The sequence below is a fragment of the Salvelinus fontinalis genome, chromosome 24 (assembly GCF_029448725.1).
Source record: "Salvelinus fontinalis isolate EN_2023a chromosome 24, ASM2944872v1, whole genome shotgun sequence".
NCBI lineage: Eukaryota > Metazoa > Chordata > Actinopteri > Salmoniformes > Salmonidae > Salvelinus > Salvelinus fontinalis.
This window is the reverse complement of record NC_074688.1, coordinates 10,161,531-10,305,709: the sequence shown is the minus strand read 5'-3', so window position 1 is coordinate 10,305,709 and position 144,179 is coordinate 10,161,531. Positions and strand designations below refer to the sequence as shown.

The 144,179-nt window shown below is 43.4% G+C and overlaps 4 protein-coding genes and 2 long non-coding RNA genes across 8 annotated transcripts in view; 3 read left to right on the top strand and 3 right to left on the bottom strand.

Annotated features, from left to right (window-relative positions):
• The window catches only part of LOC129821902 (uncharacterized), a 6,495-nt gene extending 4,421 nt beyond the window's left edge, over nt 1-2,074 (bottom strand). Inside the window, exons 1-2 of the long non-coding RNA XR_008754425.1 lie at nt 1,670-2,074; nt 1-1,494 (exon numbers count right to left, since the gene is read on the bottom strand). The exon at nt 1-1,494 is cut by the window's left edge and continues 3,325 nt beyond it. This is a non-coding gene — a long non-coding RNA (uncharacterized LOC129821902). The remainder of the gene's footprint in view (nt 1,495-1,669) is intronic.
• Nucleotides 2,075-28,741: 26,667 nt separating this feature from the next.
• On the top strand, nt 28,742-54,050 carry LOC129821901 (sodium channel subunit beta-2-like). 2 transcript variants are annotated; one of them, XR_008754424.1, is made up of 6 exons: nt 28,742-28,996; nt 44,195-44,361; nt 46,381-46,591; nt 47,807-48,002; nt 48,922-48,992; nt 50,528-54,050. XR_008754424.1 is itself a non-coding variant. In XM_055879633.1 (5 exons), exons 1-5 carry the CDS (start codon nt 28,912-28,914, stop codon nt 50,553-50,555), a joined length of 687 nt encoding a protein of 228 aa, XP_055735608.1. In that variant the 5' UTR covers nt 28,742-28,911; the 3' UTR covers nt 50,556-54,050. The 2 variants fall into 2 exon arrangements, 1 of the variants encoding a protein (XP_055735608.1); XM_055879633.1 differs by lacking the exon at nt 48,922-48,992.
• A 6,489-nt stretch (nt 54,051-60,539) lies between these two features.
• LOC129821900 (sodium channel subunit beta-4-like) lies at nt 60,540-85,122 on the top strand. The gene is made up of 5 exons (XM_055879632.1): nt 60,540-61,329; nt 76,391-76,554; nt 76,755-76,974; nt 77,630-77,759; nt 79,669-85,122. Exons 1-5 carry the CDS (start codon nt 61,236-61,238, stop codon nt 79,757-79,759), a joined length of 699 nt encoding a protein of 232 aa, XP_055735607.1. The 5' UTR covers nt 60,540-61,235; the 3' UTR covers nt 79,760-85,122.
• A 165-nt stretch (nt 85,123-85,287) lies between these two features.
• On the bottom strand, nt 85,288-103,538 carry tmprss4a (transmembrane serine protease 4a). 2 transcript variants are annotated; one of them, XM_055879630.1, is made up of 13 exons: nt 103,180-103,538; nt 94,564-94,618; nt 94,264-94,407; nt 93,718-93,870; nt 92,975-93,101; nt 92,735-92,854; nt 91,759-91,802; nt 91,207-91,369; nt 90,821-90,987; nt 90,334-90,429; nt 90,048-90,190; nt 86,625-86,774; nt 85,288-86,451 (listed from the first exon to the last, which is right to left on the bottom strand). In XM_055879630.1, the coding sequence occupies exons 3-13, from the start codon at nt 94,373-94,375 to the stop codon at nt 86,440-86,442; spliced, it is 1,287 nt and encodes a 428-aa protein (XP_055735605.1). In that variant the 5' UTR covers nt 94,376-94,407; nt 94,564-94,618; nt 103,180-103,538; the 3' UTR covers nt 85,288-86,439. The 2 variants fall into 2 exon arrangements, with proteins under 2 accessions (XP_055735605.1, XP_055735606.1); XM_055879631.1 differs by lacking the exon at nt 103,180-103,538 and adding an exon at nt 96,127-96,585.
• Nucleotides 103,539-107,741: 4,203 nt separating this feature from the next.
• LOC129821898 (uncharacterized) lies at nt 107,742-114,351 on the top strand. The gene is made up of 4 exons (XR_008754423.1): nt 107,742-108,226; nt 109,505-109,639; nt 110,108-110,135; nt 110,275-114,351. It is a non-coding gene; the product is annotated as an uncharacterized LOC129821898 (long non-coding RNA).
• Nucleotides 114,352-119,562: 5,211 nt separating this feature from the next.
• LOC129821897 (uncharacterized) lies at nt 119,563-123,690 on the bottom strand. Its single transcript, XM_055879629.1, has 7 exons — nt 123,438-123,690; nt 122,433-122,553; nt 122,045-122,217; nt 121,769-121,914; nt 121,481-121,649; nt 121,248-121,360; nt 119,563-120,740 (listed from the first exon to the last, which is right to left on the bottom strand). The coding sequence occupies exons 1-7, from the start codon at nt 123,496-123,498 to the stop codon at nt 119,781-119,783; spliced, it is 1,743 nt and encodes a 580-aa protein (XP_055735604.1). The 5' UTR covers nt 123,499-123,690; the 3' UTR covers nt 119,563-119,780.
• Nucleotides 123,691-144,179: the final 20,489 nt, after the last annotated feature.

Here is a 144,179-nt window from a genome sequence, read left to right as displayed (position 1 = left end):
CAGTAATGGATACCAAAAATCTTTGGTTATATCACATTATCTGGTGTACAATCTGTAGCTACTTTATGAACAGTCTCCTGGATGGGGAGAATTCAGTTGCCTCCTGGCCTCCTAGTCCGGCTGGATGCTGGCGTGAGCCATCTTTCCCTCGTTTCTGTGGAGGATCACTGACATCAAGGCCAGGTCCTCCTGGACCTGCAGAAGAGGGAAGTCTGGGAATGACATCAGAGTGTTCGTGTCACAGCCACCCTTCCTACAAACATAACAGATTGATATATTATACAAGACAAAAGGGAATGTGCCAGACACATCCTCTAACCCTCTCAAAGGATATCAGGGTTGAGAAATGGAGGCTGGCTTATCGATTGTGTTTCAGAGTCTGGCTCATAACAACGTTTCAAGTCCTAGCATCTGAAGTCGTTTTTGTGAGCAGGGAAAGGGATCGTTGTTGTTGTTGGAGTCATCTTGCTCTTTGACATCAACTCTTGCGTCATCACCATTTCCTCTTTCTCGTCATCATCACCACCATCTCCTCTTTTTCATCGTGGTAATTGTGTCATCATTTTCATACCTATCTTCATCATCATCAGCGTTGCGCCGGCAACATCCATCAACATCCATCAACATCCATCAACATCATAACAATTATATGAAAGACACTGCTCATTCGCTGGATAATTGATTTCAAAGAATCTTCCACTCTCAGAGAACCACATTCCCAACCGTTCAACATGTGAAATGCCTAAGACTTAGCACTGAAGCAGAGCTTTAAACAAACTCTTTACTGATTGTTTGTTTTTCATTCGTTTTATTATAGCCTTTCATTACCTTTGTCCTATTTTCTGTGCCTCTGAAATAGGCATATCTTGTGTGTGTTTCCTGACTATACTCTCTCCCTGTCTTCTTCTTTCTCTCATGCTGGTCTCTCTCTGCATCGTCTCACCGCTGTGACCTCCTACGACACGCCCACATTCCCGGTGTGACTCAGTCCACCAGGCACAGCAAAACCAGCACACGCCAGAGGCAACAGCCAATCAGGATGGGTAACATCAGGTTTATGGAAATCTCCTGGGGAACTCCTGTGGCGCCCTGGGAAATTAAGATGTAAAGACAAAAGATAATCTGTCATTTCGTTTTAAATAGCCTGACTCCTTTTTGGCAGATACGCATTGATTTTTATACATTTTATATCATATATTTCCCTTCTATTTAATTACGGTGAGTACAGTAAATATTTTATCTTTTGAAAATAAAGAATGCATCTGATCTCTCCACCACTCTGAGCTGTGTGTGACTCTCATGGATGTCTGGATTGCTGGGTGGAGGACACAGGCGATACATGTAAGTGCCACTGTCTTGGACTGTCACTGACAGCAGCAGGACGGAGAAGTCACATTCAGAGATGTCCCTGACCAGAATCACTCTGGCTTCAACAGGCACAGTCCGGTCTTGGTAATGGTAGATGAGAGGGTGCAGCTCTTTATCCAGCCAGCCCTGTTATTGCATACAGATGAACACATTTCTAGTACAAATACACAGATTACTCCAGGTACATGATATATATCTATAAGTCAATTTTTGGCAATACACATTTTTTATTGCAAAATAGTAATGTAGAAAATCCTGCATGTGAAATGTGCTGTGACATAATATTGTTTGAGGGGTTTACCTTGTTAGTGATCTCCGACTCCACATGGAGATGGTGATGTCCCAGACTTCTCAGACACTGAGTGAGGAGGCAGGACAGATGGACGTTAGAGCCTGCTTCAACTGTCTGGTTTGGGCTGGTACCCACACAACCTGGAGTGCTACACACTGTGAATACTACTACTAATACTACACACACACACATAACTAAACATGCATAGCAGAAACGACATTCAATAATATTCCTTATGTACATTATAACATGAACATGATTCTACCTGTATATTAATGTTAATGTCTCTATTTTGAATCAAGGCAGTCCACTCTGATCCGTCTCTATTGTCAATGTGCCTCGTCACATTGAACACTTGGTGGTTCACCTTTACAAAACAGTGTGTGAGTGTGTCTGTAGGTGCGTTGGGGGGGGGGGGGGCAGTTGTGCATGTCAATTTGTGGTCAACAGAGCTCTATAGTTAAAACTGAGATATACACTGAGTATACAAAACATTAAGAACGTCTGCTCTTTCCATGACACAGTTGAAACCTATGATCTCTTATTGATGTCACTTGATAAATCCAATAAAATAAAATAAAATGCTATTGGTCACATGCACATATTTAGCAGGTGTTATTGTGGGTGTAGTGAAATGCTTGTGTTCCTAGCTCCAACAGTGCAGTAGTAGCTAACATTTCACAACAATACACACAAATCTCAAATAAAATAATGTAATTGTGAAACATATAAATATTAGGACGAGCAATGTCGGACTGGCATTGACTAAAATACAGTACATACATATGAAATGAGTAAAACAGAATGTAAAAATGATTAAAGTGACTAGTGTTCCATTATTAATGTGACCAGCGAGTCCATGTCTGTGTACATAGGGCAGCAGCCTCTAAGGTGCAGGGTTGAGTAACCGGGTGGTAGCCGGCTAGTAATGGCTATTTAAACTCTACGGGATCGGTGGGACTGTGTTTGTTTTTTTTTTTTGTTTGTTTTTTTTTGGGGGGGGTTGGATCAGCTTAATATTGCGGAAAGAATGTTGCTTCCAATGTAATTGTCTGCATCATTTCCCATCCCCCATATTTTTGGGGGTAAATATATATATCCATTCACGTATGCATACATATACACATATATACATACACATACCTACATAGACATACATACTTTTTTTAAAGAGTATACCTTTATTATTATTCCCTGCAAACCCTACCACCGATCCCCCAATTGGACTAAACTGATAAACATTTCTTTTTTTACCTTCAATTTATACATCTTATACACATTTTACAGACACAGTCTACTTTATAATAGTTCTCTCTTGTTTGTTCTTAGTCCTTCTTCTATTTCTGTTGTCCATCCAGTTTGATTTCCACTTGTAACTGTGCTATTTCACAATAGCTCCGCACCTATACACATTTCACAGATCCCGTATGCCCTACATTGTTTATCTTGTTATTAGTCCCACCCTTCAGCTCCACTCAACCTTTCCCATCTATCTTCCAACATCATCCATTTCGGATTTTTATTTGCCATATATATTTTTCAACTGTGCTGTGATGCTTCACAAAAGATTTGAATCTTCCTATTCTCATAGCTTCCACGGATTGTAAATTAAAAATAAACATTTTTGCTAAAATAATTATTATATTATTGATTGATTGACTATGGCTTTTCAAATCCCCCAGTATTGCTATCTGTAGCGTTAGTTCTACGCAAATGTTGCAATTCTTCAACCATTCCTGGACCTGTGACCAAAAACGAGCAACATGCGGACAATACCAAAATAAATGGTCTAATGACTCTGCCTCCTCACAGCAGAATCTACAGAGCTGAGAAGATTGTATCCCCCATATATATTACATTCTATTAGTTGCAAGAATTTTGTACAATAATTGAAATTGAAAAATTTGAAGTTTTGAATCCGGCGTTGTTTTGCGTATCAATTCATAAACCATGTGCCATGGAATGGGTACATCGAAAATCTCTTCCCAACTATTTTGCAATTTATATGGCACAGCTGTAAGTTTTTTGGTCCTTAAATGAAATTGGTATATGTTTTTATTTATCACACTTTTCTTTAACCATTTATGTTCTTTAATATAAGGCCGACATACAAGTTCCTTACTTTTATCCCCTTCCACCTGCCTCTTCCATTTTTGTGGTAATGCTGCAATTAATTGGTTGTAATTTTGGGTAGAGCAGACATTTCCATATGTCTGTGTTAGCTGCATGTGTGACATTACTCCACCAGTCCTATTTATGATATCATTCACAAAAATTATACCTTTTTTAAACATTTCTTCGACATTTCTTCGATAAATACAGTTTTTACTATACTATAGTTTTACAGTTTTACAGTACTATATTTGAATTTAACCACAAGATTTGTTGTACTATTTGTTCCGTCCTTTCAGGTGAATTAAACTTAAATTGCAACCAACTTTCTAAGGCTTGTTTAAAAAATAAAGATATTTTGGAAATTATTTCCTTTTCAGGCAACCGAAAGTGAGCAGGTGTAATCTGAATAAAGGGAAAAAGGCCCTTCTTGAACATAGGATGAGACATTCGTACCAATCTACTAGAGAACCAGTTTGGATTTAAGTATAACTTTTGTATGACTGATGCCTTTAGTGAGAGGTCTAATGCTTTAATATTTAATAATTTCTGCCCTCCGAATTCATATTCGTTATATAAATAGGCCCTTTTAATTTTATCTGGCTTGCCGTTCCAAATAAAATTGAATATTTTTTGTTCATATAATTTAAAAAGCAGGTCACTAGGTGTAGGCAAAACCATAAGCTAATAGGTAAACTGTGATATGATTAAAGAGTTAATCAGGGTGATTTTCCCACAAATAGACAGGTATTTTCCTTTCCATGGTAGCAAGATCTTATCTATTTTTGCTAACTTTCTATAAAAATTTATTGGAGTGAGATCATTTCTTTCTTTTGGGATTTGTATACCGAGTATGCCCACATCACCGTCAGACCATTTAATTGGTCAACTACATAGCAATGTAAAATGTGTATTTTTTAGTGATCCAATACGTAATATGGTACATTTATCATAATTTGATTTTAATCCAGAGAGGATAGGAAATGTATCTAAATCCTCTAAGAGGCCGTGGAGAGATTCTAGTTGTGGTTTTAAAAGAAAACATGAATCATCAGCGTACAATGACACCTTAGTTTTTAGGCCCTGGATTTCTAATCCCTTAATATTAATGTTTGATCTAATTTTAACAGCTAACATTTCGATGGCAATAATAAATAGATATGCCGATAGTGGACAACCTTGTTTTACTCCTCTAGATAGTTTAAAACTTTCTGAGATGTAGCCATTATTTACTATTTTACACCTAGGGTTACTATACATAATTTTTACCCATTTTATAAGAGATTCCCCAAAATTGAAATATTCTAGGCATTTATATATAAACTCCAGTCGTACTTTATCAAAAGCCTTTTCAAAATCAGCTATGAAAACCAGGCCTGGTGTCCCCGATATTTCATAGTGTTCTATTGTTTCCAGTACTTGCCTTATATTATCTCCAATGTATCGTCCATGTAAAAAACCTGTCTGATTAGGATGAATAATATCTGACAAAACTTTTTTTATTCTATGCGCCAAGCATTTTGCTAGGATTTTTGCATCACAACACTGAAGTGTAAGAGGTCTCCAATTTTTTAAATGGACTGGATCTTTATATATACCACTTGGGTCCTGTTTCAGTAATAATGATATCACACCTTCTTGTTGCGTGTCTGATAATCTCTCATTTATATAGGAGTGATTAAAACAAGCTAATAATGGTCCTTTGAGTATATCAAAAAAATGTTGTATACTTCCACTGGTATGCCATCCAGTCCTGGAGTTTTCCCATCCTTAAAGGCCCCAATTGCATCAAGTAGTTCCTCCTCTGTAATTAGGCCTTCACATGAGTCTTTCTGTACAGATGTTAATTTTACATTATTATTAGGGAAAAAATCCATACAATTAGTTTCAGTTAGTGGAGATGGAGGAGCCTGAAACGAAAATATATTCTTAAAGTACTTTACTTCCTCTTTCAAAATATCATTTGGTGAATCATGCGTGACTCCATCATTTGTAACAAGTTTTAATACGTTTTTTTTTGGTAGCATTTCTATATTGAAGATTGAAAAAGAATTTGGTGCATTTTTCCCCATATTCCATCCAGTTCGCTTTATTTTTGTAATATATTACACTGGATCTTTCTTGAATAAGTTCCTCCATTTCTTTTTGTTTTTCCTCTAACTTATTCTGTGCCTCTATGGTACCGTTTTTATTGTTATCTAACTGTACTGTTAGTCCTTCAATTTCCTTTGTTAATATGGACTCTTTTGATCTAAATTGCTTTTGTTTTATAGATGAGTACTGAATTGCATGGCCTCTAAAGGCACACTTAAAAGTGTCCCATACAATATGGGGATCTGCTGTACCTATGTTATGTCTAAAAAAGTCAGTTATAAATTCTTCTGTCCTAGTTCTAAACAATTTATCATCTAGTAGGCTTTGATTAAATTTCCAATATCCTCGCCCACGTGGAAATTCTGTAAGAGTAATATATATGCCAATTATGTGATGGTCCGACCGCATTCTGTCCCCTATCAAACACTTTTTAACTTTTGGTGGCAGAGAGAATGATATAAGAAAGTAGTCAAGGCGACTAGCTTGATTAAGCCTCCGCCATGTATATCTCACTAGGTCAGGGTATTTAAGTCTCCATATATCCACTAATTCCAATATATCCATGACATTCCTGATTTCCTTAAGTGCCTGAGGGTGATAGTTTGTAGTGTGATTTCCTTTCCGGTCCATAGAGGTATTTAAGACCGTATTAAAATCTCCCACTATAATAATAGAGTCTAGTGTTGCTTGAAGAGTTGATACATTCTTATATATATTGTCAAAGAAGCTTGGATCATCATTATTCGGACCGTATAGGTTAATAAGCCATATATGTTTATTGTCCAATAACATATTTAAAATAATCCATCTACCTTGAGGATCTGTTTGGACAAGTTGGACATTTGGATCAAAGTTATTATTAATTAAAACCATCACCCCTTTTGAATTTCTTTGCCCATGGGAGAAATATATTTCGCCCCCCCAGTTCTTTTTCCACAAAACTTCATCTAAAACTGTTGAATGGGTTTCCTGTAAGCAGTAGATATTATAATCCTTCTCTTTTAGCCAGGTAAATACTGATCGTCTTTTCTTATTATCTGCTAAGCCATTACAATTGTAACTGGCTATACTTATTTCACCACTTACCATAATGAGACACACCTTTCAATTATTTTTATCAAAATATATGTTTGTAAACGTCCTATTAAAAAGTAACATAATGATTGAGTGTCTATATAGTTGTACCATGACATTTGCATCTCCACTAAGCAAACCTCCAATTGGTCCCCACTATTCCACCCGCCAAAAGCCCCCATCTCGAGTTGGGTTGTTATCCCAATGCCCGGCAGACCACCCCCGACCCCCGCATCGCACAGCCCCGGACCGACTGGGATCCATCCTTCGAAAAGTGCACACAGCACCATCCACCGAACCGAAGCAGATCCATTGCCAAATGCATTTCCATTGCCCTCACCTCGATTTTTCTTACATATTGCTGTGAATCATCCTCTATATTCCTTAACATCTTTTACTTCTTCCTTCGCAACAGTTGTGGGATACACACATACACCCACACACATTCAGCCCTTACCCCCACACAACCATAAGCCCACCCTCTCAACAATTGCACCATCCCAGAGCCCAACTCAAGATGGGTCATGATTTACAAATGTACTTGCAGTTGCAGCTGCATGAGAAGGCCTGCAAGACCGCGCAAAAAATGAGCATAAATGTAGAGATTTATTTACCATTGTCACATCCTAGATGTGGGACGGTTTAGGTGGGACGGTTTAGCTAACATAGGCTAATGTGATTAGCATGAGGTTGTAAGTAACAAAAAAAAAATCCCAGGACATAGACATATCTGATATGGGCAGAAAGCTTAAAATCGTGTTAATCAATCTGCACTGTCCAATTTACAGTAGCTATTAAAGTGAAATAATACCATGCTATTGTTTGAGGAGAGTGCACTTTTTATGATCTTCAACACGTATCAATAAACCAATTAGGCACATTTGGGCAGTATTGATACAACATTTTGAACAGAAATGCAATGGTTCATTGGATCAGTCTAAAACTTTGCACATACACTGCTGCCATCTAGTGGCCAAAATCTAAATTGGGCTGAAATAATACATTATGGCATTTCTCTTGCAATTCAAAGATGAACAACTATGCATGTTTTTTCTTTGTATTATCTTTTACCAGATCTAATGTGTTATATTCTCCTATATGCATTTCACAGTTCTACAAACTTCAAAGTGTTTCCTTTCAAATGGTTTCAAGAATATGCATATCCTTGCTTCAGGTCCTGAGCTACAGGCAGTTAGATTTGGGTATGTCATTTTAGGCAACAAAAAAAAGGGTTGGATCCTTAATTAAGAAGCAGTCTTATGCCCTTGAGATAGAAGCTGTTTTTCAGTCTCTCGGTCCCAGCTTTGATGCACCTGTACTGACCTCGCCTTCTGGATGGGGTGATTTTGCCGTGGCTCGGGTGATGGATGTCCTTGATGATCTTTTTGGCCTTCCTGTGACATTGGGTACAGTAGGTGTCCTGGAGGGCAAGCAGTGTGCTCCCGTTGATGCGTTTGGCAGACTGCACCACCCTCTGGCAGTTCAGTTGCCGTACCAGGTGGTGATCCAGCCTGACAGGATGCTCTCAATTGTGCATCTGTAAAGGTTTGTGAGGGTCTTAGGGAACAATCCGCATTTCTTCAACCTCCTGAGGTTGAGGAGGCGCTGAAGGGCCTATATCACCCCTACCTTGCCACAACACAACTGATTAGCTGAAACACAGAACCAACAACTCCAGTACCGAAAGTAAGTGTGGGGGATGTTGTTGCATGTGTGTGTGTCTGATTCTACTACCTTGGCCTGCTGTAACTATATACAGTATGTGAGTGAGATGTTAGTAAATTTCTTGAACTAAGTGTTTTCTTCATTCTAGATTGTAGCCAGTAGCAACAAGAAGAAGCGCTGCAATGTGTGTGAACGCAAGAAGGACAGGAAGACACAGTACACATGCATCAAGTGCAAGAAATACATCTGCAGCAGACACACAGTAAAACTCTGTCCCTTATGTGATACACTTAGAAAGTATGAAAAAAAACAGTGACAATAATAAGAATAGTTGATATAATACTAATGAAAAAAATAGAAATATAACAAATGAAACAAATAGAAATGTAATAATAGTCAATGTTCGGATTAATTCAACAAACAAAGATGACTGGTCCACTTATACAGTCTATTAATTATAATACACGGAGAGAATAGTGCATTTTATTTTTATTAGGTTGTGGCAATCTGTGACATACTATGCTGCCAACTCTAACCTCAGACCTTTGCCCCAAAAATATACAAAGTTAATCTTTGTTTGATTGTTCTGTGAATGGAAAAAAATACATTTTGAATTTGGGGAAGGAGTCTCTAAATAATACACACAGCACAATCGGGAAGTATTCAGACCCCTTAACTTTTTCCACATTCTGTTAGATTAGAGCCTTATTCTAAAATGGATTAAATTAATTATACACACACAATACCGCATAATGACGAAGTGAAAACAGTTTTTTGGAAATCTTAGCAAATTTATTTTAAAAACTATAACAGAAATACCATATTTACATAAGTATTCTGACCCTTTTCTATGAGACTCAAAATTGACCTCAGGTGCATCCTGTTTCCATCGATCATCCTTGAGATGTTTCTACAACATGATTGCAGTCCACCTGTGGTCAATTCAATTGATTAGACATGATTTGGAAAGGCACACCTGTATATATAAGGTTCCACAGTTGACAGTGCATGTCAGGGCAAAAACCAAGCCATGAGCTCGAAGGAATTGACTGTGGAGCTCCGAGACAGGATAGTGTAGAGCCACAGATCTGGGGAAGGGTACCAGAAAATGTCTGCAGCATTGAATGTCCCCAAGAACACAGTGGCCTCCATCATTCTTAAATGGAAGAAGATTGGAACCACCAAGACTCTTCCTAGAGCTGTCCGCCTGGCCAAAATGAGCAATCGGGTGAGAAGGTCCTTGGTCAGGGAGGTGACCAAGAACCCAATGGTCACTCTGCCAGAGCTCCAGAGTTCCTCTGTGGAGATGGGGGAACCTTCCAGAAGGACAACCATCTCTGCAGTACTCCATCAATCAGGTCTTTATGGTAGAGTGGCCAGACGAAAGCCACTGCTCAGAAAAAGGCACATGACAGCACATTTGCCAAGAGGCACCTAAAGACTCTCAGACCATGAGAAACAAGATTCTCTGGTCTGATGAAACCAAGATTGAACTTTTTACCTGAATACCAAGCGTCACGCCTGGAGGAAACCTGGAACCATCCCTAAGGTGAAGCATGGTGGTGGCAGCATCATGTTGTGGGGATGTTTTTCAGCGGCAGGGACTGAGAGACTAGTCAGGATAGAGGGAAAGATGAATGGAGCAAAGTACAGAGAGATCCTTGATGAAAACCTGCTCCAGAGCACTCAGGACCTCAGACTGGAGTGAAGGTTCACCTTCCAACAGGACAACTACCCTAAGCACACAGCCAAGACAACGCAAGAGTGGCTTCGGGACAAGTCTCTGAATGTCCTTGAGAGGCCCAGCCAGAGCCCAGACTTGAACCTGATCGAACATCATCCAACCTGACAGAGCTTGAGATGATCTGCTCAGAAGAATGGGAGAAACTCCCCAAATACAGGTGTGCCAAGCTTGTAGCGTCATACCCAAGAAGACTCGGGGCTGTAATCTCCACCAAAGGTGCTTCAACAAAGTACTGAGTAAAGGGTCTGAATACTTATGTAAAAAAAATAATTGTATATATTTTTGAATTTTTTGCAAACAATTCAAAAAAACTGTTTTTGTTTTGTCATTATGGGGTATTGTGTGTAGATTCCTGAGGGGGGGGGGGGGACGATTTCATCCATTTTAGAATAAGGCTGTTACGTAACAAAATGTGAAAAAAAACTTTCTGAAGACACTGCACAAGTACATTAATGTCATTATTTGGCAGCAGTTACACAACACACCTATCTTATCCAATTCAAATGAGTTTATCATTGAAATATGAGAATCGGTAGAATTCTAGATAGCTGAGCATCTATCTATCGTCTTTTTGAAATCCACAGCACGTATACCATGCAGAACAAACGCAGAATGTCTCCAATAAGGAGTCCCATCAGCTCTCGTCACTACATTTCTATCTGGAACAGCGCTCATTTGTTGTCGAAAACATGGCCCAGGTGGTAGCTTCTGATAGAAACATGGCCCAGGTGGTAGCTTCTGATAGAAACATGGCCCAGGTGGTAGCTTCTGATAGAAACATGGCCCAGGTGGTAGCTTCTGATAGAAACATGGCCCAGGTGGTAGCTTCTGATAGAAACATGGCCCAGGTGGTAGCTTCTGATAGAAACATGGCCCAGGTGGTAGCTTCTGATAGAAACATGGCCCAGGTGGTAGCTTCTGATAGAAACATGGCCCACGTGGTAGCTTCTGATAGAAACATGGCCCACGTGGTAGCTTCTGATAGAAACATGGCCCAGGTGGTAGCTTCTGATAGAAACATGGCCCAGGTGGTAGCTTCTGATAGAAACATGGCCCAGGTGGTAGCTTCTGATAGAAACATGGCCCAGGTGGTAGCTTCTGATAGAAACATGGCCCAGGTGGTAGCTTCTGATAGAAACATGGCCCAGGTGGTAGCTTCTGATAGAAACATGGCCCAGGTGGTAGCTTCTGATAGAAACATGGCCCAGGTGGTAGCTTCTGATAGAAACATGGCCCAGGTGGTAGCTTCTGATAGAAACATGGCCCAGGTGGTAGCTTCTGATAGAAACATGGCCCAGGTGGTAGCTTCTGATAGAAAAGTACCCAGAACATGGTTGCCATATTCTCAGAATCCCAGAAATGTGTATATTTATGTATATTCATGTCTGTACTTTCTCACATTTGCCATTTAAGCATTGATGATGCCAGCTATACCAAAACAGTTATAATGTGGGAAAAAATAGACAAATTGCAACAGAATCACTTGGGACCAGTGTCGTGGGTAATATATTACTGACAGAGATATTGAGAGCTTCTGTCTGCATTTGTCAAAATTATGTTGATAAGATAGCCATGTTCTTTCAATGTCCTGTACCTACATAGTACTCTAAATACCCAAATTCATGTTGATAAGTTCACTTACAGTGGTTAGTGCATATATCTTGATACTTTTTGTACTATATACACACATCACTGGAGGCTGGTAGGAGGAGCTATAGGAGGACGGGCTCATTGTAATGGCAGGAATGGAATAAAAGGAATTGAGTCAAACGTGGTTTGTTTGATATCGTTCCATTTATTCCATTTCAGCCATTGCAATGAGCCCGTCCTCCTATAGCTTCTCCCACCAGCCTCCACTGACACACATCCTTCCCTGATCAGGTAAGGCCAAAGTGCTATGGGGTGAACAGCTTCTCCACACTTTTTTTGTAGGCTGCTTTAGATGTTCCTCCGTTTTTGCCTGAGCTGGACCCCACAGACTGTCACCTGGGTCTGGGGTCTTTGGGTGAACTCCAGGTAAAAGACCTCCAGGAATAGTGCCACCTGAAGCCCTTACTTCCCTCACTGATGGCCAGCTTCAGCATCTTGTGCAGCTCCTCATAGGAGTCAGAGGTGGGAAGGCACAGCTGGTTAAAACAGGTGTGCAGTGGGCAGGGTGCTGTGTGTAGGAGCAGCGATGACCTGGAATGAGGGGCAGAGCGTGGGTGTCAAACCCCCGGTGGGCAGCTGGGAGGAGCCGGGGGTGAACTGCAGCAGGCGGGCAAACTCCTCCCGGGTGAAGCTGGACACATCACCTTCTTTCTGAAGTGCCACGACCCTCCAACGATCACAGCAGGGTTCTTGAAGTCCTACACGTTGATGTGCCCCTACACATCAACAGCTCATTCTCACAAGTTCATTCAAACCTTTGAAAAAGTGCTCCACCTTGCCTCATAATTTGAGCTCCTCCAGATATCAGCTCCACCACTTTTCCCAGCTGTCCTAGAGAAGATATGGGATGTATTCACAACAGTAGGAATGAATCGGAAGCAAATAGAAGCAAACAGAATGAAACGGGAGTGACTGAATTTGTAGAATAGAAACTCTTGTTTTTATTGCAAAACATTTTCCGCGGCAAAACGTTTTGCTACGGTGTGCAGTAATGGAATACATCCCTGGTGGTGTCCACTATCTGCCTCAGGTGAGAGGAAGACTGTCCCTTTCTCTGACTATGATGGATGGGGCTCATGATGCATACCTCACAGCAATAAATCAAAGCTCTCTCCTTCACAAACTCTCTCCGAATGATCTATACGGAATAAAAATATTAAGACAACATGTAAAGGGTTGGTCCCATGTTTCATGAGCTAGAATAAAAGATCCCAGAATGTTCCATATGCACAAAAAGCTTATTTATTTCTCTCAAAGGTTTTGCACAAATTTGTTGACAGCCCTGTTAGTGAACATTTCTCCTTTGCCAATATAATCCATCCACCTGTCTGGTGTGGCATATCAAGAAGCAGTGGTCTAAAGTACTTAAGTAAAAATACTTGAAAGTACTATCTAAGTAGTTTTGGGGGGTATCTGTACTTTCCTTTACTATTTATATTATTCCCAACTTTTACTTTTACTTCACTACGTTCCTAAATAAAAGTATGTACTTTTTACTCCATACATTTTCCCTGACACCCAGAAGTACTTGTTACATTTTGACAGGAAAATGGTCCAATTCACACGCTTATCAAGAGAACATCCCTGGTTATTCCCACTGCCTTTGATCTGGCGGACTCACTAAACACATGCTTTGTTTGTAAATGATGTCTGAGTGTCGGAATGTGCCCAAGGCTATCTGGAAATGGTGCCATCTGTTTTGCTTAATATAATGATTTATACTTTTGATACTTAATTCTATTTTAGCAATTACATTTACTTTTGATGCTTAAATATATTTAAAACCAAATACCTTTAGACTTTTACTCAAGTAGTATTTTACTGGGTGACTTTCACTTTTACTTGAGTCATTTTCTATTAAGGTATCTTTACTTTTACTCAAGTATGACAATTGTTACTTTTTCCACCACTGTCAAGAAGCTGATTAAACAGCATGATCATTACACAGGTGTACCTTGAGTAGGGTACAATAAAAGGCTACTCTAAAATGAGCAGTTTTGTCACACAACAGATGTCTCACGTTTTGAGGGAGCATGCAATTGGCATGCTGACTGCAGGAATGTCCACCAGAGCTGTTGCCAAAGAATTGTATGTTCATTTCTCTGCCATAAGCCACCTCCAACGTTGTTTTAGAGAATGTGGCAGTACGTCCAACCAGCCTCACAACCGCACACCTTGTGTAACCACGCCAGCCCAGGACCTCAACATCCGGCATCTTCGTCTGGGACCAGCCACCCGGACAGCTGATAAAACGGGGGAGTATTTCTGCCTGTAATAAAGTCCTTTTGTAGGGAAAAACAGATTCGGATTGGCATAGATTATGGCCTAATGAATTTATTTAAATTGACAGATTTCCTTATAACTCAGTCAAATCGTTGAAATTGTTACATGTTCTTTTATATATATATATTTTTCTAGGGCAACAGTATCTAAATATAATTTGTATTTGTTGTCCTGGCTACAGGACCTTTTTTGGAACACCATTATCGTTGTCTTACTGAGATTCACTGTCAGGGCCCAAGTCTGACAGAATCTGTGCAGAAGATCTAGGTGCTGCTGTAGGCCCTCTTTGGTTGGGAACAGAAGCACCATATCATCTGCAAACAGTAGACATCTGATTTCTGAGTCTAGTAGGGTGAGGCCGGGTGCTGCAGATTGTTCTAGTGCCCTTGCCAAATCATTGATGTTGAGGAGGGTGGAGCTCAAGCAGCATTCCTTTCTCACCCCATGGCCCCGAAGAAAGAAATATGTGATTATTTTAACTGCACACTTGTTTCTTTTGTATATAGATTTTATAACGTCGCAAGCTTCCCCCACAACATCGCTTTTCATCGATTTGTATAGCAGACCCTCACGCCAAATTGAGTCAATAGCTTTTTTGAAAATCAACAAAGCATAAGACTTTGCTTTTATTTTGTTTTGTTTGTTTGTTTGTCAATAAGTGTCATGGTCTGTCGTATAGTATTTCGGTAGAAAGCCAATTTGACATTTGCTCAGGACATTGTTTTCACTGGGGAAATGTTGGAGTCTGCTGTTGTGCAGGGGAATTTTCCAAGACTGCTGTTAACGCAGATTCAGTAATTATTGGGGTCAAATTTGTCTCCACTTTTGTGGATTGGTGTGATCAGACCTTGGTTCTAAATATTGGGGAAGATATTAGAGCTGAGGATAGTGTTGAAGATTGTGAGAACAGCCCATTTTAATTTGTGCTCTGTATATTTTACAATTTTGTTTAGTATACCATCAACACCACAGGCCTTTTTGGGTTGGAGGGTTTGTATTTGGTCCTGTATTCATCCAATGTAATTGGATAATCCAGTGGGTTCTGGTAGTCTTTAATAGCTGGTAGTCTTTAATAGCTGAAAGTCTTTAATAGCTGGTAAATGATAATCTAAAAATTGTTGTTCTTGGTTCTTTGTTATGTGGCCAAAAAGATTGGATAAGTGGTTTATCCATACGTCTCCATTTTGGATAGATAGCTCTTTGTGTTGTTCTTTGTTTAGTGTGTTCCAAAACCCCCAAAAGCTGATAAGTGTGACCTGTATCCTTGATGCCATCCCAGTGCCCATTACAAGCCAGGATCCAACCTTACCCTGAGGCCATACTTAGGAGACATTAGACACATGATGAAGTGGGATGGGCCCGATGTGCGGCTCCTCTCTCCTATCTCCGGACTGTGGCGTATCTCAGATTTTATGAGTGTGTGTGGTCTCAATGAATATTCATGAGCTGATTAGAGGAAAGCACATGAATTCTTGATACGACACATTGTGGTCGGCTCGTCTGTTTTTGACCTCCCAGAGGAGTGTGATATGACGCCATTCTGATATCTAGCGGAATGAAATCAGCACCACGCTGCCAGTGTGGGGAGGAATTTACTGTGATCGACAAATACAGTCCCTCTGAAGACCATATCAGTTCACCTCCTGAGTATGCTTTTATTGGGGGCTCATGATTCAGCTGTACCTTTTTTCATGGTTGTTTGATCCTGTTGTTTTTCTGTGTCTGCTAGGTAATGAATTGACCCGTTAGTGTGTTTGGTGTGCGATTTACAGATTCCTTCTCTATTTGATTAAAATGCTACAACGTAACCAGCATAGGCCTACTCTGAGGGCCATGGGTTTTGCAGCTGCTTTATCCCATATCTATCTGCTCGGAGAATCTTTAATTAGATCATTCAGAGAGTCTGTGAAGGAGAGAGCTTTGATTTACTCCTGTGAGGTGTGCATCATGAGCCTCATTCATCATAGTCAGAGAAGAGGACAGACCTCCTCTCACCTGAGGCAGATTGTAATCATTAGTGAACACCATAGCAAAATGTACCGCAACAAGGGTTTCTATTGGACAAATTCAAGTAGGTCACTCCCCATTTCATTACGTTTGACTCTATTTGCTTCCGTTTGGATCCTAGTGAATACACCCCAGATCTGTGGAACAGAAAGTCAAAGGGGATGCTTCATCTCCATGGAAACAGCAGCTCTACTTCACCTCCTCAAAGACAGAGGGCGCTAAAGGCTACTCTACAGTCTGCAGGAGCCCCACTGAAGGAAGAGTTTGAATGATTTGAAAGTATTATCAAAGGAACTACATATGGTGAGAAGATATTACTACTTTTTATCCTTCTAACTGGAACAAAAAAGGATGTGTTTAAAACAGCCTTTAAAATGCCCATGAATTGAATCAGAAGACTGAGAACACACATTGTGGTTTAGTCAGTGGGTCTTCTGGGGAAGGGGAAACTGTGAGGGACAGAGGGACAGAGGGACAGAGGGAAAGAGAGAGTGTGAGAGAGAGAGAGAGAGAGAGAGTAAGAGAGTAAGAGAGTGAGAGAGTGAGAGAGAGAGAGTGAGTGAGTGAGTGAGTGAGTGAGTGAGTGAGTGAGTGAGTGAGTGAGTGAGTGAGTGAGTGAGTGAGTGAGTGAGTGAGTGAGTGAGTGAGAGAGAGGAGAGAGAGAGAGAGAGAGAGAGAGAGAGAGAGAGAGAGAGAGAGAGAGAGAGAGAGAGAGAGAGAGAGAGAGAGAGAGAGAGAGAGAGAGAGAGAGAGAGAGAGAGAGAGAGAGAGAGAGAGAGAGAGAGAGAGAGAGAGAGAGAGAGAGAGAGAGAGAGAGAGTGTAATGGGACATTTACATTTTATGAGTCCACATAACTGAGTGTGACTAACCTTGTGAAACTGTCCTGTTATAATCTTCACTTCTTGGGAGTATCATCCTGTGTTGCAAACCATCTTGGACCTGCGTCATTGTATATGTGTATTTGTATTTATTATGGATCCCCTACTCTTTCTGGGTTCCAGCAAAATTAAGGCAGTTATACAATTTTAAAAACATTACATTACATAATTCACAACACACTATGTGTGTCCCCTCAGGACCATACTCCACTACCACATATCTACAACACAAAATCCATGTGTACGTGTGTGTATAGTACGTATGTTATCATGTGTGTGTATGCATGTCTGTGCCTATATTTGTGTTACTTCACAGTCCCCGCTTTCCAATAAAGTGTATTTTTACCTTCTTTTTAAATCCGATTCTATTGCTTGCGTCAGTTACTTAATGTGGAATAGAGTTCCATGTAGTCATGGCTCTATGTAGTACTGTGTGTCTCCCATAGTCTGTTCTGGACTTGGGGACTGTTGAAGAGGCCTCTGGTGGCAAGTCTTGTGGGGTATGCATGGGTGTCTGAGCTGTGTGCTAGTATTTTAAACAGACAGCTCAATACCGGCAACACCTCTTACAAAAACAAGTCATTAGGAAGTCAATCTATCTTCCACTTTGGGCCATGAGAGATTGACATGCATGTCATTAATGTCAGCTCTCTGTGTACATTTAAGGGCCAGCCGTTATGCCTTGTTCTGAGCCAACTGCAATTTCCCCAAGTCCCTCTTTGTGGCACCTGACCACACAACTGAACAGTAGTCTAGGTGCGACAAAACCGGGGCCTGTAGGACCTGCCTTGTTGATAGTGTTGTTAAGAAGGCAGAGCAACACTTTATTATGGACAGACTTCTCCCCATCTTAGCTACTGCTGTATCAATATGTTTTGACCATGATAGTTTACAATCCAGGGTTACTCCAAGCAGTTTAGTCACCTCAACTTGCTCAATTTCCACATTATTCATTACGAGACGTAGTTGAGGTGTAGGTTTTAGTGAATGATTTGTCCGAAATACAATGCTTTTAGTTTTGGAAATATTTAGGACTAACTTATTCCTTGCTACCCGTTCCGCTCTTTGTTAAGTGTTGCAGTCATTTCAGTCGCTGTAGTAGCTGACGTGTACAGTGTTGAGTCATCCACAGACATAGACACACTGACCTTACTCAAAGCCAGTGGTATGTTGTTAGTAAAGATTGAAAAAAGCAAGGGGCCTTAACAGCTGCCCTGGGGAATTCCTGATTCTACCTGGATTATGTTGGAGAGGCTTCCATTAAAGAACACCCTCTGTGTTCTGTTAGACAAGTAAGTCTTCATCCACATTATAGCAGGGGGTGTAAAGCCGTATTGTCACGCCCTGACCTTAGAGATCCTTTTTATGTCTCTATTTTTGGTTTGGTCAGGGCGTGAGTTGGGGTGGGTATTCTATGTTCTATGTTCTATGTTGTGTATTTCTTTGTGTTTGCCGGGTGTGGTTCTCAATCAGAGGCAGCTGTCTATCGTTGTCTCTGATTGGGAACCATACTTAGGTAGCCTTTTTTCCCACCTGTCTTTGTGAGAAGTTGACTTTGTTCAGGGCACATAGCTTTTGAGCTTCACGGTTTGTTTTTGTAGTGTTTATTGTTTTGTTCGGCGTCATTTTGATTAAATAAAATAAAATGTACGCTCACCACGCTGCACCTTGGTCCTCTCCTTTCAACAGCCGTGACACATAACACATACGTTTTTCCAGCAGCAGACTATGATCGATAATGTCAAAGCTGCACTGAAGTCTAACAAGTCATCCCCTACAATCATTTTATCATACATTTCTCTCAGCAAATCAGCAGTCATTTGTGTAAGTGCTGTGCTTGTTATTTAAGTGTCCTTCCCTATAAGCATGCTGAAAGTCTGTCAATTTGTTTACTGTGAAATAACATTGTATCTGGTCAAAAACATTTTTTCCCAGACGTTTACTAAGGGTTGGTAACACGCTAATTGTTTGTGCTATTTGAGCCAGTGAAGGGGGCTTTACTATTCTTGGGTAACGGAATGACTTTAGCTTCCCTCCAGGCCTGAGGGCACACACTTTGTAGTATAGATAAAGTCCCGCCAAAGAACAGGAAGCTACAAAGATATGTGCTTATCACCCAATGCTTCAGAATTCAGACTGTCTACCCTGCGCTGTGTATGTTGGTTTGACTTGGATACCAGCAGATCCTCATTTTATATATCCACCACAATAGAGAAAATTCTGACAAGTATCATGTTTGCTCTTTGAGTTTCCTATACATTACACATGTGATTTAATATATATGCAGTACGAGTCAAACGTTTTGGACACACCTACTCATTCAAGGGTTTTTCTTTATTTTTTACTATTTTCTACATTGTAGAATAATAGTGAAGACATCAAAACTATGAAATAGCACATATGGAATCATGTATTTACCCAAAAAGTGTTCATCAAATCAAAATATATTTTAGATTTGGAGATTCCCTTTGCCTTGATGACAGCGCCTTTCGTAACAGCATGCGTGTGGGCGTACCGGAGGAATGACAATGTCACATGTCAGACACTTTGAGGGGTGTTTTTCTTCTTCTTTCCTCCAAAATGAAAGAGCTCTGTTGACCACGGACAGACGTGCAAAACTGCCCCCCCCCCACCCCCCCACCCCCTTCCAATCCACACACACACACACACACACACACACACACACACACACACACACACACACACACACACACACACACACACGCGCACGCGCTGTTTAGTGACGGTGAACCACCAGCATGTTGCTGTAACTTTTTGCAGCTTGTAGCTGTAAGCAGCTCCACAGTGTTCAAAGTGAAGAGGCACATTGACCATAGAGACCAGGGTGGACTGCCTTTCATCGTCGTGAGCCCAACCAGATAAATCAATATGTAATCCATCGCAGAGTCAAGAATAGGTAAGAGAATGGTCATGTTAAAATGTAAGTAAGGAACATTTTTTAAACTTCTTGGTCACCCAAGAACATGGAAATGTAGCGGTTGGCACATTGGCAACATGGCAGTTCTATCTGGGAAGGAGACACACTTATATTAAATGACTGGCAGACTGGTGCAATTTACATGTTGAATCAGTGTGTACAGTGCCTTTGGAAAAGTACTCAGACCACTTGACTTTTTCCACATTTTGTTACGTTACAGCCTTATTCTAAAATTGATTAAATCGTTTTTTCCACCTCGTGAATCTACACACAATACCCCATAATATCAAAGACAACACAGGTTTGTAGATATTTTCGCTCATTTATAAAACATACAAACATGGAAATATCACATTTACATAAGTATTTAGACCCTTTACACAGTACTTTGTTGAAGCACCTTTGGCAGCGATTACAGCCTCGAGTCCTCTTGGGTATGATGCTCAAGCTTGGCGCACCTGTATTCTTCTCTGCAGATCCTCTCAAAATCTGTCAGGTTGGATGGGGAGCGTTGCTGCACAGCTGTTTTCTGGTCTCTCCAGAGATGTTCGATCGGGTCCAAGTCCGGGCTCTGGCTGGGTCACTCAAGGACATACAGAGACTTGTCCCGAGCCACTCCTGCCTTGTCTTGACTGTGTGCTTTGGGTCGATGTCCTGCTGGAAGGTAAACCTTCACCCCAGTCTGAGGTCCTGAGCACAGATTTTCATCAAGGATCTCTGTACTTTACTCTGTTCATCTTTGCCTCGATCCTGACTAGTCTCCCAGTCCGTGGCGCTGAAAAATATCCCCACAGCATGATGGTTCCACCACCATTCTTCACCGTAGGGATGGTGCCAGGTTTCCTCCATAAGTGACGATTGGCATTCAGGCCAAAGAGTTCAATCTTGGTTTCATCAGACCAGAGAATGTTCTGAGAGTCTTTAGGTGCCTTTTGTTAAACTCCAAGCGCAATGTCATGTGCCTTTTACTGAAGAGTGGCTTCCGTCTGGCCACTCTACCATAAAGGCTTGATTGGTGCTGCAGAAATGGTTTGGTTTTTGCTCTGACATGCACTGTCAACTGTGGGACCTTGTATAGACCAGTATGTGCCTTTTAAAATCATGTCCAATCAATTGAATTTACCACAGGTGTACTCCAATCAAGTTGTAGAAACATCTCAAGGATAATCAATGGAAACAAGATGCACCTGAGCTCAATTTCGAGTCAAGTAGCAAAGGGGCTAAATACTGTACTTATGTAAATAAGGTATTTGTATATATATATATTTTTTTATAAATTTGCAAACATTTCTAAAAATCTATTTCAGCTGTGTCATTATGGGGTATTGTTTGAAGATTGCGGTGGATCTTTCATTTATTTAATACATTTGTATGCTAGTTGCATTCTACTGCGGTACAAGTCTAAATGAAGAGTGTATTTTCAAAACGCTATGTCCACAACTTTTTCACATTTGTGTTTTTTCATCAGAAATGATTGCCTATGTTTAGTTAATAGATTTTAGATGTGCAAGAAAATGTTTGTGTGTGTGTGTGTGTGTGTGTGTGTGTGTGTGTGTGTGTGTGTGCGTGCGTGCGTGCGTGCGTGCGTGCGTGCGTGCGTGCGTGCGTGCGTGCGTGCGTGCGTGCGTTCGTGCGTGCGTGTGTGTGTAAAATGGCATATATCCATTGTTTACCTGGAATGAAATGTCCGTGTCCTGTATATTTCACTGTGATATGTGGTTGTCTCACCTTGCTATCTTAAGATGAAGACACTAACTGTAAGCTGCTCTGAATAAGATCATCTGCTAAATTACTAAAATGTCAAATGTAAATGTTTTACATACAGATCTCCTCTGCATTGATGCACTTTTTAAATATTGATGTCACAAATGTATCATTTGAACTGTTCTTTATTAAAAATGTAGGGGAGGAGGATATATAGCATTTTGCTAATAAAACCATGATTATCTGTCTCTCTGAAATGAAAAACAACCACATGCCATGATTAGACAATGACAAAATGCACAATAAAATGGCTTAATGGATAAAACCGTCACCATATCATATACCACTACCGAGACCGAATTGTCACCGTTGAACCAAGAGTGTTTCCGGTTCGGAAACATCTCTGAAGGTGACTTCTGGCTCCTGCTGCTGTCAGTGACAGTCCAACGTAAGGGCACCTACCTGTGTCTCCTGTGTCCTCCACCTGGCAATCCAGACATCCATTAGAGTCACACACAGCTCAGAGTGGTGGAGAGATCAGGTATACCCTTTCTTTTATAAAGATAACAGTTTGACTAAGCATTAAATACAATTATGTAAAAACGAATAATAATAAGCAACGTGTATACGCAGATAAAGGAGTTGTGCTATTCAAATCAGATTGACAGATTATCTTTCGCCTTTGCACCTTGATTTCCCAGGACGGCACAGGAGTTTCCCAGGAGATTCCAATTAACCTGATGTAACCCATCCTGAGACAGACTGTACCTGCCCACTCTAACACAACACAGGACACAAGCTGCTATGTCACACTCCAGAGGCTCAGGGCCCCGCCCCCTCCCACACTATCTAGAGGAGAGGGCATCCACGTTACCATGGTGAGCACACTGTGTACAGAGCAGAGAATTTAATTCATCTATTTTGAGATGATCATACAGCCCTTTCTTACACTCAATACAGTCCTTGATAATACACAGTTTTTTTGTTTGACCACTTGACCGAATGAATGTGTGCGCGTGGGCCTGTGTGTGCGTGAGCTCATGTGCATGTATGCGTGTTTGTGATGTATCAGAGTAATCTCCTACGTCTCCTCCCTGCATCTAGCACGGCACTCCCGCTGGGCCTCCAGGTGTCCATTCCCAGCCCAAGACTCACCCCAGCAGAAAGACTCCCCCAGAGCAGTGGCTGCAGTGGGAAATATCCACAAAGCCCCAGCACTTCCGTGGAACACCTCCAAATAAGAGTGGTGTTTTTTGTCCTTTAAACAATTCAAGTATTTCCACTGGGATAGAGTCAAGAACCAACCCAACCCTCCCTAAAGACTCAGACACAGGGAACTGCTGTGTTGAGGCTCATTTTTTTAAATTTTTTTTATTTTATTTCACCTTTATTTAACCAGGTAGGCAAGTTGAGAACAAGTTCTCATTTACAACTGTGACCTGGCCAAGATAAAGCAAAGCAGTTCGACACATATAACAACACAGAGTTACACATGGAGTAAAACAAACATACAGTCAATAATACAGTAGAAAAATAAGTGTATATACAATGTGAGCAAATGAGGGAGATAAAGGCAATAAATAGGCCATGGTGGCAAAGTAAATACAATATAGCAAGTAAAACACTGGAATGGTAGATTTGACGGTAGATGAGTGTGCAAAGTAGAAATACTGGTGTGCAAAGGAGAAAAATAAATAAATAAATACCGTAGGGGAAGGTGTAGTTGTTTGGGCTATTTATAGATGGGCTATGTGCAGGTGCTGTCATGTTTTGTCTTTGATCATCATGTCTTGTCCCTGTGCTTCCCTCTGCTGGTCTTATTAGGTTCTTTCCCTCTTTCTATCCCTCTCTCTTCCCCTCCCTCTCTCCCTCTCCCGCTCTCTCTCTCTATCGTTCCGTTCCTGCTCCCAGCTGTTTCTCATTCTCCTAACGACCTCATTTACTCTTTCACACCTGTCCCCTATTTTGCCCTCTGATTAGAGTTCCTATTTCTCCCTCTGTTTTCCGCTTCTGTCCTTGTCGGATTCTTGTTTGAGGTTTGCTGTTCTGTGTCCTTGTTCCGCCCTGTCGTGTTTTTGCCTTTGTCAGATGCTGCGTGTGAGCAGGTGTCTATGTCAGCTACGGTCTGTGCCTTCCTGAAGCAACCTGCAGTCTGTGGTCGCGTCTCCAGTCGTTCCTCTCTACTGACGAGAGGTTTTCAGTTTCCTGTTTTGGATTTACCGTTGATAATATCCAGGAGAATCATTGTTTGTTTAAGACTGGAATAAAGACTCTGTTTCTATTACGTCGCTTTTGGGTCCTCCTTCATCAGCATAACAGGTGCAGTGATCTGTGAGCTGCTCTGACAGCTGGTGCTTAAAGCTAGTGAGGGAGATAAGTGTTTCCAGTTTCAGAGATTCTTGTAGTTCGTTCCAGTCAAGGGCAGCAGAGAACTGGAAGGAGAGGCGGCCAAAGGAGGAATTGGCTTTGGAAATTCTCAATTATAGTGGATTTATCAGTGATCGGCTAGTAGCTTGGCTATTTCAAATGGAGAGAATGACCAAATCTCCCGTTGTTCCTTTGTGAGATTGCCGAAGAACCACTGTGTATGAGTCATTTCAGAAGGGGTGAAAGTCTGTTATTTTGGAAGAGAATCCAGAACCCCTTATATCCACATTCATCTCAGACACTATAATCAGAGTGGTTATTGATTAAGATTCCTATAATTTAGCTATATAAATATAATGTATTACTATTACTTAGAAGATCTATTCTTCTTGCTAATGGTCCCCTGGGTGCAGAGGAGTCCTCTCAGCTCTTAATTGTAACCCAAACAGAGATGGACAGTTATTATGTTTGACAGGTAGGGGTTTTAAAAAACAGGAAGTGGGTAGAGGGATTATCTTGCACATGGTTTCATCCACCAGCTGGCTCTCTCTGTCGCAATTATCCCGGGGACATTCCACAGGATATGTACAGAACATTCACAGACCGTGCACAGGACAATCCATTACATGTGGCCTTTAGGTACTTTGGCAAGGATGTGATTCGTTTTTTTCTTTGGTCTCGGTGTGAAGTATTTTAGTTGAAAATAAATAAACAACTATTTTGATAAAACTGGCTAAAACTGTTCTTCAAAACGGTCTTGCCTGTCTTGCACATGACCGTTAGAGAAATAGGTAGATACTTTCACATCCACTTCTGTTGAGATGCTAGAGTGTTTCTGTTTGATTATTCAGCACGCATACTAGCTCTGTTATTGGTAAGCTGATTTGCTATGTATCCGATTGGGGAGCAACATTTGATGTAGCCTTTAGAAATAGGTCATGTCCCATCTGGAATGACTTGACCATTACACAATGTGTCCTTATCCCTTAATCCCAGAGTGCTCCTCTCTCAGAGGTGTGGCTGAACGCTTGTTGCTCAACATTATTGGGCAGCTCAGTTTCAACACAGATCAATGTCATCGATGACCATCGACAGCAGACTTTAAAAAGACAACTTTGGAATGCATATCATTACACCACTCACGGAGCATAATAACGTATACAAAAAAAATTATTATATTGCTTCATCTTCCTGTCAATCTCCTCCACTGTTTATCTAATGCTTACCATTCCCTCTCTTGTTTTGTCTCTCTATCTCTCTGCCCTTTTCCAGTGCGATGTGTAAACATCCTTGTCTATTTATTTGTTTCTGCTCTAAAGCCTCTCGACTCATCCCCTGAATCCCCAGAATGATTGCGTTCTCATCTATGTGAAGGTTTATGCCAAATGGCACTGCCTGCTGTCAAATGATGCTTTCTCCCAAGGGGCACACACACACACACACACACGCACACACACACACACACACACACACACACACACACACACACACACACACACACACACACACACACACACACACACAAACACACATACACACACACACACACACACACACACACACACACTGCAATCTGTTGGAATGGCCAAACTAGAGCCGTGGAGTCCTTTACACTCATGATCACCACTGGAGTAGCATACCTGAGTACCCTGTGGGTTATGCTGCTGTTCTACAAAGAATAATATGGTTGTACTTAACAAGATTATATCCAGTCTCACAATATTTCCATGAGGAATTGCTCATCCCTTTTTACATTTGTCACACTTTATTTATTTCATCCTCTATCTTTAGCATTTCCCTCTATGTTCCTCGGCAGTAGCTATTTGTGGGTAGTTCCTTTGTGCTTGACTGATCAGTGAGGGCTTTAATACCGAAATCTCTCTTTTGTCAGTATTGATCTTTTCATCCTCATCCGTTCATCTGGAGCTCACAGTACATTCCACTCTTTCTCTGTTATCTATCTCTCCCCCCCCATCCCCCCATCACCCCATCCCTTAACATCCATATTGGAGCTCCCTTCCTCCCTTGTTTTCTTCCTAGGTACCTCTTTATTCCTGCACTTGCTATTGATGAACAGAAAGGGAGGGGTGGGGTCTCGCTGCGAGCAGGTTGAATATTTTGTTTGTTTGGCTACCACGACTGCTTCGTTCTTCACATGATCTTTTCACAGACTTCCCAAACTCCTCCTCCCAGGAAACTGAGAGACAGTGCTCATTAAACGTCTTCATCCTTTGCCTTTTGGATTTCTCTATGACCCTTCGTAGAGATATCACTTTTAAAATGGTAAGAATTACATTACCTTCAAGATCATCTATGATTTTCTTGGAAGCTTTTCTGATACCTTTTCTAATCCCGCTGAGTTCAGTCTAAAAAGCCAGGAGGTCTGTTGTCCACAGGCTATGTAGGAAGATGGCCAATATCCATTCAACTCGTGTTCTACCACTGCGAAAGTGCATTCTACCGCTGGACACTGAACTACCAACGATGCCTTTTAAAGGGAATTTCCCCAACGTTCGTGGAGATGGTAAACGCTGGGAATGTCAGCTCAAGTGTCAATTACCACCCGTGCGTCAATCTAACTAAAACAAAAATAAACATCCATAAAACGTGTCTGTTCAAGCTAGACGTAGCAGTTTTATGCATGGGCTGCGTCTCAATCCACCACATCCACCTACTTTGGCAGCATCTGCGGTGGAAAGTGTCAGAGCTACAGTGCTGTTTGTCAGACCAGGAGACATCGCCAAAAATCGGTCTTCTCATGAAGATGTCTGTGGAGTCCGAATGGTTTGGCCTACTAACTAATACCACTCTACGGAAAGATGAGACGATCATGAACATGATGGTGTTCTCTATTTTGCTCCATGACCCCCACAAGTGTCACGGGACTTGTCTGAAGGTGTCCCATACAAATGAATGGAAGTATGGAGGAAGTTCTGTGCCAACAAAAAAGTGTTAAATATGTGTCCAAAAATATTTCCTGAGTTTATATCTCCTAGATATAGGACAAAGACCTCAAAACATTATACCTTATGATACAAATGTTTACTGTTTTTGTATAAATGTGTTATTCAATGCGTTTCTATGGGCTATAGTAGTAAACGCCAAAGGCTTTGACTTTCAGAGATGAAAAGCCACCTCTGAACAAGAGCAATGCATTTGTCGGTCAACACGCTACAGATTCAATCCCAGACAGTTTCTGTCAGTGTTATAGGTTATTGTTTGTGTGTATAGCAGTCCGACTGCTCAGTCATTAATCAGGACATCAATTATTGACAACTAAGATCCTATACTCATGAAAATGCCCAGGGTATTTCGTTAAGTGGAAACTCTATAAACAAATACACACACAGACACAAAGCAGGGACGTAACTTTGATGTAAAATAATGGGGGACAACATTCGACTTGCCATTCAAAGCTCAATTTGTGTCCGACTGTCCAGCACCCTCATTTTAGACACACTTGTCAAAAACAGTGCAAATATACAATTCAAAATTCTATTTCCATGACCGCAATCAAACAATGTTTTTTTATTCATTCGTCTCAGGATGATGTTATGAAAATATTCCTGTCCTTTATTCAATGGTCAGGCTATCTCTGTGTGTTCAAGACAAGATGGATACATGACCTGCTCTACTGACACGGCCTCTCTCTCCAGCTAGACCACAGCACTGTCTTTGACGGGATTAGCTCAGCACTTGCACACACAGATGTCCCACACGACACACCCCACAGAGACAGAGGGGAGAGGGAGAGAGGGATGCAGGAGTGAAAAGAAAAAGGGACAACACACAAAGACTAAAACACAGTCCAATGCAAAGACTCTCACTCACAGACAGACAGCCAGACAGCCAGACAGACAGACAGACAGACAGACAGCCAGACAGACAGACAGACAGACAGACAGACAGACAGACAGACAAAAACACACACACACACACACACACACAGACAAACAGCGGTTTTCAAACCTCTCTGGGCCCCCAGACATTTCACAATTATGCTGACCTGATTGACCTATTTAAGTGCTTGATGATTAGTTGACAAGTTGAATCAGGTGTGTTAATAACTGTGGAATAGGTCAAGTACATGGAACAGTTTTACGTCCCCCAAGGAAAGGTTGGAAAATCCCTGGTCTAGGACACACAGAGATAATTAGAGATCAATATAATTGATTCCGTTAGCTAGCCTATAGCCTATTTATATTCCATATTTATATTTATCACCTATACTGACAGCACGATACACGCACATAGTCTGCTGCATGGGGAAATGATAGTCACCACATGTGATGTGATTCTATTTTGAGCCTGATCAAACAAACAACAAAAGACGGTATTATATGATTACATCTCATTAGTTATTCTAAGGGCATCCGTGAATTACGAAATTCAAGTGCTTTTCCATGATTGTTAAGTTGAAACTGTAGATCGTTGCGAGTAAATGTAAATTGAATAATTGTACATTGAAATATGAGATATGAAAAGGGTAAATGGAGGGATAGAGAGGGAGGGAGCTGAGTGGAGGATTTTATTCCATTTCCAACCTCCCCGCCTTCTTTTGAGAGACACCCACAACCATATAATCAACCATTTCTACAGCTACAGTCACTGCCAGCCATATCATAGCACTGAAAAAATAACACATATTTTAAGCTTTTTTTAAAGTAAAACAGAAGATTTGACGATATTTGTATTTTAATCATATAGCGTGACGTTTTACTACAAGGAGATACAATGCATTTTACATTACAAAAGCGAAATAAGACGTGGATGCCAGCTATCAACTTGAGCATCGTGGGATTGGTGGTTTATATTATGGGTAAGTAGGCTATAACGGAAACGTCTCATCTAACAGCGGATCGTAATTTTGAAAGATGAGTGACAGAGACGCAATTTTACTAGCTTGGATCAAATGTGCACCGTTTCCTCGCGCGTTGTGTAAGTGTGTATGTGTGTGTGTGTGTTTGTAAATGAGCAAAATTAAGATATTCCTGAAATGCTGTATGATTATAGTAGGCTACCTAGTTAATAGACTGGTGGCCCACGAAAATCGCCGCTTGCCATCACTGTAAATTGCCAACTTCATCATCTCTAAGCCTAACACTTTAGGCTATGTCAACAGACTCAGTCAAGGAACCAAAACAGTTGGCTAAACGATGTGCGGTTGTTTTTTATCCATAGATAAAGCCCAGTGAATCACAAAAAGCATCAATCCAGCGTCCCAATGCCTGATCTAAACCGAAAAAACGTGGGGATTTATTATTGGCCCGCTCTCTACCTATAGCTTATTCAGAATGTGGAACAGTCGTTTAAGTATCTGGGCTCAGGCAGGTCCAGTGATGCTTTCTCTACTGATGCAGGTGTGGAGTGGAGTGGATGGACGCTGACGCACGGACACCGCGTATCTCCATCATCTCTGCACTAGAGACGCATCGCTAGCAACATCGCCTTGCGTTCAGGCTATTTGTAAACAGGCCTTGAATCTGAAATAAATGGTCGTTTCTCCTCAATTACAAATAAAGAAATTGTCATAGTGTTTGCTTTCTCATAATAGCGGGTCGAAGCGTGACTGGCAGCTTGCTTTGCCGCGGTTTGGCTGGCTATGACGAAGCCAAACTATACTGAGTTTAGCGCATCTGGGTGGATACACTTATCTATTCACATTGCCTCACTAGTGTAGGTTATATTTCCCGTTTATTCACATAGCTTACAGTTTATTATTCGTATCCCAAAAAACACTGAGATAAAGATGGATAGTGAGAGCGCTGTTTTGTGCTCAGCAAAGGCCTGCTTGGCAACAGGCTACTGGTGCGTAATGACAGCTCATGAGATGAATTTCTCGATCTGGGATTTTGATGCCACGACACCGTTAAGCCTATACAGTAGCTTAAACCTGTATTTTCCACTTATGTCTGTTCATGTCTGTCTTATCGTAATGTTGTAGGATAATACAAATACAAGGTAGGTTAAAAATGTCGAAAATATATATTGGAAAAAAATATCATTGCCATGCAGTGGCTGAAGTCTATCACTTTCAAACTGTTGTGATGACGCCTGGTTCACACTGTCTGGTCACCGTGCAGTATGCAGCAGAAGAGATGACTAATACCACACAATCCTCTGAAACCTTCACCATTTTAGAACAATCATGTATTGTCACGATGCTGCGCCGCCTAGACGTTTACACTAGGGGGAGACAGTGCCACGCAGACGGTCTACCTTTTAGACCAGCAGCGATGATGTCTAATATGCAATGTTGGCAAGCTCACATACATCCTCTCATACTATTTCAAGGAGCAGTTGGTAATAGTAGACTTTTAGGAGCTCACAAATGCTATTTAACATCAGTATGGATGATATAGACGACTAGTATTGATATAGAGGACTAGTCTACACTCGATGACCACCGGGTGCTGACTAACAACCAACAGTAATTGTGATGTCCATTTGGTATCGGGATCTTTGAGTATACTTTTATATTTCATCCACAAGGGGGCAGGCTAATCCACATCCACTGCCACTGTATAGCCCGCACTGCAGTCTGTAGACTACTGTGGCTATGCAGCAGTTCATCTCAGAGCTGGCAACATTGATTTCATGGGCTAGATCATCAATTCTCATTCTCCGGATGGTGTAATCAGGCTGCTCCTTTTGAATGTGACGAAGTAGAGAGGAGGAGTAGCTGCTTCCTCCTGGAAGGGATACTGTAGGGCACATGTTTAGATTGAGCTGTAAGGTAAAGGCTACTGTGTGTAGTCTGTAGTCCCATAGCCTGCATAATGACCTTGCCTGTCAGCAGGTTCACCTAATAACGTGCCCTGTGTCATATCAAAGACACATACCTCGGGCATCAGACAGAGATCCAGTATATTTGACCAGTCTTGAACACGGTTCCCTCCATATAGCCAAACGTAATATCATTATGACCGCCATATTAAGGTCCCTCAGTAAGGTATTATACTATATTATTCTTCCCCTATTGAACCCACTAGTCATTGAGTATGCTGAGCCACTGCCCACAGCAAAACAAACAAACAGACACACACACATACACACACTCACACTCACACTGAACACACACAGGACCATGGACATTGGCAATCATCTTTATTCAAGGCTATGGATCACTGGGCATCTAATGGGCTCAGAGTTTACAGGCGGTCAAGGCCTATGAGAAGACCTGCCCATCAACCACCTGGGTCGGCCTATCCATCAGCCAGTCAACACCTGCCCTGTCAGCAGGCAACCCGGGTATGAACCGTCCTGGGCTGCAATCACCCACCTACAGGGTGAGAAATGGAATCGACATGGGGGTGAGATGACATCTTAGCCACTGGTAGAGAAGGAGACAACAGCTTTTCTGCATTATGATTCATTTATATGACACTTAAAAATTATACGTCAGCCATGTTAGACCTAACGCCCCGTTACCTTACATGGTCAAATATTTAAATAAGGCTACAGTTGAAGTCAGAAGTTTACAAACACCTTAGCCAAATACATTTAAATAAACTCAGTTTTTCACAATTCCTGACATTTAATCCTAGTAAAAATTCCCTGCCTTAGGTTAGGTAGGATCACCACTTTATTTTAAGAATGTGAAATGTCAGAATAATAGTTGAGAGAATTATTTATTTCATCACATTCCCAGTGGGTCAGAAGTTGACATACACTCAATTAGTATTTGGTAGCATTGCAGTTAAATTGTTTAACTTGGGTCAAACGTTTCGTGTAGCCTTCCACAAGCTTCCCACAATAAGTTGGGTGAATTTTGGCCCCTTCCTCCTGACAGAGCTGGTGTAACTGAGTCAGGTTTGTAGGCCTCCTTGCTCGCACACGCTTTTTCAGTTTTGCCCACAAATGTTCTATAGCATTGAGGTCAGGGCTTTGTGATGGACACTCCAATACCTTGACTTTCTTGTCCTTAAACCATTTTGCCACAACTTTGGAAGTATGTTTGGGGTTGTTGTCCATTTGAAGACCCATTTGAGACCAAGATTTAACTTCCTGACTGTTGTCTTGAGATGTTGCTTCAATACATCCACATCATTTTCCTCCTCATGATGACATCTATTTTGTGAAGTGCACAAGACCCTCCTGCAGAAAAGCACCCTCACAACATGATGCTGCCACCGCCGTGCTTCACGGTTGGGATGGTGTTCTTCGCCTTGCAAGCCTCACCCTTTTTCCTCCAAACATAACGATGGTCATTATGGCCAAACAGTTCTATTTTTGTTTCATCAGACCAGAGGACATTTCTCCAAAAAGTATGATATTTGGCCCCATGTGCAGTTGCATACCGTAGTCTTGCTTTCTTATGGCAGTTTTGGAGCAGTGGCTTCTTCCTTGCTGAGCTGCTGGTGATATAGGACTCGTTTTACTGTGGATATCGATACTTTTGTACCTGTTTCCTCCAGCATCTTCACATGGTCCTTTGCTGTTCTGGGATTGATTTAACCTTTTCGCATCAAAGTACGTTCATCTCTAGGAGGCGGTATAACGGCTGCATGGTCCCATGGTGTTTATACTTGCGTACTTATGTTTGTACAGATGAACGTGGTACCTTCAGGCGTTTGGACATTGCTCCCAATGATGAACCAGACTTGTGGAGGTCTTGGCTGATTTCTTTTGATTTTCCCATAATGTCAAGCAGAGGCACTGAGTTTGAAGGTAGGCCTTGAAATACCTCCACAGGTACACCTCCTATTGACTCAAATAATGTCAATTAGCCTATCAGAAGCTTCTAAAGCCATGAGATAATTTTCTGGAATTTTCCAAGTTGTTTAAAGGCACAGTCAACTTAGTGTATGTAAACTTCTGACCCACTGGAATTGTGATACAGTGAATTTGAAGTGAAATAATCTGTCTGTAAACAAATGTTGGAAAAATGACTTGTGTCACACACATAGTAGATGTCATAACCGACTTGCCAAAAATACAGTTTTTTAATAAGAAGTGGTTGAAAAATGAGTTTTAATGACTCCAACCTAAGTGTATGTAAACTTCCAACTGTATGTAACTGAATGTCTAGAATTAGAACAATATTCCAAATTCTAAAAGTTGACCCAACTCTCAAAATACATGTCTCTGTTCCAAACTAGTCTTGAACCAGGTGAAAGAGTACCAAGCCACAACCACAGTCTCAGTGGATTGCTGTTGTTTGTTAGTTAGTGAGCTTTGCCAATACTGATCTACCACCTTAAAAAGTCCTTTGCACACAAGTATGCTCGTGCAAGCACACACATGCACGCACAAACGCACACACGCTTATTGAAGCATTAAGTCTGGTCTTTGTATATACACTGCACAAACATTCTGCTGACAATGTCCTGTTGGCTAAGAAAACACAGGAAACTACAACCCCACCCTCCCCACAAAACACTCAGAGATTAGTAAAGGAGGTATGGTAGAAACTCAATAAAAGCTTGCAGTCTCTTCCATGCTATTAGTGTTTTGGCTAGTTTCACAGCTGAGTCTGAAATGAAAGGTGTAGTACTGTAGTACAGTATTGTATCTACACTCTTCGGGGAAAAAATGTGCTATCTAGAACCTAAAAGAGTTATTCGGCTGTCCCCATAGGAGAACCCTTTTAACAACCCTTTTTGAGAACCCTTGTGGTTTCAGGTAGAATCCTTTTTTGGTTCTATGTATCCCCTAACAACGGGACATTCTACTCCATACCAACTGGACATTAAGAACTGTAATATCTCATGTGTCACCGAGTCGTGGCTGAACGACGACACAGATAATATAAAGCTGGCGGGATTTTCCATGCACCGGCAGAACAGAGAAGCTACGTCTGGTAAGATGAGGGGTGGGGGTGTGTGTGTCTTTTTGTCAAAAACAGCTGGTTCGCGATGTCTAATATTAAAGAAGTCTCGAGGTATTGCTCACCTTAGGTAGAGTACCTTATGATAAGCTGTAGACCACACTATCTACAAAGAGAGATCTCATCTATATTATTCGTAGCCGTCTATTTACCACCACAGACCAATGCTGGCACTAAGACCGCACTCAACCAACTCTATAGGGCCATAAGCAAACAACCAAATGCTCATCCAGAATCGGTGCTCCTAGTGGCCGGGGACTTTAATGCTGGTAAACTTAAATCAGTTTTACCAAATTTTTACCAGTATGTCACATGTGCAACCAGAGGCAAAAAACTCTACACCACCTTTACTCCACATACAGAGATGGATACAAATCTCTCTTGTCCTCCATTTGGCAAACCTGACCATAATTCTATTCTCCTGATTCCTGCTTGCAAGCAAAAACTAAAGCAGGAAGAACCAGTGACTCGCTCAATACGGAAGTGGTCAGACGACGCGGATGCTGCGCTACAGGACTATTTTGCTAGCACAGACTGGAATATGTTCCGGGATGAATAAAAATGTCATTGAGGAGTATACTACCTCAGTCATCGGCTTCATCAATAAGTGCATTGACGACGTCGGCCCCACAGTGACCGTACGTACATATCCCAACCAGAAACCATAGATTACAGGCAACATCCTCATTGAGCTAAAGGCTAGAGCTGCTGCTTTCAAGGAGCGGGACACTAATCTGGACGCTTATAAGAAATCCCGCTATGCGCTCAGATGAACCATCAAACAAGCAAAGCGTCAATACAGGATTAAGATTGAATCCTACTACACCAGCTCTGACGCTCGTCGGACGTGGAGGGCTTGAAAATTATTACGTACTACAAAGGGAGACCCAGACGCGAGCTGCCCAGTGACGCGAGCCTACCAGATCAGCTAAAGGCCTTTTATGCTCGCTTCGAGGCAAGCAACACTGAAGCATGCACGAGAGCATCAGCTGTTCTGGATGACAGTGTGACAACGTTCTCGGTAGCCGATGTGAGCAAGACCTTTAAACAGGTCAACATTCACAAAGCCGCGGGGCCAGATGGATTACCGGGACATGTACTCAAAGCATGCGCAGACCAACTGGCAAGTGTCTTCACTGACATTTTCAACTTCTCCCTGACTGAGTCTGTAATACCTACATGTTTCAAGCAGACCACCATAGTCCCTGTGCCCAAGGAAGCAAAGGTAACCTGCATAAATGATTACCGCCCCGTGGCCCTCACGTCGGTAGCCATGAAGTGCTTTGAAAGGCTGGTCATGGGTCACATCAACAGCATCCTCCCGGATACCCTAGACCCACTCCAATTCGCATACCGCCCCAAAAGATCCACAGATGACACAATCTCAATCGCACTCCACAACCCCCTTTTCCACCTGGACAAAAGGAACGCCTATGTGAGAATGCTGTTCATTGACTACAGCTTAGCGTTCAACACCATAGTGCCCACAAAGCTTATCACTAAGCTAAGGACCCTGGGACTAGACACCTCCCTCTACAACTGGATCCCGGACTTCCTGACGGCCTCCCCCAGGTGGTAAGGGTAGGCAACAACACGTGTTTGCTGATGACACAACAGTGGTAGGATCACCGACAACGATGAAAGAGCCTATAGGGAGGAGGTCAGAGAACTGGCAGTGTGGTGCCAGGACAACAACCTCTCCCTCAATGTGAGCAAGACAAAGGAGCTGATCGTGGTCTACAGGAAAAGGATGGCCGAACAGGCTCCTATTAACATCAACGGGGCTGTTGTGGAGCGGGTCGAGAGTTTCAAGTTCCTTGGTGTCCACATCACCAATGAACTATCATGGTCCAAACACACCAAGACAGTTGTGAAGAGAGCACGACAAAACCTTTTCCTCCTCAGGAGATTGAAAAGATTGGGCTTTGGTCTCCAGATCCTCAAACAGTTCTACAGCTGCACCATTGAGAGCATCCTGACTGGTTGCATCACCGCCTGGTATGGCAACTGCTCGGCATCTGACTGTAAAGCGCTACAGAGGGTAGTGCGAACAGCCCAGTACATCACTGGCGCCAAGCTTCCTGATATCCAGGACCAATATAATAGGCGGTGTCAGAGGAAAACCCCAAAAATTGCCAGAGACTCCAGTCACCCAAGTCATAAACTGTTTTCTCTGCTACCGCACGGCAAGCGGTACACTGCTGCTACTCGCTGTTTATTATCTATGCATAGTCACTTTACCCCTACCTACAAATTACCTCAACTAACCTGTATCCCCGCACGCTGACTCGGTACCGGCACCCCCTGTAGCCTCATTATTGTTATGTTATTGTTTTACTTTTTTTATTATTGAATTTAAAAATGTACTTTCGTTTATTTGGTAAATATTCTCTTAACTCTTCTTGAACTGCACTGTTGGTTAGGGGCCTGTAAGTAAGAATTTCACGTTAAGGTTGCTGTATTCCGCGCATATGACAAATAAAGTTTGATTAGATTTTTTGTTTTGATATGTACAACCTTTTGCAATGAGGGTGTTTACAACTAACCCAAAAGGGTTCTACCTGGATACAAAAAGGGTTCTACCTGGAACCAAAAAAGGTTCACCTATGGGGACAGCCGAAGAACCCTTGTGGAACCCTTTTTTCTAAGAGTGTGGACTTAGTATTGGCAATATGAGATGTTAACTGTAGAGAACAAATCCTGGTGCAGTGTGTGTGTTTATTCGTGCATAATGGGGTTATACTTTGCGTATGAGATGAGAGAGTGCATTATTTGGAGAATGGCATCGGATGGAGAATGCAATTTTGTGCATTAATAGCCAACCAAACTTGCTAACTGCCTGGTACTCAGCACTCTACTGTCCCTCTAATGATTCTGACATCAATGCAAATGTATTTGAAAATCGAAACAAACACTTCATGAGAGACCATGAACTCATGTTGTGCAACATTTCTATAGGCTATGCAATTGCGCGAGAAAACAGAGTGATGACCTCTATTAAAAAGAGGAGGATCCCATCAGTTTTCTATAGGCTAGGGCTACTATATTTATTTCTCAACTTTCCTAGTATTAAGCACATTGCTTATCTTTGCAACAGGAGTATAGCCTACCTGCCATGAAAATGAACCACGGAAAAAAGTGTCCTCTATTCGTTATTTAAGTGCATAGATGACATGTATTTTTTCCCCTGGCCCTGTTTCGAGACAGGTGCATGATAATGGTCCATTCTAAACCAAAGCAAAGTTCACATATACATTATGTAGTATATGTAAAGACAAGATTAATAAATCAAGAATAGTCTGATTGGTGGCAATATTAGCCTATCACTTGTGAATGATGCCCAGAGTATCGCAAGAAACAAAGCCTTTTTTGTGTGACTTTTTCTAATCATAGTCGCACAACTCATCTAGCCTAGCCCATAGGCCTGTATGCTTTGATAAGGTTTGTGTCACAAGTAAAGTGGCCAAATAACTTTTTTAAATTAAGCACATTTATCCACTTTACAAGGGGTGTAGAGCCTAACTGGCATACATAAACAGGGCGTGAGTTTGGGGAAGATCAGTTTCACCATAAAAATGCACCTTTATAATAAAAGCATTAAATGCCTAATCACATTTGCAGTCACTTTTGATAATGGTGTTTTCCCGTTAATGGAACTTTTGCACTTATAGTCTACTGTCGTGTGCGCATTGTGAGCTTATAATGTGAAAAAAATAGCCTTATAGTTAATCAACATTTTAAGCTAAACGTTCTGATCTGTTGCCTCAGCCACATTGCCTAAAAAAGTTTTTTGATGCTACTGGTTGTATTCATTTGGGATCTATCGCAATCCACAACTGTCCCAGATTATTTTTATTTATTTCTCGCACAGAATAGCATAGGTCAACTTTTGTACTATAGGGGATAATAGATTGACATAGGTAGTGCTTTTGCTGTTCGTTAGGCCTACTCATCTTGTTGGCTGACGAAAAGTAAATGTGGACAGTGCTTCCAATATCTTCAATATGCACCTCGGATTTGGATAATGACGCACGCAGTTGCGTCCCTGATGTGTCGAGAACCAATCACGTGATGGAGAGCCATGTGAGTGAGAGGTGCTACGAACCATACAACACAACGCAGCACTCTGGGCCAAGGGCCCCACGGCCACTGGCCGCAAAAAGGAATGGATTTTTTAGAGTGCATTACAGACACACAAAGAGGATGCCACCATGAAATTCAAGGCATTATCAAGTGCTCGTCAAAAATTGTGAATGAGAGACTGATGAAGTGTGTACAGCCTGTTTTTCTGAAATAGACTACATTTTCTTCATATCATGCTTATTTCGACCTGTCTAAAATAAATAATGGATTTATTGTGAAGGTGTAAGCTATTTTACATGGATTCTTTAGAATTTTTCAAATGTAGGTGTGATTGACTTGCAGGCTATGTGTGGAAGCCAGGAGATCCAGGCTGTGTTACATCGGGCCGTGATTGGGAGTCCCATAGGGCGGCGCACAATTGGCCCAGCGTTGTCCAGGTTTGGCCGGGGTAGGCCGTCATTGTAAATAAGAATTTCTTCTTACGTAACTGACTTGCCTAGTTAAATAAAGGTTAAATAAAATGTAAAAGATGCTCGAATGTGTTTATGTTAATTGACAAAAAATGACATTGAGACTGACAGTTGTTTACTTGACAATCACCAGCTGACAGAATGTTGTGACCGCCACAACCCTAGTCTTTCCCTTCTCTTTTACAATGACCTTGAGCCTCAGAAGGAAAAAAGCTGAAAGACATAGAGAGGAGGGAGATATGGGGTGTGCTGAGGGAGGGAGGGAGAGGAGAGTACGGGAGAGTGAAGAAGGACGGGGGGAGGGAGAGGGCGGTACACTGCAGTATTTCCTGCCTTGTAATAGCGGCTCAAGTGGTGCAGCAAAAGCATTGGCTCATATGGGTGTTTAAAACCATGTACATACTTGCCTTATAGGATGAGAGGTAATCTCTCAGAAAGCTACATATATTTTACTAGTATAGTTCAGTACATGTGTTTATAGGCCTATAGTTCGAGACAATGACGTTAGCATCAGACATATTCTTAACTCCCAGTAACATGTACAGATAGCATACATGTACAATTGTTCAAGATAGAGTTTGACTCTTTTTCGCATATTACCAGAGATTACAGTACCTTCAGCAGTGTGGAAGTGGGTAAAAAGTAGCTCAAGGCAATGGTCATGTATGATAAACGACGACTCATCATACATGTGGTCGCTACTGACGTGATGTAACGTTCCCAACCAAAGCCTATTGCACAAAAGATAGAGGGGACTTTCATTGGACTCCCCTTGCAGAACCAGATGCTACTCAGGTTAGGTTAGTTAGTCTCTTAGTATTGGCAGTGAGCCACAGTAGCTTCCAATTGCTTCCCATTACATTGGAGATGTAGACTTTGATTGTCATTAAGACATTTCAGCTGATTAAGTGTGAATGGGATTAGCTGATTGTGTATGTTTATTAAAGGATGTGATGGACATACTGTAAAGTAACTCCCTCCTCAGTGTGGTAATGTACTCACCCTACAGATGCACTAGATACAGTACAGATGTAGGATCTTAATTTGATCGCTCTTTTGTTGCTGAGAATTTCCTGCACGTCAGGAAATACAAACTTGTAATGTATTCAAGGTTTAAAAAGGCTTCTAAAGTTTGTAATTTCCCCTTTATAATGTTGGTCTTGATTTTTCTGTTGCTGCAGGATAACTTTTTTGCTGTAGCAAACTAGCTCAAATTAAGATCCTACATCTGTATATAGATAAATGGGAATAGGCATAGGCTGTGAAGACATTGACAAAGCATCTGTAAAGAATAGTGCGCATTGCTGAGTGCTGATTGCATGTACACGTGTTGTGTGTGTGTGTGAGTGTGAGTGTGAGTGTGAGTGTGAGTGTGAGTGTGTGTGTGTGTGTGAGTGTGAGTGTGAGTGTGTGTGTGTGTGTGTGTGTGTGTGTGTGTGTGTGTGTGTGTGTGTGTGTGTGTGTGTGTGTGTGTGTGTGTGTGTGTGTGACGTACAGGGTGTGCATATGTTTGCCAATGTGTAGCTATAGGTCTATATGTGAGCACATATGTGTGTGGGGGTGGGGGGATGCGTCATGCTTGTATGTATATTGTGGGATGTCAGCCTATTTGTCAGCGTTCCTCCCTCCCTCCTCTCTAAGCAGGTGCTGTACTGCGGTACTTCCAGATGACACCTGATTCAGAGAGAGGAAGGGAAGGGAAGGGAGGGAGGGAGGGAGGGAGGGAGGGAGAGAGGATGTGAGTGATCCGAAGGACTCTAACTGCACCACTACAGCACACAAACAGAGAGAGAGAGAGAAAGAGAGGGAGAGAGAGAAACAGAGAGAGAGAGATAGGAGGGTATGATTAGAGGGTCTAGCTGCTGCAGAGACCCGGTACGATGAAGAGTGATTGCAGCAGCAGGGGGGACTTGTCCAGTAAGACATAACTCGGCAGACTGGTGCAGAGCCGAGCAAACACACCCGTCCCACCCCGGCCATCAAGCACGTGCTTGTACTCACTAACAGCCACACTCAGACCAATACACACACACATCCCACTGAGGCACTCGCAGAACACACACACAGGTCCGTCGTTATGGGCGGGTCTTAGGTGGCGTGACCCATCCTCCTTGCCCGCCCAAATAAAGCATTGAAATATCGATCATTTATTTGACCGAGACGTGCGCTGACAGAAAAATACATCAATTTCAGATAAAGCATCCGAGCGAACAAAACACTGCCACTCTGTCTCAGTATGTGTAGACCATGTATCTGATGCTGTCTGGAAATAAATAGTATGACATGCCATACTCTTTTGGTCCAGACAGCATCAGATACATGGGCTACATATAGTGAGACAGAGGGGCGCTGTTTCGCTCATTCGGATGCTTTATCCGGTGGAGTTTCTGCAGAGAGGAAGAGGTGAAGCGAGAGAGGTCACTCTCGCCAAAATCTGTCCAGAGTAAGCCCAATGCGTTTCTATGCGCATAATATGCAGACCTAAGCTTGTCGCCTGCCTTCCCGCCTTTGGGACAACGACTCCCATGATGAGGGCGGAGACATGAGCATCTTGTCATTATATACTAATCTCTGGTTTCAGCCTCTTGAGAATTGGAAAGGAATGTTTGGCGGGTGCACAGTGCTCTGTTAGGATAATGGCTTCCCTTAAAATAAAATGTATGTTTTGCAAAATTGCATTTTTACTCCTGTCTAAATAAAAGCATTCAAAGTACTTCACCAGAGAGCATGACTTAGCCACAGAGGATCATTAGCCTCTTTAATAAAAAACAACTGTGGATTGTTTTAAATGACAAGTGTGTAGGCCTATGACTATTTGGGAAGCCCGCAATTTGGGTAGTGGGCGTGTCAATAGGTCTAGCTGATTGAGTTGCGGCTGTCAGTGAAAAGCATCTGAAATATGTGTGAAGATAATGTGTCTTGAGTATAATTTAAAATGTTGCAACAAGAAGAAGGGGAAGAACAATATATCGATATGTTGGATCCATAGTCAGGACACTCTCCAGACCACAATCCCATTGAGAACTTGTGGTCAATCCTCAAGAGGCGAGTGGACAAACAAAAACCCACAAATTCTGACAAACTCCAAGCATTGATTACGCAAGAATGGGCTGCCATCAGTCAGGATGTGTCCCAGAAGTTATTTGACAGCATGCCAGGGCGGATTGCAGAGGTCTAGAAAAAGAAGGGTCAACACTGCAAATATTGACTCTTTGCATCAACTTCATGTAATTGTCAATAAAAGCCTTTGACGCTTATGAAATGCTTGTAATTATACTTCAGTATTCCATAGTAACATCTGACAAAAATATCTGAAGACACTGAAGCAGTAAACTTTGTGAAAATTTATATTTGTGTCATTCTCAAAACTTTTGGCCACGACTGTATGTCACCAGTAGGCCAACAAATGTAATGTTAATCCCCCGTCATTTGATTACAATCATTTCTATTAATGCATGTATTCGTTACAGTAATTTACCTGCTGCATTCTGATTGTCTTAACTCATCATTTCCACCACTAATAAGCTGACCTTCTCAGTAATTCTTTCTTCACCTCACACGTTGTAAACTAAGTCAGTTTAAAAAAAAAAATGTTTTACATCCATTGCGAATGATACTTCCTCAGTATTTGAAACATCTTTCCAACACTTCATAAAACTTCATAAAAACTGCTGTCTGTCCCAAGCTTACTGGCGCGGGAAATAGGCTACGACCTGAAATAGGCTTGTTGATACAATGTTACAAGTTCGTAGCCGAACCCAGTTGATGATTTGATACAAAGTTACACATCACTAGCAATAACTCAAGTCAAAGGAAGGCGTAGTAGCGAGATGAATGTGATTGAAGGAACCGGCCTTTTCAGCCTGGACATTTTCTATACATTTTATTTGTCGGCTATCCTATGTATTTTATTTTAGTCGACGATGGCAGTTATAGGCCTACTGCTGAATTGGCCTATAGGATATCTCTGAGTTCTATGCCCTCGTTTCTTTAGCCGCCAATGGACCACAGTGTATCAATGTGTCCATAAGGCCGAGACTGGTGCTCTCGCCTTGTATTTGTATTTATTATGGATCCCCATTATCTGCTGCCAATACTTCTCACAAATACAAGTAGTGATGAAAACTATCTCTCCTCCACTTTGAGCCAGGAGAGATTGACCTGCATATTATTGATGTTAGCTCTCTGTGTATTTCTAAGGGCCCGCCGTGCTGCCCGGTTCTGAGCCAATTGCAATTTTCCTAAGTCCTTTTTTGTGGCACCTGACCACACGACTGAACAGTAGTCCAGGTGTGACAAAACTAGGGCCTGTAGGACCTGCCTTGTTGATAATGCTGTTATGAAGGTAGAGTAGTGCTTTATTATGGACAGACTTCTCCCCATCTTAGCTACTGTTGTATCAACATGTTTTGACCATGACAGTTTACAATCCGTGGTTACTCTAAGTAGTTTAGTCACCTCAACTTGCTCAATTTCCACATTATTCATTACAAGATTTAGTTGAGGTTTAGGGTTTAGTGAATTATTTGTCCAAAATACAATGCTTTTAGTTTTGGAAACATTTAGGACTAACTTATTCCTTGTCTGAAACTAACTGCAGCTCTTTGTTAAGTGTTGCAGTCATTTCAGTCGCTGTAGTAGCTGACGTGTACAGTGTTGAGTCAGTAGTGTTCCTCAGTATTTGAAAAATCTTTCCAACACAAAGCGTGTGCACAAATAGGAGGTCCAGGGAAAAAACATGCCCGCCTATGGATATCAAAGGCCCTTCCAACTGATTTGTTCTGGTGCCAGCCCTGCACACACACAACACACACAAACGCACACGCATACACGCATACACACACAAACAGATGACACTGTGCAATGTCATCATACGCAGTTCACAAACACAACACTATAGGCACGCACAGGTACACAGCACAGTTCTGCCTCAATGCCTCAATGAGTTACACATTCAGGAGATTCAGTCAGACTCCTTTTTCTGACGCTTTAGCCAGTACTCATGGACAAGCCATCGCCGCAGTAAACACCAATCTGCAAACAACGATTACCATTACAAATATGAGTGGGAATGATTACGGGGCAGAATTACCGGGCTGAATTTCCTCTGTGCCTACAGCTCAACCACCGCTTCAACCGCTCTGGCTGTTCAAAGTGCTGCCTAAGCATCCGTTCGCATGCAGCTCCTTCAGTATGGTTCAGGGCACTGCAGAGGGAGTGCTGTGTAGGGCGTGTCTAGAGCTGCGTTAAGAGTAACCGGTGCAGGAGTGAGTCACTCCGAGATGTTACCACAGTGCGGTACTGTGCTGCGCAATGCCTCCCAGGTTGTGCGGATCGTTAGCGTCCATAGCACTACTGCTAAAGCAATATCCAATAGTACGGTCACCTTCTGCTGATGGTGGTTGCTTTACAGAGGATTTCCCTGACCCAGAAACAAATTACCGTTGAAATAGATAGCAGTTTGTTTAAGTGATGATCTCCGTACATAAGTGTGTACCGGTAATCAGAAAGATCTTTCTTGTGAATGAACTCACTACTTCCTGTCGAAACAGTATGCAACAATACCCATACTTCCCATGTGTAGCACATCTATGTTTCTTGACCAATCCCCTCCATCCATCCCTCCGTCTCCTAGCCTGCCCTGTGTCCAGTATGGATGTGCTGGTCCATAACCAGATCAACGTCCTGAACGGCACCATGGTGAGGATCCAGTGCATCTTCACCTCCTGCTACAAGATGGACGTCAATAAGTTTGCCATGAACTGGACCTACCAGGAGAACACCAACGAGACTGAGGAGATGGTGAGGGACCAGACCGTGTGTCTGCCCTTGTCTTGTGTCAATGTCAGGCCGATGCACAGTGTCCATTTTAGGACACCCTCAGCCTCAGATTGACTCAAGTAGGGTGAGGACTGACTCAAGGAGGGGTAAGGTGTAAGGCTAAAATGGACACCATACTCCTGACTCTGCCATGATATACAGTAAGATTCATCTTGTTTTTTCTTTTGCATACTCAATCCTCCTTACCTTTCCTGTCAACACTCTCTCCTCTCTCATTCTGCTTTTTTAATGCCATGCTTTCTCCATCTATTTCAATGTGTTTCATTTCACTTTATTTATTTAGCCAGGAAAGTCTACAGATGTAGGATCTTAATTTGACCAGTATTGTCGAAGCAAAATAATCCTGCCGCAACAGGATTTGAACGTTTTGTCCATAATGTTGCTTGATCAGTGGTTAAACTATGAGCTGGACAAAAATATTTTACATTAAAAATTTCGGTGACAGTACCAGTCAAAAGTTTGAACATACCTACTCATTCAAGGGTTTTTCTTTATTTTTACTATTTTCTACATTGTAGAATAGTGAATACATCAAAACTATGAAATAACACATCATGTAGTAACCAAAAAAGTGTTAAACAAATTAAAATATATTATATATATATAAAAATATAACATATGTTGAGCACTTGCTAGCTGCTTTTCCTTCATTCTCTGGTCCAACTCATCCCAAACCATCTCAATTGGGGTCAGGTCGGGTGATTGTGGAGGCCAGGTCATCTGAGGCAGCACTCCATCACTCTCCTTCATAGTCATATAGCCCTTACACAGCCTGGATGTATGTTGGGTAATTGTCCTGTTGAAAAACAAAGGATAGTCCCACTAAGCGCAAACCAGATGGGATGGCGTATCGCTGCAGAATGCTGTGGTAACCATGCTGGTTAAGTGTGCCTTGAATTCTTAATAAATCACAGACAGCGTCACCATTAAAGCACCCCCACACCATCACATCTCCTCCTCCATGCTTCACAGTGGGAATCACACATGCGGAGGTCATCTGTTCACCTACTCTGCGTCTCACAAAGACACAGAGTCTTTGTGTCTCACAAAGACACAAAGACAAATCTAAAATTTGGACTCATCAGACCAAAGGACAGATTTCCACCGGTCTAATGTTCATTGCTCATGTTTCTTGGCCCAAGCAAGTCTCTACCTCTCATTTGTGTCCTTTAGTAGTGGTTTCGTTGCAGCAATTCGACCATGAAGGCCTGATTCACACAGTCTCCTCTGAACAGTTGATGTTGAGATGTGTCTGTTACTCTGTGAAGCATTTATTTGGGCTGCAATCTGAGGTGCAGTTAACTCTAATGTACGTATCCTCTGGAGCAGAGGTCTTCCTTTCCTGTGGCAGTCCATATGAGAGCCAGTTTCATCACAGCGCTTGATGGTTTTTGTGACTGCACTTGAAGAAACTTTCAAAGTTTCTGGATTGACTCACCTTCATCTCTTAAAGTTGATTGGCTCATATGCATTAAGAAGGAAAGAAATTTAAAAAATTGACTTTTAACAAGGCACACCTGTTAATTGAAATGCATTCCTGGTGACTACCTCATAAAGCTGGTTGAGAGAATGCCAAGCATGTGCAACGCTGTCATCAAGGAAAAAGGTGGCTACTTCGAAGAATCTCAAATGTAATATATAGTTTGATTTCTTGAACACTTTTTTTGCTTCCAACATGATTCCACATGTGTTATTTCATAGTTTTGATGTCTTCACTATTATTCTACAATGTAGAAAATAGTCACAATAAAGCAAAACCCTGGATTGAATAGGTGTGTCCAAGCTTTTGACACAAAGCTCATCTGCATTTCCTGTAGTGCAGGAAAATTCTCAGCAACAAAAGAGTAATCAAATTAAGGTCCTACATCTGTACTCAGTAACAATTGCCACTGTTTTCCAGAGAGTCCTGGGTTTAATAACAAACGACATGTTTCCTGTCTATCTTTCTACTAATCCCCCTCTTCCTCCTCTCTCTTCCAGTTCATGACCTATAAGAAGGGGATGATGCCCCTGCGGACAGACCAGTTCAGTGACCGGGTGCAGTTTGTGGGTAACCTGGAAAAGAACGACTTGTCCATCACCCTCTCTGATGTCCAGCTGTCGGACGAGGGCGTCTATAACTGCTACGTCCGTAACCCCCCCGACCGCATCCAGGGCCACGGAATCATCAACATGTTTGTCGTCACAGAATGTAAGGGCAGGGGGAAAGTTACTTAGCGGTCGCTTCGCTAGCCCGAAAATAGTTGTTCTCAGTGATTTAATAGTTGGTATTCAGCAGTCATAAAAGTATGCCTTATGTACTTTGAAGATCTACGAACATCGTGATTGCGTCAGACCGCATGGGCAGCGGCTCTATAGAGATGAGGTGGTAACCTGGAATATAATAATAAAGTCACCAAATCAAACAAATATTTTATTAAAGTAAAGTGATGTGAATAAATGATGGTTAATAAGTGAAAAGCAGTAATGGACCGTCACTACCATCATAGGACTTTTATTAACCGTTTTATTCTGTGTTGTTACAGCATTCAACCCACATAAAGCATTGTGTAGTTAATGTTTTAAAAAAAAGTTGAAACCGAAAACCGTGATCATTTTTTTATAATAAAACCTAAACCGAACCGACCTCAAAAAGCACTAATCGCTCAGCACTAATCTGTGGTCAATTGGTCCATCCATCCACCCTTTCCAGCCCATCCCTGGCCTTGTGTGCTAGCATGTCATTAATAAATGTACCCTGGCCTTGTGTGCTAGCATGTCATTAATAAATGTACCCTGGCCTTGCCATTCATCCACACATCGATCCATTCACTCACCAATCCATCCCTCCATCCTTCAGTTCCTCATCTGGTTGTGTTTCTGTTCTCCCTTGGTCTCAACCTTCCTTCAGCCCAGGACGTGATGACTCAACACTATACAGCTTTTTACTTATTTACTTCCCGAGTGGCGCAGTGGTCTAAGGCACTGCATTGCAGTGCTAGAGGCGTCACTGCAGAACCTGGTTCATTCCCAGGCTGTATCACAACCGGCTGTGATCTGGAGTCCCATAGGGTGGCGCACAGTTGGCCCAGCGTCGTCGGGGTTAGGGGAGGGTTTGGCCGGGGGGGGGGGGGGTAGGCCATCGTTGTAAATAAGAATTTGTTCTTAACTGACTTGCCTAGTTAAATAAAAAAATGTAATACAAATATTGATGGGCGTGCCAACCCAGCTCACCTCAGAATCATTGCCTCTCACAAATGCTGGTCTCACACACACATGACATGACACACACATAAAAGGCCATTTCTGCATTGCTGTCCTTTTTTTTGTTTCCTCACACTGTGGTTTAATCAGCCCTTTGCCAACTATACACTCTATCTACAGAACTATCTCACCTCCTCTTCCCTCCTCCTCTCCCCCTCCACAGTGCCTCCCCCGCGGGACTCGACCATAGCGGTGGCGATCGGGGCGTCAGTCGGCGGTGCGCTGGCTCTGCTCATCCTGTCCATGGTGGTGGTGAAGTGTATACGGCGTCACAAGAAACAAGAGCTCATCTCTGACGAGCAGAAGATGGAGGAAGAGGGCAAGCTGGATGCAGAGGGGTGCCCCGAGGAGGGAACCAAGTGAGATCCCCTCTTTGTTTTAACTTACCCATCCCCCTCTAAACGTCTATCTCTTCCTCGATACCTCTACAGATGTCTGATCTTAATTTGAGCCAGTTTGCTACAGCTGGAAAGTAATCCTGCAGCAACAGGAAATGTGAATTATTATGTGTGTTATAATTAATGGACATTTTTCTGAGATTTTACACATTTGTAAGGAAAAATCTATTCTGAAATTTCTAAGTAGAAATTGCAAACTTCAGAAACATTTTTAAACCTCAAATAAGTGTAACATGTCCTGGGTGATCATGTTAAGATCCTACATCTGTATATTGTTTTACTCTATAACTTTTTCTCAAGGTTGGGAAATTATAATAATGTGTCCCCTGATTTAGGCTATTCTCCGTCTCTTTGTTTTCTCTTTGCTGCTTGTCCTTTTCTCTCTCTCTCTCTCTCTCTCTCTCTCTCTCTCTCTCTCTCTCTCTCTCTCTCTCTCTCTCTCTCTCTCTCCCTCTCTCATTTTCTGTCATCTACTTGAGGCAATGCTCTTGAGGCAAAACCAGAGAGTCTCAAAATCCACTCCAATTATCTTTCTCTTTCAGCTGTACATAGTATGTGCACTGACAGGGTGGTCCATACTTTATACCTAACAAGCCACAACATTCTGGAAATAACCCCAGAAACGTCACAAAATATAGATGTTATGGAAAACACATTCCAGAAATATGTCCGGTGTAATGTATAAGTGGATTCGTACATTTCTTTTAAAACCACCCTGGCAATGGTTGAACAAAGCTGACAAATATCCCCTCTTCCCCTTCTTTTATTCTTCTTTGTTTTATTTGTGTGTATGTTGAATGTGTGTTCCTGCGGGTGTGTGTGTGTGCATGTGCGTGTGTGTGTATGTGTGTGTTTGTGTGTGTATATTGCCATGAGCCAGGCAGCTATAACCGGCCTGCATGGTCCTGGAGGCCCAAGGTTCGCTGGAGCCCAACCTCCTCCCTCACCCCGGTAACAATCTGTGATTGGTGTTTTGTGCTGGTCATGTGACCCCAGTTAGCCAAGAAGAAGTGGTCATATAAGGCCTTCTTCCTTTTTCCTTTTCCCCAAACCTTGCTGTTCATCCCTCTCTCTCATTACCATGGTGATGGGAACTTCAAATTCTGTTTTGATATTTAAAAATGAGGCTCTGTCCTGACAATCTCAAAATAATAGTCTATCCTTTCCTGCATGACCACAGATGTGAAAGGACGATAGATTAAATCAACGCGATCTCATGTGTCAGTGGTCATGAAGGACAGGAGACATGGAAAGGACTGTTGAGAATCATTCTCACTCTCAACCTCAGTCCTGATCTCATCTAATACAACGGTCAATCATATCCTGCCTTTCCCCCTCTGGTCTGCTCCCCCTTCTACAGTACCTTCAACCTCTTTTCTACCTGATTATCTCTCTTCCAGGCCTTAGATCTGATCAGTTCTGATTCTGAATACCTGTAGCGCTCAAGCCTAACTTCAGATACAAACACAGAACTGGTCTGCACAAATTTGTTGTCTAACACGATTCATCGGAGAAGGAAAAGTTACGTGTGCTCACTGCATCTCAAGTTAGAGTTCGTCCGTTACTTTGCACTCGTGTTTGTTTGACCTGACACATGGCTAGGTTCCAAGATGAATTTGGGTCCCGCTTTATTTGGATAGTCCCGATTTTCATGGTCATACTATCAACAAACTGTCTGTTGATAAGAAACCTCTTGCTAAGGTCACGGTTAGGCTGAGGTTTAGGTTTAGAACACGGGTCAAGGGTTAAGGTTAGATCTACGATTGGGGTAGGCAGTTAAGTTTAGGGTTACGATAAGAGCTAAGGTTAGGGTTAGAGATAGGGATAGCGTTAGTAGATAGTTAGTTGAAATGTCTGTCGATAGTATGTAGAGCATCTACAAAGGGACTATCCAAATGTGTGTGTCATAGCTTCTTTTCTTTCTTTTTTTAAGCTATAGCAATCTACAGCCATGTCTCAGGTCAATGTGTTTGTGCGTTTTCACTCGTTTTTTTTACTAGTAGCTAACACATTTTCCACACTAACTCTATGAGATATTAACCCCCTCCTGTTTCTGCACAGTAGCTATTGATGTGTTTGCATTGTGGTCCTAGCCAATGTGATGGGTGTGTGTGTTGCAGTCTGTGTTTGATGTATGGCATTGTACAAGTTAGTATATGTCCCAACATGTCCCACTGGTCCGACAGTGGGATGTAAATACTGTACAACAACAATAGCATGGAAATCAGCTTAGAAACAAGTCAGGTTGGCAAGACAACCAGTGCCTGCTTCAGGAAGCACTGACCCAGATGTTTCAACTATCTTGTCTTCTACTCTTATGTGACGTCCATTCTGTGAGACATCTCTTTAGTGTGTTGGAATTAGGGGTGTTGTTTCCTTGTTAGGTGGATTTAATGTACTGTATGTACTGTATCGCTGAGCTCATATATATATATCTGCTGTCTTCTTTCCCTGCCTCTCTGTTTCCGATGAACCATAACCTTCAGGAAAGCATTCCTGCCTGAAGATGTATAGTGACCCTTGCTTGAATCCTCGTCCAGCATCTGCCTCACCCCACGCCGCCTCCCTCCCTCCTCTTGTGCATCCAAACAAGATTGCAGTTATGGGAAGCCCCAGCCACCAGCCACGCCACCCACGCCACCCCTGCCTCTATCTGCAGTCAGTCGTATCTCCTCTCTTCTTTGACGGGGAGCCACAAAAGGTGTAGGAGACTAGTAGACGGCAGTCTCCAAAATACATTTCTCTTTTTTAAGACCTTAATTTGATCACCCTGTAGCAGCATGACTTTCCTACAATGCAGGACATTTCAAATGTGTACTGTATTTGAGGTTTAAAAAGGCTTCCGAAGTTTTCCCTCATGAAAAATGCATCAACTCTTAAAAAAATAGCAATTCATTCTAATCCACATAATCATTCACATTTCCTGTTGCTGCAGGACTATTTTCATTCTGTAGAAAACTGGCTCAAATTAAGATCCTACATCTGTAGAGTAAATTGATGGTTTGACATCCGTGATTACTGGGAAAGATCATGCTCTCTCTCTCTCTCTCTCTCTCTCTCTCTCTCTCGCTCTCTCTGTATCGCTCTCTTAAAATGTTGTCTTCTAACTTGCCACTCCATTGGATAACAAATTATTTACTTCCAAATCATATAATTCTCTCTCGCTCTCTCTCGCTCTAATTTTCTTGCTCTATCACATTACTTAGCGATGCATAATGGTTGGGGCAAAAAAGTTCCCTTTTTTTCTGACAGCTAGTGTGTGTGTGTCCAAATTATACCTTTCTGTGTGAGAATGGTGTGGGTGGATTTTTGGCTGTGTGTGTTAGTTTTTATGTACAGTGTATAAGCTTGTGAATGACCTTCAGATGTAACTACGAGCAGTGTGGGTGTATATATATATGTTTGTGTGTGTGTGTGTGTGTGTGTGTGTGTGTGTGTGTGTGTGTGTGTGTGTGTGTGTGTGTGTGTGTGTGTGTGTGTGTGTGTGTGTGTGTGTGTGTGTGTGTGTGTGTGTGTGTGTGTGTGTGTGTGTGTGTGTGTGTGTGTCTGTGTGTGTGTGTGTGCGCGTGCGCGCGCGCGCGTGCGTGCGTGCGTGCGTGCGTGCGTGCGTGCGTGCGTGCGTGCGTGCGTGCGTGCGTGCGTGCGTGTGTGTGTGTGTGTGTGTGTGTGTGTGTGTGTGTGTGTGTGTGTGTGTCTGTGTGTGTGTGTGTGCGCGTGCGCGCGTGCGTGTGTGTATTTGAGAATGTGCTTGAGTGTCCTTAGAGTGTCCGAGTGTCTTTCCTTCAAACTCAGAGTCTCCCTCAATGGAGAAGCCAGGCATGATTTTATCAGTAGTCAACTCTTCTGAACCCTTGCTTCACCTCCAATATGAGATGTTAGCCTGTGTTGCTTGCTCATACATCAAAACAACACACATTTGTATTGCTATGAATGAAGCTAGTACAATATCATACTTAAGCATGACTTTTTTTGCATACATTAAGACAGGCACAATTCTGTCTACAATGGATGGATCATTAATGGTCTGACATTACATACTAACTGACATTGTACAAAAAACCCAATCCCCAAATGATGTCCCCCTTTTGTCCACGTGCAGTAACCCTTACACAACACCTGAATGTCCGGCCCTAGTTGGTCGTCGACACTCAAATGAGCACACAGACACATTGACTATACGTCATCCAACACATAAGCTTCAAACACCACATACAGCCGTGTAGCTGTTTTGCACATCAGGAGTCCACACGCTGAGGCCTACACATACGTAAAAGCTGAGCACTTTCAGGGAAAACCGAAAAAAAGTTCAATAGAGAACAATTTATATCAGATACATATATTTATACGTTTTGACCAAATACCAAGCTGTGCTCTAGAGGTGTGCTTTGCTTGCTGTCGCTATTTACGTGTGGTCCTCACCGTCTTAAACTATCAATGTTTGAATGTATGAGGCCTCTCTCCTCTGAGGTAATTGATCTTGGGTGTTCTTTGGATGTTACTTGTTTAGCTATATTAGTGTTGCACTGGTTGTGAATGTATTTGGGAGACAACGTGAGATGTCCAAGTTGACGCAGCAACTACTTTTGAAATGAATATACAATCAATCATTCCCCTTTCCACCCATTGAATTTCAAACTACCTTCACCGATGTAGGGCTTACGTTACATTATCATACAAGTATTATAATGTATGTACGTCTGTGAAGGATCACACAAAGTAGCCAAAAGCACAGATAAACTGTGGATTTGCTAAACAATATCACAACCGTAAAATAGTAACATTTATTTATTTTAGTCAAAATTTGTAAAATGTTATCTTCATTTGCTCCTTGTGTTTAAACGTCTTAGCTTTGTATTTTCCAACAGACAGTTTTGGGGGAGCAGATAGCCTATGGGAGTGTGACTGTAGGTTGGCAGAATATGACTGGGTGCCTCTGGTGTTGTCTGATGTGGTTTTAAGGCCTAAAGCCTGGGGCCACGCTGATTCTGTGCCCAGGAGTGCCCTACCTCATCTGGAGACAGTCTCTCCCTGTCTCTGCAATGGGCACTGCATGCATAGGCTGCCTTTACGTTATTCACTGCCAAAGCTTGTTTCTTTTATACTTTGTTTCTTATTATTTGTCTCCTCAGATCCTATCCATCCTAGTTTAGATTTCATTTGATTGAGTATTGTACTTTGACATTGTTGAATTTTGTACCACGTAGTTATGTAATTTGTACTTTGTGATGTGACTTTGTGGTTGTCCTAGCTGTTGACATTGTGGTAGCCATCATTACTTGGTCTTTGGTAAGTTGGCTTGAGTTTGGGGAGCTCACTACTGAAAGATCATGAAGTAAACAGTGGAAGGTCAATGCTGATTTCCACTTGTAGGGTGTACACACTCCCTTTCTTGAATGACTTAATTACTAATTACTATATGAATTCATTAAACTCCTGTGCAATTGTGACTGTGGTGTTAATCAGTTTGTATGGAGTCTGAGACATCAGCTAGAAGCATGGTTAGAAGTCTGTGAAGCTTGTGGTCAAAACCAGAGAATATATCTCGAGGTCACAATCAGACTTAATTTTCAAAGTAATGACGGTACCTCAAGAATTAACCAAAAAAAAAACATATAATTTAGATTGTACTGTATTTTATACACGAACACACACACAGACACACAGTGCTACCGATAGGTAGGGGACAGAGCACCTGTTCCGGGGAAAAAAATAAAATGTGTAGCCTAGTGAAATCAACATGACCTCCATTTCTCCTGTCACTCACTCTGACGTCTCCGCTGGAGTCCTGAATGCTGGGTAGCTAGCTGGGATAGCGGAGGTCCCGGAGTTTTCCCTGTCTGTCTCTGTGTGATCATGCATGTTGTTACTGCAGTGTTCCTCTGTGACGCATGGCTCTATCCAGGCCCTCTCGTACCGAACACCAGAAATGCTTGCACTGTGCACTGTGTCTCTAAAAATGAGCTGTAATCAATATTGTATTTTGAAATAAAAATGAGTACATAAATATTACAGTGTGCATTTTATTGTCAGCAAATTCACTTTTTTTTTTTTTTTTTACTAAGCCCTGGCAAATTAGCTCTAAAACTGCGCCGTGAAACTACTACTGGTGAGAAGGGGTGATTAATGATAGCAGGTGAAGTGTGGAGGCTGTAAGGCTGGGTTATGGCCAATGCACCAGCGTGCTGCGTGTAGCTACTACCATCGGGCAGCACTGTAAAAACATCCAAAGACTTAATCTTGCTGGGCAGAGGGGGGGGGGACTGCGACTCAAGCTGCAGACAGATTTTCTCTCTCGCTCTACACTTCCATTCTTCTCTCCCTCTGGCTCTCTTAAAGTGAGACAAATAGAGGGAGGAAGGTCGGCTTTCCCGCTGGAGCCTGGAGAAGAAGGGAGGGGGGGGGAGGCGGAGGGAAAAGGAGGAGAGGGACAGAGGATGAATGTGTAATACACGTAGTGCAGGTATCTGGGTCTCAGTGGGCGGGTTCTTAATAAATAGGCGCGGGTTTAGATCACAGCCAGGTCAAAAGGTCACTGCAGAGTGTGGCGTGATAAGCCAACTGAGGGGTCTCCGGCACAGACAGGACTGAAGGGGACAAATGAATGCTCAACAAACTCAGTTATAGACACACACACGTACTCCGTTGCACAGGTCAAATCCTACTCAGACATTCAGACATACTAGGTCAAAAATGCCGCAGCTGCTGTCCAGTGCCAGCAATTATATCACCTCAGCCGTTTGCCCTAGAGTCAGTTAGGTATAGGGGTGTGTGTGTGTGTGTGTGTGTGTGTGTGTGTGTGTGTGTGCGTGCGTGCGTGCGTGCGTGTGCATGCGTGTGTGTTGGAGCTGTGTATTTGTGGAAGGAGAGGGAGCTGCCAACACTAAAAGCTGGAGTATTTTGCCAGGAGTGTACTACTTGAAACAGTCAAAACACCTAAATAGCCGTCAGTAAATCTGGTCTCAGAATATAGAACTCGGAAGACCATAGCCAAGCTATTTATTCGTTTCTCTATTGGGATCTTAACTGCGTTACATAACACACAATAGTTCTAATTCCTCCAGCTCTCCAGTTCCTCAGCTCTTAAGTCATCATCCCATTGGAGTTATTCGCTCTTTCTCTTTCCTCCGCTCCCTTTCAAATACCTCCTCTCAATTCCGTGAAATCCTGATCAAGAGAAATAGAGCTTATCTGAAAATCGGACTCCCTCTCTGAAGCCTATATTTAGTTCCTGTTAGTCATGCTGATTATAAAAGACATACCTCAACAGAACTGGGTCTGATGAGAGTCACATACTGAATAATAAGCCCAATGATGAATTTAAGTTATTATTTTCACAAACTGAAAAAATATACTTTTCGGTCTCAGAGGAAAGTACTATTTCCTTGAAAGTTAGATGGAATAGTTTCAAACCGCTCTTGAGAAATATTAACAATGAGCGTCAAAACATTTAATAGTTACAAACTTACCCAGACACGCAGCGCCAGATACATGACTGTTGTTTCTCGGTGCTAGACAAGATGAGTCTTACCCATGTCGTGGCCTATTGATAGGTTCAGCTCCGTTGTGGATTACTCTGGCTGGTTCGTGAAGAAATGGCCCAGTCGCAATTGATCGTGAAAATAGTCAACCCCACATGAGTCCTCGACTCCTCTTCCCCAGAGTACCAAGGCCCTGGGCAGGTCTGAGGAAGCCTCCCTAGAGAACATGGTGGTGGATGCTAGAACTGTCGAGGACACATCCCACCTGGACCCCAGCCATTTAACACAGTCATCTGACTGCAGCGTTGAAGCAAAACCAGCAACCTGGACTTCCGAACACCTCAGAATAATACTGTTTACTGCTTTAAAACAAACACATCAGTGTATCTTTACTTGTCTATCTTGATGATTATGGTGTTATCAAATGGTTAGTGGGTTAGCCCTCAATGCACATAACAACTTACCCATCACAAACGTAAAAGCTCAAATCCACCACGATGACATGACAAGACATCTAGCGGTACATCCTGTCTTGCAAAAAGATTATGTCTACAGAGGACTCCCCAAAAATGCATTGTGCCCATGCGAAGATTGCGGCCAATTGTAACGGATCGTGTCCATCAGAAAAACAAGCTGCGACTCTTACAGCCCAGATGTTTTAATTCAGTGCTGTACCAAGATAGATCAAACATGTTGATCCTGCCATCAATCAGGCACCAGTCAGATTTCTACGTCAGTCAAATCATCAGATGTTTGGGTGAATGGTTGCCCTCCCCAAAGAAATCATCGGAAACCATTTTTTCACGGTGATGTCTTACAGTAGCCCATCAAAATCACGCAATTATTGAATCTCTGACCTACTGTGCTCCATTTGCTCCACAACAGTCAAACTGACTCCAACTTCTCAATACACCAACGTGAACACTGCAGTCCATCTCACTGAACAGTACGTTTCTCGAGCTCTTAGTAGCCCTACTTGTCAATCTCACTTGAGACAGGTCTTTTTCAATGACGGATGCCACAAACAGAGGTTATCGGCTGAATGCAGTTGACATACATTACACTATGGTAATAACCTTCCATGGAAACTCTTACTATCCCACATGAAAGCACACCACACGGTGCTGACAATTAACAAGCTGAAGTTATCATGAGGGGTCACCTGAGAAGATTCAGTTTACAATTGCTTACCGTACAAATACAAAGTTTATGTTTCTTGGGGCCTAATTCGCGACATGTGCAGTACTGCCCGTTCAACAGCTAACTGCAATCAAGCAAGTAATACCTCTATCAGAACGTACAGGTACGCACAGTATTGCTCCTTACACAACGGTGTCACTGCCAGCCGTTACACAAGAACGTATCATTTGGATGAACGGCCTTCAGAAGCGCTCATCATTTTATTTCACTCCACACGTATAGCAATCACCCATAGAAACGCACACACATTTGATAACCACCACGCGACGCAAAACACTGAACGTGCAGCAGTAGAGCTATAATCAGGAACGTGTGGCTACAACAGTTCACCTTTGCCACAACACCGTGGTTCCAAACTTCAGACAAGACGGTCACTCACCTTGTCAAGGTCCCCGTGGCAGAAAACAAAGGAATAAAACAATCTCACTGACACCACACGTGCAAAACCACAGAGTTAACCAAGGAGCAAAAATGAGAACTGCGGCCCAACCCATCTTCATCCGTGTCCTCGCACACAGGCCTTACTCTGAGCTCTGTACATGCGCGGGCTGCTACGAGGAAGAGAGAACGTGAGTGTGTGTGAAAGAGAGCGGGAGGGGGAGAAGCAGAGGGTGGACGGGAGGAAGGTAGGGAGAGGCGGATGGTGAGGGAGGGGGGCGGAGAAGAGCAGCTCTGTCCTCCTTTCCTTTCTATGCCTCGCTGAGTTCTTACTGGGATGGCTAAGGTCACAGTTTTAAATCTCAGGTAGGCGAGGCTCGATGCACCATTTTACCTTTTCAAAGGGAGGGGACATAGTGAAGGCAGAGACCGAGAGGGAAGGAATGATCGAGAGAGACTAGGGAGAGTGAATGCTAGGTCAGTGCTGAGCATTCTATATGCGTAAATGTCTCTGAAGACTTTCCCTCCTCTGTCTCCCCTCCAGCTGTCCTCCAATCGTGTCCTCCCTCGCTTCCCCTCCCCTCCCCTCTGCATCCCTCTGCTGCCCAACCCTCCCCTCCTCTCTCACTCTGCCAAAGAGTGTTGCTTCATCATGCTCCCCTCAGTTTCAGTAGTACAGGGAAGCAATCCCTTTCTTGTCCGTCCCACCGCCATGTTGTTCCATCCATAGAATTACAGACAGTAATTTCCTAGGATCACTATGGTTCCCTCTCCTCAGCACCCAGTGCTTTACTCTTGGCTCAGTCTCCAGGTGAGGGGCATCTCTATGCGTTTCTTTCTCATACTCCATAGGGCTCATTTGTGTGCTTCAGAAATCCAAATGTTACGTTTGTCCCGTTTAAGTCCAGCGACAGCGCACAATGACAGAGTTCAGAATCCCGGGTACTCTGTGTTGTTTTCCTTGCTCCAAGTCATGAGCGCTATAGATACTAGGGCACGTATCATCCACTATAGCCACTCTCTTCACTGTCCGTTCCCCCAAATATACTCCCTAAACTCTTTTCATTTATACCCTATCGCCCTTCCAACCTTCCCGCCATGGTCTCACCTATCCCGTCTCGACCGTCCGACTCCCCTCCCTCCGTCCCTTCCTCTCTCCCCTATTTCATATCTCTCTCAGTTGGTAGCAGTCACACCTCCCCTCCGTCCTCCGTCCTCTGCCCAGCGCTATACTGCAGACTACATCATGGGAATTGCTTCCCCTCTTCCTTAACACACATGATGCTGCAATATGTAGCCCAAGGTCACATCGTCCTGAATTCAGAAGGACTGCGTGTGTGTGTGTGAGTGTATACACACGTGTACGTGCACATGTGTTTTATGTGTGTGTGTGGTGGGAAGGTGCAGAATCATAAATCCGTCAATCCCGCCAGGAACATGTCACTTCTACAGCCCTGTAACTGCCTCAGTGAAGATGCACGTATCAAACCACTCATGAAGCTCCCTACGCCCGTCATCAGTGAAAACAATTTCATTGTGGTGAAGAAGGTGGTTTAATTTATATGGAACAATTAATAATTCAAGAAGATGATCCACTGCTGATGTGCTAATGTAATGTGTTATATGAGGAATGTACTAGTGTTTTCAAAATAATCAATTAAATTAACACACACACACAGTTATATTAATTATTGCTGTGAATTCTGCTCTGGCAAAGTTTTCTCTATATATTAATCATCGAAAGATTAATTTACAAACTAATGACGGAGTCACCTTCCCCGGGAGACCCCTGCATTGCGTGCCACACACGTGCAAGCACGGAAGCATGCACACATGTGCACTGACAAACTCACACACACACACTTCCCATGCCAGGGTGACAGCTGTTCTCAGATCAAGGTTTACATCATGTTGAATGACAAGCATCAATCACCTCATATAGAGCAGCTCTCACACACACACACAGACACACACGCACACACACACACCCCCCTTTACACACTCAAGACTAGTAGTTGGAAGGACTGGTGGAGTGTATGGGAGTGCCTTTATCAAAGTGGGGATGTTCGGCTACAATATTACTCAATATTTTGCGTTTTTGTTGGCATCATCATTTACATAACCATTGACCCTTGCCCCTCTGGATTCTGTCATGTGAACCCTCATAGGTCAATTACAGTGACTTTTTTTAAGGGGTCTCTGTACCTCTCACCTTGCAGCACCCCTCATCTCCACACCCCTCTCACACACCCACACCCCTTATCTCACACACCCTCCTCAGGCATCAAGCACCCACTGCCGTGGGAATGGGTCACCCGACACCTACTCCCACTCAACCGGTGACAGGTGGTGGAGGTCACGCATTCAGGCCCCTCAATCATATGGGTGACAGGGTTAGGGTGGGGGAGAGGCAGAGGCAGAGAGCGAGGCATGGGCAGTCAAGTTCAAAGCAACATGTACAGGACATTCTGTGCGTGCACACGGAAATCTGTCAACGTGATTGCGATTACGCTAGCCTTTCTTAAAACTTTGGTTATTTTAGTGGTATTTTCTGATGTCATCATTATTTGGAGAGTTTGTTGATAGAGTGAAACACGTTTGTGATAAAGTATCGTCAATGCTGCGGCAGAAACAACAGATGCGACAGAGATGTTTTAGCAGGACTATGAAGACCCATACAATCTGAGCATGTATCAATGACGGCATGTTACTGTGCATGCATGCACATCAATTATCTGGCGTGGCATCTGATCTGGTAGTTGACCTCAGTGACTTCCCTGGTTACAGCCTGCATTACAGGAACCCCTCGGATTTAAAACCGACAGAGAGAAAAAAATGAACTATCTTCGTTTGAAATCCAACTGGATTGAACATGAACTGATGGAATGGTACATGTAGGGGGAATTAGATGAGTCATGGAATGGTACATGCAGGGTGAATTAGATGAGTCGTGGAATGGTACATGTAGGGGGAATTAGATGAGTCATGGAATGGTACATGTAGGGGGAATTAGATGAGTCATGGAATGGTACATGCAGGGTGAATTAGATGAGTCGTGGAATGGTACATGTAGGGGGAATTAGATGAGTCATGGAGACAAAACACAAGTGTGTGTGGCTGAGTGAAATAATAACAGCTTTCAAGGAAAAAGTCATTATTCTAAAATATATGGAAAGTTGATGGAGAGTGGTGGGAGGTGATCCAGGATGGAGGGGGGTATAGATGGCAGTGTACCCAGAGAAACCCTCCTAAACCCAGCCGCGGGCGCAGTGGTAGACAGGGTGGGTTGCAGGACCCTCTAGTGTGAGATAGCCCCCAGATGCAATCAGGCTGAAGGCCCCCATTCAACTCCTCTCCTCTCCCATCCCTCCCCCTCCCCTCTTTCCCTCCCGCTAGCTCACTCTGTCCTCCATGCCTCTGCTGCAGTGGCTCTCCCTCCCCGCTCATTCCTCCCTGTACCGGCTAGGGAGACACATACCGCCTGCTGCCTGCTGCCTGTCTGCCTGAGCTCCAGGCTCTGCTGTCCTCTCCGCTCCCTCCCCCCACATGCAGCTCTCCGTAAGGGGCAACGCTGACATCCCCCGACTGCCTACACAGCTCCATTGCTCTGCGGTGCAGATGCTCGCTCTCTCTGAGTGAGTTTTTTTCCTCTCCTCTGCTTGCTCTAGCTCTCAGGCTGAGGGATTCAGCAGATAATCAGTGTGTCGGCGAGTGAGAGAGAGCGACTGAAGCAAAGAGAGAGAGAGAAAGCCTGGATCAGGTGCAGGAGCCTTCCCTTCGTCTGTCTCTTTCTGTTACTCTCCCTTTCAGTCTGTCTTCAGCCTGGCACATACCGAAGCGTAGACAGGACTCATAATCCAGGAATAAGCCATCAATTCACTCTCCTTCTCTGGGACTCACCGCAAAGGAGGGAGAAGAGGAGGGAGACACTCACAGCAGGACTTTGCAGACTGACAAGTCTTGCTTTTTATTTCTTTGCTCGCTCTGCGTCCCACCTCACCCTGCCCCTCCCCTCTATCCCACCCGCACCCCTGCTTGCTCCAACACACACCCACCCAGAGTGTGTATCCAGGGGAGGACAGACAGACATACAGATAAACAGACGGACGGACAGATTGCCAGAAGGACGCAGTAGGATATGGAGTCCAAAGGAAGCGGCAGGTTCACTATGTCCAGGTTTTTGCGCTCAGGAGACACCGTCCATGCCAGTGTTGTCGTCACACTTCTGCTCGGTGAGTCCAAAAACTGACTTTATACTGGCCTTTTTCGTCTCCTCTCTCTCTCTCTCTAACTCTCTCTTGCTCTATCTCTTTGTCTCTCTCTCTCTCTCTGCACCCGTCTCCCTCCATCCTACCCCTGGGGTGCCAGCCAAATCACTGCAGGTTCTGCCGAGCTTGCAGAAATGTGTCCGATGCCGGAGGACAGGGTTGCACGCTCATTTACTTGTTGCTTGTAAGGAGGGGGTTTATTTGCTTACACGGCTCATGCTTTTCTATATCGGGAGACTCAGAGTCATGTGTTTTAGCCAGGTCAGGGCAGCAAGTGCTGCATCTTGCTATTTCACTAAGAGAGTGAGTGGAGGGGATGAATTTGATATAGCAAGGTGTAGATCCAGAGTCAATAAGAGGATGCCGGTAACAATGGATTCTGTTTAGCGCAAGTAGAATTATGGGCACTGCCAATGGACCCTGCCAAGTCAATGAGTGTGATAATGTCCAATGTTTACATCTTTAGGGGGGAATGGGGAGAATGATCTGTGGGACAAGACAATATTCATCTAGATGAGGCAGTGGCGATGGAAGTTGTCATGTGAGGAACACAGTGTAGTTGTCAAAAGACCGCCCTTTACACTGTCTCATCAGAGAAACCAGCGATGCAGATTCAACTACGCACTTCATTCTGTCACGGTACATTTACACATATCACTTCATCAGGGAGATATTTTACTTATACAGCTGACGGGATGAAGTGTAAGGTCTTAATACAGTGAGGGAAGTGTATAGGAATATATGGAGGAATATCTAATTTTGGGGGAAATATATTTGGGGGAAAATATATTTTTTGGGGAAAATATATTTTTTGGGGGAAAGTATATTTTTTGGGGGAAAATATATTTAATCCATCTTTTTTTAAAGTCAGATAATGAGCAGGCTGGATCAATAACTACCTAAATCATAGGATATCCATCCATTCTCATTCTCCTCAGTTTTCTTCCTGCAATTTGTTTATTATCCTTTTAACATGTTTTGTTTAGCTATGTACAGACTAGTGTGACCACTAACAATGATCCAACAATCACATGGTACCCTACATTTGTATGTCTGGGTGATATGATATATCATGATACACATTGCTCTATAGGTTTGCTTTGTAGTAGAGTACCTGACTGTTTTCAACACATAGTGCTGTATAATGTACAGTAATACAATATAGTTACTCAAGCTTTAGACCAACTAAACCCTACGTATTTAAGAATCCACACATGGTCATATCCGTTTGTTATCGCTAATTGTTAGCACCTACTGTAATATGGACACAATCCTTAGTGGGGGTAACCTAAGACTCCTCAGCATCTGGCACAGAACATCTTAAAGCAAGTTTTTGAATCTACATTAGCATAGAATTCTAAGGAGGCTAACACAGCAGAGAGCTACCGATAATAAATGGGCATTTGCATATTTCTTTGAGATGGAATGTGACATGATATTAGATGAGATTATAAGACGTCCCTGATAAGTAGCCTCTCCTGTCTGTGTGTATCCATGGCCAGTGTTCTCTGGATTCTCTGCCTGGCGGCTCTCCTTGGCTCTGTGTCAAGGTGAAATACAGGCTATAATACCAGGACAGGTCATTTTTTTACAGCTGGGGGGGGGGCGAAGGGTTAATGTTCATGTTCGTATATAAACCCCTAGCGTATAGTGGAGGGTTTAACCTCCAACTAAAAAGATTGGGTTCACATGTCGACCAGCCAGGCCTACAGTAGGGCAAGCCAACACCCCCTCGAGCCATCCATCAGAGACCAGGGAAGGATTTATAATGTTTTTGGCATGTTTATGTGCCTATATGTCCCATATAATATCCTTAGATCCTATGGTCATTCTACGTTGGCAGAGTGGAGAGAGAGACTACTAGACTACAGTATGCGAGATGTTAGCTGGTAGACTTGGTCTTTACATCAGGTGATGGATCGAAGGTCAGGGAATTAGGACATCTTAGTTCCACATCAGAATGTAGCCAAACAAACACAACAATATGAGGCTTAACACTTTTTTGGTTACACCGTGATTCCATATGTGTTATTTCATAGCTGTGATGTCTTCACTGTTATTCTACACTGTAGAACCTTTGACTGGTACTGTATGTATATGATGGTGTGTATAGACAGTATGGAGAGTATAGGAATAGAAAAGGTGTGAATAGCAGTCGTTCTGTAGGATGAGCCTTGACCAGAATACAGTATATACATCTGAAGTGGGTAAAACAGTATATAAACATTATTAAAGTGACCAGTGTTCAATAACTATATGTCATTTATATATGGCAGCAGTCTCTAAGTAACAGTGACTAAAGTTCAGGGCAGGGTACAGGGCAGGATGCCAAGGGGCAAGTTGAGCCAATGGCTACCATACCACATACAAATGATGATTATATTTGTTCAGTTTTATGCATAATATGCATAGGATTTTTGCAATATAGCATGCATATGAACTCAAGATAGTGCATTCTGTATTGGTACAGAACAGACATGCCCTGTGTATGCATATGTAAAACAGGCAGCGGTTTAACCCCCCTTGAGGTTCATGAGAGTGCAGCAAAGGAAAGGAGAGAAGGGAAAAAGGCCATTCGAGCAGCAGCAAATGATGAAAAAATAGACTGAATGACACTGAAGGGGTACATTGACAAAAAATAAAACAAACATACCTGGACGAAAGAGAGGCTATGATAGAGTAGCGGAGGCACATAAGGTCTTATCTGATGACATGGAGTCTGAGCTTGCTAAACATATCAAGAATTTCTCAGACCAGTTTCATCCCACTGGGCACAGATGTCAATTAAACGTCTATTATACATTGGTTCAGCGTAATTTCATTGAAATGACATGGAAACAACATTGATGGCGCTGACTAAGATTTCGCCGAAGAGGATGGCTGACGTTTTACATGCTCCTGACCAATTGTGCTATTTTGTTCGTTTTTTTGCAGTTGTTTGTAACTTAATTTTTTACTTATTTTGTACATAGTGTTGCTGCTAACGTCTCTTATGAACGAAAATAACTTCTGGACATCAGAACAGCAATTATTCACAACGAACTGGAAGAAGGTTTTTCCTTTAACGGGTCCGACGAGAAGGATATATACTGCTCTCCCGGGAACAGGCCCAAATCCCTGTCATTTGCGTGAAGAAAAGATGGAGGATTAGAGGATGCAGATCGGGCTGCCTTCTGAGAATCCGTAGGCGAGTGAGGTAACTCCCTCTGCCTTTGTTCTACTTGCTAGCATTCAATCATTGGAAAATAAAAATTGATGACCAACGATTACAATTATCCTACCAGCGGGACATTAAGAACTGCTAATATCTTATGTTTCACCGAGTCGTGGCTGAATGACAACATGGAAAATATAAAGCTGGCGGGATTTTCCATGCACCGGCAGAACAGAGATGCTACGTCTGGTAAGATGAGGGGTCTGTGTGTCTTTTTGTCAATAACAGCTGGTGCGCAATGTCTAATATTAAATAGGTCTCAAGGTATTGCTCGCCTGAGGTAGAGTACCTAATGATAAGCTGTAGACCACACTGTCTACCAAGAGAGTTCTCATCTATATTATTAGTAGCCATCTATTTACCACCACAGACCGATACTGGCACTAAGGCCGCACTCAACCAACTCTATAGGGCCATAAGCAAACAACAAAATGCTCATCCAGAAGCGGCGCTCCTAGTGACCAGGAACTTTAAAGCAAACAAACTTAAATCAGTTTCATCAAATTTTTACCACCATGTCACGTGCAACCAGAGGAAAAAAACTCTACACCACCTTTACTCCACACACAGAGATGGATACAAAGCTCTCCCCGAACCTCCATTTGTAAAATCTGACCATAATTCTATTCTCCTGGTTCCTGCTTACAAGCAAAAACTAAAGCAGGAAGAACCAGTGACTCGCTCAATACGGAAGTGGTCAGACGACGCGGATGCTGCGCTACAGGACTGTTTTGCTAGCACAGACTGGAATATGTTCCGGGATGAATAAAAATGGCATTGAGGAGGACACCACCTCAGTCATCGGCTTCATCAATAAGTGCATCGACGACGTCAACCCCACACGTCGACCCCAGACCCCGACCCCAATTAGGATTCCTTCTTAATGAGTTTGAGCGAATCAGTTGTGTTGTGACAAGGTAGGGGTGGTATACAGAAGATAGCCCTATTTGGTAAAATACCAAGTCCATATTATGGCAAGAACACCTCAAATAAGCAAAGAGAAATGACAGTCCACCATGACTTTAAGACATGAAGGTGAGTCAATATGGGAAAATGCAAGAACTTTTCATGTTTCTTCAAGTGTAGTCACAAAAGCCATCAAGCACTATGATGAAACTGACAGCCACAAGGACCGCCACAGCAGAGGAAGACCAAGAGTTACCTCTGCTGCAGAGGATACTTTCATTAGAGTTACCAGCCCAAATAAATGCTTCAGAGATTTCCAGTAACAGACACATCTCAACATCAACTGTTCAGAGGACACTGCGTGAATCAGGCCTTTATGGTCAAATTGCTGCAAAAGGACACCAATAAGAAGAAGAGACTTGCTTGGGCCAAGAAACATGAGCAATGGACATTAGACCGGTGGAACTCTGTCCTTTGGTCTGAAAAATCAAAATTTGAGATGTTTGGTTCCAACCACCGTGTCTTTGTGAGATGCAGAATAGGTGAATGTATTATCTCAGCATGTGTGGTTCTCACCTTGAAGCATGGAGGAGGTGTGATGGTGTGGGGGGTGCTTTGCTGGTGACACTGTCAGTGATTTATTTAGAATTCAAGCCACACTTAACCAGCATGGCTACCACAGCATTCTGCAGCTATACGCCCTCCCATCTGTTTTGCACTTAGTAGGACTTTCATTTATTTTTCAACAAGACAATGACCCAAAACACACCTCCAGGTTGAGTAAGGGCTATTTAACCAAGATGGAGAGTGATGGAGTGCTGCATCAGATGACCTGGCCTCCACAATCACCCAACCTCAACCCAATTGAGATGGTTTGGGATGAAATGGACTGCAGAGTGAAGGAAAAGCAGCCAACAAGTGCTCAGTATGTGTGGGAATTTCGTCACAACTGTTCCTCATGAAGCTGGTTGAGAGAATGCCAAGAGTGTGCAAAAATGTCATCAAGGCAAAGGATGGCTACTTTGAAGAATCTAAAATACTGTATATAATATATTTGAATTTGTTCAACACTTTGTTGGTTACTACATGATTCCATGTGTGTTATTTCATAGTTTTGATGTCTTCACTATTATTCTACAATGAAGAAAATAAAGAAAGAAATAAAGAAAATAAAGAAAAACTAATAAAGAAAAACCCTTGAATGAGTATCTCCAAACTTTTGACTGGTACTGTATGTATTTATATTCTGACATTGGTCGTATTGATATTTATTAATTCATTAATTTCAATGTTTGGTTTTGTACTGTTTGTACTGTTTTGTTCTGTGCATCACAAGCTATTCGCTGCACCTGCGATAGCATCTGCAAAATATCTGCACGTGACCAAGAACATTGGATTTGATTCGATTTTTTTTATTTTATTCTAAGCGTGTAACTTGAAGCTGCATTCAGCTCCCTATATGAAAGCCAAGTTTGCAGGATCAGACTGGGTGGATATGTGGTTGGGTCTGCTATCAGATAACGTTGACCATCAACAAGGCATTGAATTCCTGGAGGGGTAGTGATGCTTTATCTCTGAAATAGCCATGTAAACTACCCCGGTGGATATCTGTTGGATGTCTGTCGCGAAGCTAAAAATACAGTTGATTTTAAGCCGTTCAAATCATGTACACACACAGGACGTACTCGTCTTAAGCTACCCTTGCCAATACCTACATTCACACCCCGGTCTGATGTCATGACCTCTTCAGACACACGCCACTCTTACAGGCCCAATAGTTACTACAGCCCTGCCAAAACTGTAAGAATCCCCCCCCCCCCCCCCCCACACACACACACACACACACACACACAGGCAGACAAGCACAGGTAGAGTGAGAGCGAGTGACACACAGTTTTGAATGTCATCAACCCTCACCCACATACAGATATGTGCTCCCCAGACCACACACGGACACTCAGCACTCCTCCCCTGTGTAGTGTTACTGCACCGTGCTGACGGCCCGTGCATAGCAATGTGTTGTAATACTAACACCACGCGCGGGCATGGTTAGCGACATTGAAGTGCATGGATTAGCGTGTAACAATAGACTCCTTGCTGTGTTATAATGTTCGACTGAAACACTACAGTGGCACTTGTTTTTGTATTGCACGCCTGCCGAGGTGATGGGTTGAATTGCTGTACTAAAAGCACAGGTGGTTGGGCCATTTAGATTTACTGGAGGATTATGTATGTCAAGGTTATGAGGTGCATGTTTGATGACTTCAGGAATTAAGGTACCTTGGGAGAAGAAGGTCGATTATAGTTTATTTTAACTAGGACTGCATCAATGTTTTTCTTGGATATTTCCTAAAAAACCAGTCCAAATGAACCAGAAAGACATTTATAGCAGTTCAATTTTCCTTTTGTATGAAGGGTACGTTCTAGTAATCGTCAAGAGATTTCCCATGTAGGTTACAAGGGAAATGAGTTATGCCTGTAAATTGAGAGCCTGAATGCAGCACATAGAAGGTATACACCGAAGGGTCACGGCTGAGGAGTTGATTGAAGGCAGATGTTTGAATGAATTTCTATCCCTGGGGTTGGTGGATGCTTGCTATGGTGTATGGGTCTATTGTGGACTTGAATTTTTGTGTCTTCCTGTTTTTAAATAAGTTGAACAATGCCTCGTGTGCTAACGCAGTACGACAGAGTCCCACTGGAACTGGAAACCATCTCTAAAGATAATGGGAATGGATGATGCTCTCAACAAAAATGCTTGGATAAATGATCTCTATAATGGCATCCAAAACCATTGTGCTCCGCGTTCAGTGTTCTGTGATTAAGTTAGATCGCAGCTAAAGGTGGACTTGGCAACCTCGATTGACTCTTCCCAAAGTGGCAATGCCCAAAGGGAGGGCATATATTGGGAAATTGGAGAAATCCAAATTCTGTTCTTGTTCTAATGGGAGTCTGATGTCGTTATGTGGTGCTGCTGTTTAGGTTCGTTTCTTCGTTCTCTTGTCTTTCGCCAGTGTAGCTGAAGCAATGTTACCCACAGTGATCCAAGAATAATGTGTGCTGTAACTGAGGGGAGCAGTATGCCTGTAAGAGGGCAAAAGAGACAGTGAGAGAGAGGCCTGCTGCACAGGCTGAGTGTACTTATTGTACTTCACTGCTCTACTCAGGCTGAGGTTGAGGCTCATTCTCAGGTCTACGGAGTGACTCACAGGTTTCTGTCTGACTGCGTTATAAAACCGCCATATGCGTTTCCGTATGCAATAGAGATGCCTACTCCTGTAGTCACTAAGTGGAGGGCTGAAGGGACCAGCTGGATAACCAAGCGCCAGGCTAAGGCCAGGCGGCCACTAGTAAATGCGCACGGAGAGGAAGATGGAGGAAGAGAGGGTCAGAGAAATTGAAGGAGAGAGGCTTAACTCAGTGAAGAAGTAGGACCGTGAAGAGGGATGGAGAGACTACAGAAATAGATGCACTGTACCAGAGCTTAGTTACTTTAGGAGCTCCCATGAAAGGACAGATAAATAAAAGTCTTCCCCAGTGTCTGACCAAGCCTGTAGAGACACGTGGCGGGCACTCCTGCAACGAAGAAGAGGGAGACGAGGGGAGGAGAGACTAGAGGAAAAGGGAGAACCAAGGGCAGATGAATTATTAACCGACTTTGAGTTTTTAATGCAATGAAGGGATGCATAGGGCAGGGGTGAGGAGAGGAGGAACAGCTAGATAGAGATTCTGAGTGATGGTGGCTCCGAGGTAAAAGAGGCAGGAGAGGCAGAATGGTTGAGATGGGGAAGAGAGGGGAAGGGACAGGTGGAGTCACTTACTCAACTAAGAACGATAAATAGGGGATAGCGAAGTCAATGGAGGGCTGTGAGATATCACACGTGAGCTCCTTCTCATGTTCTTTTGAGAATGCATCACTCCAATGGCCACTTCCTGGGTTGTGAACATGCAGTTCAGTTGGGGATGTTTTGGAAAAGGGTGACCTTTCTCTATTCCCAACTTCCTTGGACTAGAAATTACAACAGAAGTTTGAATGGAGCATCTGACAGGAAGTTCCAGGTCAGCAGTTACTTTATATCAGTCATCAGTCCCCGGACGAGAGGAAAATGCCAAAAGGATGAGATTAGGAATATAATCCGGCCTTGTACCCACACAAACCTCTGCCTTTGTGGCTCATTTTTGGAATATCTGATCTAACTTTAGCAACTGGTATTTCCGCTTGGTTATCGGATGTGTGTATTCGTGTGTGTGTGTCTGTGGGTGGGTGGGTGGGGAAAGTGGGGGGGGTCGAGGACAGCTGTTCTTGATTTAATCTGAGATTAGCATAAGGTACCACATCTGTGATGCATTCACAAGGGCCACTAATGGAATCAGGAGAGGACAGAGAGGCTGCGAGTTTGGGTTGCTAGTCTAGACGTGTATCTTAGAGTACAAACAAGTAAACCCCTCACCGATACGCAGACAGGCAAGTTTAAGTATTTAGACGCACAAAAAATGTGCTTAGTCATGATATGAGCACCACGGTAGACACTAGCTCTTAAACTTCAAGGCAAATAAGACGTATCAGGTGAGCAGAAATATTCTTCATTCGATGGATATCACATGGTTGTAAAAAAGGAATGTAAAACTCTCAGACTACGATAACAGCAGTGTCACCACAATTTCAAGTTGACTGCATCAACAGACTAAACAGTATGCTGAGTCATGGCTAATGGATGAGGAGTCACGCCTTCTCTATAAACAACACACCAGTCCACGGGAAGCCTCTCTCTCTCTCTCTCTCTCTCTCTCTCTCTCTCTCTCTCTCTCTCTCTCTCTCTCTCTCTCTCTCTCTCTCTCTCTCTCTCTCTCTCTCTCTCTCTCTCTCTCTCTCTCTCTCTCTCTCTCTCTCTCTCTCTCTCTCTCTCTCTCTCTCTTAGAGGAAAAGATTGTGTGTGTGTGTGTGTGTGTGTGTGTGTGTGTGTGTGTGTGTGTGTGTGTGTGTGTGTGTGTGTGTGTGTGTGTGTGTGTGTGTGTGTGTGTGTGTGTGTGTGTGTGTGTGTGTGTGTGTGTGTGTGACAAAGTGATGGGAGGTAATATATTTGCCAGGCAGCAGGCAGGCAGTCGAGACTGGTGAGCAGAAAAGTGGTTCTTTAATCAAAACCACTGAGAGATTAGTTCTGTCCTGCCCTCCAGGGACCCACAGCACACACACACACACACACGTGACTGACCGGCCGTGCTGTCCCCAACCTAGCTAGCCCAGCACTGGCATCACACAGCGTATAGCTGCCTCAGAGCCCTTGAGGGCCAACATCAACAACACCACAAAACGGTTTCCTATGAATTGTGTAAAGATGAGGAGTAGATGAACAGAGAGTATGGGACAAAGAGGAGGGAAATAGAGTGCCAGTAAGAGAGAGAGAGAGAGGAGGCAGAGAGAGAAATAGGATATATTGAGCCGCTGCAGCATTTCTCTGCTGCATTACAGAGAGAGAGAGAGAGAGAAAGGACAGAGAGAGAGAGAGAAAGGGAGGGAGGGACATATTGCGATGCTGACCAGGGAAGTGTGCGTGCGTGCAAGTGTTTGTGTGCACCGTATGTCTATGCATGTGCATCCCTAGAAATAGGGAAGGGAGATTACCAGGGAAGGCAAACATGTAGTACGAAATAGGGAGCTTAGTTTGTTTTGCATCCGCCAGCTTTCTCTCAGGTACCCCTCGCTCCTTCTCCCTCTGCTTCCATCAGTCAGTTCCCTCTGCTGAAGTGTGATTGATGCTAGCCTTTGTCATTCTCTACCTCTGTCATTCTCAACCACAGCGGCCCAGTAAAAAGAACAATCTGTCAAGATGTGACAGTGGATTGGATGGGTATAAACTATATGCCAATAGCTCCAACTAGCCCTCTAGTTGGAATTCACACCATATTGATTACACAATGCGGATGACAGGGTTAGAGTTCAGATGCAATTTAAATATGACCGAGACTATTTGGACTGAAATATCTAGAGTCTAGGGACTAGGTGTTAGTGGCTAGGGGATAGGAGCTAGGGGTAGATTTCAGATGGGATATTCATAAAGTATGATCTAATGTGGTAATTGCCTCAGTTAATCGGTGCAATTAATGATCTGTTGAATTGTTAATTGTTTTTCTTAGCAAGTTGCTTTAAAATAGCTGTTCAATCACAGCCAAGGACAACTCTTTTAATTAAACAACCTTTTTCAGTCAATATCTTGTCATTTGAGACTGTATTGCCATTCATTGGCACAGCAAATGTTCTATTGATCTGCAATGAATTACAGTATACTGAACAAAAATATAAACGCAACATTCAACAATTCTACTGAGTTACAGGTCATATAAGAAAATCAGTCCATTGAAATAAATTAAGTAGGCCCTAATCTATGGGATTCACATGACTGGGCAGAGGCGCAGCCATGGGTGGGCCTGGGAGGGCATAGGCCCACACTGGGGAGCCAGGCCCAGCCAATCAAAGTGAGTTTTTCCCTAAAAAAGGGCTTAATTACAGACAGAAATACTCCTCTGTTTCATCAGCTGTCCGTGTGGCTGGTCTCAAATGATCCCACAGATGAAGAAGCCGGAGGTAGAGGTCCTGGGCTGGTGTGGTTTCACGTGCTCTGCGGTTGTGAGGCCGGTTGGACATACTGCCAAATTCTCTAAAATTACATTGGAGGCGGCTTATGGTAGAGAAATTAACATTAAATTATCTAAACAACAGCTCTGGTGGACATCCCTGCAGTCAGAATGCCAATTGCAATTTCCCTCAAAACTGCACATTTTAGAGTGGCCTTTTATTGTCCCCAGCAAAAGGTGCACCTGTGTAATGATCATGCAGTTTAATCAGCTTCTTGATATGCCACACCTGTCAGGTGGATGGATTCTCTTGGCAAAGGAGAAACGCTCACTACCAGGGATGTAAACAAATTTCTGCACAACATTATGAAGAAATACGCTTTCTGTGCGTATGGAATGTTTCTGGGATCTTTCATTTTAGCTTATGAAACATGGGATCCAACACTTTACATGTTGCATATATATTTTTGTTCAGTATAGAAAAAGGAAATAGATCAATGCCACTAACGAGTTGAATGCATTTTCTACAAACACAAACACAACCATCCACCACTGCAGCCACCACCCTTCGACACACAAAACCCCCTCCCAGCTTCCCATCATGAAGACATCTTATTTTTGTAGATCACAGAGCCGTGTCACCCGCTGAAATGTGAACACTCCTGTCGTAACAGACAGGGTTGGCTTACAATCAATTCATTATTGACAACATAAACTATTTTTCCTCTGCATATATTAATTTTACCCAATAAATAAATTCTTTGTCTTTCAAATACATTGTCATCAGCAGCTGTGTGGTTGTGGTCAGTAGTTGGGTTTTTCAGTAATTGCGTGGTCACTTGTGTGGTTGTGATCAGTAGTTGTGGTCAGTGATTGTGGTCAGGAGTTGTAGTCAGTAGTTGTGTGGTTCAGTAGCTGTAGTTGTGCTCAGTAGTGGCCAGTAGTTATTGTCAGTAATTCTAGTCAGTAGTTATGGCCAGTAGTGGGCAGTAGTTGTGGTCAGTAGTTATGTGATTGTGGTCAGTGGTTGTGGTCAGTAGTTACGGTCTGTAGTTGTGGTCAGTTAGTTTTATTCAGTAGTTGTGGTCAGTAGTGGCCAGTAGTTGTGGTCAGTAGTTGTGTGTATATGGTCAGTAGTTGTGGGGTTGTGGTCAGTAATTGTGGTCAGTAGTTGTGGTCAATAGTTGTGTGGTGGTGGTAACAGCTTCGCTCTATCCAATCAGAGCAGAAGGATCAACGTACAGCCCACCATTCTCTTTACAGAGAGGCAAACTAGCCAGGTATTTATAGCACGGCGCACGATCCTGAGAATGAGGACGCAGCTAGTGAGCATTCGAGATCTTCACTGTATCATTGCTGGTCGCCCAGACCAGGGAAGCATTAGAAATCTTAACGCTAGCTGTTCGGTCCAAAACAGATTCACAAATCATGGGACTTTGTCGTGCCATGTAGATGTTTGTCTCCCTCCGAGGCACATGTTGCTAGGCAACAGTTGCCTTAGCAGGCCTGCTCCCTCCATGGCTAAAGCCAGTTTGAGAAACATGCTAGCAAACATTTGTGCTATGGAACTAAATGAATACTGCACTCTGACCCACACAACTGCTTTGCTAGATTCATAATGCTGTTGTCAGACAAAGACAGGAAAGTTACTTTCAAAATGTGATGTAGTTGAATTGATATTTACAGCTGTTGTTGATAAGTCATGAATCTGCTAGCTTCTGACGTTACTGCATCTTTAATAAAAGCAGTCGATGGGTTACTAAAAGAGCTCCACATATTGATTGGTAGCATCTATTCCTGTTCTGCTTTCAGATTGCAAAATCAGAGAGGTAGAGGAAGATTTAATATGCTCTAAGTTTTGTCTGACTTGTTGGTGGAGTGGTCAAAGCGGTAGTTTGGAAAAAGTTTGGGGAAATGTATTCATGCAGTTAGATCGGTGTCGATAGATTGGTAACAGTTCATTATGTTCCAATTTCAGATTTGAAAAGCAGTTGTTGTCTCGGCAAAGTGGCCAACGTAGCTGATTTGTGTCAAAAATTGCATTATAAACTGGATGGTTCAAGTCCTGAATATTCATTAGCTGACAGCCATGGTATATCAGACCGTATGCCACGGGTATGATAAAACATGTTTTTCTACTGCTCTAATTACGTTGGTAACCAGTTCATACTAGCAGTAAGGCATCGCGGGGGTTTGTGGTATATGGTCAATATACCACGGCTAAGGGCTGTATCCAGGCACTCCGTGTTGCGTCGTGCATAAGAACAGCCCTTAGCCGTGGTATATTGGCCATATACCACACGCCCTCGTAATTGTTGCATTTACAGTGAATGGAAAGTTGAAAGTGATGATGTCACAATGAGGCCTTTAGAATGTTGAGGAAATCCTTTGAAAGTGGATGGAGGACAAAAGAAAAGACAAAAAGTTTTGTAGCTTAAAAAGTATAAAATATATCGTAACGTTTTATACAAGCAACTCAGTCCAGAACAGTCTGCACGTTTTGAAGTTTGAATGACATTTCTAGATTAAATGGTGTAAGAGGAATAGCGTGCAAATGAAAAAATATAATGAGAAGAAGTATGTTGATGATTTAACGAGGACTGGCTCTTGCTTTGCACGCCCCATTAGCTAGCTGAAACAAGCCATCTGCATTCATGCTTCTAGTCATTGTTGCTAGCTATCTGACTGATCAGAGTAACAACAATGCAGAGCCTTTTTCCTTTTTGTCGTGGCGTTGCCAACCCACTAGCCTGGGTGCAAGTCTGCTTCTGCTGACATTCCACTCCTTGCACTCCGTCTGTGTGAAGTGGAATGTTAGCAGAAACAGACTGGTACCCAGGCTACCAACCCACCCGTCTATTGGCAGTTATGATCACATCACAGTGTGTTAACATATTGGCCAAGTACAAACACATTCATTTCTTTAATTACCAGCCCCTGGTAACGCAGGGGCTGGGCTGAGCTGGGGTAATTGGCTGATGGGATTGCTTGGTTCTCCTGATCTGATCTATTTCCATGTTGAGCAAGGCTGGTGTGACTGCAGTACTATAGTCTTCAGTCATTTACCGTCCAAACAACACACTCACTCGTACCACAGGGTTGTTTACAGGCCCATACACCCAGCACACACACTCACTATCTCTTTCCCAGAATGAAATATTGAGATGGGACGAGAGGATTTAAAAATAGCCCCTGTGCAGTCCTCTCAGCCCTGACGCCAAGCCGCGTGGTGAGAATACCACCGCCCGCCGTGTTGCAGCGTGCCGCACTGCATGGCCCACAGGACCAGACAGAAAACAACTGGCCCTGTCTCTCTGTCTCTTTTTCCTCCTCCACTCTCTATCGCTCTCTTTCTCTCCCTCTCTCTCTGTCCCTCCTCCTTCTACCCACCCACCCACCCACACACATCCGTCCATCATTTTTCTCTTTTTGCTTTGCCACTCTTTCACTCGCTCTCCCTTGGAAACATACTTGAATAGGCTACTTGATTTGGATGCAGTAGAATACAAAGGACTCAAATATTTTGGAGATCACGCTGGATGCTTTGATTAGGGAGGCATGTTGACTCGTGATGGACACACACTCAAACACACAAACAAACACACATCAGGGCTATATTGGCCTAGGTTGACCAGCCAGGTCACCCGTTACACAAATCAGTATTCGACATCCGTTCGTGTCTGAGGACATTGGGCGACGACGTGGAAACCGGCCGCTAGGGGCAACAGTGAGCGCTGAAGGTTTCGGTTTTGATTTGATTTCCTAGAGCGATTCCACGTTGCAAGTTGAAATTCAGCAATAGAAAGTCATTTTTTAGATTTTTGTTTTAAGCCTATACCGAACCTTAACCCTTACCTTAACCATTCAGAGTTAATGCCTAACCTTAAGATTTCAGAGTTAATGCCTATACTTAACCTTAAATACTTTGATATTTGACGTTTGCAACAACAAAACATCGATGAATATCTAATTCTGACGTGAGACTGTGAGAGCTAGTTGAGGTGTGTATGTGTGTGCACACCTGTGTGTATTGTGCCCCAGTGTCAGCTCTTTGGGTAAGTGATAATACTAACAGCTGTTTAACAGCCAGGCCACTATAAAAATAGCTGGAGATAAGAGAAGAACGGTCATGTAGGCTTCTGCTGTTGGTGAAAAACAAATGATGTCATCACTCTTTCTCTTCCTCATTCTCACTTTCTCTCTCTGTAGAGCATTTCAATTTCTGTCTCCCAGTGTGCCAAATCGTTGAATCCCAAATTGTTTACTTACAAATCTAATCATATTCTCTCTCTCTCTCTCTCTCTCCTTCCCTCCCTCCTCCGTCCCTTCCAGGGGTATGGTGTGCTTCAGCGCTGGAGGTGTCAGTGGGGAAGGTGCCCTTCATGGAGGCGATGAACGGCAGCACGGTGCTGTTACCCTGCATCTACTCCAGCTGCATCGGCATCAAGAACCTCTACTTCAACTGGCACTACAACGACAACGGCACCATGGCGAAGGCACGACACCAACTGACACGGTCACCTCCCTCACCAACACGCCCTCAATGAGCAACGTGACCTCCCACTCATATCTCAACATCTCTCCCCCTCACCCCTGTTCTCCATTCCTCCTCTCTCTCTCTTCCCCCCGTTCTCCCTATCCCTCTTCCACTCCCTCCTCTTCTCCTCCCCCTCTCCCCCTCCCTATTCCTCTCCAGCTGTGTGAGGCTGTGATCCCTATAGAAGGTGTGGAACCACGGGTGCAGGTGTACCAGGAGCGGATAGAGTTTGTGGGCAGCAGTAAGCACAACAACATCTCCATCCTGCTGTTCAACGTGACCTTCGAGGACGAGGGAGAGTACACCTGTTTCGCCCGGAACCCCAAGGAGAAGAACCGTAACCACAGCGCCATCTTCACCCTGTTCGTGGTGGATGAATGTAAGACACTGCACACTCCCTGACTGCATACGACATATCCATTGGCGACATCTTCCTACTTTAGGTTTAGGCCACCCAGTCACCAGTCTTTTTGATGTCTTCAAGTGGAAGTAGGGGTAAATATCTGCTTCATTTGTCATGTGTCTAAGTTCCACATTGTATAATGGCTCAAGAATACCCTGATATCAGTTCCATGGTCAAGTGGTATGTTGCAGCATGATCTATTTATTGTCCAACCGAATGTGTTGATTGCAGTGTATACACAGTATGCACTAGAATCGATTCCTTGGAGGTAAAAGCTATATGGAAATGTATCCTATCTCCTCATGAGCGGATCAATTGATCTCCCAGCGCTGTGGTTGTGAGACGGATCCACACCTCCTCTATCCTTCCCTCCTTCTCTCTCATCGTCGCCTGGTAAAAGATGTTTGCCAAATTTGTTTTTTCTTGAATGTTTTACAGATACACCAGATCTTTGACGCATGACGTCAAAGATCTACATCAAATGACTTCTTCATATTCTCCCAGATAGAACGTACACCTGACTGTCATTATAGGGAAACAGCTGAATACTCATCTTATTGAACCCTCTCATCCTCTCACCAATCCTTCCTCCCTTCCACCCGCTCTCTGGTTATCCACCTCCTCTCCCCAGTGAAAGTGGTTGACAATACCGTAACCACCATCATCGTGTCTGTCGTTGGCGGAGTCATTGGCTTGATCATTGTTGTCATGGTGACAAAGACGGTGGTGCTCCTCATCCTAAAAAAGTCTGCAGAGAAGAAGTAAGTGATTCACAACTCAGGTGTATAAGTGATGGCAGAGTATGCAGTTAGTATGTATTATATGAGTGTGTGCAGCTGCAGGCTGGGAGCAGCACAGGGCCACAGAGTGGCACCCGTTGAGCTGTTTGGGAATTAAGTGCCTTCCTCAAGGGCATCTGAGATATTAATGCCAGCAACCCTCTGGTTGCCAGCTCACCCCCTTCACATTTTTCCCGTCAGCGCTGGGATTCGAACCGACAGCTCTTCGGCTACAGCCTCCCCCCTTTGAAACTGTCATGGACCATTGGTATGCATGCCTTTATTTTGTTTTGACTGTGTTGTAATTTGGTTTATTCTGATTGATTGGATGTTCTGGTCCTGAGGCTTCAGTGTGTTAGTAGAACAGGTTTGTGAACTCAGCCCCAGGACCAGCTGGATGAGGGGTCTCTTTTCTTTGCTCAGCTCTTGGCATTGCAGGGCTTGGTAATGATATGAGAGGGGGTCACTGTATTTTAGATGTTTCCAAAACTTAATTGCTCTTTATTGAGTTTTTATTATTAGTGGATATTGGCCTAATTCTGCCCTGCATTCATTGTAGTTTTCCTCTGAACATGTAGGATAATCTTACAGAACTCAGCATGCAGGGTTTCAATGGGGTGTTTGTCCCATTTGATGAAATCTTGTTTTGCAAGTGGACCCCACACCTCGCTGCCATAAAGTGCAATTGATTCAATGACATATTCAATTAGTTTTAGCCAAATTTGAATAGGTATTTCAATTTGAATTTGCTTTTAAATGGTGTAGAATGCCCTGCGTGCTTTCTCTCTCAGTTCATTCACTGCCTCATTAAGGTGTCCAGTTGAGCTTATTGTTAAACCTAAGCAATTGTAGTGTGTGCAGTACTCTATATAATTTGTACCAATTGAGAACTTTGGTCTAATTCCCTGAGATCTGGATCTTCTCTGGAAAATCATTATTTTAGTCTTTCTGGTGTTTACTGCCAGGGCCCAGGTCTGGCAGTACTGCTCTAGCAGGTCCAGGCTCTGCTGTAGGCCATGTGCTGTGGGTGACAGCAGGCATAGGTCATCTGCGAAGAGTAGGCATTTAACTTCTGAATTGTGGAGACTGACACCAGGGGCTGAGGATTTTTCTAGAATAGTGGCCAATTCGTTGATGTAAATATTGAAGAGTGCAGGGCTCAGATTGCAACCCTGACGAAGGCCCCGCCCCTGGTTAAAGTATTCTGTTATTTTCTTGACAATTTTAATGCTGCACGTATTGCCAGTATACATTGATTTAATTATGTCCTATGTTTTACCCCCTACACCACTTTCAATAACTTTGTAGAACAGTCCTGTATGCCAAATAGAATCAAATGCTTTTTGGAAGTCGACAAAGCAAGCGTATATTTTGGTATTATTTTGGTGGACATGTTTATCTATCAGGGTGTGTAGGGTGTAAATTTGATCAGTTGTGCTATGTTTTGGTATAAATCCAATTTGTCTTTTACTCAAGACATTGTGCTTATTAAGGAAGTCTTACATTTATAATACTACAGAAAACCTTCCCCAGGTTACTGTTCACACAAATGCCTCTGTAATTGTTAGGGTCAAATTTGTCTCCGTTTTTAAAGATTGGGGTTATGAGTCCTTGATTTCAGATGTCAGGGAAATAACCTACACTCAGGATCAAATTAAACAGTTTTAATATAGCCAATTGAAATTTTGCACTAGTGAGTTTGAGCATCTCATCTAGGATGCCATCAGGTCTGCATGCTTTTAAAAAATGTCTCTCTCTCTCTCTCTCTCTCTCTCTTTCTCTCTTTCTCTCTTTCTCTCTCTCTCTCTCTCTCTCTCTCTCTCTCTCTCTCTCTCTCTCTCTTTCTCTCTTTCTCTCTTTCTCTCTCTCTTCCTCTCCTCTCCTCTCACAGTAAAGAGTGCCTTGTGAGCTCAGGACAGGACAACACAGAAAATGGACTGAACACAGCCAAAGCGGACAACAAAGCCACACCAAAGGCATGAAACATGTGCACCTATGTATATGTACATATATGTCTGTACATGTATATATGTACACATGCAAATATATTGAACAGGCATAGAAAGAAAGCTATTATCAATGAACTGTTTTATCTTTATCTAATGACAAAAGTATAACATAAACCAACGTGAAATAGTATGTCAAATGTATATTTTAAATTGTGCTAGAGATTTTGGGGAACATGATAACTGATCAGGGCTGGATCAGACACTCCAATGACACACCCTAAAGATTGTGTATCCAATTCGGAGTTTATTGAGGTATTTATCCGAATCGGGGCAAAGCTTACTTTTCTGGAATCAACATCAATGTCTCACCAGTTACTCATTCATGTGCACTATGTAAAAACATCTGGTTGACGTTTATTGGGATGAATCTTGTCCTGGGGGCAGAGCTGAGCGGTTTCCGCTAGATTTAAGATTAGGGTTAGGCATAAGGTTAACAGTGTGGTTAAGGTTAGGGTTAAGGTTAGGTTTAAAACAGAGGAGGCTGCCCGGGAGGAGCTAGAGGAGGATGGACTCATTGTAATGCCTGGAATGGAAACGGAGTCAAACGTGGTTTCCATATGTTTAATGTGTTTAATACCTTTCCATCATTCCATTCCAGTCATTACAATGAGCCTGTCCTCCTATAGCTCCCCCTACTAGCCTCCTCTGGTTTATAATCAGACTTTTACTTTGAGGCTAAACCAGCTAGTGACCACCCTGCAGAGCTGCCTCCAGGACAATATTCATCCCAATAAACACACACACAGTAACTCACACACTGCCAAGTTCTACTAACTGCCACATTGTATACTCTACAACAGCACAATATAATCTGACCATCTCTACAGCTCTTTTGATTAAGAGACATATATATGGTAGCCTACTGCCCGATAGAGATTCTTTGTACTCTCTGCACACTTTTTACAGGGAGCAAACAGCTTCCCTCCTTTAACTATAGTGAATCTTCACAGTCCATTTTTGACAAAAAAGGTAATGCCTTTAAAGCTGATCCAGAACAAATTCCATACAGTATCAATTGTGCCTATTCAATGGGATATACAGTAACTAAAAGATATTCACCACTATGATTAACGACTGCTACAGTCGCTAGGGTCAAGACTCTTCATTAGATCTGCGTACAGAGTACAAATACTGTTCTTTGGAAGGCAAAGCAGTGGACTGGTTTTGAGGACAATGTCACTGCGGAGGAAAGGAATGTGATAAAGGAGAAGAGGAAGAAGGGTGTCATTGGAGTGTATATTAGATCCAGGCCGGAACTGGTTTGATTCATTTTTGCATTAGATGAAACACAGGTGCCTGTACTCACTTACTGCTCCCTTCGCTTTTAAGGAGCCTTAAAACCGCCATGAAAAACACACCAAAAAAAACATCAAAAACACAGAAAATATAAAAAGATCAAGACCTAAAGTAAAGACAATTCCCAGTAACCCATTTCCCTGTAGAAATGAATGAACATTTATGATGCTGCTTCTAACAAATAACCCATGCATTTTCTTAGCATGTGAATGTTGTTTATATATGCGACACGTCCATACCACAGGAACGACTGCTGTCTAGTGTTCTGTCATCACCTGGCCTGTATGCATAGTGGATCTGTAGGCTACTTGCAGTTTATTCACATCCACTTCTTTTGATGCAAACCCCCAGAGCACTAACATGTTAATGTGGCGATTAGCCAATAACAGGATAATGCCCTCCATCTTCAATACTGCAAAACATTGCGTCATAGACTCTGATGCCAACTACCAAGCTGGCTCATCATCGCTACCCCTTGACCTTGCGTAGCCTACAGTGTCCCGTATTCAAATCAATGGCCATATGAACCAAAAGGCCCACTACTGACATGCATGGGTTTGAGCTGCAGAATGCAATGCCTCTAGTACTACACAGGTCCATTGTCCGCAATCAAAGAGCTCCTTTATGACTCCGTCCCCCTCAAGAATGAATGTCATATAGCCTCGATGGGAAACATGTAATTCTCAAAGCGAGCATCTCAAACCAGGCCAAGCCATAACTTATCTGTTTAAATGTATCTATCTCATTTTCAACCTGTGTTTCTAAAGCAAATGTGTTACTTGTACATCCACATTTGTTCAAATTCAGAGGTGCCGTTTGAAGTGACGACCACACCCTTTTATACGTCTAGGTGTGTGTAAAGTATCATTGTCGTTGCAGAGCTGGGACTACACATGAATGTCCACTTCGTAGGGTTCACTCATCTGAGATGGAAATGTAATAGGCCTCTCCATCTCTGTCTCCTCGTCCCGAGACAGTCAAATGTACAGGGGTTTAGGGAGAGGGTGGTGCTGTAGACTTAGGAGGGGTGTTAATAGGAACCGTACTCGTGTAGAGTATCCTTATGAATATCTAGAATGTGGTTGATATGAGGAATAGAGAGCGATGTGCTAGTAGACTTTGCAGGGAAGGTGATGTTTGCCCGGTTGATCATAACCTTATTGTGTGTGGCGATAAGTAAAAAAACAGTTAGGTCGGGACAACTAGTCTGTCTAGGGATAATCCATTCTAGACCTCCCTCCTTCTATTCCCTCGCCGTGTTGAGGTTAGCATCTTTGGAAAGGTCTTCCTTATCACTTGACCTGCAGTACCTTTTATTTTGATTACCAGGGGCCCTGGTGACATGGAGAGCCAGGGAGTGCTTTCAGACAGAGCACTGTCATACCCACATCCCATGGTTGTGATTTTAATCCTATAGGGTCATTTGATGGATGTAGTAGTGGCACTGGACTTAACTTTTGCCATGTAATGTCTTAGCTTTAGGGAACACAAGGTAACATACATGATATCGCAACACCATTCCAGCAGGTTCTTGCAGAATCACAGAGGTTGAGATGGCAATAGATCACCTTGTTCACCATTTACCATCACTGCAGTTTCTGTATTCTATTCACACATACCTATGTTTAATGGAAGTAATACGATTGACAACTTTCATGTGCTGTTGTGGTAGTAAAACAGATGATGCAATAACCAACTCATGAAACTAGATATTGGGTATGGCGGTGTGCTACCTGCTTTATGCACTGATGTACCGACTGTTTGTATTGATGTGGTCCACGGTGGCACTCCTGTCCATTGTATAACCCCGTTGAAAACCAGTGACACACACAGACATCCCCGCGCGCGCGCGCGCACACACACACACTCACACACTCACTCACTCACTCACACTCTCTCTCTCTCTCTCTATTGGTTCCATGTAGTCAGTGAACCATTACTCATTTGACATTGGAGAAAAGCACACAAAGCCTGCCTCTGGGAGAAAAGCAATACTATTCAGTTGATCCTTGTCTGTCAGTGTCTTTGTATAATCAAGCCCTCTGTTGATGTATGTGGAAGAATCATGTCGATGAAGAAAATGATTCATAAGGCTAGTTATTGTATCCGTATCTTGTTGTTTGCAGATTCATTGTCCCTTCTGTAACTTTAATCAGATCTGACAATGTACAAAAATACCATCAGTATTTCTTGTGTTACTAAGTACAGAGTTGTCCTTCACTGTTCACTGCTTCAGTATCTCTAGGAGAACACTGGCTGTTCAAGACCCTCAGTATGAGCAGTTCCACAAGCTCTGAGCTCAACTAGCCATGTCTGAACTGAGATCAACAAGCTCCGAGCTCGACTAGCCATGTCTGAGCTGAGATCCACAAGCTCTGAGCTCGACTGGCCATGTCTGAGCTGAGATCCACAAGCTCTGAGCCTGTTTGTGCATGCCTGAGCTGCAGCAGTGAGCATGCCCAGTGTAGTGATCCTCTAGAGGCAGTCGCATAGCCGCAGTGATGCATTGTGGACCGCATGTTATGATAGACTAAAAGCTACAATCAGCTCAAGCCTGCATCACCGTGGCAACTCCCCCTGTGAACCAACGTCTCAGGCAACACAGACTAACAGCATGACTGGTAGTATTACGAGTATTATTTACAGCACAGTTTTATTAAGCACCATTTGATACAATCTTATCACACTTGCACAACCATGAAATGAAACAAATGTCATGTGTCTGTCGGTATTGATACCCTGTGCATCTTATGACAGTACACAGGAATACAGGAAGACTTCAATGATGTTTCACTGTTTTACTACTACAGCAAAAACCTGGGAATATGATACAGAGCTATATCTCACGTTCAATGTTATCAAAATACTTATCTACCATGGGAAATCCAATCAACGCTAATACATGCCATGAATTCTCTGCAGCTCAAATAAGAATACTCCAATTTGCTAATAATGCATTGTAGATTACATTGCCACAAGGTGTATGTATTCAATATAAAGATCTACAATGAAAGTCGGGACAGAAATATAAACATATCCGGTCCTCACATTCTCTGCTTCTTATATAATAGAAGTAATAATCATCTGATTTGATACTAATATGGGTTACCTGCGGCCCACTGCCAGAGCGACTCCTACTCACACTGCCAAGCCAAGAGTTTGTGAAGTCTGCTCTCTGCTTTCCACATTCCAGTGCAGAGAACACCCCCTGCTCCAACCTGCAGTATACTGTACAGTACAGGTCCTCTGGCCAAACTGCATTTTAAAACTCCTTTTCTAAGTTTTAGCCCACCAAGGCCAAGCAAACAAGCAAAAAAAAAAGTTGTATCTATTTGAATCCTTATTACAATGGGTGTGCATGTGTAGCCAACTGAAGCTACCCACAGCACAGTATACTCTATAGTCAAATAGATAGGAATTTACTCTGAACTCATAGGTAGCCAGGTTACTGCCTGTTAGGATCATAACACAGTTTTCATCCATGATTACTCTACTCCATGGAGCTGTCCAGGGTTCTGAGGGGCTGTTTTCACTCCCTCACTGGCCTCAACCACAGGGTTACTGTCTGTGGGTAGCAGTCCCTAGACGGCCAGGCTCGAATGGCTCAAGTGGCAGTATCATCCTAACTGATGTCTAAGTACAGTGCATTTGCTATTTGTTACTGGGGTTAAAGAGTGCTGTACTTCCATAATGTCTTGCTAAATTGTAACGACCACTGTCAAGCCCAAGCGGAGCATGAGGGCTAATGCGGCTCGTGCAGAGGAAAACAGCTCGCCCTCTCACCCAACAAAACACACACCCGCTTACCTGTGAGGCGGTCACTGACTGACCTGACTCAACCCCCTCAGTCTCCAACGTGATGCTTCCTTTAAGAACTATAAAGTGAATGTGCAACTCCCCCCTCCTACTCCTCTTCTTGTAATAATGTCCAACGTCCTCCCCTCTCATTAACTATGCACCCCAATTGTTTTTTTTCCTCTGGAAATGTAGAAAAATAAAAAAGGATATATATACAGGAAATAAAGGTTTGCATAAAAGGAGTTACTGTTGTGGATGTGTCCGTTTGTTGCTGAGGCTGTGGAAGAACTTTATTGTTACTACGACCTTGTAACTACCCTACTTAGCACCCTTGAAGACACAGGCTTCCATGTCATTGATACAGGGTTTAGGCAGTAGAATCAGACACTGCCAAGACATCCCATCACTCAAAGTTCATCCCCATCTGATCATTTATTGAACACAGGCATCCCTTTATCAAACATACCAACAAATACAGACACATTTCTATCTTACACAGACAACCATTTCTACGTAGTAAACAATATTTAAAGAAACACTAAAAGGTTCACAATTTAAATTTAAAAAAAGACACGCTATTAATTAGAACCTTGTGCAAGTAAAGATTATTCCGATTGCCCACTGGAAATCTGTCGGCACACAGTGAATAGTTCTGACCACCTGAAAGTGTCAAAGTGAATCCATGACGGGATGTACAGTACGGTAAGTCGAGGGGGCTAATGCCCCCTCCAATGACATATAATATGAAGAAAGGGTCACATCACCGTACTTGAGGATCACTTAACATGAGGTAAAATGCGATTTTCAACTACATGGCACATATACTTCATCAACATATATTTTCGTTAAGACATGTCACCCATGGAAAGTTGGGTGAACATGTTGAACATTCTGCAATGCATTTCAATACTCACATAAACATGTGGTCACATTACGACTTTACATTTATAAAACGTGGTCAAGTACAGTAGGTTATGGCGGTCTTCTCGCAACCTCATTGACAAAAAGACAGCAGAGGCACTTGGTGAGAGTCCTGTCTCAATATACTTAGCCATGTGGAAAACCCAGGCTTCGTCCCAAACGCCCCGCCTATGCCCTTGATAGTGCACTACTTTGAACCGTAGTGTTCTGTTTAAGAGTAGTGCACTATAAAGGCAAAAGGGTGCCATTTTGGACGCAGCCCTAGACCGACTGTCGTCTCCAGCGACAGTGTTACACCACCACGTAAGTGGTCCCTGAGACACCGAAAATGGCACAAGTCACACCGTAAATAACCTGTTATAGTAAAGAAGGAGTGTTGAGTGTGTTCGCGTCCGTGTCTATCTGAGTGTGCGGGCATGTGTGTGTGTGTGTGTGTGTGTGTGTGTGTGTGTGTGTGTGTGTGTGTGTGTGTGTGTGTGTGTGTGTGTTTGAGTTATGTATTGTTGTAGGTGTTTTAAATTGCACTTCGAAGAAGATTCCTCTTCTATTCCCATAGCAGAGCTCCATGTAGACCCGCTGAAATCCATTCGGATAACCCAACGCAATAGAGCATTGGCTTTTGGTCATGTGTTGAGGCTTCAAGGGTTTTCCTAGAACAATAAAGTGCACATGGTCAAACCGTTACATAGTGTACGATACACTATTATTAGTCTTGGTTTTCAGGGCAGCAGCATACAACATCTAGACTTCACACAGTACAAAGTCAAAAGAAACACTCTTAAATTACACTAGCTCCTTGCCTCTCCTGTGTGAGTGTACATACCACAATGACAGTGTGGATCCAGTTGAGCATATCGTCCACGTTGCAGTAGACCCCTGGTTGACGCTCTCTGGCACAGCCGATCCCCCAGCTCACCACCCCCACCAGCTGCCATTGTTCTGACAGGTACACCAGAGGACCCCCACTGTCTCCCTACAACACATGACCCAACAGTGGCATTAAGTACACTGGAATTACAGACTATACACGTATGCCAAAGGCCACATTTGAGGGTGGATATTCTATACTCAATAAAGTGTTAAGGTCTTCTTCCCATTCGTTTTTTGACAGGGCAAGGCATTGAATGTATTCACGCCAAAAGCTATCTTAGTTTGCTTTGAGAGAAAGAGAAGAGAAACTATCTACTTTAACAGTGGCTTGTAAAAGTATTCAGCCCGTCACATTTTTCCTATTTTGTTGCCTTACAACCTGGAGTTAAAATGTATTATTGGGGGGTTTGTATCATTTGATTTACACAACATGACTACCACTTTGATATATTTTTTGTGAAACAAAAAAACTTGAGCGTGCATAATTTATAAGTTTTCACCTTGCAGCAATTTCAGCTGCAAGTCTCTTGGGGTATGTCTCTATTAGCTTGGCATATCTAACCACTGGGACTTTCGCCCATTCTTCAAGGCAAAACTGCTCCATCAAGTTGGATGGGTTCTGCTGGTGTACAGCAATATTTAACTCATACCACAGATTCTCAATTGGATTGAGGTCTGGGCTTTGACTAGGCAATTCCAAGACATATAAATGTTGCCCTTAAACCACTCGAGTGTTGCTTTAGCGGTATGCTTAGGGTCATTGTCCTGCTGGAAGGTGAACCTCCGTACCAGTCTCAAATCTCTGGAAGACTGAAACAGGTTTCCCTCAAGAATATCCCTGTATTTAGCGCCATCTATCATTCCTTCAATTCTGACCAGTGCCTGCCGATGAAAAACATCCCCACAGCATGATGATGCCACCACCATGCTTCACTGTGGGGATGGTGTTCTTGGGGTGATGAGAGGTGTTGGGTTTGCGGCAGACAGCATTTTCCTTGATGGCCAAAAAGCTCAATTTTATTCTCATCTGATCAGAGTATCTTCTTCCATATATTTGAGGAGTCTCCCACATGCCGTTTGACGAACACCAAACGTGTTTGTTAATTTTGTTCTTTAAGCAATGTTTTTTTTCTGGCCACTCTTCTGCAAAGCCCAGCTCTGTGGAGTGTACGGCTTAAAGTGGTCCTATGGACAGATACTCCAATCTCCACTGTGGAGCTTTGCAGCTCCTTAAGGGTTATCTTTGGTCTCTTTGTTGCCTCTCTGATTAATGCCCTCCTTGCCTGGTCCATGAGTTTTGGTGGGTGGCCCTCTCTTGGCAGGTTTATTGTGGTGTCATATTCTTTCAATTTTTTAAATAATGGATTTAAATGGTGCTTTGTGGGATGTTCAAAGTTTCAGATATATTTTTATAACCCAACCCTGATCTGTACATCTCCACAACTTTGTCCCTGACCTTGCTTGGTGGTGCCCCTTGCTTAGCGGTGTTGCAGACTCTGGGGCCTTTCAGAACAGGTGTATATATACTGAGATCATGTGACAGACCATGTGACACTTAGATTGCACACAGGTGGACTTTATTTAACTAATTATTTGACTTCTGAAGGTAATTGGTTGCACCAGATCTTATTTAGGGGCTTCATAGCAAAGGGGTGAATACATTTGCACGCATCACTTTTCCGTTATTTTTATATACAGTGGGGAGAACAAGTATTTGATAACCTGCAAAATTGGCAGTGTTTCCTACTTACAAAGCATGTAGAGGTCTGTCATTTTTATCATAGGTACACTTCAACTGTGAGAGATGGAATCTAAAACAAAAATCCAGAAAATCATATTGTATGATTTTTAAGTAATTCATTTCCATTTTATTGCATGACATAAGTATTTGATACATCAGAAAAGCAGAACTTAATATTTGGTACAGAAACCTTTGTTTGCAATTACAGAGATCATACGTTTCCTGTAGTTCTTGACCAGGTTTGAAACACACTGCAGCAGGGATTTTGACCCACTCCTCCATACAGACCTTCTCCAGATCCTTCAGGTTTCGGGGCTGTCGCTGGGCAATATGGAATTTCAGCTCCCTCAATAGATTATCTATTGGGTTCAGGTCTGGAGACTGGCTAGGCCACTCCAGGACCTTGAGATGCTTCTTACGGAGCCACTCCTTAGTTGCCCTGGCTGTGTGTTTCAGGTCGTTGTCATGCTGGAAGACCCAGCCACGACCCATCTTCAATGCTCTTACTGAGGGAAGGAGGCTGTTGGCCAAGATCTCGCGATACATGGCCCCATCCACCCTCCCCTCAATACGGTGCAGTCGTCCTGTCCCCTTTGCAGAAAAGCATCCCCAAAGAAAGATGTTTCCACCTCCATGCTTCATGGTTGGGATGGTGTTCTTGGGGTTGTACTCATCCTTCTTCTTCCTCCAAACACGGCGAGTGGAGTTTAGACCAAAAAGCTCTATTTTTGTCTCATCAGACCACATGACCTTCTCCCATTCCTCCTCTGGACCATCCAGATGGTCATTGGCAAACTTCAGACGGGCCTGGACATGCGCTGGCTTGAGCAGGGGGACCTTGCGTGCGCTGCAGGATTTTAATCCATGACGGCGTAGTGTGTTAGTAATGGTTTTCTTTGAGACTGTGGTCCCAGCTCTCTTCAGGTCATTGACCAGGTCCTGCCATGTAGTTCTGGGCTAATCCCTCACCTTCCTCATGATCATTGATGCCCCACGAGGTGAGATCTTGCATGGAGCCCCAGACCGAGGGTGATTGACCGTCATCTTGAACTTCTTCCATTTTCTAATAATTTCCCCAACAGTTGTTGTCTTCTCACCAAGCTGCTTGCCTATTGTCCTGTAGCCCATCCCAGCCTTGTGCAAGTCTACAATTTTATCCCTGATGTCCTTACACAGCTCTCTTGGCCATTGTGGAGAGGTTGAAGTCTGTTTGATTGAGTGTGTGGACAGGTGTCTTTTATACAGGTAACGATTTCAAACAGGTGCAGTTAATACAGGTAATGAGTGGAGAACAGGAGGGCTTCTTAAAGAAAAACTAACAGGTCTGTGAGAGACGGAATTCTTACTGGTTGGTAGGTGATCAAATACTTATGTCATGCAATAAAATGCAAATTAATTACTTAAAAATCATACAATGTGATTTTCTGGATTTTTGATTCCGTCTCTCACAGTTGAAGTGTACCTATGATAAAAATTACAGACCTCTACATGCTTTGTAAGTAGGAAAACCTGCAAAATCGGCAGTGTATCAAATACTTGTTCTCCCCACTGTATATTTTTTAATTAAATTACAGTTTGTAATGCAACAAAATGGGAAAACACCAAAGGGATGAATACTTTTGTAAGGCATTGTACCTGACATGCATCCACTTTGCCCTCCAGGTAACCAGCGCAAAGCATTCTGGGAGTAATTGAGTCACCGTAGACAGTGGGACTGGAGCACTGATCACTGTCTATAAGGGGAATGATAGCCTTCTGGAGGACAGGAGACACTTTACCTGAGGGGAGAGAAAAGGTGACAGAGGGATGAGAAGGAGAATAGGGGATAATCGACTATTAACATTTGAGTACATGTGCTTGTTGGATAGAGATGAAGAGGGTGAGAGAAAGGGAAGGGTAGTTTTGTTCGTTGTATGTTCACCCTTCTCATGGAGGTAGCCCCAGCCCGTCACCGTCATAGAGTCTCCTGCCTTCAGGCCCAGGTTCTTAGGGGGCAAACACACGGGCCGACGAGTGTCTGGTGGAGGAAACTGAACTTCATTGACATCTACTTCTCCATAAATACATCCCAGACTACAATCTAAATATACAGTATTTCCCGAGAGGGATGTCCCATGTTGCAACTCATTGAAATTGACAGTTTGATAAATTGGCCACTAGAGGTCACAATCTACCCTGAATGCATTCTCTCTTCCTGGAATCTGCTTTTTCAAATACATATTTCCATATCATTGTGTCGTGCTGTAGCGTTCATTTTTGAGAGGGCTGAGAAATGTCCTTCATGGCAAGTCATTCAAAACCAGAATAGGTGGAGGTGGGGCTTTTCTTATGTCTAGTCTTTGCGAAAACTGGAATTGTCCAGCAAATTCAGTGTGTTGCTTAAACGCCACGTTGGGCAAGTGACATACCTCCTACAGTGATGGGTTTGGTCAGCCTCATCATGGCCAGGTCGTAGTCATTGCTGGCTGCATCGTAGTCTCCGTTCAGTATGATCCTGTCTACATATGAGCCTCCCAGGGTGCCCATGTAGGTCCTCCCAGACACCACCTGCCAGCGACTCAGCTCCTTCTTACTACTGTATAACCAGGAGAGAGAAGTTAGCAGCAGGGCCTTGGTCTCTATCACCAGATGCTTAAGCCTATTATACAATTGCAGACCTTGTGGGATTTTCCACGTTGGATGGTCAGAGTTAGATATCGTATGTCTGGTTAAGCTAGTTGTCGATATCCAGAGTAGATATTCACACGTATTCTGCAATGTATATATTTTGTATTGGATGTCCAGTGGTACTGACCCAGAGAAGCAGTGTGCTGCTGTGACGACCCAGCGGGAGGACACCAGTGACCCTCCACAGGTGTGTTGTCCGTTCTGCTGCAGGCTCACCTGCCACGGCCAGTCTTCTATAGACGCATCCACACCCCCCACGACACGGTCCGATCGCCCCCGCTCTCCACAGTCTGACACACACACACACAGGGGAAAGAGTATAGTTCCACTGAAGTGTTTTGTGACGTGCTAAAGGCACACAAAGGTAGGTTGATGAGTAAATGTCGAATTAGCGCTGGAAGCAAACTCAAAGTAGCCCTTTGGCAGTTAGCGTTGCTACCCGACAGATAAGTGACACACTCAAGCTACCACTGACCCATTACAAAGTGGCTTGTTGCCTGGATCCTGTTCAGTTTGCCTGCATTCCCCAGTCTCAGTCTTTCTGTCTCACTCTCTTGTATAATTCAACTGCTAGAGAACTTGGATGATTTCCCCAATGAGTAGTCGGAGTGGAGGAGTCTAATAGAGGGGCATAGGGAGGTGACAGAGTGTGAGGTGGCGTATCAGAGGCAGAACTTACCGGAGCAGGTCAGGGAGATCACGGATTCTGAGTTACACACCTTGCTAGAATCACACAGAGAGGGGAATTCAACACACAGTACATTCACATGGTATATAGACACATCACATGTGCTGCATGCAAAGAAACACACCCAAAACACGATTACCAAACATTAAAGGTAAACAAAGGAGTCTGATTCCAGAGGTAATCTTCAGTGTTGGTTCAGATTCTGTCAGACATAAAATACTCGTACTTCTTGTTTCCTCTAATTACAGAAACAAGGATGGGGAAAGAACAGAAACTAAATTGTTTGTGTCAGGAAAACAGAGAGTAGGACACAGTCAGAGACATGCATCGAGAGAGAGAGAGAGATGACGCAGAGGTGCACATCACAAGTAGAGACAAAAAAAGGTAACAGAAGGAGGAAAAACGAGGACAGGTAATCTGTTTTTCCAGTGCATGGTGCTGTTTTAGAGTAGACAGGGCGGTGCCATCCCATCTGTCATCAGTGGCAGTCATGCATTCCATTCGTCATGTACAACTGCCTGAGCCTAAACTGGCATCTTACTACAAACAGTGGCAGTGGGATGGGAGCGAACCAACACAAACACTGCATAGTAAACAGTACGACAGTGATGCAGGCATGGTCAACGTAGCCATGTACTTGTTTTTTTTTACCTTTATTTTCCAAGGCAGGTCAATTAAGAACGAATGACTATTTACAATTGAAAATAAGACGAGTATGATAAAACAAGTACAGACAGAAGTACCCAAAGTGGGTAACATTTATTTTGACTTGTTTCAATTCTCCATTTACTGCACCGATCAAGATAATCATCCAACCATATTGATACCAAGACACTGTGCACATTTTTTTACTGATACAGTTCCGTTCCCCTTTTCATAGCTGGAAAGTGTCAGAGTGAATATCAGAATACAGTAGACCGTAACACCACAGTAACAGGCTCAATATGACCCATCTTCTAATACTTACCGGTCAGTGACAGTCTGGTAAATGGGGGTGGTTTCAGCTGCGACCCTGACCCCTGAGAACGGTCCTGTCTTCAGGGACGAGGACAAGTTCTCCACTGAGATACTACTACTGTTGGGTTTACTGTGGGAACGAGTGGAGACAGAGAGACATTTAAGAGAAACTCAATATGTTAAGGGGGAAACTGTAGCTAAGCTGCTGGGTGAGCAGTGAGTGAGTGAGTTAGGGAGAGAGGAGACCCACTAGGTGTAGCCCAGCTGCTGACAGGCTTTCTCTGTGTGCTGCTGGGTCCAGTTCTCACTACACACACTCCTCCATCCTGTCCCGTCACTGTAGATCTGGAGAACCCTCTGCTCAGAGACCAGACGCACTGCACAGAGAGAGAGAGAGACACAGAGAGAAAGAGAGAAAGAGAGAAAGAGAGAAAGAGAGAGACACAGAGACAGAGAGAGAGAGAGACAGAGAGAGACAGAGACAGAGAGAGACAGAGACAGAGAGAGACAGAGAGAGAGACAGAGAGAGAGACAGAGAGAGAGACAGAGAGACAGACAGAGACAGACAGAGACAGACAGAGACAGACAGAGACAGACAGAGACAGACAGAGACAGACAGAGGTGCGCATCACAAATAGAGAGAGACAGGAAAAGGAAAGTAAGAGACCGAGAGAGAAAAAAAAGAGATGAGATTAATTATATAGAAGTGACAGAGACAGATGTATAAAGATATATGAATGGAGTGGTGCGTGTGAGTACCTGTCCATACCTGTCCATACCTGTGTGTGTGTGTGTGTGTGTGTGTGTGTGTGTGTGTGTGTGTGTGTGTGTGTGTGTGTGTGTGTGTGTGTGTGTGTGTGTGTGTGTGTGTGTGTGTGTGTGTGTGTGTGTGTGTGTGTGTGTGTGTGTGTGTGTGTGTGTGTGTGTGTGTGTGTGTGTGTGTATATATATATATATATGCTTGAGTGTTTGTGCATGTGTGTGTGTGTTTACCTGGGAAGGTAGTGTTGACCGTCATGCTGGCCACACAGGTGAGCTCGTCCTCTCCTCCTGAACAGTCTGCCATCCCATCACATGCTTTTTCCAGGGGAATGAACTTCACTGACCGGGAGCAGAAGAAGAACTTACTGTTGATCAGCTGCGCGACTGAGGACAGAAAGGAAAGGGGAAAGAGGGATGAAAGGAGGAGAGAGTACAGAAGACAGGGACAGGTTATTCAAATATCATGTTTGCTGACTTAAAAAAAAAAAGCACCAACGTTTTGTGGAATCACATTCCATAATGTTGCTATGGTTTCATTGTGAATCATTGAGCATTTGTACAGGGGAGAAGTACTAGTATGTCTTGTGTTAGCTAAGGGGGAGGAGAGGGTGTAGAGGTGGGTTTGCGTCCCAAACGGCAACCTATGCCCGACATAGTGCACTACTTTTGACTGCACTACTCTTGATCCTTATGGGCCCTGTTCAAAAGTAGTGCACTGTGTAGGGAATAGGGTGCCGTCTGGGATGCAAAGATGATGGGTTTCGAAGCTGGACTCACTGAAGTAGCCAGCCGTGGCCAGGATCCCCAGCACTACCAGTACCATCAACACGGTGATCAGGACCCTCTTCCTCGACGAGGACTTCTCTTTCTGGGAGTTCAGAGCCGTCATGGGCTTTCGTTTCCTACCAGGCCGTACTTCAACTGGGGGAGAGGAAGACGGAACAATCAGGAGTTTGTAGCTATTTAAAAACACAGACACATGCGACTAAAGCATAATTGGACCGTCTATTATTGCATATTAAGTAATACTTGTACAATATGATTTCAAAATTAATCAATTCCACTACAATGGCTTACCTTGTTGCCTAGGATTTAATGGTATATTGCTTTCTTCAGCGAGGCAGGTGTCAGTCTGGCGAGAGAGAGACGACAGATTGAGAGATAGGGGATCATACTGTGCTCGGTGCAGAATGTGGGACATTATGTAAGAGTTTGTGAGGTCCTAGGGTCGAGAGAGGGGAGGCATGACAGACTGGATCGGGAACACTCGCACATGGAACAGTGTGCCTCCCATCAATGTTGTGTGTGACTGTCATGCTGTGAGCTGTGAGCACAATTCCCAGGCCCATCTGACACAAAGACAGAGATAGCTGTATGACACATCCTCAGGTGTGGTACTCTGCTCAATGTCTAGTTGCTTTATACTGTGTTATTCCACTTCGTTAAAGGACAATAGAGCTTGAATGGTGGAGCATGCTATACACACAGCATTCTAATCACGCACGCTATAAACCACTTAATTCAAGTCATGCAATTGACAGCTCTGCCCACCCCAGCTTTACAAATCTATTGTTTTATAGAAGACGCGTTCGGTTGACTGTTCTCTATATGACAATGTGTTCATGCTGATAGAATCATTCAAGTGCACAGCAAGCACAAGTACCCGTCATCATACCTGTCATGAGTCATAGCTTCAGTGAACGAAACCTGCTCACTGGTGAAACAGCCATCACGACCAAAAAACAACAACATCCCAAAATACCAATGACTCAAACAGTCTGTTAGGCATCTACAGTATCGGCTATTCTGTCCAATCTCGCCAACTGGTCCACAAATACTTTACAAATCTGTTGCCACACTAATACATTGCATGCACAACCTACGGACTGTCGGACACACTCAGCAACAGTGAACCCAAGTCCTTTTGAGACTGAGGCTGTCCTAACATGGACAACGCCACACAGTACACCATCCCGCAGATATGGAGGGTTCTACTGTGCGGAGGGACAAGACAGGTGGTGGCTATAGTGAGGGACAGGGCTCTTAGTGGCTGGGTAAAACCACTGCTTAACTGCTGTTGCTCTTCTGTAGTTAGAGTTGTCAGTGCTTTTGTTCACAGATTTACCATTACAGAAACAAAACAGGTTCAAGTTTGTTAAATATAACCCAAAATCAAAGGCTTGTCTGTATGTGTTGACATGAAGCAATATGATAGTGAGCCATTCTCAAATGGTATTTAAATATATATATATATATATATATATGTGTCCCGTAATTTCACTTTTACAATTCAGTTGCGAGTGAAATCCCTTCATCTGCATGAAGTCTTCCTGTCTATTCTCCATGGAGACAGTCTGGTCTAATATTGGTACCTAAAACAGAGGGTTCTAGCAACACAGAGGAGAAGCATAGCAAAACGACCTCAACTTGGGGAGAAAAGGGGAAGTGAGATATACATATGCTGTTCATTTAACTGACCACAATCCTAAACAGTTGAAGACACTCCCTGGGGAACATGTTGTTTGCCCTAGCACTGCACAGCTGATTCAAATAACCAACTCATCATCAAGCGTTTGTCTTTATGAATAAGCTGTATAGTGTTAAAGCAACAAAAAACAAGACATACTGTAAGCTTTTTACCTGACTGGCTTTTCAAATACGGCTTGACATGTAGCCTAAAACTTTTTGTCGGAAGCAGTAACTCCCCATTTCTGAATTATTTGTACCTAGGCATTGGGTCGATAACTCGCTAACTGCTGCTTTGCGGTCTGATCTGAAAAACGCGTTCACTCGCCGGTGATTGAAAAACCGCTCGGGGGCTACACCCACCAGTATAAATCTTTCCCAATGCGCTTTGGCTCTGCCTGCAACAAAATCAAAGACTCAATCTTGCAAAGTTAGATTTGTTCTGGTTTGGTGTATTGAAAAGTGTCTGATGTAATGTTGATTCGATCACCGAAAAAAAAGTTGATCTATAATATAGTGCAAACTAACAGGGTGAACTCAGTGAAGTTCAATCGCTTGGGTCTGTCTCTCCGCTGCATGGCATTTCTTCTTGTGCGGTAGTCCCGCAGGAGGTGCGCGGCCGCGAACGCGCGCAATTTAGAGGGAACAGTGCTCACTGTATGTAAGTGATAATTTGAATGACACATACACATACATACATACATACATACAGACAGACATACAGACAGACAGACAGACAGACAGACAGACAGACAGACAGACAGACAGACAGACAGACAGACAGACAGACAGACAGACAGACAGACAGACAGACAGACAGACAGACAGAGAAAGCTCCTGTATGATTTGCATGAGTCATGGAGACGTTGGTGGAACTCTCCACGTAGATGTACTGTAGACAGGAACTAATCTAGGTCAATAAGGGTAGGCTATGAGATGAGGAAATATGGTTACAGAGAGAGAAAGAGAGAAAGACAGAATGGATGATAGAGTACAGAGGTGGGAGAAGAGAAAGGTCAGCCAGGTCAACTTAAAATGTGACTATACACATCTCGGAGCCGACAGCTGACTGACCAGTACCAAAAAGAACCAAAATACGTGCATTGTTTCATCAAAGTTGACCAGCAATATACAGTACATAGCAAACTATCGAAAATAGGGACTCCTAGTGATTTGTAGACCACATATGAACTATAGGTCACTAACTGCAGGCCGTACACATTCATTTGCTGAAATACACTGCTCAAAAAAATAAAGGGAACACTTAAACAACACAATGTAACTCCAAGTCAATCACACTTCTGTGAAATCAAACTGTCCACTTAGGAAGCAACACTGATTGACAATAAATTTCACATGCTGTTGTGCAAATGGAATAGACAAAAGGTGGAAATTATAGGCAATTAGCAAAACACCCCCAAAAAAGGAGTGGTTCTGCAGGTGGTGACCACAGACCACTTCTCAGTTCCTATGCTTCCTGGCTGATGTTTTGGTCACTTTTGAATGCTGGCGGTGCTCTCACTCTAGTGGTAGCATGAGACGGAGTCTACAACCCACACAAGTGGCTCAGGTAGTGCAGTTCATCCAAGATGGCACATCAATGCGAGCTGTGGCAAAAAGGTTTGCTGTGTCTGTAAGTGTAGTGTCCAGAGCATGGAGGCGCTACCAGGAGACAGGCCAGTACATCAGGAGACATGGAGGAGGCCGTAGGAGGGCAACAACCCAGCAGCAGGACCGCTACCTCCGCCTTTGTGCAAGGAGGTGCACTAGCAGAGCCCTGCAAAATGACCTTCAGCAGGCCACAAATGTGCATGTGTCAGCATATGGTCTCACAAGGGGTCTGAGGATCTCATCTCGGTACCTAATGGCAGTCAGGCTACCTCTGGCGAGCACATGGAGGGCTGTGCGGCCCCACAAAGAAATGCCACCCCACACCATGACTGACCCATCGCCAAACCGGTCATGCTGGAGGATTTTGCAGGCAGCAGAACGTTCTCCACGGCGTCTCCAGACTGTCACGTTTGTCACATGTGCTCATGTGCTCAGTGTGAACCTGCTTTCATCTGTGAAGAGCACAGGGCGCCAGTGGCGAATTTGCCAATCTTGGTGTTCTCTGGCAAATGCCAAACGTCCTGCACGGTGTTGGGCTGTAAGCACAGCCCCCACCTGTGGAATTCGGGCCCTCATACCACCCTCATGGAGTCTGTTTCTGACCGTTTGAGCAGACACATGCACATTTGTGGCCTGCTGGAGGTCATTTTGCAGGGCGTTGGCAGTGCACCTCCTTGCACAAAGGCGGAGGTAGCGGTCCTGCTGCTGGGTTGTTGCCCTCCTACGGCCTCCTCCACGTCTCCTGATGTACTGGCCTGTCTCCTGGTAGCGCCTCCATGCTCTGGACACTACGCTGACAGACACAGCAAACCTTTTTGCCACAACTCGCATTGATGTGCCATCCTGGATGAACTCCACTACCTGAGCCACTTGTGTGGGTTGTAGACTCCGTCTCATGCTACCACTAGAGTGAGAGCACCGCCAGCATTCAAAAGTGACCAAAACATCAGCCAGGAAGCATAGGAACTGAGAAGTGGTCTGTGGTCACCACCTGCAGAATCACTCCTTTTTTGGGGGTGTCTTGCTAATTGCCTATAATTTCCACCTTTTGTCTATTCCATTTGCACAACAGCATGTGAAATTTATTGTCAATCAGTGTTGCTTCCTAAGTGGACAGTTTGATTTCACAGAAGTGTGATTGACTTGGAGTTACATTGTGTTGTTTAAGTGTTCCCTTTATTTTTTTGAGCAGGGTATATTATTTGAGGATCGCCTATTTTGCAACAAGATATCTAAAAACAGCATTAAATAATGGCAGAGACACAACCCGAACCGGAATCACACAATCCATGTCAATGATGACCTCAGTGCAAGAATTCACTTTGACAGACAGTTGGCATAAATTTACAACACGGGTGGAATAAAATCACAGAGAGAGAGAGACGGGGGGGGGGGGGATGCAAATGTATATGCATGTGTGAGGGAGCGAGACAGAGGTGTGTTCAGGTCGTTTGGCCCATGCAGGATAGTGAACAATGGGACTAGACCCAGTTTGCATTGAGAAAGCATCTGGGGAAGCAGAACTGGGTCACAGAAGGTTTAACCGATAAAATCAATTGGCATGTTACGCTTTAGTGTATAAAACGGTGCTCTCTCTTCATTGTGGATTGTATTTTAAAGTGCCAGCAGCTTACCACCCTACATACCACTGCTGGCTTGCTTCTGAAGCTTAGCAGGATCGGTCCTGGTTGTACCCTGGATGGGAGACCAGATGCTGCTGGAAGTGGTGTTGAAGGGGCAGAAGGATGCACCCTTTCCTCTGGTCTAAAAAAAATATCCCAACGCTCCAGGGCAGTGATTGGGGACATTGCCCTGTGCAGTGTGCCGTCTTTTGGATGGGATGTGAAACGGGTGTCCTGGCTAAATTCCCAATCTGGCCCTCATACGGTCACCTAATCATCCCCAGTTTACGATTGGCTCATTCATCCCTCATCCCTCTTCATCCCTGTAACTATTCCCCAGGTTGTTGCTGTAAATGACAATGTGTTCTCAGTCAAATTACCTGGTAAATGCAAAAAATATATATATATAATTAAGCAGCAAAGACCTTTATAGAAGCTACACGTGAGTTGTAATCAAAGGCAGGGATCTCCAACAACACAGATTTGCATGAGCACCCACAGGCATACACACACAAACGCACACGATTTTCCTACACAAACTGATCACTGGTCACTTAGCATTTCTGCCACCAACGACAGATGTGTACAATCACAAGAACCCTAATCTATGTCTATTTCACACTTTTACACTACCGGTCAAAGGTTTTAGAACATCTACTCATTCAATGGTTTTTCATTTTTTGTTGTTGCTATTTTCTACATTATAGAATAATAGTGAAGACATCAAAACATCACATTTTCCATATTGACTGACCTTCATGTCTTAAAGTAATGATGGACTGTCGTTTCTCTTTGCTTATTTGAGATGTCCGTGCCATAATATGGACATAGTCTTTTACCAGATAGGGCTATCTTCTGTATACCCCGTTACCTTGTCACAACACAACTGATTGGCTCAAACGCATTAAGAAGGAAAGTTATTCTACAAATGAACTTTTAACAATATTTTGGTTACTACATGATTCCATATGTGTTATTTCATAGTTTTGATGTCTTCACTATTATTCTACAATGTAAAACCTTTGAATGACAAGGTGTTATAAAACCTTTGACTGGTAGTGTAGAACTCACAAAAATGTGATATTGTCAGCAGAGACACAGTAATACTTTAACATGGTAATACTTTAAAATGCACTTGAGGATTGCTTGCTTTGCAAGGGACTATTTGCATGTATAACAATTGTTCACTAAAACACACAGACCGTACGTTTATACACAGGTAAACATGGACATGTTATCCCATGTGTTTTCCCATCACTGTGAACCTGTAAACCACTGCTGTGCGCGTCCACAGTAAGAGCTGAGTGACAGGTGATCAATACTACTCCACAAGTGAATAGCCTGATCCCCTATTTTCCCAAACTGTAGTCTCCATCTCTACTCACATTCATGGTGTAGAAGTCCCCTCTCAGCTGGCCCAGATCACAGGGTATAGAGGATTCACTGTCCTTCGGTCTCTGGATCAAGTAAAACTCCCTTCAACAGTCTCTCCCTTCCCCTTGTCTTGTGCCTTCTCTCCCTCTACTTCTGAAGTTCGACCTCTCACAACTCTGTGCCGGTCCGTATGGTTATTCTGTCTCCCTATCTTTCTCTCTCGTCCTTCTCGTACCCTATTCGTTGTCCCTCAATTCACAGGCAGTGAAACTTGCAAGCCGCCTAATCATGCAGGCCGCCTAACTTGTCCTGCTGCTGTAAAAATCTACTGCTGTATTAATGACTGCCGGTGTGTTTCTGCTGCTGAAATCCACATGGATTTGTTGTGGATGACCCAGCCCCTGCTGACAAAACTACACCCAACTAGTATCTGTAATAGGACACCTAATGCCTTGGTCTCTCTACCTGCATACTTCCTCTCTCTCTCTCTCTCTCTCTCTCTCTCTCTCTCTCTCTCTCTCTCTCTCTCTCTCTCTCTCTCTCTCTCTCTCTCTCTCTCTCTCTGCCTTTCCTGATTCGGTGGATCTTTGTAGCTCTAGCTCTGTGCTTTTCTGTTCTTCTCCCTCTCGTTCATGAATGTATGACAAAAAAAAACACACACACAGGAACAGTCACACGAGCACAGACTGACAAACACTCACGCACGCACGCACGCACGCACGCTCGCACACACACACCTTCAAACACAAACACCAGTTTGTGTAGTGAGATGCCTTCAGGTCAGGTCGTGGGCCAGTCCTGTCATGTTGGTATCAGTTGGAGCTCCAGTCTGGCGTTGCTCTCTGAGCCAGAGGACATGTACTTCTTAACCCAGAAATGGACACGTGATCACAATAATATTTTGGGACAGAAACGTGTTTATACTGTAACTCCTCTTTTTTGAAACCCTCCTCACTAGGGGATTTGACAGTCATATTGCTAAAAGCTTGATACAATATCCGCCCACCCCTCAGGCTATATGTGGTACATGGGGGAACTTCCTGTAAATGTTTGAATTGTGCCAGTGGAGTAAAGGATCGGGCAGTTTCCTTGTACTGGATTCTCAACATTTCCTTCTTTCCAGTCAATGGTCAACAATACAGTAGGTCCACTTCTCTTTGATTTCAACTAACGGCTCCATTACATACTGTAAGTGATTCATGACTCAATAACCTACTTTCCTATGAGCCACTTTGCAGACCTATGTGGTTTCGTATTGTCCGAGCACGAGCACGAGCACGAGCACGAGAGAGAGAGAGAGAGAGAGAGAGAGAGAGAGAGAGAGAGAGAGAGAGAGAGAGAGAGAGAGAGAGAGAGAGAGAGAGAGAGAGAGAGAGAGAGAGAGAGAGAGAGAGAGAGAGAGAGAGAGAGAGAGAGAGAGAGAGAGAGAATGAAAGAGAGGATAAAAGAGATTGGTCCTCTGTTGAGAACAGAAGCTGATTGTAATCTATGATGACCCAACCTGTTAAGAGCTGTGACCCCTGACCCTCTCACCACACTACTTCTTCCCTCTTCAGAACGAGGAAGTAATGCAGTTGCCGAGATTTCTATTGGTTTTAAAGTTCACTAAGGCATGGCCTCCTTTAATGAGCCTGACTCCCTGTCAAGATGTCTATTGAATAATACATTCATATAATTATTTTTATTTAACATTTATTTAACTAGACAAGTCAGTTAAGAACAAATTCTTATTTACAATGACGGCCTAACCCGGCCGAACCCTAACCCGGCCGAACCCTAACCCGGACGACACTGGGCCAATTGTGCGCCACCTTATGTCAGAAATAGATGACAAATGGGTGATACACAGTACAGTGTAATCAACATATCACCATTAATTGTCCATGTTATTGTCACCCACCTATGTGATTAACATGTTCCGACGCTGAAAAAGAGGGAAGGAGGGAGACCGAGATAGTGAGTTAGGGATTCGTAAAACATGTGAAGGAAGAAAATAGAGATTTGAACCACAGCGATGACACAATCTGACCGTGTCAAACTACAGCGCCTTTCACTGTCAAACATCCCCTCCCCTGCATCACCACAGACACACTTTCCATGAGGTCGATTCGTGGGGCGTCAGGGTGCATTTTTCATGCACACTATGCACGCATAGTCTGTGCTGAACAGTCTGAGATGGGTTAAATATTAACCATACTGATACAGCTGAGCTAATGTTACCCTCGCTGCTCTAGTTAGATCTGTGGAGTTGTTTATTGTTGTATCCCATTAAACACAATGTCTAACCTTGAGCATCTCACAAACAGGTATCTTAGATCTCATTGCGAGCTCATTTTGAACAGGGGCATTGACCAACCTATTACTGCGGATAATATTAGCGACCTGGCCTGGCTTCTGTTGAACAGACACACCAAACTTGGTGAGGTTCAACAACCGTTTAAATCCTTGGATGCTGTGCAACAGCTCGTTCAATCGCAAGACTGTCATGTGGAAAGAAGGTCTAGTCTGCACAAGCAACGGTCCCCCCCCCCCCCCCCCCCCCGCATGATTTCGTGACACCAGCATACTCAACAATAGACGATGTGACAACATTGACATGACCAAAATGTGTCACACTTACATGAGGTTAACCAGTCCCGGTTGCCTGTCAGTCCTGTACCCTCAGTCCTGATCAGGTGGTCTCTGGTTGGGGTCAGTGTTTGCCTGGTGGTCTCTGGTTGGGGTCAGTGTTTGCCTGGTGGCCTCTGGTTGTTGGGGTCAGCGTTTGCCTGGTGGTCTTCAGCGATCAACCTGGATGCTTATAATAAGACTGCGGAGGTAGGTGTGAGCTTTGAGTATGGTTGCCTTTCCCTCTGTCCCTACACTGTTAAATACACACGTTTTCGATCTCATAGTCTAGCCTCTCCGCTTGCTTCCTTCCTTCCCTCTCTCTCTGTTTGAAGTGTTGCTCGAGCCTGCCTCCCTCGGGAGCAGCCTTCAAAGTATTCCTTTTATGTGATCCCACTTCTCTCTCCCTCTGTGCTAATTTTAGATTTTTTTTTGGGCTTGGTTGAATGAGAATGAGTCCAGGGAAATGATTAACATATTCAGACGAGTTTCTGGTCAGTGTGTTGTGTTGCCTCACTCTCACATTACGCACCACCTGTGTCTGTGTGCTAGAGGTATTCAACGTAAGGGAACAGTTCAGGGAAAATGATGCCCTGTAATGATGTTATGCATGTTATTTAACATCAAGGCTAAAATAGATGACATAGGACTTTGTGTGTTATATACAGTGCATTCAGAAAGTATTCAGACCCCTTCCCCTTTTCCACATTTTCTTACGCTACAGCCTTGTTCTAAAATGGATAAAATATGTTTTTTTGCTCATCAATCTACACACAATTTCCCCTAATGACAAACCATAATGGTTTTTAGACATTTTTGCACATTTATTGAAAATAAAAAACAGAAACGCCTTATTTACATAAGTATTCAGACCCTTTGCTATGAGACTCGAAAATGAGCTCAGGCGCATCATGTTTCCATTGATCATCCTTGAGATGTTTCTACAACTTGATTGGAGTCCACCTGTGGTCAATTCAATTGATTGGATGATTTGGAAAGGCACACACCTGTCTATATAAGGTCCCATAGTTGACAGTGCATGTCAGAGCAAAAAACAAGCCATGAGGTTGAATTATTTGTCCGTAGAGCTCCGAGACAGGATTGTGTCACATGACAGCCCATTGGAGTTTGCCAAAAGGCACCTAAAGGACTCTCAGACCATGAGAAACAAGGTCTCTGGTCTGATGAAACCAATATTGAACTCTTTGGCCTGAATGCCAAGAGCGACGTCTGAAGGAAACCTGGCACTGTCCCTACGGTGAAGCATGGTGGTGGCAGCATCATGATGGGGGGATGTTTTTCAGGGACTGGGAGACTTGTCAGGATTGATGGAAAGATGAATAGAGCAAAGTACAGTGAGATCCTTCATGAAAACCAGCTCCAGAGTGCTCAGGACCTCAGATTGGGGTGAAGGTTCAACTTCCAACAGGGCAACGACCCTAAGCACACACCCAAGACAACGCAGGAGTGGCTTTGGGACAAGTCTCTGAATGTCCTTGAATGGCCCAGCCAGAGGCCAGACTTGAACCCATTCGAATATCTCTGAAGAGACCTGAAAATAGCTGTGTAGTGACGCTTTTCATCCAACCTTACAGAGCTTGAAATGATCTGTCAGAGAAGAATGGGAGAAATCAAGTCAAATCAAACTTTGTCACATGCACCGAATACATCAAGTGTAGCCCTTACTGTGAAATGCTTATTTACAAGCACTTAACCAACAGTGCAGTTCAAGAAAAGTAAGAAAATATTTACCAAATAGACTAAAGTAAAAAATAATAAGAAAAAGTAACGCAATAAAAAAACAATAACGAGGATATATACAAGGGGTACCGCTACCAAGTCAGTGTGCGGGGGTACAGGTTAGTTGAAGTAATTTGTACATGTAGGTAGGAGTGAAGTGACTATTTGTAGATAATAAACAGCGAGTAGCAGCAGTGTGCAAATCAAATAGGGGGGTAAATGTAAATAGTCCGGTGGCCATTTAATGAATTGTTCAGCAGTCTTATTGGTTGGGTGTAGAAGTTGTTAAAGGACCTTTTGGTCCTAGACTTGGCGCTCCGGTTCCGCTTGCCATGTGGTAGCAAAGTAAACAGTCTATGACTTGGGTGACTGGAGTCTCTGACGATTTTATGGGCTTTCCTCTGACACCGCCTATTATATAGGTACAGTGATGTACTGGGCCGTACGCACTACCATCTGTTGTGCCTTACGGTCAGATGTCGAGCCGTTGAAATACCAGGCGGTGATGCAACCGGTCAGGATGCTCTCGATGGAACAGCTGTAGAACGTTTTGAGGACCCGGGGACCCATTCCAAATCTTTTCAGTCTCCTGAGGGGGAAAAGGTGTTGTCGTGCCCTCTTCACGACTGTCTTGGTGTGTTTGGACCATGATCAGTTGTCGGTGATGTGAACACCAAGGAACTTGAAACTTTCGACCCGCTCCACTACAGCCCCGTTAATGTTAACGGGGGCCTGTTCGGCCCGCCTTTTCCTGTAGTCCACGATCAGCTCCTTTGTCTTGCTCACATTGAGGGAGAGGTTGTTGTCCTTGCACCACACTGCCAGTTCTCTAAACTCCTCCCTATTGGCTGTCTCGTCGTTGCTGGTGATCAGGCTCACCACTGTTGTGTTGTCAGCAAACTTAATGATGGTGTTGGAGTCGTGTTTGGCCATGCAGTCTTGGGTGAACAAGGAGTACAGGAGGGGATTAAGTACACACCCCTGAGGGGCCCCAGCGTTGAGAAACTCACCAAATACAGGTGTGCCAAGCTTGTGGCGTCATACCCAAGAAGACTTGAAGATGTAATTGCTGCCAAAGATGCTTCAAAAAGTACTGAGTGAAGGGTCAATACTTATGTAAATGTGATTTTTCAGTAGTTTTTTTTATACATTTGCAAATATTTCTACAAACCTGTTTTGGATTTTTCATTATGGGGTATTGTGTGTAGACTGATGAGGGGGGGGAAACTATTTAATCAATTTTAGAATAAGGCTGTAACATAACAAAATGTGGAAAAAGTCTAGGGATCTGAATACTTTCCAAATGCACTGTATATTGTGTGTATTTTAACTTACATTTCTTTAATTGTTGACGGGAACCAGTTCATAGAAATCATTCATCATACGACCTAGGTTTCATGTGTCTTTCAACCCACCTTTCTCCATTTGTTATTGTACGTCTTACCAAAAGTTTTCCTTCCTGGTGTGATGTCAATCACTATTGTTCCTTACTGGCAGCCTTACCCAGAAATGAGGCAGAAGGGGAAATGCTCTGACGATTAACATGTAGCACAAGCTTCTTCCTGAGGGGAACTCTTCCCTCGTTCTCAAGCTCATCTCTTCACCCTTCTATCCCTCTTTTCTACATCTATGCTCCTCCTGTGCCCATCTAAGCAGCTCATTTTGGTAGAGACAGCTGTTACAAGCACTGACTGTAAAGGATAAAACAGATACACAAAGGCAATAAACATCAAATAATATGAATAAATTTTTTTTCAACTCTTTACAACGATGTTGTGCAAGGATTACTCAATAATTTGGGCCGTGTCTGTTCGTGACTAGTAATTCACATGCAGAAGGAAGAAGGTGACGATTACACAGCATAGAGGCTGATTCTCAAGAGCTTAATGGGTTTGGTGAGTCGGGGTTTGTGACACAAAGGTTTGTGAAGACATAACTCAAGGTTTAAAAAACAACAACATCTTAGTTAAAAACCAAGCTCATAAACAAATGTATGACATGTATTTGGGAGGCCCAAAATGCATGTGTGTGTTTGTTCAGCATTGGAACTTAAAACCCTATCCTCCTTGGGAAAACACTCAGACTTCACAGGGCGTACGTTCCAATGATCTCTCCTTTCTCCCTTTCGTGGGTTTGACAGGAAATGACAGGCATATGGAAACTCCCTCTAGCCCAGGCTTACGTCAATGCAAAGCTTTTACCTTTGTGGGGCGTAGTGAACAAGTGCACACTTCAGGAGAAAGGAGAGATTATTGGGATGCCATCATGGAAATTGCAACATCAAATCACAGATGAACGTGCACAACACGCAGTTTCACTATCAGCAGACTGGGAGTCCCCACTTACCGGTGGAAGGTATAGAGCTGAGTGTCAGGCCAACCATTGAAGCCTGTTGTCAACAGAGTGGGAAATGAACGACACATAATTCTGCTCTGCCCTTAAGACCAGGGGCACAACTTTCACTGGGGACGGAGGGGACATTTCACCCCCCCCCCCCAGTTTTATCATTGGAATGTGATACAAAACGAGGCAACGATGTGCTTTAGGACCATGTGGACGCCTCCGAGCGATCGGGTAGGCTGTTGGAAGTGTTTTCCCGACCGGATAAAAAAATATATATATAATTATGCCCCCCCCACTTCTAAAACCAAAGTTGCGCCCCTGCTTAAGACAAATAGTATATGTGAAGAGGATGTCACTATGTTGAGAGAATACATGCATAGGGAATTTTCAAGGCACAGTGTAATGTTTAAATTAGAGTAGGTAAGGTGTTTCTGGCCTAAGTCCAAAGCCTACTCAAGGCTCTAAGATGGCTGCAAGGCTTTTGCCATGTCAAAACTTCTGTTTCAGCGATGATCTGTGACGTGAATTTGTGGTGCTCAAGGAATACAAAGGAAATGTGTGTAAATAACCGATTAAAGTGAACTGAACTTATATAGTATGGTAATGAATGCCATAGCCATTGCTTACCCATTCACTGCGAGAAGACGTAAAATAACGAGAGTGAAAGAGAGAAGAGAGAACGTCTGAATGTGGTGCTAAATAACATCACAGAGAATAAACAGCTAAAAGAATGAAGATGGACCAGTTTCCAGAGGAATCCTAGCTATGCAGCGCTGGGAAGATATTGAAAGACACATGATAGAACATTAGTGAGAGTGGAGACGTTTCTGGTGGCAAACGTCTGATGACAATGATTTAAGAAGGGACAGATATGCCGACACGAATCAAGTGACTGACAGAACATTCACGAAAAAGGAGAAGAGGAGAGGAGAGAGGCGGACATCCAAACTTAAAGCCTGGCAATTCAGCGATGGAAGGTAAGAAAAACTAAACCGCTGCTTCTACTAAAGGAACATTATGGTTCAAATGTTGACTGTGGTGTGTGTTCACTTCCTGTACTGCAGTATGTAGCCTAAAGTGCCCATTATATTTAACATTAGCTTTGCCACTCTCAAAACGTTGACATCATTGTGTTCTAAGACTGTTGTATACTGTTGGTGATTGACTGCTTTTGAATTGTCAACTCTACACATGTTTAGTAATACCTGTAGAGTAGCAGAGAGACCTAAAACCGCACACGTCTTTGCACTTTTAATGAGAGATTGTTGGCTCATTGTTCTTTATCGCTTGAGCACAGGAGCTTTACCTGTGTTTGCCAGGTCTCCTGGATTACACAGCCATTAGTTGAGCTGCTGCTATCGTGTCTGTGACGCGTTAGCCTTAGAAGCTACTCAGTCTCGAGCTAACTGCTAAACGCTAACATAAACGCTTAGCTACCGTCGGCTAATGTAACACTTCTGTAACGCTAGCTCATTCAACTCTTCATCTGAAAGTCAATAGGGAAACCTTGAGGGACTCCTGGGAGGTAGAGTGAGTGAACAGTGTAAGTAAAGTGTAACTCAGAGTGCACCTTCGAGTCCTTCCCCATCTACAGTTGTTGATGTGGAGATAATGAATTTGTTGGGTGGTTAATGTATTATCTGTCCAGTGTTTCTCCCCTCAGACACTGATGGGAGCTATGAAGATGGTTGTGTTTGGGAGTCAATTTGCTGGTCTTCCTAACCAAATAATTCCAACCAGATCTAAACGAGAGCGGGCTGTGTGTGTGTGTGTGTGTGTGTGTGTGTGTGTGTGTGTGTGTGTGTGTGTGTGTGTGTGTGTGTGTGTGTGTGTGTGTGTGTGTGTGTGTGTGTGTGTGTGTGTGTGTGTGTGTGTGTGTGTGTGTGTGTGTGTGTGTGTGTGTGTGTGTCTGCTCAACACATTGCAAATGATTGATTCTCCAATGCAACTTCATCAGACCGCTAGTACTGAATCAATACGATAGCAGGTGACGATTTGGATGGTCAGGAAAAAATGATCCATGACCTTGAATTGAGCTTGTGATCAGTACTGTGTGAGCAATCAATAATACAGTATTATTGACTGTAACTTTAACATCCTCCATGAGACTCTTTGGCTCTGACCATCTCCACGAGCATGTCATAACCATGTGAGATTTACCACATCCTCCTGACCTTGGCTTTGCGGTACTGACTGTAACCTCATTGTGACCCTGCCTCATTGTGGCCATACTGTTTCTTCTGGACGCGTTACAGAGGCCAAAGTAAGCTCTGTGGCGATCGGGGTGGCTGTGGGATGCACCTTCCTCGCTCTCCTCATCATGATCGGCATTGTGCAGTTCTGCTGCAGTCAATCCTTCAAGAAATGCAGGAAACACTGCAAGAAAAAGGGTACGTCTACGTCCCTCACCGGGCTGTACCTGAGCTTTACCTGGGACCTCTATCATCCCCCAAGACACCTGCCCTTTAAAAGATATCACCTCTATGACAACTGCCTACCACACTGTCTGGGCATTGTCTGGTGACCTCACACACCTGTCATGTAGCAATCTAGTGTGAATCTATTGTTCCTGTGTGTACCTATAATATCACATACAAAGGCCAGTAATTGGCTGGCTAGCTGGCACCTGTAACTTATCTGTTGCAATGATTGACTGCATCAAGAACCTGAGCCGTCACATTGCCCAAAATAATCACAACCCTCTCTCTCTCTCTCTCTCTCTCTCTCTCTCTCTCTCTCTCTCTCTCTCTCTCTCTCTCTCTCTCTCTCTCTCTCTCTCTCTCTCTCTCTCTCTCTCTCTCTCTCTCTCTCTCTCTCTCTCTCTCTCTCTCTCTCTCTCTCTCTCTCTCTCTCTCCAGAGGCATCACTGAAAGACAAAGTACTTAAGTGAGTGTGTTGACAACCAGTTTACTAATGGGGATGGTAATGGTGGTAAATCATTCCTCTACAGAACTGCACTCCCTGTGTGTGGGCTGTGTGTGAGAGCTGTGTTGTTTATTACATTACCTGATGTGTGTGTTTACAGGAAGTTTGGCCAAAAGAAGTCTCCCCCTCCCTTCTCCATCAGTGGCTTTATGAAGTAGAGGACCTGCATCACACAGGAGAACATCTCTGTTGATTAGAGTCGCTCTTTCTTTCTCCCTCTCTCTGATATTGATCTAACAGTCATGTATTTGAACGTAATACTCTGTCTCCTGTGAATATAGTGCAGTATGTCTCTGTAGAGGGGGCAGCAGTAGCCTCGAGGTTAGAGAAGCGGGCCAGCAACCGGAGGGGTGCCACGTACTGCTAATGTTCCTTTGGAACTTAACCCCCTAAACGGTTATTTTGGGCTATGCACTGCCGGTGCCCTCTGCTCCAGCCTCTCCAACCGTGTGTATATACAATGACTTGGGAAAGTATTCAGACCACTTGACTCTCCACATTTTGTTACTTTACAGCCTTATTCAAAAATGTTTTAATTCTGTTTTTTTTACTCATCAATCTACACACAACACCCCATAATGACAAAGCAAAAACAGGTTTTTATGGAGAGAAAAATAATATTTAATTACAAATGAAAAACGGAAATGTCCCATTTACATAAGTATTCAGACCCTTTACACAGTACTTTGTTGAAGCACCTTTGGCAGCAATTACAGCATTGAGTCTTTGATATGATGCTACAAGCTTGGCACACCTGTATTTGGGGAGTTTCTCCCATTCCTCTCTGCAGATCCTCTCAAGCTCAGTCAGGTTGGATGGGGAGCGTTGATGCATTTTGTCAGGTCTCTCCACAGATGTTTTGATCGAGTTCAAGTCCGGGCTCTGGCAGGGCCACTCAAGGACATTCCGAGACTTGTACCGAAGCCACTCCTATTGGCTTGGCTGTGTGCTTAGAGTCATTGTCCTATTGGAAGGTGAACCTTTGCCCCAGTCTGAGATCCTGAGCGCTCTGGAGCAGGTTTTCATCAAGGATCTCTCTGTACTTTGCTCCGTTAATCTTTGCCTCGATCCTGACTAGTCTTCCAGTCCCTGCTTCTGAAAAACATCCCCACAGCATGATGCTGTCACCACCATGCTTCACCGTAGGGATGGTGCCAGGTTTCCTTCAAACGTGATGCTTGGCATTCAGGCCAAAGAACTCAATCTTGGTTTCATCAGACCAGATAATCTTGTTTCTCATGATCTGAGAGTCTTAAGCAGGCTGTCATGTGGCTTTTGTCTGGCCACTCTACCATAAAGGCCTGATTGGTGGAGTGCTGCAGAGACGGGAGGTCCATCTGGAAGTTTCTCCCATCTCCACAGAGGAACTCTAGAGTTCTGTCAGAGTGACAATTGGGTTCTTGGCCCTTCTCCCCCGATCGCTCAGTTTGGTCGGGCTGCCAGCTCTAGGAAAAGCCTTGGTGGTTCCAATCTTCTTCCATTTAAGAATGATGGAGGCCACTGTGTTCTTGGGGACCTTCAATGCTGCAGATATATTTTGGTACCCTTCCCCAGATCTGTGCGTTGACACCATCCTGTCTCGGAGCTCTACAGACAATTCCTTCGACCTCATGGCTTGGTTTTTGCTCTGACATTCACAGTCAACTGTGGGATCTTATATAGACAGGTGTGTGCCTTTCCAAATCATGTCCAATCAATTGAATTTACCACAAGTCGACTTCAATCCTCAACAACTCAAGGATGATCAATGGAAACAGGATGCACCTGAGCTCAATTTCGAGACTCATAGCAAAGTGTCTGAATACTTATGTAAAGAATGTATTTACGATTTTTATTTTGCTAAGGAATTTTTTAAATGTTTATACATTTTAGAATAAGGCTATAAAAAAAGTTAAAAGGTCTGACCTCCCGAGTGGTGCAGGGGTCTAAGGCACTGCATCGCAGTGCTAGAGGCATCACTACAGGTCCGGGTTTGATCCCGGGCTGTGTCGCAGCAGGCCGCGACCGGGAGACCCATGAGGCGGAGCAAAATTGGCCCAGTAATGGGATGTCCTTGTCCCATCGCGCTCTAGCCGGGAGCATGCACGCTGACTTCGGTCGCAAGCTGTACGTATTTCCTCCAACTCAGTGGTGCGGCTGGCTTCCGGGTGAATCGAGCACTACGGGAGTTGCAGCAATAGGACAAGACTGTAACTACCAATTCGATATCATGAAATTGAGGAGAAAAAAGGGTTAGAAGTACTCCCCCCCAAAGAAATTGTAATTCAAGGGGTCTGAATACTTTCCGAAGCCACTGTATATCAAGGGGTTGGATAAAAAGCAGAAGACAAATGTCCATCTCGTGTGGACCAATAAAATGTATCTTATCTTATGCTTACTTAGCATAGCCTTTGTGTCTCATGAGTATGTCACTGTAGGCTGATGCAGAGTAATGGAGGAGCGTGTGTTTGAAAGTATGGCTCTGGCACGCTCACATAAGATGGAGCATATCAGTTATTTCAAAGTTTCTAACGCTCTCTCTCTCTCTCTCTCTCTCTCTCTCTCTCTCTCTCTCTCTCTCTCTCTCTCTCTCTCTCTCTCTCTCTCTCTCTCTCTCTCACTCATATCTCACCACACAAACCTCAAACAACTTACTCTCTCTTCCGGCCCACGTTTAAACAGAGTTAATACAGACAGGGGAGTTGATTTGAACACTGTTGTAAAACCACATTTTGTTTCTTTCATAATAGAAAATAAAATAAGAAATGTAACCACTGTTCAACTGTCACGCTTTGTCCTCTCTGGATGAAGAAAAAAATGGTGTGTTAGGGTGTCTCTATTGATTGCGGAAAACACGGAGAAGTGTGAGACTCAGAGGATGGTTGTGGAGGAAAGAGTACTGATGACGAAAAGGAGAATGGTGCCTTGGCGGCTAGTCAACAAGCTAACCACAGAAACTCACACATCATCTTTCTTATAAGCTGGAGCTAAAGTTCCTCTGAAGTCTAATTTTAGATCAGTTTGATCGTTTAAACATTATATTCTTTGTCTTTGTCCCACGTATCTCTCTCATATGTTTCCATGCCCGATCTGTTCTGGTATCAAGTGTATTTGTTAATGACAGATAACGCTCATTTGTAAATAAATGTGTGACTGTGTGTGGGTAAAGTAATATTTAAAAAAAAAAACATATTTCGTTGAAGCCTTGGTTTCTTGTACAGTATGTGTAGTTGACATTTTTATTGAAAATATTTCCCTTTCTGATATTGACTGGCTATCTTCCTCCAACATCTTGTGGCCTTTCCCCTGTGTGTGACAGAACAGAGATCGACTAGCGCATTACATGCACAGGACTCCGTGGAACACTGGATCTATATTGATAATCAGGGCTAATATATTCACAGTAGGCAGATCATCAGTTTGCTCTGACGAGAGAGATGGTCTCTGATATACAGCAACTTTTCTTGTTTGCACTACTGTGCGTGTCCCCAATACATTTACATACTAATGGTCTGTCCCAATGCCATACAGCACGATGTATTTTCATCTGCCTATTTCCCCCTCCGCCCTGCTGTTTTCTGTGAAAGCCATGGCAATTGAAACCTGACCGAGGAGTTGTGGGAGTTTCGAAGAACCTTATAAGACATGGAAAAGAAAACTTAGGCTTTTCTTTATCTGTGGTTTGAGCGAGTTGGAGGGATATTCTTGTGATGGTGAGAGTTCAAGGCGGTGTGTTTAGCATTACAGGTCACACTGCCCTGTTGGTTGAGAGCAGGGAATGCTGCCACGGGTGATATACCAGCTAAGGAGGATTTAAAAAAGAATCTTTGCTCCCTTTTAGAGCAGACAATAGCTCCTCACCCTCATGGCTGCTCTACAGGTCACAGATAGGGCCTATAGGCCTACCACCAGTGCGATGGTTCACAGTATGTAGAAATTATATTCCATGTGTTTGATACATGTGAAATGACAGTTAAAATTCAGCATGTGAGGACGACATTAATTCTGTTCATGTCAAGTGTCTTTTTGGGGGGTAATACTCTTGATTTTAGTGAGAAAGTGCAAATAGGAAAGGAAAGGGAAAGGGGGATACCTAGTCAGTTGTACAACTGAATGCCTTCAACTGAAATGTATCTTACAAATACCTGTACTCAATTCAGATCTTTTCAATTTCAATAAAACAAGGATATAATGTGTAAATGGCATTTGCATGTTGTATGTTGGTTCATTAATATAGTTGGAGTTGTCTGCTTGTCATTTGATAAGGTGTTCCCCTGATAAAAACGTTATGAGTAGTGTTAGAGACTTAGGGGGAGACCGAAAGAGGAAGTGTCTATCTATTCTGTGCAACCGCTGATCTAGTTGAGAATCTAATGTGGAAAACCGCTCAACTAATGCAGAATTTCCCCAGGATCATTATTTTTGCATGTGTGGAATTCCTCCTGTATCTCTGTGATGTGCCATGTCATGCTGGAGGATGTTTCATCTTCTGTCCCACTCTTTCCTTTTTCAGCATTTTGACTGACTCACACTTTCACTCCGCTGTATATTATACAGATATTGAGTGCTACTTCACATAGCGTACATACTGTATGTCTGTTTAACCCCACTCACATACTGTATGTCTGTTTAACCCCATTCACGCACTGTATGTCTGTTTAACCCCGTTCACGCACTGTATGTCTGTTTAACCCCATTCACATACTGTATGTCTGTTTAACCCCGTTCACATACTGTATGTCTGTTTAACCCCATTCACATACTGTATGTCTGTTTAACCCCATTCACATACTGTATGTCTGTTTAACCCCATTCACATACTGTATGTCTGTTTAACCCCGTTCACATACTGTATGTCTGTTTAACCTCGTTCACATACTGTAAGTCTGTTTAACCCCATTCACATACAGTATGTCTGTTTAAACCCATTCACATACTGTATGTCTGTTAAACCCCACACCGGGGTTAACACCCCTACTCTTACGATAAGTGCCATGGGATCTTTAATGACCTCAGAGAGTCAGGACACCTGTTTAACGTCCCATCTGAAAGACGGCATCCTACACAGAGCAGTGTCCCCAATCACTGCCCTGGGGCATTGGGATCTTTGTTTAGACCAGAGGAAAGAGTGCCTCCTACTGGCCCTCCAACACCACTTCCAGCAGCATCTGGTCTCCCATCCAGGGACTGACCAGGACCAACCCTGCTTAGCTTCAGAAGCAAGCCAGCAGTGGTATGCCCACTCTTTCCTTTTTCAGCATTTTGACTGACTCACACTTTCACTCCGCTGTATATTATACAGATATTGAGTGCTACTTCACATAGCGTACATACTGTATGTCTGTTTAACCCCACTCACATACTGTATGTCTGTTTAACCCCATTCACATACTGTATGTCTGTTTAACCCCGTTCACATACTGTATGTCTGTTTAACCACATTCACATACTGCATGTCTGTTTAACCCCATTCACACACTGTATGTCTGTTTAACCCCATTCACATACTGTATGTCTGTTTAACCCCATTCACATACTGTATGTCTGTTTAACCCCATTCACATACTCTATGTCTGTTTAACCCCAGTCACATACTGCATGTCTGTTTAACCCCATTCACACACTGTATGTCTGTTTAACCCCATTCACATACTGTATGTCTGTTTAACCCCATTCACATACTGTATGTCTGTTTAACCCCATTCACATACTGTATGTCTGTTTAACCCCATTCACATACTGTATGTCTGTTTAACCCCATTCACATACTGCATGTCTGTTTAACCCCATTCACACACTGTATGTCTGTTTAACCCCATTCACATACTGTATGTCTGTTTAACCCCATTCACATACTGTATGTCTGTTTAACCCCATTCACATACTGTATGTCTGTTTAACCCCATTCACATACTGTATGTCTGTTTAACCCCATTCACATACTGTATGTCTGTTTAACCCCGTTCACGCACTGTATGTCTGTTTAACCCCGTTCACGCACTGTATGTCTGTTTAACCCCATTCACATACTGTATGTCTGTTTAACCCCATTCACATACTGTATGTCTGTTTAACCCCATTCACATACTGTATGTCTGTTTAACCCCGTTCACGCACTGTATGTCTGTTTAACCCCATTCACATACTGTATGTCTGTTTAACCTCATTCACACAATGTATGTCTGTTTAACCCCATTCACGCACTGAATGTCTGTTTAACCCCATTCACATACTGTATGTCTGTTTAACCCCATTCACATACTGTATGTCTGTTTAACCCCATTCACGCACTGTATGTCTGTTTAACCCCACACCGGGGTTAACACCCCTACTCTTACGATAAGTGCCATGGGATCTTTAATGACCTCAGAGAGTCAGGACACCCGTTTAACGTCCCATCCGAAAGACGGCATCCTACACAGAGCAGTGTCCCCAATCACTGCCCTGGGGCATTGGGATCTTTGTTTAGACCAGAGGAAAGAGTGCCTCCTACTGCCCCTCCAACACCACTTCCAGCAGCATCTGGTCTCCCATCCAGGGACTGACCAGGACCAACCCTGCTTAGCTTCAGAAGCAAGCCAGCAGTGGTATGCCCACTCTTTCCTTTTTCAGCATTTTGACTGACTCACACTTTCACTCCGCTGTATATTATACAGATATTGAGTGCTACTTCACATAGCGTACATACTGTATGTCTGTTTAACCCCACTCACATACTGTATGTCTGTTTAACCCCATTCACATACTGTATGTCTGTTTAACCCCATTCACATACTGTATGTCTGTTTAACCCCATTCACATACTGTATGTCTGTTTAACCCCACTCACATACTGTATGTCTGTTTAACCCCATTCACATACTGTATGTCTGTTTAACCCCATTCACATACTGTATGTCTGTTTAACCCCATTCACATACTGTATGTCTGTTTAACCCCATTCACGCACTGTATGTCTGTTTAACCCCATTCACACACTGTATGTCTGTTTAACCCCGTTCACATACTGTATGTCTGTTTAACCCCGTTCACGCACTGTATATCTGTTTAACCCCGTTCACGCACTGTATGTCTGTTTAACCCCATTCACGCACTGTATGTCTGTTTAACCCCGTTCACGCACTGTATGTCTGTTTAACCCCGTTCACGCACTGTATGTCTGTTTAACCCCGTTCACACAATGTAAGTCTGTTTAACCCCATTCACACAATGTAAGTCTGTTTAACCCCATTCGCACAATGTAAGTCTGTTTAACCCCATTCACACAATGTATGTCTGTTTAACCCCATTCACACAATGTAAGTCTGTTTAACCCGATTCACACAATGTAAGTCTGTTTAACCCCATTCACATACTGTATGTCTGTTTAACCCCATTCACATACTGTATGTCTGTTTAACCCCATTCACATACTGTATGTCTGTTTAACCCCATTCACATACTGTATGTCTGTTTAACCCCGTTCACATACTGTATGTCTGTTTAACCTCGTTCACATACTGTAAGTCTGTTTAACCCCATTCACATACAGTATGTCTGTTTAACCCCATTCACATACTGTATGTCTGTTTTACCCCATTCACATACTGTATGTCTGTTTAACCCCATTCACATACTGTATGTCTGTTTAACCCCATTCACATACTGTATGTCTGTTTAACCCCATTCACATACTGTATGTCTGTTTAACCCCATTCACATACTGTATGTCTGTTTAACCCCGTTCACGCACTGTATGTCTGTTTATCCCCGTTCACGCACTGTATGTCTGTTTAACCCCATTCACGCACTGTATGTCTGTTTAACCCCATTCACGCACTGTATGTCTGTTTAACCCCATTCACGCACTGTTTGTCTGTTTAACCCCGTTCACGAACTGTATGTCTGTTTAACCCCATTCACACACTGTATGTCTGTTTAACCCCATTCACATACTGTATGTCTGTTTAACCCCGTTCACGCAGGTGTATGTCTGTTTAACCCCGTTCACGCACTGTATGTCTGTTTAACCCCATTCACGCACTGTATGTCTGTTTAACCCCATTCACGCACTGTATGTCTGTTTAACCCCGTTCACGCACTGTATGTCTGTTTAACCCCGTTCACACAATGTAAGTCTGTTTAACCCTATTCACACAATGTAAGTCTGTTTAACCCCATTCGCACAATGTAAGTCTGTTTAACCCCATTCACACAATCTATGTCTGTTTAACCCCATTCACACAATGTAAGTCTGTTTAACCCCATTCACACAATGTAAGTCTGTTTAACCCCATTCACACAATGTAAGTCTGTTTAACCCCATTCACACAATGTATGTCTGTTTAACCCCATTCACACAATGTAAGTCTGTTTAACCCCATTCACACAATGTAAGTCTGTTTAACCCCATTCACACAATGTATGTCTGTTTAACCCCATTCACATACTGTATGTCTGTTTAACCCCATTCACATACTGTATGTCTGTTTAACCCCATTCACATACTGTATGTCTGTTTAACCCCATTCACATACTGTATGTCTGCTCTGTACATACTGAGATTAATAAATACAAACTATCAGATCCTTCCTCAGAAAAAGAGAAAAGAAAAAAAGAGACAAAATACAACATGACTTCAGATAAAACAGTTCATAAATACATATTTGTGTAAGTGCACATGTAGAAAGTGTAATGAACACATGGCTGGGAAGTCCAAAGGCCAGTAAATATAGGAAAACCCAGGCACATATGGGGTAGTCAGTAAAAACATTTTCACAGCTATCGTCAGTGGACTACATCCAAACTCCATTCTGTTGTACTCTCCGTAGCTGCAGTCATTAGTAATAATTGACCTATAAAACACACGACGGAAAGAGATATGGTTGTTCGATTGTCAATTGCTAAAATGATCTCTGGCTTGTGGTGCACGCAGTGTTGACTCCCTTTTCTACGCTGTAGCTACCTGTAGTGGGGGTTATGTGGTCAAATGTGAGCCTTTTCTGTGGACAACTCATCAGATGAGTCTGACCAATGTTGATAAATATCTCAACATTATAACTTGTAAAACTCGTTTTCACAGAGTGCTCGTAGGATCTTTTATAACGGTGAACTTTGCAACGCTGTTATCATCCACCCTGTCGCCCCATATAGCAAGTCAAAACCGTTTCCCTCCTTTTTTCCTCCCACACTTGTTTCACTTCTGGTGAAACGCTTCTTGTCAGTTGAAATGGGTGAAGGGGTGTCAGAAAGGGGGTTTCCCATCTCCTGCTCAAATCTCTAAAGACCCACCAAGTAGCAACAGCCAACAGCTGTGTGCTGTTATGAAAATAAGCTCAACCCAAATTTTCTTTCTGCCTCACAGAACTTTGTCAATAACAGTTGACAATGTCAGTGACTGCTTTAAGTGACTCCTCAGAGTTAACTGAAGTGAAGAAACATGGTCATTTATTCACAAAAGGCTCCAAAAAAAGTACTTAAATAGCTACAATTAGAATGATGGTTGCTGATTTTTTTTCAGTTAGGAAGGACTGTTTACTTGAAATGGCGTACAAAGGGTTTGTGGACATATCGCATGACTCGCCACAATCTGCATTGTTAAACAAACCCTTCTGTTATTCACACAGTGTCCTCAGTTTGTGGACCATGTCAACCAAATGTCACTTCCAAATCACCCAGAGAAGGAAGCATAGTGTTCACACTGCAGTTCAGTCCTCCCTCCACTAGGGGCATCTCTGATAAAGCCGTCAGGAGTGGAAAGGATTCACCGATGCATGTAGGCAGGTAGGAAAAGGTCACTGAGTCCTCCAAGTTTACCACCGTTTCTATGTGGAGATTGTGCTTTTTATAGCTGGAGCATGTCGACTTCATCTCACATATGTCACCTGTGAGACTGCCCAAGTTTAGTTGCTCCTCTGTCAAACTAAACAGGGCTACAGACTGTCCGTCGAAACTCACCTCATAGTGTCTTCTTGTCTGGCACCAAACACATTGGCTTGCCCCCAAACAAACACATGCCATGTGACCTGACCTGTATCCCACAACAGGATCAGCCATAACTGTTTCGCATGAGATTTGTTGAAGACTCTGCTCTGTCTCAGTAAAATGGGCGTCCACCGAAGAGGGACTCTGGCTCCGGTAGCCATCCCCTGTGACCATTACCATCTCAGGCAAGATTCCACAGTCGTCCCCCTGTAGACTCCCAGCACACCCTAACTGGCAGCCCAGCCCCACCCCACTGTCCTCTTTCAGGCTGATGTCTATGTTTATCCTCCTATCCAGTAGGGGGGGCTCTCCAGTTCCACTCCTGCTGCTGACGGCACTCTCTGGTGCTCCCAGGCTTCCACAGCCACTGTCTTCTTGCTTTTCCGGACTTCTTCCGTTTCCATTCCCGGAAATGTGTGATTTAGTGCAAGCCCCACTGTCCAGACTCGTCCGTCTGTCCTCTCCTTCTTCCTGCTCTCCCTTGCCTGCTAGAGAAGTCCTTTCATCGGCAAACCAGACCATGGCATCAGTTCTGGCGGTGCTCATGAACCAGCCTTTGTCTGTGACGATCTCCACTGGGACATCTCCCACACAGAGAGGCTGCCAGCCACTGCCTGTGGATTTCTGAGGTAAAAGAGGACAAAAAAAAAAAAAACATTAATCCATAAACAAACAACTCCTAGAATGAGGAAGTGATCAATAACAGGAAATAGAATAGGCCTTTAGTTTTGATTAAGATAATCAGAGTTAAACAGAGACTTCTGAAAAGCATGGTGTTTCCCTATCGGTGAAGTTACAGGAAATTAATGTATATGTATGTTGTCGAACAGAGCACCACTGAATTCCTCTACTGAGCCATTTACTTTATTTTCGTACTCCTTATATTGTATTATTTCTTACTGTTGTTGCATTGTCGAGAAGGAACCTGCAAGTAAGAATTTCATTGGACGATGTATACCATGCGTATCCCATAAATATGGACTAATACAACTTGAAACTTCTATCTATTGTGGTGCTTCTTTTTTTGCACTTTTAGAATAAAGCGTTTTTGTCCTTTCTCAGAAGTGACCTTTCCCTGAAGTGATTGACATAGTCAGTTCTGCATTAGTGAGACTGTTCAAAGAAACATACCAGTGCAACAGGCACTTTCTCAGGACGCCTCAGGAAGAAGCAAAGGGCAAGCATGACCAGGACCCCCATCACGCTTAGGATGGAGAAGGACACCACAGCAAGGATATACCACTCTGATGAGAAAATAACTTGTGTTTAGCCGAATGAGTTTAGTTAATAAGACTAGACATTAGACTGGTATATGACATATCAGAATATGGCCGTATAGAGCTGTGTAGTCTGAGTTGTATTACCTTGCTCTGGCAGCAGGAGGCACTGTTCAGGGGAGACCTCACTGGTGAATTCTCCTCCGTTGCCTGCCACTTTGAGGCTGACACAGTACTCCCGTCCCCAATGAAGAGACGTAAACCGAACTTCCGAATTATCCTCGTCGTCGTCATCCTTCAATTGAATGGCAACGGTCTGCAAGCCAAATAAATGAAAATGTCAGTCAATACAGTAACCTGAATATGAACTTGGATGAACCACGTCATTATTTATTATATTAGAAGTACTGTTTTTAAACCACGTATGATCAGTACCTTGTTGTCCTGCCCTCCATCCCGTAGGTAGATAGTATAAGTCAGGCCAAATGGGAAGATCTTTTTTAGTAATGGCTTCCTGTGAACTCTGACTGTTACTGAACTGGAGGTGGCCAACAGCGTACTGGAGGGATGCTGCAGTTTACCTGGGAGAACGAGGGTAGAGGAGAAAGGTAAGCAATGGACAAGCGTTTGGCATTGTGTCACGATAAACCTGAAAGAAATGAGCAAAACCTATTCAACTCGGCCACTAAAACTTAGCTGTATTTGACCTACTTGTTCTGGGGTTAAACGTCTTCCGTGACCATGCAGAGATGCTGTTCTCAGTGACCAGTCGAACCCGGACCTTGTAGAGCATGAAGAAGTCACCGATAAGGTAGGACAGGTCACAATATGTCAGCTGGGTCCTGTCACATCTGGTCACATTGGCCCAATTAGTATTGACATACCTGAGGAAAGACACATGAAAGTAGCCAGATTAATTATAATACTTTCTTCAAAGACAAGGAGAGGGTGGTATGGAAGAATGATTGAAGGGTAAAGGGGATAGAGTGGACAGGGAGTACTCTGAAATGGATGCGGTAGCTAAGTGCGGCAGCTAAGTGACAGGTCGGAGAACGAAGGGATGAGTAAATTAGGCGGAAGTAAGGAGTGTGGGCCATACCTGGACATCTGCACCTGGTACTGAGCCAGTGGCGGGGCCCCTTCAGGGGAGTCCCAAAGCAACGTCGCCTCCCCGTCCCATATGTCCACCGTCAGATTGACTGGCTTCAGTAGGTCTTCACCTGTCACAATTATAACATTCCAATGTTAAAGAATTTCTCAGCATTTTTATGAGATTTTCAAAGTGCAAATAATTTATAGGAAGCCTGGGAGTCCAGAAGAGCAATACGTAAGAAGTTTTTCCTAGTCACCATGCTTCTACATCTGCATTGCTTGCTGTTTGGGGTTTTAGGCTGGGTTTCTGTACAGCAGTTTGTGACATCGGCTGATGTAAAAAGGGCTTTATAAATACATTTGATTGATTGATTGAAGTAGTTGGTGGGTTTCCTAAAGCGGACTACGTTTCATCAGGGGGTTTCAAAACCAGTTTCGCTATGAAATGTCACAATGTTTACAGTTGACTCATGACAATATTTGCTTAAATTCCAATTATTCACTATGAATTGTCTGTGGCTGTTATTGATACATCCTCAAATTATAGGATGTCAATAGAACAACATATTTTCTCTGTTGACTCAAGTTAACTCGATTCAATGTTTAACATAGACTAATAATTTAAATATCAATAACAATCAGCACTTAGTTTCTTTTTTATGTATACGGGCATTACATTTTAAGATCGATGTGTGTCTTGAGACATGTTCCATTTTGATAGGAAGGGCACATACACACTGAGAAATGTACAATATGCTACCTCAAGCACTTTTGAAAGCTAGGCCATTATGAACATTTTTAAGTGCACTTTGTACTAAGTAACAATAAAAAACGGTCAATGACTAAAATAAATAAAGTAGACACATTATTTATATATATATATATATGCATATATATATTTTATTTATATATACATGCTGTAAATATAATGTTCTTACATTTAGAGAGTCTATTGTGAGAACTAAACAGCAATAACCAGCCATGTTGAATAAATAACTAACGCTTTCATTACCTGACACATAGTCTGAGGTGATCAGGAGGGCAAGAATGGAAATCCAGAAGGTCCAATCCATGTCCAATATATAAATTCTCTGATCCTTAGATAATCAGCATCATACTGTAGATATTGTCCACACACTTCTGGCGTACGGGATAGCTCAGCTAGACTCCTATGTTGTGATAGAAGAGACTCTACTCAGTTACAGTCAATAGTTGACATGACTCTCACAGTTTCGTTTGATCTGTGTGAGAGTGTGAGGAGGCTGTGTGTTTATTTCCCCATATGACCTCACACCCCTCTCTCTCTCGCTCTGCTGACAACGGGCTTCCTGTTCTGACTGTAGCACAGCGCTTCCCTCTTCTCGGTCTTCTGCCCCCTACTTCACCCACATTTGTCTCTCCCTCCCTCCTTTCCGACAGCACATCTCTCTTTCCATCTTTCCTCGTAGACCAAAGGGGTTTTCCGCATTGGTTGGGAGGTGTCAACCATTTGTATATACAGTTGAAGTCGGAAGTTTACATACACTTAGGTTGGAGTCATTAAAACTCGTTTTTCAACCACTCCACAAATTTCTTGTGCATCTATTTGTGCATGACACAAGTCATTTTTCCAACAGTTGTTTACAGACAGATTATTTCACTTATAATTCACTGTATCACAATTCCAGTGGGTCAGAAGTTTACATACATTAAGTTGACTGTACCTTGAAGCAGCTTGGGAAATTCCAGAAAATGATCTCGTGGCGTTAGAAGCTTCTGATAGGCTAATTGACATAATTTCAGTCAATTGGAGGTGTACCTGTGGATGTATTTCAAGGCATACCTTCAAACTCAGTGCCTCTTTGCTTGACATCATGGGAAAGTTAAAAGAAATCAGCCAAGACCTCAGAAAAACAATTGTAGACCTCCACAAGTCTGGTTCATCCTTGGGAGCAATTTCCAAACGCCTGAAGGTACCACGTTCATCTGTACAAACAATAGTACGCAAGTATAAACACCATGGTACCACGCAGCCGTCATACCGCTCAGGAAGGAGACGCGTTCTGTCTCCTAGAGAAGAACGTACTTTGGTGCGAAAAGTGCAAATCAATCCCAGAACAACTGCAAAGGACCTTGTGAAGATGCTGGAGGAAACAGGTTCAAAAGTATCTATATCCACAGTAAACCGAGTCCTATATCGACATAACCTGAAAGTCCGCTCAGCAAGAAAGAAGCCAAAATAAAAAATAAAAAAATTAAAAAAAAAAAGAAGCCACTGCTCCAAAACCGCCATAAAAAAGCCAGACTACGGTATGCAAATGGACATGGGGACAAAGATTGTACTTTTTGGAGAAATGTCCTCTGGTCTAATGAAACAAAAATAGAACTGTTTGGCCATCATGACCATCATTATGTTCGAAGGAAAAAGGGGGAGGCTTGCAAGCCGAAGAACACCATCCCAACCGTGAAGCACGGGGGTGGCAGCATCATGTTGTGGGGGTGCTTTGCTGCAGGAGGGACTGGTGCACTTCACAAAATTGATGGCATCATGAGGAAGAGAAATTATGTGGATATATTGAAGCAACATCTCAAGACATCAGTCAGGAAGTTAAAGCTTGGTTGCAAATGGGTCTTCCAAATGGACAATGACCCGAAGAGTACTTCCAAAGTTGTGGCAAAATGGCTTAAGGACAACAAAGTGAAGGTATTGGAGTGGCCATCACAAGCCCTGACCTCAATCCAATAGAAAATGTGTGCGGAGAACTGAAAAAGCGTGTGCGAGCAAGGAGGCCTACAAACCTGACTCAGTTACACCAGCTCTGTCAGGAGGCATGGGCCAAAATACACCCAACTTATTGTGGGAAGCTTGTGGAAGGCTACCTGAAACGTTTGACCAAAATTAAACAAATTAAAGGCAATGCTACCAAATACTAATTGAGTGTATGTAAACTTCTGACCCACTGGGAATATGATGAAAAAAATAAAAGCTGAAATAAATCATTCACTCTACTATTATTCTGACATTTCACATTCTTAAAATAAAGTGGTGACTTTAACTGACCTAAAACAGAGACTTTATACTCGGGTTAAATGTCAGGAATTGTGAAAAACTGAGTTTAAATATATTTGGCTAGGGAGTCTGTAAACTTCTGACTTCAACTGTAGATACTTATTGCAGAGATATTTATTTGCTCAGATGTATCTGATCAGGTGTGCGCGCGTGTGTTTCACTTGTCTTACTTCACCACTGTAACACAACGTAGGGTTTCAAATGGAAATAGAAATATCCGCAGTATGTCTCAATGTTTAACTCCTGTGAAATATGTGGAATTGTTTAAGCAAGTGTTAGTCACGAACAACGTACGCCCAGTTTCTTTCTCAATCACTAGAATAATTCATTTAGAAAGGAGCTCTGAAATCTATCTGTCTGTTGCATGACTGTCCATCTCAATACTGCAGGGGTACGCAGAAGGATTGGTTTTATTTCAAAGGATAGTCTACATCAACTGGCGCTCATCATACATATCCACAGGACACTATTTCAATTCGAGGTTGTGGAATGAATGAAATAATATGTTTCCTGTATCAGGGAAGCTGTGTGTCCATTATGTATAAAATGGGTCTCATCAAGTCTCATCAAGCCCGTTTGGGTAGTCATGTCATCATCTCTGGCCCTTAATCTCAGGACAAAGAACATGACCACAGCTCTGTGCATTTCCATTCAAGGCAATTTGAGAGTTGCTACTTGGGTTGATGACGCTCTCTCTCTGGGGGTGCAGTACTGCGTAAGTCCACATAGTTGGGCCCTTATGCATTAAAACTGTACCTGATGCATTTGAACAAGTTAAAATCAGGATGCGTTTTCTGGCCAATTTGTCTGTCTGATCTAACCCACCTACCGCTCTTTGAGCTGTCTCCCCTCAAGGGGCCCAAACTGTCCCTAGACCTATCCACTCCGCACCCCAACAACACTGCTGCATGCAGTCAGACACCAAAATGCTTATAAGAGTTAGTTTCACACCATTGTGCTTTTACTTCCTTTCAGGGGATTTCAGTTTCTACATGCTAACCTTTATCACTTCTGTTTTCTAGTCATGTTTTTGATTCTGTGAAAACAGTTTCTCTATTCTGTACATTATGAGAAAACACCGACTGCAAATCCTCTCTCTGACAATATCCTGTGTGATCTCGATCTCCGTAGCCGATATGAGTAAAACCTTTAAACAGGTTAACATTCGCAAGGCCACAGGGCCAGACGGAATACCAGGACACATACTCAGAGCAAGTGCTGACCAGCTGGTGGGTGTCTTGACTGACATTTTCAACCTATCCCTGACCCGGTCTGTAATGCAAACTTGTTTCAAGCACAACACCATAGTCCCCGTGCCCAAGAACGCCAAGGTAACCTGCCTAAATGACTATCGCCTCATAGCACTCACATCTATAGCCATGAAATACTTTAAAAGGCTGGTCATGGCTCACTTCATGACTCACCATCATCCCAGACACCCTGGACCTAGGGCTGGGCAATATGGCCAAAATATTATATCACAGTATTTTTTTGTTTGTTGACGGTATGACGTTTTTGACGGTATTTTTAGTTTTGGAATAATAAAAGTTGTACATTTGCTTTATGAGTAGTGAGTGATCCCAGGGTGCTTTATGAGTAGTGAGTGATCCCAGGGTGCTTTATGAGTAGTGAGTGATCCTATGGTGGCAACACAGACATTCTAAGTGATTTCAATGAGTCTTTCTCAATTCTGATTGTTTTATACTGTTCAATTCAACTTCAACGAAAACCAATTTCAGCACTTTTATAATTTCCGCATTTCCTGCACTCAATTGCAGTGGTGGAAAAAGTATCCAACTGTCATACTTGAGTAAAAAAGTAAAGATACGTTAATAGAAAATGACTCAGGTGAAAGTTAAAGTCACCCAAAAGTAAATGTAATTGATAAAATGTACTTCAGTATCAAAAGTAAAAGTATAAATAATTTCAAATTCCTTATATTAAGCAAACCAGATGGCACCATTTTCTTATTTTTTAAATGTACAGATTTTCTTGTTTTTTAAATTTACACTCAGACATAATATACAAACAAAGCATTTGTGTTTAGTGAGTCTGTAAAGGCAGTCAATGTTGTTCTCCCCCTTTAACGAGGAGGAGCATGGATAGGACCAAGATGCGGATTGAGGGAAATAAGCCATCTTTTAATGAACACACAGCAAACAAGACACTACAAACTACAAAACAACAAACGTGACTAACCTTCAACTGTCCTGTGAGGACACAGGAACAAACACCCACAAAACACCAGTGAAACCCTGGCTGCCTTTGTATGACTCTCAATTAGAGACAAACAATACACACCTGTCTCTAATTGAGAATCATACCAGGCCGAACACAAAACCCCACATAGAAATACAAAACATAGACAAACCCACCCAACTCACGCCCTGACCAACTAAAATGAATACAAAACAAAGGAAAACAGGTCAGGAACGTGACAGAACCCCCCCCTTAAGGTGCGAACTCCGGGCGCACCAGCACAAAGTCTAGGGGAGGGTCTGGGTGGGCGTCTGTCCACGGTGGCGGCTCTGGCGGTGGACGAGGTCCCCACCCCACCATAATCAATCCCCGCTTCTTTATCCCCCTCCCAATGACCACCCTCCCACTAACCCCACCTAAATGAAGGGGCAGCACCGGGATAAGGGGCAGCACCGGGATAAGGGGCAGCACCGGGACAAGGGGCAGCACCGGGACAAGGGGCAGCACCGGGACAAGGGGCAGCACCGGGACAAGGGGCAGCACCGGGACAAGGGGCAGCACCGGGACAAGGGGCAGCACCGGGACAAGGGGCAGCACCGGGACAAGGGGCAGCACCGGGACAAGGGGCAGCACCGGGACAAGGGGCAACACCGGGATAAGGGGCAGCACCGGGATAAGGGGCAGCAGGTCCTGGCTGAGGGACTCCAGCAGGTCCTGGCTGAGGGACTCCGGCAGGTCCGGGCTGAGTGGCAGCTCCGGACTGTAGGGCAGCTCCGGACTGTAGGGCAGCTCCGGACTGTACGGCAGCTCCGGACTGTACGGCAGCTCCGGACTGTACGGCAGCTCCGGACTGTCGGGCAGCTCCTGACTGGCGGGCGTCTCTGGCAGCTCCTGACTGGCGGGCGTCTCTGGCAGCTCCTGACTGGCGGGCGTCTCTGGCAGCTCCTGACTGGCGGGCGTCTCTGGCAGCTCCTGACTGGCGGGCGTCTCTGGCAGCTCCTGACTGGCGGGCGTCTCTGGCAGCTCCTGACTGGCGGGCGTCTCTGGCAGCTCCTGACTGGCGGGCGTCTCTGGCGGCTCCTGACTGACGGACGGCTCTAGCGGCTCCTGACTGACGGACGGCTCTACTGGCTCGGGACAGACGGGCGGCTCTAATGGCTCGTGGCAGACGGCTGACTCAGATGGCGCTGGGCAGACAGATGGCTCAGACGGCGCTGGGCAGACAGATGGCTCAGACGGCGCTGGGCAGACAGATGGCTCAGACGGCGCTGGGCAGACAGATGGCTCAGACGGCGCTGGGCAGACAGATGGCTCAGACGGAGCTGGGCAGACAGATGGCTCAGACGGAGCTGGGCAGACGGGCCGTTCAGGCACCGCTGGGCAGACGGCAGACTCTGGCCGGCTGAGACGCACTATAGGCCTGGTGCGTGGTACCGGAACTGGAGGTACCGGGCTGAGGGCACGCACCTCAGGGCGAGTGCGGGGAACAGGAACAGGGCACACTGGACTCTCGTGGCGCACTCTAGGCCTGGTGCGTGGTACCGGAACTGGAGGTACCGGGCTGAGGGCACGCACCTCAGGGCGAGTGCGGGGAGAAGGAACAGTGCGTCCAGGGCTCTGGAGATGCACAGGAGGCTTGGTGCGTGGTGCCGGAACTGGAGGCACCGGGCTGGAGACACGCACCATAGGGAGAGTACGTGGAAGAGGAACAGGGCTCTGGAGATGCACTGGAAGCCTGGTGCGTGGTGTAGGCACTGGTGGTACTGAGCTGGGGTGGGAAGGTGGCGCCGGATATACCGGACCGTGAAGGAGGACACGTGCTCTTGAGCACCGAGCCTCCCCAACCTTACCAGGTTGAATGGACCCCGTAGCCCTGCCAGTGCGGCGAGGTGGAATAGCCCGCACTGAGCTATGCAGGCGAACCGGGGACACCACCTGTAAGGCTGGTGCCATGTACGCCGGCCCGAGGAGACGTACTGGAGGCCAGATACGTTGGGCCGGCTTCATGGCATCCGGCTCGATGCCCAACCTAGCCCTCCCAGTGCGGCAAGGTGGAATAGCCCGCACTGGGCTAAGCACGCGTACTGGGGACACCGTGCGCTTCACCGCATAACACGGTGTCTGACCAGTACGACGCCCTCTTACTCCACGGCAAGCCCGGGGAGTTGGCTCAGGTATCCAACCCGGCTTCGCCACACTCCCCTTTAGCCCCCCCCCAAGAAATTTTTGGGTGAGCCTCTCGGGCTTCCGTGCTAGCCGCGTACCCTCATACCTGCGCTCCTGGGCTGTGGCTGCCTTCCTCTCCTCCCGAGAGCGGCGATTCACACCAACCTTAGCCCAGGGTCCTTCTCCATTGAAAATTTGCTCCCAACTCCATTCCTCTTCTCTCCATTGCTTTAGTTCTTGTTCTCTCTCCTCAATCCGCTTGGTCCTGTTGTGGTGGGTGTTTCTGTAAAGGCAGTCAATGTTGTTCTCCCCCTTTAACGAGGAGGAGCATGGATAGGACCAAGATGCGGATTGAGGGAAATAAGCCATCTTTTAATGAACACACAGCAAACAAGACACTACAAACTACAAAACAACAAACGTGACTAACCTTCAACTGTCCTGTGAGGACACAGGAACAAACACCCACAAAACACCAGTGAAACCCTGGCTGCCTTTGTATGACTCTCAATTAGAGACAAACAATACACACCTGTCTCTAATTGAGAATCATACCAGGCCGAACACAAAACCCCACATAGAAATACAAAACATAGACAAACCCACCCAACTCACGCCCTGACCAACTAAAATGAATACAAAACAAAGGAAAACAGGTCAGGAACGTGACAGAGTCCTCCAGATCAGAGGCAGTAGATGACCAGGGATGATAGTACGTGAGTTCAAAATGTAACGAGTACTTTTAGATGTCAAGGGAAAATGTATGGAGAAAAAAGTACAGTATTTTCTTTAGGAATGTAGTGAAGTACAAGTTGTCAAAAATAAAAATAGCAAAGTATTTGACTACTTAAGTAGTACTTGAAAGTATGTTTACTTAAGTTGTACTTGAAAGTATTTTTACTTAAGTACTTTACATCACTGCTCAATTGAGAATTTTGACACTGCCACATAGGGCTGCACGATATGGGCAAATAATCTAGGACTTATTTTTAACCAAATGTCGCAATTGCGATTTGACTTGCGAATTAGAGCAAAACTGTCAGAATCGTGGAAAAAGAATGACCATTCTAATTTTATAGTTAGAATATAGTGGGTACTTTGAATACAGTGTTGTTTGAAATGACAATTAATTAAAATGCCAGGGAGGAGTTATTGTGACAGGGTAGTAATGATGGGCATTCCGGCTCTATTCAGTGAGCCGGCTCGTTCGGCTCCCAAACGGCTCTTTAAAAAATATATGTCTTGTAATTTTTCAAGTCAAACAGTTTGCGAGAGTTTGACTATGATTGGTGTTTAAACAATTCTAATGAAATGATTAAATGAAATCATATTCTACCTTAACCACAATGTATTTAAAAATGCATTGGTTTGTTATGAAAAAGAATGCTATTAACCAGTTGCATTTAAAGTATAACTTTTTAGGGGGAACGGATGTGGCCACTATGCAGAGTCTCCCTGTCATGACTTTAGTAAGCCGTGGATAGACAGAGGCCTTGTTCTTCCACCAGCTCAGAGGATCTGCAGAGGGGCTCCTCCAAATAGGATCAGACCTCCATTATGGCATCTGCTGAGAGATTCCTTCGTGCTGCATCCCCAGTTGCTCTCTCGTCAAACAGCATCCAAACAGCAGACGTTTGTGGCATCCCTCTTCTTCCTATTGCCCCGCTGCCTGAGCCAGCTGACTGCTGGAGCTGTCCCTCCCTGCTGCTGCGGTTATTATTTTAAGAGCCTCATCAATCGCTCTGGAATCACTGAAGGCTAACTTCTTAAACCTGGTGTCAAGTGCAGTGGTTTCTGATAGCACATGATTATATTCCATTCTGTGGAACTTTCTGTCCATTGATGAACGTAGGGTGTCCATCAACTCTGTCACATGTCCTGTCGTTACATTTGCTTCTCTCTGGCGGCTGGCTGTGATTCACTGCAGACCCTTACGCAGGAGTATCATTTTTGAGGCTGTCACATAGCTGAAAAGAGAGAACAGTAACTCATTAGTTCAGGTTCTCATCTACTGCTCAAATACATATATAATACTGAATTAAATAATGTAGTAATAACTGCTTACTGTACCTCTCCACTGATCTCCACAGTGACCTGCTCAAAGGGTTCCAGGACTCTGCACATCTCCCATTCCTCTTGGGTCAGAGCATCAACAGGTGCATTGACAATGTCCAGGGTAGAGATGATGGCATCTTTTGAGTCAAGAAACCGCTTCAACATATAAAATGTTGAATTCCACCTTGTAGTGCAGTCTTGTTTAGGCCTCAGCTCAGCTCATACCCATCTGGCTTTGTGTAGACTTGAGTTTTTCAGCACCTACTGTGCTCCTGTGGAAGTATTCCACAGCTGCTTTCACTTTGTCCACAGTGGGCTTCATCCCCTTCAGAGCATCTCTTACAATCATGTTGATTGTGTGGGCAAGAGATGGATGATGGGTCCATTTTAAAATGTTCATGGCTTTGGTTATGTTAGCTGCATTGTCGCTAACACAACAAACCACTTTTCCATCTACTTGGCATTCTCTGTCCACTCTCAACAGTTCCTCTGCCAAGTTCTCTGAGGTGTGTCTGTCGCTGAACTAGAAGCAGTCCAGAAGACAGCTAGAAATCGAAAAATCTTCAATGACGTGACATGTAATCGACATGTAAGAAGTCGGTACCCTTGAAGTCCAGCAGTCAGCAGCAAGGCAAACTGCAGTAGCTTTTTGGACTCTTTCCCGTACTGAAGCCTGTGTGCTCTCGTACAGTTGTGGAATAAGTGATTTTGAAAAGTTTTTCCTGCTTGGAATTGTGTACATTGGATTTAGACTATAGCTATAATTTTATAAACCTCTGTCCTCCACGATCGAAAATGGCTGGAAATGGTGGCAATCATTTTAGCCAATGCAATATCAATGTAGCCTTGTTTTGCTACAGACATAGACTTTGGCATAAACTGGTCCATAGAAGACTGTGTTGCTGTGGGTCGCGGAGTAGGCCTACTTGACTGAGTGGATACATCTCCACGTGTGGAGGTGCTTGCTCCACCACTATCACTAGCAGGCCCGCTAGTTTCTCGAAGCTCCGCTACAGCTAGCTTCACAGTTGGGTGCACAGTTCCCATATGCCTGTAGGTTGTGCATAGAACCGGCTTTATATGAGATTTTTTTTAGGCAAATTCTACACTGTGCTTTGTTTACATTATAACAATTCATCCAAATGCTACTGTGCTTCCGACTAATTTTCCAGCTGTTGTTTTCACAGCTGTCCTTCCTCTCTCCTCGGCTGCAGTGTTGCCAACTAATTTTCAGGGGAAGTTGCTAGAGGCAAGTCGATTTATTGCTAAAAGTTGCTAAATGTCGTTGTGATGTCATGAACATAAATGTCGTTGTGATGTCATGAACATAAATGACGCTGTGATGTCATGAACATAAATGACGTTGTGATGCCATGAACATAAATGACGTTGTGATGTCATGAACATAAATGACGTTGTGATGTCATGAACATAAATGACGTTGTGATGTCATGAACATAAATGTCGTTGTGATGTCATGAACATAAATGATGCTGTGATGTCATGAACATAAATGACGTTGTGATGTCATGAACATAAATGACGTTGTGATGTCATGAACATAAATGACGTTGTGATGTCATGAACATAAATGATGCTGTGATGTCATGAACATAAATGACGTTGTGATGTCATGAACATAAATGACGTTGTGATGTCATGAACATGAATGATGCTGTGATGTCATGAACATAAATGACCCTGTGCACCCAACTGCACCGTCAGTATGTAGAATACACAATAACGTTACTCAAATTGACTGGCCTGTCACGATTGTCTTCTGGATAGACTGAGGACCAAGGCGCAGCGCGTGGAAAGTACATCTTCTTTATTTAAAGGAAGAAGACGAAAAACGAAACGAACACTATACAAAACAACAAAACAGACGACCGTAAAGCTATGCAAACATAAGTGCTGACACTAAACACTTAGACAATTCCCCACAAACAGCTAAAGTCTATGGTTGCCTTAAATATGGTTCCCAATCAGAGACAACAATAACCAGCTGTCTCTAATTGAGACCCAATTCAGGCAACCATAGACTTTCCTAGAACCTACACTCAACCATAGACACAGCTAGACACATTCACTCAACACAAAACATTACATTTACATTTACATTTAAGTCATTTAGCAGACGCTCTTATCCAGAGCGACTTACAAATTGGTGCATTCACCTAATGACATCCAGTGGAGCAGCCACTTTACAATAGTGCATCTAAATCTTTTAAGGGGGGGGGGGGGGGGGGGGGCAGAAGGATTGCTTTATCCTATCCTAGGTATTCCTTGAAGAGGTGGGGTTTCAGGTGTCTCCGGAAGGTGGTGATTGACTCCGCTGTCCTGGCGTCGTGAGGGAGTTTGTTCCACCATTGGGGTGCCAGAGCAGCGAACAGTTTTGACTGGGCTGAGCGGGAACTGTACTTCCTCAGTGGTAGGGAGGCGAGCAGGCCAGAGGTGGATGAACGCAGTGCCCTTGTTTGGGTGTAGGGCCTGATCAGAGCCTGAAGGTACTGAGGTGCCGTTCCCCTCACAGCTCCGTAGGCAAGCACCATGGTCTTGTAGCGGATGCGAGCTTCAACTGGAAGCCAGTGGAGAGAGCGGAGGAGCGGGGTGACGTGAGAGAACTTGGGAAGGTTGAACACCAGACGGGCTGCGGCGTTCTGGATGAGTTGTAGGGGTTTGATGGCACAGGCAGGGAGCCCAGCCAACAGCGAGTTGCAGTAATCCAGACGGGAGATGACAAGTGCCTGGATTAGGACCTGCGCCGCTTCCTGTGTGAGGCAGGGTCGTACTCTGCGGATGTTGTAGAGCATGAACCTACAGGAACGGGCCACCGCCTTGATGTTAGTTGAGAACGACAGGGTGTTGTCCAGGATCACGCCAAGGTTCTTAGCGCTCTGGGAGGAGGACACAATGGAGTTGTCAACCGTGATGGCGAGATCATGGAACGGGCAGTCCTTCCCCGGGAGGAAGAGCAGCTCCGTCTTGCCGAGGTTCAGCTTGAGGTGGTGATCCGTCATCCACACTGATATGTCTGCCAGACATGCAGAGATGCGATTCGCCACCTGGTCATCAGAAGGGGGAAAGGAGAAGATTAGTTGTGTGTCGTCTGCATAGCAATGATAGGAGAGACCATGTGAGGTTGTGACAGAGCCAAGTGACTTGGTGTATAGCGAGAATAGGAGAGGGCCTAGAACAGAGCCCTGGGGGACACCAGTGGTGAGAGCGCGTGGTGAGGAGACAGATTCTCGCCACGCCACCTGGTAGGAGCGACCTGTCAGGTAGGACGCAATCCAAGCGTGGGCCGCGCCGGAGATGCCCAACTCGGAGAGGGTGGAGAGGAGGATCTGATGGTTCACAGTATCGAAGGCAGCCGATAGGTCTAGAAGGATGAGAGCAGAGGAAAGAGAGTTAGCTTTAGCAGTGCGGAGCGCCTCCGTGATACAGAGAAGAGCAGTCTCAGTTGAGTGACTAGTCTTGAAACCTGAATGATTTGGATCAAGAAGGTCATTCTGAGAGAGATAGCAGGAGAGCTGGCCAAGGACGGCACGTTCAAGAGTTTTGGAGAGAAAAGAAAGAAGGGATACTGGTCTGTAGTTGTTGACATCGGAGGGATCGAGTGTAGGTTTTTTCAGAAGGGGTGCAACTCTCGCTCTCTTGAAGACGGAAGGGACGTAGCCAGCGGTCAGGGATGAGTTGATGAGCGAGGTGAGGTAAGGGAGAAGGTCTCCGGAAATGGTCTGGAGAAGAGAGGAGGGGATAGGGTCAAGCGGGCAGGTTGTTGGGCGGCCGGCCGTCACAAGACGCGAGATTTCATCTGGAGAGAGAGGAGAGAAAGAGGTCAAAGCACAGGGTAGGGCAGTGTGAGCAGAACCAGCGGTGTCGTTTGACTTAGCAAACGAGGATCGGATGTCGTCGACCTTCTTTTCAAAATGGTTGACGAAGTCGTCTGCAGAGAGGGAGGAGGGGGGGGGAGGGGGAGGAGGATTCAGGAGGGAGGAGAAGGTGGCAAAGAGCTTCCTAGGGTTAGAGGCAGATGCTTGGAATTTAGAGTGGTAGAAAGTGGCTTTAGCAGCAGAGACAGAAGAGGAAAATGTAGAGAGGAGGGAGTGAAAGGATGCCAGGTCCGCAGGGAGGCGAGTTTTCCTCCATTTCCGCTCGGCTGCCCGGAGCCCTGTTCAAAACCATACACTACACCCAACACCCCCTTTACCATATAACCACCCAAAACCGACAAAACACAAACATTCCCCATGCTGACCTAACTAAAATAATAAAGAAAACAAAGAATACTAAGGCCAGGGCGTGACATGGCCATCTCGGCGAAAAATATGATTTGACATTTTGATAGTTTAGATTTTGTTTGTTTATTATCATATATTTTTATTTGTAAAAGTAATATAAACACAACACATTTTATATGATCACATTTTTATTTTTAAACACAACACATTGAATTATTGAACAACTACATTTTCTTTTCTTTTTAAACTTGTAAACCTACACATTCTGATCAATTATAGTTTTAAGCAGTGTATTGGTAGTTAGTTAACATGCTACCTAAATGATCAACAATTATAGGTACAGGCTAATAACAAGGTATATATGCTATCTTATTGAACAAGCAACTTAACTCAAATAATGATGTATGCGCTAGGCATATCTCTCCAGGTTGTTGTGCTGCTTGGCTGGCTTGCTGCTCAATGGTTTCCTCCAGATTTTGCCACTGTTCTCGCACACACTACAGTACACACTGCCACCATGAGCTGTGCGTCTCTGCCAGTTCCAGAAAGTCCACTCCTTGCATACGTACTGTAAATATGATGAATTATAGATTGACTTTAGCGTTCCTTAACACTGAACAAGGCCATGTTGTTTCGCAAGGCTTCTAGGTTGTCTGGGAGCCTTGCTTGCAGCTCCTTGCTTAAAGCAACAATGTAGTTGATGCACTGTCTCCGAATGACCTTTTTGTCCTCTGGCGCAAGACTGAGTTGGTACTCCGTGCTCTCGAAAAGGTACCGAAGGTATGGTGATGGACTGAGATGTCCATCAATGGCATCCTTCAGGACATCAATTTTTGCCATATGGTTGACTACTCGGCTGCAAATTGATGTTAAGAGGTGTACCAGATTGTCCAAAAGCTTGACAGGATCTGTTTGCTCCTCCCTCAAATGACTTCACTGCAACTTATACGTCGGACAGGATTAATTTCAAGAATGTCAGGTAGACATAGTTGGTCTTGTCCATGTACATGGGGTGGAGCACATCCGCCATGTAGCAACGCTCACTGGCCTTGGTCAACTCAAAGTGGAGTTCAGTTCTTCCCATTGGCTCAATATACGAGTTACCGCAGGCTCAATCGATAGCCAACGTGTGGCACACACTTTGGTGTTCTGCAGGGGTTTCTGGCCACAATTGTGACCTCCCGGGTGGCGCAGTGGTCTAGGGCACTGGTAGGGTAGGGATATCCTTGTCTCAGTATGTAAAATGTAATAAAAATGTATGCACGCTACTGTAAGTCGCTCTGGATAAGAGCGTCTGCTAAATGACTAAAATGTAAATGTAAAATGTAATTAATGGTAGCATACACTGCTTCGTACGCCTCGTGCCGTTTTGGGGATATGGAAAACCAGTTGTAGGTTTCCCTGATTAAGTACTCAACACTCCTAGGGATGGTTTCTTTGGATGCTGCACAGACAGCCAATTGTAAAGAATAGCACACACAGCGGATGAGTACCAAATTGGGCAATGCACATTCTTCCTTTAAAATCATGTGCACCCCGTTGTGCACCCCAGTCATCACGGACGCATTATCAGTGCCAATACCCTGAAGATTCTCTTTTTTTTAAGATTACAATTCTCAAGAAACTCACCTACCACCTTTGCTATTGATCTGGCATCGCCCCCCCTCCAATTTAACCAGCCCGAGAAATGTGGGCACAACGGTTATTTTTTTAGCACTGAAATACTGAATCACCACACCCAGGTATTTCGAGACACTGACATCAGTGGACTCATCCAAAAGGAGACTGAACTTCTCATCCCCCACATCTGATGTTACCCTTTTGAGAAAATAAGGAGCCAATACTCCCCTAATCATTTCTGTGCACTTGGCGCGGTGCATTTGGAAGTTTGTTGCTGGCACAGAATCTGAAAAGGCAGCTTTGCAAGCCATACCTAAATGGTTGCATGCTAGCAGCGAACAATGCTCTGCAGTGGCTATTGCCATAGTAGCTTCTGCGCTTTTGCAATTATCCACTTTTTTAACCAACTGTGGTAATGTAGACTGCCTTGTACGGTTTTGATTTATTTATATGCTTTGCTGTAGCACAATGTTTTTTGATGTCAGTATGCACAGTATGCCCGACAATCATCCCCAATTACTGGCTTCAGCCACCCTTTAAATTCAGGTACTCCCACTCTTTTCTGTACTTCTGGCTGTACAATTTTGATTGAGACATGTTGATTGATATTGTAAGTTCTGTTCAAGATCAAACATTTCTGACCAACTATATTCATTGAGTTTCTCGTCGAACGCATACTACTGCTGCTGCAGTCAGCCAACAATGATTTTCAATTTACTGAAATTGCTGCTGGCCTGCTGCTTCCTGTTATTGAGCTGAGCGCCTGCTGCCGACGTCACTCACAATGCACTTATGCAGCCAGGCACGTGTGTTGTGACAGAGAAAATCGTTTTTGTGTCATTTAGAGGGAAAATGCTTTCATTTTAGCGTTTTAGTCACTTTTCAAAAGTTGCTAAAAGTTCCAAATACATTTTTAAAAGTAGCTAAATGTGTTGCTAGGTGCTGTTTGAAAAAAAAGTTGCCAGGTTACTCTGAAAAGTTGCTAAATCTAGCAACAAAATTGCTAAATTGGCATCACTGCTCGGCTGCTAAGTGTGTGACTGTGAGTGAGTTAGCTCGGCCCTCCCTCAAGCATCTTTGGTTCATTGGTTGACACCGCATGTCTGATTGACAGGAACAACAGCTGAGGCTGTTAGTCTGAGCAGACAGTCAGAACGAATGTGTGTGGCTTGAGCCTTTAGGCCTATACTATTTCAGGGTTTAAAAAAACAAACATTTGACCTGATTAGGAAAAACTGGTCCCATCATAGCCCATATAAAACCTTTTTACAACTGATTAATCACTGTCATACCTTATAGGGTCCAGAGTTTTCCTAGTTAGGTTAACAGATGAGGAAAAACTCTGGGTCCCAGGAGGTAAAAATTGCCCCACTGCTCTGGAACCTCTGGTGGCATCTGCTTGCAGTTGTCAGTTATTATCAGGTATGTGGATGATCAGGGCTTTATTCAGGAACGTTTCTTGGGCTGCTTTTATGTTTCAAGTGGGCGAGATGCGCAGTCTGTGTTTAACTTTGTGAATTCTGAGATGTCTGAGTTTAATTTCATGGAGAAACTTGTTGTCCAAACCTACGATGGCACAGTTGTAATGGAATGTCTCTTCTATTTGTATTTACAGCTAAGTCCCCTCCTGTTCCCTGATTAGGAGGTGATGACCACTCCACTCCTCAACCATTGTCAACTTTCTCCTGACATGAACTGAAGCCACGTCTCATGTGCTCACTCATCCACTGGCACATTGAATGTTTCCCCTCCAAGCACTGTGAGTACCCCTATCGATTTTCTCTCACTAATGTATGTAGAGTCAATCACATACACAAACACATTATTACACTGTGTAGTGTATTGTGTTATTGTTTTTTGTCTTCCCAGGACCCGTAAGTAAGCATTTTACTGTTAGCCTACACCGGATGTTTACAAAGCATGTGACAAACAAAATGTCATTTAATTTGATGTTTTTAGCTACTGCCTCTCTCGCTTTGTCGCCTGTCCACTTCCTTTTTCTAGTAATTCAACATCGGTACTATTTCTCTTTCGATCTATGTCTCTGTTGGTTTCTCTTCTGAAAATGGACACCACCACGCAAATGCAGCTGAGTTGAGTTGAGACAATAGTGGTTTGGTGATCCATAACGAGGACCTCTAGCGGAGAGCAGTAGATAGCGCATGGTACATCGAATCTGGTGTCTATCTCCCTCTGGTGGTGATAAGTGGTTAATGCAAGTTAATTGTCAAGCTGAGGGCCACCTTCCCAATCTTTTGATATGCTTTTTAAGATGCACTCTCCTGGAAACATGTAAGAATCATGATACGTCTATGTCTTGTGAACAGATAGCATAAATTAACATATTTTCTCCTTTTATTATTATTACATTAGCCAACCGTTACCCATCCTCAAGGTCTGTGTTCATTGCTTTGTGTTAACATATGTACTGTTACATCGCCTCTGTAAATGCTGATTTCAGTTTTTAAAGTCTGCTTCATATTCTGCTGAAGGCGGCATCTTTTGTTATGGTAAACTTGACCATAGATGATTGTCGGTAGCGCCTTTCCTTTGTTAATTTTACTAGAGTCCAAAGTTTAGGAGGAAGCAGTGGTGGAAAAAGTACCCAATTTTCATACTTGAGTAAAAGTAAAGATCCCTAAATAGAAAATGACTCAAGTAAAAGTAAAAGTCACCCAGTAAAAAACTACTTGAGTAAAGTCTTAAAGTCAAAAGTTTTAGAACACCCACTCACTCAAGGGTTTTTCTTTATTTTTACTATTTTCTACATTGTAGAATAATAGGAAATACATCAAAACTATGAAATAGCACATATGGAATCATGCAGTAACCAAAAAAGTGTTAAATCTAAATATATTTTATATTTGAGATTCTTCAAAGAAGCCACCCTTTTGCTTTAATGACAGCTTTGCACACTCTTGATATTCTCTCAACCAGCTTCATGAGGTAGTCACCAGGAATGCATTTCAATTAACAGGTGTTTCTTGTTACAAGTACATTTTTTGAATTTCTTTCCTTAATGCATTTGAGCCAATCAGTTGTGTTCTGATAAAGTACGGGTGGTATAGAGAAGATAGACCTATTTGGTAAAAGACCAAGTCCATATTATGTCAAGAATAGCTCAAATAAGCAAAGAGAAACGACAGTCCATTATTACTTTAAGACATGAAGGTCAGTCAATTCTGAAAATGTCAAGAATTTTGAAACTTTCTTCAATTGCAGTCACAAAAACCATCAAGCGCTATGATGAAACTGTCTCTCATGAGGCCTACCACAGGAAAGGAAGACCCACACCTCCAGACTGAGTAAGGGTTATTTGACCAAGAAGAAGAGTGATGGAGTGCTGCATCAGATGACCTGGCCTCCACAATCACCCGACCTTTTGATTTGTGTAACACTTCTTTGGTTACTACATAATTCCATATGTGTTATATCATAGTTTTGATATATTCACTATTATTCCCCAATGTAAAAAATATAAAAAAATAAAGAGAGATTAAAGAGAGGTTGACAGAGCGCATTTTTTCGCGCGCTCACGTAGGCTTTCCACTTTCCTTCTGAATTTATTTACCAAACGTGATAACACATCACACCGGACAGACAGACTCAGGCAAAAACTCATGACATAAATGTTGCGGCAGCCTAGGCCACACTTAAACATCAGAGATCTGACTTGCTGTATGGGATGAAAACGAGACCATTTTTCCTTCTGATCAACTGTAGGCTACTATTAAGAGCAGCTGCATACAGCCTATGTGCCCTGTCCATCTGGTCAGGGTAAACTAATTGGTAACGTTATGTATTTATAGTCCATTTGTGCGTCAGGAGAAAATGTGAACGTGATCAAATTATGTGTATATTAAAACATGGGCCGACTAGGCTGCCTATACGTTTAAAATCCAAAATGATTAACTGGAATTAATCAATCAACATAATAGTGTAGACAGTACATTTGTTATAAGGCCTACAGTTGCATAGGCCTGCATAATGCAAACATGCATAAAAGCAAGCTCAGCCCTGTGAGTTCTATTGTCTATCAGTTGTTCTCTCTGTGTCCGGGTAGAGGAAATCCCCCTCTTAATCTGGTCTTAATATAATTCATATGAACAAGTAAAAGGTTGCTGCAGTTTGACAGGGTTTTCACACCCTCTAGGCCAGGAGTTTTTTTCAGGGCAAACTCCAAGTGGGCTGTCATGTGCCTTTTACTGAGGAGTGGCTTCTGTCTGGCCACTCTACCGTAAAGGCCTGATTTGTGGAGTGCTGAAGAGATGGTTGTCCTTCTGTTAGGTTCTCCCATCTCCACAGAATAACTGTAGAGCTCTGTCAGTGACCATCAGGGTCTTGGTCACGTCCTTGACCAACACCCTTCTTCCTGATTGCTCAGTTTGGCCAGGCGGCCAGCTCTAGGAAGAGTCTTGGTGGTTCCAAACTTCTTCCATTTAATAATGATGGAGGCCACTCTATTCTTGAGGACCGTCAATGCTGCAGAAATGTTTTGGTACCCTTCCCCAGATCTGTGCCTTGACACCATCCTGTCTCAGAGCTCTACGGACCATTCCGACCTCATGGCTTGGTTTTTGCTCTGACATGCACTTGCAACTGTGGGACCTTATATAGACAGGTGTGCTCTTTCCAAATCATGTCCAATCAAATGAATTTACCACAGGTGGACTCCAATCAAGTTGTAGAATCATCTCAAGGATGATCAATGGAAACAGGATGCACCTAAGCTCAATTTCAAGTCTCATAGCGAAGGGTCTGAATACTCACAGTACCGGTCAAAAGTTTTAGAACACCCACTCACTCAAGGGTTTTTCTTTATTTTTACTATTTTCTACATTGTAGAATAATAGGAAATACATCAAAACTATGAAATAACACATATTGTCACGCCCTGGCCTTAGTTATCTTTGTTTTCTGTATTATTTTAGTTAGGTCAGGGTGTGACATGGGGGATGTTTGTGTGTATTTGTCTCGTCTTGGGTGGTTGTATTGTATAGGGGGTTTGTAGAGTGTATGGGGTTGTGTTCAGTATAGATGTTTAGGAAAGTCTATGGTTGCCTGGTTTGGTTCTCAATCAGAGACAGCTGTTTATTGTTGTCTCTGATTGGGAGCCATATTTAAGGCAGCCATAGGCATTAGGCTATTGTGGGTAATTGTCTATGTCTATGTTGCATGTGTCCACGTAGTCTGTTTAGCTTCACGATCGTTTATTGTTTTTGTTCGTTTGTAAGTGTTTGTTTATCTTCATTAAAGAAGATGTATTCATATCACGCTGCGCCTTGGTCCTCTCTTCAAAGTTACGACGATCGTGACACATATGGAATCATGCAGTACCAAAAAAGTGTTAAATCTAAATATATTTTATATTTGAGATTCTTCAAAGAAGCCACCCTTTTGCTTTAATGACAGCTTTGCACACTCTTGATATTCTCTCAACCAGCTTCATGAGGTAGTCACCAGGAATGCATTTCAATTAACAGGTGTTTCTTGTTACAAGTACATTTTTTGAATTTCTTTCCTTAATGCATTTGAGCCAATCAGTTGTGTTCTGATAAAGTACGGGTGGTATAGAGAAGATAGACCTATTTGGTAAAAGACCAAGTCCATATTATGTCAAGAATAGCTCAAATAAGCAAAGAGAAACGACAGTCCATTATTACTTTAAGACATGAAGGTCAGTCAATTCTGAAAATGTCAAGAATTTTGAAACTTTCTTCAATTGCAGTCACAAAAACCATCAAGCGCTATGATGAAACTGTCTCTCATGAGGCCTACCACAGGAAAGGAAGACCCACACCTCCAGACTGAGTAAGGGTTATTTGACCAAGAAGAAGAGTGATGGAGTGCTGCATCAGATGACCTGGCCTCCACAATCACCCGACCTTTTGATTTGTGTAACACTTCTTTGGTTACTACATAATTCCATATGTGTTATATCATAGTTTTGATATATTCACTATTATTCCCCAATGTAAAAAATAGAAAAAAATAAAGAGAGATTAAAGAGAGGTTGACAGAGCGCATTTTTTCGCGCGCTCACGTAGGCTTTCCACTTTCCTTCTGAATTTATTTACCAAACGTGATAACACATCACACCGGACAGACAGACTCAGGCAAAAACTCATGACATAAATGTTGCGGCAGCCTAGGCCACACTTAAACATCAGAGATCTGACTTGCTGTATGGGATGAAAACGAGACCATTTTTCCTTCTGATCAACTGTAGGCTACTATTAAGAGCAGCTGCATACAGCCTATGTGCCCTGTCCATCTGGTCAGGGTAAACTAATTGGTAACGTTATGTATTTATAGTCCATTTGTGCGTCAGGAGAAAATGTGAACGTGATCAAATTATGTGTATATTAAAACGTGGGCTGACTAGGCTGCCTATACGTTTAAAATCCAAAATGATTAACTG

Coding starts and splice junctions, on each gene's coding strand:
- LOC129821901 (XM_055879633.1), top strand. CDS start 28,912: ATGCATTTTACATTACAAAAGCGAAATAAGACGTGGATGCCAGCTATC. Junction 44,362..46,380: donor CCAACGAGACTGAGGAGATG/GTGAGGGACCAG, acceptor TCTCTCTTCCAG/TTCATGACCTATAAGAAGGG. Junction 48,003..50,527: donor TGCCCCGAGGAGGGAACCAA/GTGAGATCCCCT, acceptor CATAACCTTCAG/GAAAGCATTCCTGCCTGAAG.
- LOC129821900 (XM_055879632.1), top strand. CDS start 61,236: ATGGAGTCCAAAGGAAGCGGCAGGTTCACTATGTCCAGGTTTTTGCGC. Junction 76,555..76,754: donor ACAACGGCACCATGGCGAAG/GCACGACACCAA, acceptor ATTCCTCTCCAG/CTGTGTGAGGCTGTGATCCC. Junction 77,760..79,668: donor AAAAAGTCTGCAGAGAAGAA/GTAAGTGATTCA, acceptor CTCCTCTCACAG/TAAAGAGTGCCTTGTGAGCT.
- tmprss4a (XM_055879630.1), bottom strand. CDS start 94,375: ATGACGGCTCTGAACTCCCAGAAAGAGAAGTCCTCGTCGAGGAAGAGG. Junction 91,803..92,734: donor TACCAGACTGTCACTGACCG/GTAAGTATTAGA, acceptor GTGTGATTCTAG/CAAGGTGTGTAACTCAGAAT. Junction 90,191..90,333: donor GGGCTACCTCCATGAGAAGG/GTGAACATACAA, acceptor CTCTCCCCTCAG/GTAAAGTGTCTCCTGTCCTC.
- LOC129821897 (XM_055879629.1), bottom strand. CDS start 123,498: ATGGATTGGACCTTCTGGATTTCCATTCTTGCCCTCCTGATCACCTCA. Junction 122,218..122,432: donor TACCAGGTGCAGATGTCCAG/GTATGGCCCACA, acceptor GTCTTTCCTCAG/GTATGTCAATACTAATTGGG. Junction 120,741..121,247: donor AGAAAGTGCCTGTTGCACTG/GTATGTTTCTTT, acceptor CTTTTACCTCAG/AAATCCACAGGCAGTGGCTG.